Below are 144,179 nucleotides of genomic sequence, written 5' to 3'. Positions count from 1 at the left end.
TCGTCAACATTCCGTTATCATAGATGGGGACACTTCACATCCTAGACAAGTACAATGTGGTGTCCCGCAAGGTTCAATACTTGGCCCAACTCTTTTTCTGATCTACATTACTGACATTGACAAATCAACTACCTTCTTCAACTTACAGCAAAAAACAGGATGGTTGAACAGTCTCATATACATTACGTTTACTTTTTTGTATGTGGCACACAAGTTTTGTAGATAACATTGTAGATAAAAAGAACAGAGTCATTTGAGTGTCTGGATAGAACACACAAGGGAATTGCTAAATTAGTTATCGAGTTGATAGTAGAGACCAAAGTTAATTAGGACAGCACTCTGGCTAAACAAACCATAATACAATGTATACGTACTGATGCCAATCTGTCTAGACACACACGGATAAACAGTGGAGTGGAGAGTTACAGATAGTATTTCACTCAAATGAGTCAGGTTCATTTTATCTACAATGTATCTACAAACTTGTGTGAGACGTACAAAAAAGTAAACGTAATGTATATGAGACTGTCCAACCATCCTGTTTTTTGCTGTAAGACTGTTTGCTGATGATACTAACTTATTCAAATTCACTAAATCACAATATACTAATCTCAACTCCATGAGTGCTGAATTAAACCCGGTCAATGATTGGTGCAAGAGTAATAAACTTACCATTAATGTCGACAAGACAAACAACATGATAATTAAAACGCCTCAGAGGAGAATTACTATAGTTGGACATCTGTCAATTGATAACACTCGGATAAAGGGCGTGATATGTGCAAGGTATCTTGGAATATTAATTGACTCTAATCTCTCTTGGAAATCCCATATTAATAATGTTATAAAAATTATGACACCTAAAATTGGAATATTATCTCGCATTCGTCATTATGTCCCTAGATGCACACTGATTCTTCTTCTCTCTTATTCTCGTCGCGATAAGTTTACACACACCAAACTTCCAATGTATTTAGGTATACCGCTGGTGATGTTGTTGTATTCTTACATATCTGATATCACATTCCCCCCGTGAAGCCGTCGTTTTATGGAGGAAGCGAACGTCGTCATGGGGAGTCTACCAGATAAGCTCAAAGGGTCATTCATTTTGGCCCAAGGGGTTGGTAACGGTCTGTGGGTTGGTGAAATAAAATGTGAATGGTACGACTACACTCTCATTTGTCTCACGTGTCATTTATTTAGAATAATATATATTTTCACTGATTTCATTTTCACATGCGGATTTTTCATCGGTGCTAGCCTTCCTCAAAAATGTCCACATAGAATGAGTCCCTTTATACAAATGGTATCAACTGCAATCACTCCAAGCGCGCGAATATTGACCTGTAATGTTTCACAAAGTACACGCGCGTACTCTGTGCACTGACCAGAGCGACATGTACCAATTTCAAGTGAAGTACTGCGGGACGAAAATACGTAAAACGTATTTCTAACACGTGTGCCTGCTTAAGGAAAATATCTCAAGTTTGAAAACGGCTGAATTTCAAATTCAGTATCGGAATGACGAAGGAGACACTATAAAGTTATCCACAGTGAACTCGATGTCAATGATTTGTATCGTTGCTCAGAAACTCTTCCGAACGCGGAATACAAGCAGGTAAAAGTAGAGGTCGTAGAAGATTTCTCTCATCGAGTACGCGGCAAGCGACTCTCTTCAAAATGACGTGAGTTGGAAGAATATTCGTTCGCTTTATCCCGGCTTCGTCGAAAAGTGTACTTGCAGTGGATCAAGGCTTGTAACCATGTCGATGTATCGAACGACACGTTCTATGTTTTGCTCTGTAACTTGTTCTGCAGGTACCTGCGATATCCTCTTGTAACTATAGTTCAAATCTCGTTTAAAGATGTCGTATATAGTTCTGTGGGCAGGGCAAGGAATCGATGTTATAGATTTCCCTATTTAAAAGCTCCGCGCGAACTTCGCTGGCTGTCATCGATGGCTTCCTTGTTTTCAGATACTCGACAACATCTGCGGAGCTTTACACTCAGTGTCAGTTTTCGGACAGGGTAGTGAATTTCGCCCAAAGCCGTTTCATAAATGACGAGCACTACGAAATCTTATTATCATACCTTTCGAAACTTTATTGTGTTTTATCCTCAAACTGCTAACACCGACAGAAGTGTTATTTAATAGGGGGTCAAAGTTGCCAAATTTTTGACCCATGTTGAGTGCGTAGTAATCGGACTGCTATCGCAATAATCGGACGTCGTATTTGGAATATGATTATAGGGGCTAAATACTGATATTTTGAAACTTCGAACCCCGATTTTCAATTTCGTTGTGTTTAGAAAACTATGTGGAAACATTTCGTGATAATTAGTTACGTTTAATCCATGGACGACGCAACTGTATTTCGACGTGTATAGCGCTTAGATATCGGACACGGGCTGTTTCTGTGTGTTGCGTTCGACATCTTGTATCGTACGGTGTGGCTAACTTCGCCAAGTTTGTAGCGCCCGAAATAGCTTCTACCTAAAAAAAAACTATCCAAAACGGGACAGTAGCGTCACCTGACTTAATATGCGGTAGCATGCCTTGTAAAACGCTATCAATATGGAGCGAAGTGAGTACAACGAACAGCATGTCCGAAAACTGAGGTCGTCCGAAAATCACTCTGAGCGTACTGTGTGGCGTGGGCGTCCACTTGCTCTAGCCGTTACAGTAAGACCGGTTTTCTTGAATCGCCTCAAAATAGTTGCCACCACTGTTGATGCCGATATATTTTTGTCCTGAGCAACAGATCTTATAGAGTGTCCATTCAGCCAAAGCTGAATTATTTCAGACCGCACTGTCGGGCGAACCCTTCGCTTCGACGACATGTTCGGTGGAGATAGTTTGTGCGCGGGACAGACAACGTAGTGGTTGATACCATTTTATTAGGGTTGGGAGGAATGATCGGTAGTAAGTTCACATGTATATTTTTTAAGGTTATAGGCCTACTGGTGATGAAAGACGAAAAGCGAGAGAAACAAAAAATAAAGCAGTGACACTTGGTAAATGATACAAACAGTAAGAAAATGAACAAGAGTCATTGATTTAATAAAATTTTATTTTTGTGTCCTCATTCAATAAAGTGGAATATTCCGTCCCATCTGTACAGCCGCCACTTTTATGGCCAGGCTCAGCTCCGGTGGAATTCCAGAAGCGTAAACAGCATGTGTAATTCTACCTGATTACTTGGGTGATTACGTGGGAATGTAACAACATCACCAGCGGTATACCTAAATACATTGGAAGTTGGTGTGTGTAAACTTATCGCGACAGGGATAATTCTACCTCATCTTAGCTACTGTATAGAGATCTGGGGCAACACATACTCTTCTTACCTTGAACCTATCCATTGGTTACAAAAGAGAATTGTTGGCCTTATTACCTTCTCCGATTTCTGCGCCCACTCTTATCCACTTTTCCATCAACTAAAAATTTTTGACATAAGCAATCTCTGTATGTTTTTAACTTGTACTTTCGTCTTTGACCTAAAATATAATTTCAATCCCAGGTTCTCGCATTAGTGGAGTTCTCCTTCCAGTCAAACACCTGGCCAGTACGATGCTTGATTTCTATGATATCAATTACACAAACTAATCTCAACCTTTTTGCGCCTTTTGCTAATCCTACAAACAGAATTTATACACGCGTTTGATTGACGGTCGGTTCAAATCGCAACGGTTACTGATTCCCCAACACTAACGCTAGAATTCCCTGTAAAATCGTCTTCCAGTAGCGTTAGAATTAAACCACAGATTTCGATCGGCAGCAGCTTCACGCTGACCGCTTGGCAGTCTGTCTGCGTTTTTGCGGCCGGAAAAAAACCCTAAAAGTAGCATTTTCTGGTGCGTGAGCCCGCGTTTTGCCTGTTTGGTGTCAATTTATGCAAAGAACGCCGCCATAGGTTGGCGCCCTTCTATATGGAGGCTTCGCCTTTAAGGAGGTATTCAGCAATCTAGCAATACCGCAATGACTCAAAACACCTCTCTGAGAGTTGCATCAGGAGAAGCAATTTCCCCGAGAGATGTTACGTTCTGACATGGGGATGCTGCATTAACATTGGTCCACTTCCATGGTCACACTGTCGATGGGCACTCCATTTAAACGGTTTGACTTCAGCGTGGTTACTCCATCGCAGATTGTTTGCAACATGAGCGCAGTGTTTGTCATCAATTCACATTTGGTTGTTCACCATATCCTTGCCTGCCCCTGAAAAACCCGACTAAGGCAGATTATTTAACAATTTATTGATGATCCGCACAGCCAACTTACAGCAAAAGGTTTTAAGATTTCTACTAACCGAATCTCTGTGTGTGTAATGTTATTCTTCAAAAATGTCCTCTATAATGACTTAAAGTTTCAACATTCAACAATTTGAGAGACAACGTACTTGATAACATTCTCCCTCCCACAATACATTGGGTCTAGATCAGTGTGAAACGTTCGTATCGCCGGATATACATTGTTATTTTTTGAGGACTTTAACAGAATACAAACTCAGAATAGTGACATCAAAAACAAGTGGAAGTTTGAGGTCAAACCACGTTGAATAACAATTTGGGAAATAATAACCAACGTTACCAAATCCTAGTTAAATTGTGTCCAGCTAGAAATATGCACGACAACCGTCCCTCCTGACAGAAGCGTGACTCTTCAAAGGTGTTTGCAGGGAAAAGAGTGACCCTCCCTTATTTTCATGTGCAAAAACATGTACGTTTCCCATCCGTGTAAGTCGTTATTAATAATATCTAAATTGACATATTTAACCTCTACAAATAATCACTCGGGTGAAATTCCAATAACATATTTGTTCTTCACATCTCCTCTTAATAGCATCTTATTCTCAGCACGTACATTTATATCAATTATCAAACATTTGTAATGAAAAATATTAATAAAAAACACAGATTTAGCTACTAGTAGGTGTTTTTATTTTTAAAAATATTCATAGTTTCCTCATAGGCCTCAAAGTACAGAGTATCAACTTTTTGTGAAATTATACACATATGCACTTTTAACCAACCTCTTCTATGCGATTAGTGCATTTTTTAATACTGGGATACATTATTCGCAGTTTTGTTATAGACGTCCATGTATAGCGGAACAGCATTTTCGATGGAATTCCAAAATCAAATCCTTTGTACACTATGCACTTGTAACCAATAGACAACAATATCATCAAACGTGCTATCAGATACATAGTTCATGACAGCCTCCTGCCTATTAGTACAAAATCCCTGATCGTCGCATATCCACGCACCAGGTAATCCTGGCCGCCCGATTGTTGTTGTATGTTCATGTCCTTCCAAACTCATCTCAACATCTCTCGACAACATATTTGCTGGTATTGTGAATACATCCACTACTTTTGTCAAAGAGATGCCCCATGCAATCAAGATCTTTAACGGCTTTAGATTTACTGGTACCCATCGTTATTTATTTACACTTGATGTAAAGGCCCTCTATACTTCCATTCCTCATCAGGATGGCCTCCAGGCAATCAAGTATTTTCTCGACCTCCGCGACATTATTGATCCACCCACAAACGTTTTAATTCGCTTTAGTGAAGTAGTTCTGACTTTAAATTGTTTCACTTACAATAATGAATTTTACACCCATGTTCGCTTTGTTGCCATTGTTACACGGATGGCATCTGTTTATTTGCAGGTTTTATCGAGCACCAGATCATACATTAAGATACCGGTCACATTCCCAAGATCTTCAAACGGTACATTGATGACTGCTTTTGGACTGCGTCTTGTTTAGGAACATGATTAGTTGATTAAATATGTGTCACATTTCAACCCTTTACTGGAATTTACTTCAACAGTTTCAGACACATGGGTGGCATTTCTCAATATATTAGTCTCAATCAAGGTCTACAGACTCCCATGCTTACGTTATTTTCACGTGACTCCAACATCAATGACCGTCTTGTTGGTTCCAGTTTGCCCAATCACGACCTCGCAACTGCCACATGATCATGTGGCCGTCGAGTTTGTAGCACCTGTCCCTACACTCTCACAACTTATTTTATTTAGAGCCCTAGAGCAAATACGGCTGGTTTTCAATCGAATTCGAACCCACAACATACGGCATCAGTCGCCTAGCGAAGAGGCCACAGAGAGAACCGCTCGGCTAAATCTCCACTCCCAAAAAAGAGTGGTTCAATAGCCGGCTAAGTTGTTACACTTTTCTGACTGAGACCGCTCCACACGTTGTAGAGTTCGTGAAGCACTCACGCACGCATGCTCACTATCACACATCGCACATACAAACTTTATCGAAGCGAAGAAACGAATTCATCGCTTTAACTGGGCGAACGATAACCTCGGGGACAATTCTGTCCACCAGCAGAGCTACCAACCAGGGGTAGAAAATACGGCTAGTTTTCAATCGGGTTAGAACCCACAACATACGGCATCAGTCGCCTATCGGAGAGGCCACAGAGAGAACCGCTCGGCTAAATCTCCACTCCCAAAAAGAGTGGTTCAATAGCCAGCTAAGTTGTTACATTTTCTGACTGAGACCGCTCCACACGTTGTAGAGTTCGTGAAGCACTCACGCACGCATGCTCATTATCACACATCGCACATACAAACTTTATCGAAGCGAAGAAATGAATTCATCGCTTTAACTGGGCGAATGATAACCTCGGGGACAATTCTGTCCACCAGCAGAGCTACCAACCCAGGGTAGAAAATACGGCTAGTTTTCAATCGGGTTCGAACCCACAACATACGGCATCAGTCGCCTAGCGGAGAGGCCACAGAGAGAACCGCTCGGCTAAATCTCCACTCCCAAAAAAGAGTGGTTCAATAGCCGGCTAAGTTGTTACATTTTTCTGACTGAGACCGCTCCACACGTTGTAGAGTTTGTGAAGCAGTCACGCACGCATGCTCACTATCACACATCGCACATACGATTCATCGCTTTAACTGGGCGAAGGATAACCTCGGGGACAATTCTGTCCACCAACAGAGCTACCAACCCAGGGTAGAAAATACGGCTAGTTTTCAAGAATCAATGTCTCCGGCATGTTCACTGCATGCCGGCCAATATTGTCTATTGCATTAAATGCAAACATTGCAGTATGCTATATATTGGCGAAACGCAACGTCGTCTAGGCGACAGGTTTGTGGAACATTTCCGGACTGTGACCGACAAAAAACTCGCATACCGGGAGGCCAAGCATATCTGCACAGCACATCAACGCGGTCGGTCCTGTAACCTCCACAAATGAAATAATCTCCACAGATGTAATATCAACCACAATTGTAATAAAACATTTAATGTAACAACCCGCAACCACAAATGTAATAGACAAACTAACCATAATTGCAATAAAACTGAACCATAATGTAGTAAACTTTAACTTGCATATGTGAGCATTTGTTTATCAATGCCATGAGTAAATAATACATTTATTAAGACTATTGTAATGTTATTGCATACTTTCATGAAACTAGGTTTCCTTTCCGAAACACAGAATAGAGTACTTTGAGAACACTATCAGAAAACGGCGAGGTACCGATCAAACCGTTAGATAATGGAAGTGGAACAGCAGTTCTAGACACTGATAATTACATAATAAGGAAGCGTCAAAATAACTCGTCAACCAGTGATACCACACAAAGTTTATGACAGATGACTCAGAACAAATAACAGAGAAATATACAACCTTATAACAGAAATTTACGACACAAACATGTCAACGAGTACATATATCCATATTTCATCTAGTCAAAAAAACATTACGAACACTACCTTGGACACAGTAGAACAAAATTAGACATCCTAACATCCCAGCAAAGGAACAACTCAAGTGGAACAACATGGGAATACCGAAATATATCGATTATTCCACACAATTTATCCACTGAAGATGAATTTTTGAGGCGACTGATTATGAAAGTGCGCCAAATTTCCAAACCAACGGCGTTAAAGGATCGTAGTGTTATACAGTCTCCTCCACTCAGGTGTAGAGACTGCACTGACATTCATATTACAGCTTTGTCTCGCCAGGCCCAATCAGTTATGTACACAAAATAGGGAAACGTAAAATACACTTTCAAATATACAAAACACACTAAACGCAAACAATTAAGATATGAATAACGTGTGGAGTTGCTTTCCTTATTACAGAGATAAATATTGGAGGGCTAATTCCTCAAAATCAACTACAAAATAAATTTATTACATTTATGGTTGGTGATTTTTTTATTACATTTATGGTTACCTTTTTTTACAATTGTGGTTGGTGTTTTTTATTACATTTATGGTTGATTTTTGTTACATTTATGGGTGATATTACATTTATGGATGCAATTTATTACATTTATGGCTGATATTACATTTATGGAGATTTTTACATTTATGGAGGTTACAGGTCCGATATGGCAGTCACTGAAACCAGCGATTCTACCCGCTACAAACCAGAACAGACCACAATTTTTAAACTTGGCACTGAATCACCAACCAGGACGAATGTGCATTTCAGCACGCGTTTGATGTGTCCCTCAATTGATTCGTTGTTGAATCCCTCGTATTTCCGCGTTTCTTCTATGTGTTTTAGTGCTGATGAAGGGTTTATCATGAAACGTCCGTGTTTTTACCCCCTTTATTTTTACTCTAATGTAGTTTAGATTAAATGTCGTTCAGTGACTGATCATTCAGTCGTGAGAATTTCCTTTTCCCAGATTTCTCCGATCTCTTTGCACTTTGTATACCTTGGTCCACCATTAAAAACGACGAAAAAAATATTCCATGAGTTACAGTAGCTTTTGGACTTTCTACATAATGTTAAAGCTTCAATCATTGCTTTAGGTGGCGGAACTAACGATAATCGAACATTTCTCTTCGTCATGCATGGGAAGACACTATTATGATAATATTACACAGTAAGCTAAATTGCTGTAATTGTTGTACGTCTGATAACTTCTGTTCGAAAAGCAACATTTTCCGTGATTCGACTGTTATTTTAGGGGCTTTTATCACTTGGTGTGGTCTGTGGTGTTTGAATATTGACTTATTAGACTGCAGTTGGTTGATTTCGTGGCAGGCAGGTCGCGACGAGCATTGAGGTGATCACACGTTTATGCCCGCCTCACATGAGAGAAATTAGCCGAGCAAAGTTTCATTCGAGGTTGTTTGCTCAGCTAGTTTACCCTCGTGTGCGGTCGATTTTGCGTGAGTTTTTGTCCTCGCGAGGCGTTGAGCAAATATCCAACCTGTTGATATTTTTTGCCTCCGAGGCAAAATGCTCACCTTGTGCGCGGGACAAAGTCATTTTACTCACGCCTTTACGCTAAATCGCATGCGTGAAAATCACATGAACAATCACAAAAACGGAGTAAACATTTCATACGAATACGTGTTTTCAACAAAATAAGTATGCCAAATTTTGAGCTTTTTCAAAACAGATATTTTGTACTTTTCACAAATATGAACATATAACGCAATCCACAATATTTAAGTTAAACCTGTTTTGTCATTACTTTGTTCATATTTTTTGAAAACGATCGACAGTGTTTATAACGATTTTCTTTTGTTGATGTTTTGATAGGAAGGTGTTTACACTATTGATGTTTTCCTCTCACAAGCTTTATAAGGTGGCCATGTTACATTTTCGCATTTTACACTAAATAATTGTATTTTGCTCAATGATTTTTTGTGTATTTTTAGAATAAAATAATTTTACCGAATCAGTGGTCCCTTATGTTATTTCCAGGCTTGAACACCCCCTGAACGCCAAAATTAAAGGTGTTCAACAAGTGCATATCATGTGTTCAATCCTTTAACACACTTATCGTTGAACGGCGTCCATGCGTTCAAAAAGTGTTACAGCCCTTTGGACGCGTAAATGCGTTCAATTTTTTGAATAGATTTCATGTGCAACGTGTGTTCAGATATGGAACACCATGGTGTTCAATATAATGTTTGATGAACACTTAGTGTTCAAAATCTGCACACGTGTGTTCATAAATTGAACGTTACGTTGGTTGAACATGAAGTGTTACATTTCTGAACGTCTAGACGCGTTCAAAAAGTGTTACAAAAAGGCGTTTAATTGGTGTTCTATCCTTGAACACTTCTCTTTAGAGTGTAGCAAAGAAGTGTCATACTGCTGACGAGGCAGTCGCGTTGTCTTCATCATCTGTTCCCTTCTGAGTGACTAATTCTCCCCTAAAATATGTTAGTTTCTTTGAGAATTTCGCAGTCATGAAACAATGAAGACTTTGCTTTATATCGCTGACTCTTAATCAAGAAAAAACCTGCGGAAGCGTAGTTGATCACTCCGTCACAGAAATGGCCAGCTGAGCCGCCAGGCCTCGGTCACTAGTCTGCCCGATATTTACATCACGTCAATTTTCATTTATCTCTTCCCGAGAATTTGGCTAGACATGTCTTCACGGTCACATGTTTTTACATGTAAAAGTGCCAAACTTCATGTGAGGTTTTATAACGCCAAACTGAAGATTTTTGCGGCGTGAATACTACTTTGGTTTTTATGCTAACGTGACCCTCAGCCGGTTCCAAAGATGTGTGTTAAACGGTGGACAATTTTCAACTTGATCTCTACTAAACTTATCTACAAACGTCATGGTGTTATTCAAATTTTTGTGTACAGATTTGGAACGAGGCAATTTATGTTGAGAAGTAATAATGAGGTGGGATGGCAACTCCCGACTTCGTTCATATTTTGGTAGCTTGCGGTTGTGTGTACGGTAGTTCACTAGTGTGTTGGACTCTGGTGGGCTCGTCATAGACGGTCAACAAGAGTTCCGCTCTTGTTCTCGTTTAGGTTAAGGTCCCGCCTGTTAAAATCTGCAGGCCTGTAAATTCTGAACAGTTTTGTCAGTTTTTCAGTTGCACTGCTTTCCCTCATGAAATTATCACTGTCACCATAGTCAATGCACTAAGTCACCATCGCGCGTCCTATTAGTGACGTCACAGCTACTTTCGCAAAAAACGGGGCGAGCTCGGCAATTTCCGGAAAATGTCGCCATGATTGAAGTCAAAACGTGCAACTTTTCCCGTGTTTTCGTCAAAATAACACAATACAACCGTCTAAAAACCGCTCAAATAAGCTTCAGTTTGTGTGTAAATGTTTGTTTTATTAATACCAATTTCATTGACAACCAGAACTAGAGTATAGGCCTCAAGTCAAACGAAAAAAGCCTCAAAATTTGGCGGGACTCACACTTTAAGTTCCTTTACAGAGTCTCATGTTTTTGCACTTAAGGTAATATGCACCTCGAAAGTGAAAGACTTAAACTTTTGCTCTCACTTTCCTCAAGGAATCTTTCAATCATTCTCTTTCAAAATCAAGAATAAAAATAGGGGGTCACCGTGCAATTTTTTGTACTGAAGAAACAAATTACCCAAGATTTACCGATATTAGAAATTCAAAATGGCCGCCATCCCTGTGTTAATTCTATGGAGAAAAATAAAAAATTTTGAATCTCGAAAAACTATGCGGTGAAAAGTTTTCTTTCACCAAGAGCTTTAAAATGAACCCACATGTGGTATATCAGAAGAGAATTGTAAAAGTTTGAGTGTCCCAATGTCTGCCCCCGAGGTGCGTTCTACCTTAACCACACGATATAAAAGACTGCTGTATGAGTTCATTATTACTAATTTACTAGAAGCATTATCATTACAGTAGGGCGGAAAGACCATGAAAAAGGCTTTAGCAAAACTCTCATGGATATGACAACATATTGTGTTAACCTAGTCTACGTTTGGTCGGGAAACTAGTCAACGCTCTATTTAAGACATTTACGACACTGCCGGCTTGTTCGTTTTTAGGAGAGGTGACTACCCATGGGTAGTGCAATATATTACCGGATTCCTCTGACCTAAGTATAGAGATGTATTAAAATGTTATTGTAATATCGTTAACCTTAAATACCCTTTAATATCCTTGAACTTTCGCAAAAGTGTCCTTCATAGCAGTCGCTCTAAAAAATGTATACAAACTTCGTGTCATCATCATAAATATCAGGATAAATTGACAAAATTATCTTTCTTTACATTGAGACTAATGAGAAAATGCTGACTCAGTTGTTTTTCAGATCACTTTAGGATGAATATATATTGCGTCGCCGTTGCCTGTCTATTTAACATCCCATTTTTCTTTACCCGTCTCGAAATCATTTGTAAAAATGTTTCAGAGCTCTACATTGAAAGGAAATAGCAGTCTTTCCTTCTTAATTAGCTTGGCACTTATGAAGGTTATATTTTCGTCTTAAGATAACGTGAGTTGCCTCGGACAAAACCCATGAAGGGATACATTTCTATAGGATGTGTTTTAATGTTAATTTAAAACTATTGTTTTCTCATTAACTTCTACTCCTATAACGAGACCGAATGATGTTCTTGCAAGTACTACCGCACAACCACGTCACATTCTCTACACCAACTTGAGGTTTACTTATCAGAACTTTTCGTCAAATAGTCTATATTTTGACATTCAAACATTCAATGCAGTCCGACAGTCAACTACAACTTTAGTTAATTTTCATGCTCAGCTGTAATGACGCAATAACGAAAGAGTCGCTAAATTATAGTCGCGAAACCGTACCTATTGTCTAGGTTACAAATACACATGGCTCTTTAACCGCAGAGAGACTAATTTCAATATGTTATATGACACTCATGGAGTAAACGTTTCCTGGACGAAAATATTAAAAAAACCTTTTGCATTTTCAAAGTGTAAGGAGGTGAAAAATTCACTTAACGTAGCTATAACCTTGCATTAATACAGTCTTAAAGTAACATTTTTATGTATTGAACATATTACAATGAAAATGGTAAATTTTAAAATTTTACCTGCGAGAACGTCGCGATCAGTATTATGAGCTTCTAATCATGGTCGTCACTAAACGGATATGGTCTATGGTATCGGTTGGACTGTTTGAAATGAGCGTGTTCTATCCGATATACGTGACGAATCGCTGGCTTAGTAACTATGCGACCAATCATCTTCGCATCGCATGGTAATTAAGTATCTCTCTCATTGAAATTTCATTAATTATTAATGACAGGAAAACATTGATAACAAACTCATTTCCTTAAATCACCATGCTTATGCCTAGTATAACGAGAGACGGAAAGTGGTTGATGACATATGTGGATTTTGACGAAAAAGTTCGTGCAGCTGGCACAATCGCAATATCATTGATGACACTTAGACTCTACCGTTTTTGAAGCCACGCCCAGGTTAGACATGGCTAAAAGTGATTGACCGCTTTTTGTTTTCCTTTGTTGGCACATGACTCCAATACTACTGACCTAGCATCTGGCAATTTTAACGGATATTGAGAAAACTAATTGTATTTCAAACAGATGATGAAAATGGTCTATTGCTTGACCTAATTCGCATAAGGGTAGACAAGGCTGTGACACGTGATCAAATCATCGGTCTTGATGAACAGAGTAACGTAGATGTCGATTTCATTGGTGAAGTCAGTGGATATCTATTAGCCACTCGATAGCAGTAGTATAGAAGTGTCGTTTGAATGTCGTTAGAATGTTGTGTTTTTTCTGTTTATAAACAGATGTACGCATAATCATTACTCATTTACCACTCTTGGATTTCACAATTAATAGATCTGACAGCTGTTCGCACAGATATTTCAAGGCGTACTCCATACATTACTCAAAAGCAAATTACCAGTACTATGCAAATCATACGGCTAGCAATGTAATTCTGTATGGAGGTATTCATTCCAAGCCAGGTCAATCCGATACCGTGACCCGTCAACGGCAACATTAAGACCCCTCCTTGGGTATCATTTTTTATTCCAAACTCACTTTTGTTCACCACATTGAATCTATTGTAGGAAAGCCAATTGCATAATTGGTTCAAAAAACCTGTGACAAAACTTTCTTATAGAGTGACTTTATCGCGTTATAGCGTGATCGAAACCCTGACTGTGTGTAAGACGTTTGCCCTTTGTGGTATTATATTACCATAGTGGTTTACATTTCCTCAATTACCATCACTCCATCACAGAAGTTCAATTATTAACTAGAGATGGCATATTAAACAATATCTTCGTTTGATGTCATTCTTTCGACTTTAAAGTACCCATGCAATAGAACGATGGAAGGTTTGTGATACTGCTTATGGTATAATTTATATACGTTGTGAAGAAATATGGCAGTGAAACAACGCAAAACCATTTTGGCTCGGTAATAGAATCATATGGCATGAGAAAAGCGAATCAACTTATTTTGATAGGTTACTTTCTCAAATTAATCAAATGTATTTCCCAAACGACAACATTTCACTTTCGAGGGGTAATTTTAAAGCATCCCAAAAAGAAAAATTCCACCGGCGTAGTTTTTAAGAGTTGTAATTTTCCCATAGAATTAACACATGGGTGGCGGCCATTTTGCAAATATCGGTATGTTTGGGAATTTGCTTCCTGGTATCAGATTTTGCAAGATGACACCTAATTTGTATTCTTATTCGATAAGATAGAGATTGTAGGTTTCGTTGAGTAAAGTTTTAGCAACGTTTTACGCCGTTCAATTTCGAGAAACATACTACCCTAATCATAGTGGCAAATATTAAGAAATCGGTGGCACGGAAGGCTATATAGAAACACGCACACAAAACGAATCTGTACGACAGTAGCTTACGTTTGTGAACACAATAGTCAAGAACAAGGTATTGTGTTTGATGCCGTGGGCAGGAAAAAATCGTTTGTGTGAGAAGTTCATTTCATGATAAATTGTAGCATTTTTCCTCGATTAATCAGGGGAGTTAAATCGTCGAGGCTGAAAGTTTAGTAGACATACAAACACACTTCATTAGAGACATTCCATTAGCTAATTGAGTTTGGGGTGTATTGACAACAACGGCTGCACAGTTGGAAAATACTGTTGAGATGGGGCCAGTAGGAATTCAGGGGAATTGTAAATTCTGGGGTTAGTCGAGTGGGGACGTGAAAGGTTTGCCTTCCATCTATTAGGGGACGCTTGAAAACATTTCGGTTCAGTATTGTATTTCATGTATTCAGATTCAATAGCTTGGACTCTAACTCAATGAAAAATGAATAACATTTTATGCCATCCAATGGCATCCAGTGTCAAAAACAAGGTATTGTGTTTGATGCCGTGGGCAGGAAGAATTTGTTTCTGTGAGAAGTTCATTTTATGATAAATTGTAGTATATTTCCCTAATTAATCCGTAGAGATAAATCGTCGAGGCTGAGAGTTTAGAAGACATGCCAACACACTTCATTAGAGAATCCCATTAGTTAATTAAGATTGGAGTGTATTGACAAGAATGGCTGAACAGTCCAATAATACTGTAGGATGGGGCCAGTAGGAATTCAGGGAATTTGAAAATTCAGGCGCTAGTCGAATGGGGACGTGAAAGTTTTGCCTCCGTCTAATTGGTGGGGAGGGCTTGGAAACATTTCGGTTCAGTATTATTTTTCATGTAATTATATTCCATAGTTTGGGAGCTGACTCAATGAAAAATGAATAACATTACATGTCATCCAATGATTCTACGGTTAGTAATACTTAAACAAACTCTTGTAACATTTTGTCGCATTTCATGACTGTGGTACACAAAATAAGGGCATCTCACTGAATGTTATAGTACAGTTTATTTCTAATTCTATGTGGCTACCTCTGTTTGTAATTTTACAGTGGATACGTTGTCCATAGAGTACAACAAAGATGTGAATGATCAGAAGGTACATGTATGTTAAAGTTGATATTAATTTTAAACAATATATTGTGTATCAACAACATGTTTGTGTGGTTAATTAAAATTTAAAAAATGCTGAAATGCTTTAAAATTATTCACACAGCCTGAGTATATTTGTGCATCTTATGTACTGACATTTCGATGTATATGGAATGCAACTGTTAACAATATAAGTGTACATGTAGATTGTGTTTATAGGCTGAATAATGAATATTTCAACAGAGTGAGATGTATAATAAAACACGAGATTAGAGATAATACGAGGAGCAAAAAATTCATTGTTAATCGATTATGTTTATCTTAAAACCGTACATTCTTCAGAGCTTTAGGTTAACTGTGAATAGTTTCAGGGAGTCAAAAGTTTAGATCATGAGTTAGACGCAAAACTCTTCATAGCATTGCCCTGAACACAGCGATGCCTCAGCCGCAGTCTGGCGGGGGCCCGCTGCAGGCCTTCCACAGAACCGCAATGCCATCCCCGTTTTCCGTCTGGGAAACATCATTCATGCAAGGGAATAAATTCAAAAAATATACTGTTTACATTATGTACTACGCATTACATCGAACACGTAGACAAGTTCTTATGGTGCACCAGCGGTCCCCTTTCTCCATCTGACCTGCCTCTTCCCCAAGACAGCTATGCCTCAGTCGCGGTCTTGAGGGGGCCGGAGGCAGGTTTTCCAGGTAGCCACTTTGCCATCGCCTTTATCTGGAACGTAATTTATTAAATAGCATAAATCCAAATATCATAATAAACCACCTCGTTGTTTGGTAATTTTCTTATTTATCCTAAAGTACACTCAAATCATGGTAAAATGTATCATTCCGAATAAATAGGCTGCGTTTTAGCACGTAAGTCGCTTTACGTGTTCGACAGGCAAGCGAAGTAGCTATAAGGCTAAACAAAAATAATTGTGCTGTTCCGATAGCCCAAAATACACTACTCTTTACCCATCGACCTTAGATTTTTATAGCTATGTAGACGCGGAAGAGAAAAAAGGAAAGAAAAAACCGCAAAATCATGCACGAGAGAAATAAAGAGAAAATCACGTGAGACCTAGCGCGAAACCTATGACGCCATGTATCCTTTCACATACGTTACAAACAATATGGCGGCCAGAGATACGCACAACGTGTACTGCATTACGTACGTTTCGCGAATGCGATCATAGCCAGAAAAGATTGTTGTCTGTTGTAAATCGGAAACGGACGTTCGAACAAATTCTTGAGTAAAACGACCAAGGATTTTCTCAATGTACAACATACTACACTCGAGTCAAATTTGCCAGTATGGCGGCTGAGCCTTGGTTTGAAGCCCAGCAGATAAATATCCAAGTTGGCGACGGTACAATGAACTTCAACGTGAAATACATTCACTAAGTGACCATGATTCACTTTCATTTTTAAGGACTGCGGAAGTTGAGGAATTACGAGAGCCAAGAAAACCGTTGATGCATTTCAAGTTCTGATGGCGGGCGACCAGCAGTTTGCACCACCGAAGACAAGCATGTCTGACATCGGACTTTTTATACGGTTACATCGATCTATGGCTAATCAAGACAAAAGGCAGAAAGGTACAACCGCGAAAATCTTTGTTAATGGTTCTTCAGATGTGTCTTCTTTGGGTCACACAAACATATTCGCCGAATGAGAAACGTTCTTCCTGATTTTCATTCAGCTAGTCGTCAGTATCCGCTTTAGGATCAGTGCGTGAAGTACCAGCGTGAAGTAAAGCTATTTAATTTACAAACCCTTCAGTCTCTTATTTTGGAATTAGTATTTTCTCACCTCAGTGTCGAACACAACTAGAATAAATCACCTTCTTTCTTTCTCATCGTTTAAATTAAAATACCCCTTGACTACCAAGGCCAATGTTTTCCTATATACCAGGCCCCTTATGTAAATATTGATAAAATCTTGGGTGTGTTCATTGCATGAACTCTGCTTTGAGTAAAAATTAAGTAAGTACCAATAAACCATACTTTTTCTGAATCAGCATGAAATTTCCCACTTTTTCATACATAAGTTTTGTATTTCCAGGTCACGTGACTGATCATATGACACATCATGTGACCAGAGTTGGCAAAGAATATGAATATTTGAAGCATCAGGACGTGTTTTGAATCCATAAAATGACGCAAAGTTGAATACAGTAGCAATTTTCATGGCATTGTCTTTACATATATGTAATAACAACTACCCTTTACTTTATTTATAGATCTACCTATTTAAGATTTTTCTCACAAAAGGCAGGGTAAATGAACCACAAACATCAGCATCTGAAATGATTCTGTATTTGAAAATCAACACATTTTATATTTGCAAACACCTGCTTTATGTCTTCCTTCCAGAAACATGCATCTAAAATGGTTATGACTTATCAAAAAATAATTCACAATATTTAAAAATACATTTTAGGGAACAACATATCACATGACCAAACACATGACCAGTCATGTGACCAGTCATATTGATAATATGGCTGCTATAAAATTTCACTGGCTTATAGTAAAAAATTGTATTTCCTCTTGTTTTATTCACGAATATTGCTGTTAATAGAACATATTTACATATAAATCATTTGTTTTCAATAAATAAACATTTCATTTCATTAAAAAAAACAAACCATAAACACTTTCCCGATCGTCCGTACTTCTGAAATCTGTAAACAATCAGCGCGACGCTTCTGTGACCAGCCTGACCTTTCAGGGTGGAGGTCATGGGTCACGACATTTGCTTCCGGATTTTGGCCATACTCGGACGTACTGGGGCGCAATCACATTCAGGCCAGATCGGAATACATAAATCTTAGTCGCGCTGCGTGCTGACGCCAAAATAACGGGATTTTTAGCGACAAAAACGAAGCAAACACGCCTACTTAACTGTGCCGGATATTTCCGGCACTCAAGGTATATGGTAATTCAATATGGCGCCGGATATATCCGGCGCCATAGGTAGTCAAGGGGTAAACCAAATTCTTTCTATCCCTCTCGATTGAACTTTATTGACTCTTGCTCTATGTGAATCGAGCACAATATTTTCATCATCAATATTCCTTCCTAATTTGTCCAATCGTGTCGTACACCACATGTGACTGGTTCCTTACAAACGTAGAGAGACCTACCCCGTGCACTAAAAGATGTAATTGGCGATATCATTTGTGAAAGGGTGAAAAAATAGCTGAAAACAACCATGTATCAATCAGTACGGCCTAGCAATCAAAGGTCATCATATCGACTGGGAACAGAGTATTTTCAAACGAAAACGACAATGTCAAGGAAAGACGACGACTTATTTTTAAGGGGGCGCTCAAAATTTGCAAATATTCTTTCAATTTCAATTAATTTGTTAACCGAAGATTAAAATATTGGTTTCATTCACCTTTTACGTCGTCAAGCAGTCAAAAAAAATTTATGTGCATGCATGCTAATCTCTCTATTTCTTGGCCTCTCTTTTCTCCCAATTTCAAGATTCCCAAAGAGTTTAACTCTTCTCTGGCTGGGTCAAATTTTCTGAACTTTTCAGGCTACGTTCTTAATATGCAATGCAATAAAACAACTATTTCGTTAGGCAATATAACTCTTTCATTTTTAATAATTAGGATTTAAATTTTGCTAATCATATTTTTAATTACTTTTTGTATGTCAGTCTTTGAAACCATGCAATTTTAGAATGGGGATAGATAATGCAAAATAAAATAGTCGTGTTCTTTTCTACATATACACTCGTTTCAAGTGAAACATTAAATTTTAGAAAATAGTACAAAGTTTTTGACTTAAATTAATTTTCACCATTTAAGCTAACACTGAGGTTTTTAGCCAAAATATACACCCTCTTTATCATTCTATTAAAGTATTGCTACCATAGTAAACTTTAGATTATTTGCTTTTTGACAATATACAGTATGAGGGGGTTTCCTTGTCATCTTAGACAAGAAATATTCCTTTGAAAATCAGATATCTATTAGATCATTATATGTAGCAGGTTTCATAAACTTTTGCACAGTACTTTTGGAGTTAAAGGACTAATTACAAAACTTTATTTAAATTGAAAATTAGATGTTTATTAACTTGCCACTGCTCAGTGCTCATATTCATCAGATCAATATCTGTAGCAGGTTTCACCACATTTGGTGCCATAATTTCAGAGTTATATTATTAATGCAAAGTTCATTAAATATTCAAATGAACCCTTAATTAACGTCACACTACTAAATGCTTCTAAATTCATTTAGATATCTATCCGAATCAGTGTCTGCAGCAGATTTCATCAAATGTGGTGCAGTCATATGACTAAATACAAAACTTCTTTAAATATGCAAATTAACTTGACATTGCTTAGTCCTTCACGTAATAATTAGACATCTATCAGATCAAAATTTGTAGCAGGTATTATCAATTTTGAAATTTCGGAGTTATTGAATAATTACAACAGTTCATCAAATAGGCAAATGAGCATATAATTGACATGGTACTCACAGCAGCATGAAAATGTTCAAAGTTTGCCATCAGTGAAAAGTTTGTGCTGTATTTCTTGACATATGTCGACATTGTCATTACTGTCTTTGTAGGAAACAATTTATATGAGAAAGTGATACATCGTAACTTAACTAATATACAAGCCACACTAACCAAAATCTAATCTGTTCTTACAAGTGGCATATGGTACCTGTCTACTAATTTCTGACATGAATCAGTTCAGGCAGTTTTTAGTTATCGTGTAAACAGACAGTCACGCACACACACACAATAGCACACACTGACAGACAGACATATCTACGAAAATAGCTCAAGTCTGTGATGACGAGAGGTAAAAACTCTCTTGGCAACGTGCAGCTCTACCTCAAGTTGAATAAAATGCTCTTTCCGATTGTGTTAGTCAATCAATTGATTTTTTTTAGTTCCAAGTTGGTGAAATCATAAACAGTCTCGGCTCTCCTGTCTATGAACCGATATTTACTGTCAATTTTTGTCTATCGATGAAAAAGTACTGTCATCTTCAATATTCCGTCCTAAGTTGACCGATGCAATATCCTACCCTACACTTTCACTGCTGACTAACATCAAAAGACTTGGTCAGTACGCCAAAGCACGTGTGGATAGTATGCATAGTTGACCAGATGTTTTAAAATAAAATATTCGGAAGCAAGGTCATACTCTATGCATGGGGAGATATTGATGTTACAGTCTTTGCGAAGAAAAAGGGACTGTCCATTCGGAAGTAAAATACGTTTACAGACATTCCATGGTGATAACTTCCTTGGGTATAGCGTCGATTTGAACATTATCACTGCAAAGATTCGAAAATGTACACGTACTTTCTCGAACTTAACTAACCTTACAAAAAGAGTAGAACGAAACCAGAAGTCTTGAAGAAACTCTTCAGATGTTGAATTCGCAATTTTACTAAGTTATATTACACTTACAGACCAATGTGAACTGGATGTGCTCATGTGGTTTACAATAGGTTCATTACACACTAGTATGCTTAACAGAAAAATCAGATGTCTGTCAGCTCATTATATGTAACAGGTTTCATCAACTTTAGCATAGTTCGTTCGGAGTTAAATCACATATAACAAAACTTCATTTACTATACAAATGGGCTGTTTAATAGCTTAACACTGCTCAATGCTTCATTTGACAATTAGATACCTAACATATCAACCTCTGTGCTACGTTTCATCAAATTTCATGCTGTAATTTCAATGTAAAATCACTACTTACAAAGTTCATTAAATATGCAAATTAACCCTTAATTAACTTCTCACTACTAAATGGTTTACAGCACAGTCAAATATCTGTCGGGTCAGTATCTGCAGCAGATTTCATCGAATTTGGTGCAGTTATTTCAGTTATATGATTAATTGTATGATTAATTATATGATTGATTAATTAAGTTATATGATTAATTACAAAATTTCATGAAATATGCAAATGAGCATTTATTAATTTGACACTGCCCAATACTTCTCAGTACAAGTAAATATATATCAGAACAATATTTGGTGCAGGTGTCATCAAATTGGTGTAGGAATTTCAAAGTTATACCACTTACTACAAACGTTCACTAAACATACAAATGAACAGATAATTGACATGACACTCACAGTATCATTATAATGTTCTGGGATTGTCATCCGTGAAAAGTTACATGAAATTGTGTGCAGTATTTCTTGATATATGTCGACACTGTTATTACTGTCGCCATAGGAAACGATTTTTATGAAAAAAATGATAACTCGTAACTTTACTAATATGCAAACCACACTAACCAAAATCTAATCAGTTCTTGCCATTAGTTTATGGAACCTGTTTACTAATTTCTGACATGAATCTGTTCAGGCGTTTTCGAGTTATCGTGTAAACAGACAGTCTCACATACAACACACTGTAACACACACGGACAGAAGACATCGCTATGACAGTAGCTGTCGTGTGTGAACACGTGAACAAAAAACGGTAGACTCTAACATCTCTTATACAAGAGGTTGACACTATACACACTAGGACTGTTGTCCTTACGATTTTTCCTGCTTTTGAAAGTTACCCTCTGACTACGACGTGTATGGTATTTGTGGCAAGGAATTTTAGGGATAAAAAGTGAAGTATGTGATTCGACTTTACAACGCTTGAGGCAAACTTTTTGCATATATGCTGACGTCTGGTCTCCAAGGTATTTAGGTTTAACAAACTAAGTGCCTCACTGTAGAAATAAAATGAAAGATGATCCTCAAGGCTCTTTTGTGTACGTTTTCGATTAAAGATCTTAGACCTTTCTGTCAAACAATGCATGAATATTCAAGGTAGGATCGTACTTAGGTGATGTAAATGAGCTTTAACTCGTCTTTTCTAGTTCCATACCTATTTAAAATTCGCAGAATATAAAGAGGTTGAGAGTCTTTCCTCAAAATTTAATAAATTTTGAACATGCCATTTTATCTGATCATTAAGGTTTACACCCAAACACTTATAAATATTCGTCATCTCAAGAGTCGTTTGGCCAATCACCAAAGGGACGTAGATAACAGCCTCATTCTCTTTGCTGGGGTTTAACTTCGTATTATTTTGAGCAGACGAAGAATAAATCTTTTAAAGATCTAATTGTAAGCTAGATTTGCTGGTGTAATTACATTGCAAGGAGTCAGAAAATGGTGTATCATCCATGAATACAGACTGTGATTTACTGATACAGTCGTGGATGTGATTGATCATTTTAATGAATATAAGTGGGCCTAATTTGGTACCCTGGGGTACACGCATGTTTACCTGTTGCGAAACAGAAACAGAACCGTTTAAAACAACCCTTTGTATTCTATTTGAAAGGAAATGGGCGTCCCATTTAACTATTGTAGGATTCATTTCCAAATTTAACATTTTAGACATAAACTTTTGGTCAATTTTATCAAAAGCTTTACCTAAAATCAAGAAAACAGACTCTGATCATGCGACCTTGATGATCAAGTTGGTTTAACCATGCTTGGATCATATCCACCAATGCAAAAGTAGCTGATGCCTTTTTTGTACCTGTGTATTGTTTTCTGTTGATCTTTCTATGACGTCATGCTTAATCAACTTCTCAATAAGCGATTCCATTGGCTTACTAATTGTATTGGTCACCGAGATTGCCCTGAAGTCGTTCAATTAGCCTGGACTGGAAACTTTTTGGATGGGAACGATATTCGCCCGTTTTATTGACTATGGCACAAACTCTCCTTGAATGGAGGCGTTGAGGATATCTACTAATTTAGGTTGCTAAATTCTCAATAAATTCTTTCAGCATTAGTAATTCCATCCGGACCTCCCTTCTTGCTTTTGGGAAGGGATTTAAGTTGCTTCACCAAACTAATACATTTCACTGTTGATAGAGGCATTCCGGTTGGCAAGGATGTAACGAAGTGTCATAGTCCAATAGTTCATAATCCTATGTTATGCAAATAAAACGATTATTGATAGCTTCGACAAGGTCATTTCCGTTCAGGGTTTTACCTGGGATAAAAAGTTCAGCACCGTTCGAATTCGTAGATCGTCCACTTAATTTGTTTACAGTTTTCCACTGCTGTCTACTATAACAAGGTTTTAAATGTCCAGTTCCTCCCTGAGATAAGAAATAACATTTTCTGGCGGAATTTATCTCTCTGCTTACCATATTTCTCCAATGCCTGTACACTACCAGCTTTCCGCTAGCATACGATTTTTGTCGTTTACTGATCATGTATTTTATGTGAAATGTCATGAAGGGCTTATCTGTTGGTTAAATTGACTTTTTCTTCGGAAGAAAGTATTTCGTAGCAGCCGAAATGAGATTGGTAAAGTGGTTTGTCTTATTTTTAGATCCTGTAGCCTGGAGTACTTCTGACCACTGATACATGGTTATCCACTGACCAAATTCTCTCGAACAAGAATTCTCCATTGGGCGAGTTGTAACTGTTTTTGATGGAACGTCGTGAAATTCGTTTTAGATGACATTTTTTACAGTTGCATGGTATAAGGATGCATTCGATACAATCGAGATTGGTTGATTGTAAAGCTGACTCAAATCATTGCAGAGGAAATCAAAACTACAACTACCGTGGTAGGCGCCTTGACCTTATTTTTTAGTTTACAACTCTTCCGCATTTTCTTCACATCCGTCCGATTAAAGTCGCCTATAACAAGAACTCCAGTGTAAGGTGTCTTTGATTTTAACCTTACCACTATTGATATGGTATGATTACTCATTGTCTGTCCATCTGCTCCAGGGGGATGATAAATGCATCCAATGAGAAATTGTGACACTGATCTTGGCAACCACTGTGGACGGGCAGTGCCCAAAATTGACTCAATGTTGTCTTTGTCAGTTTCACAACTCCTCTTCCCTTCTTGTCAGATCAGTCTTTTCAACATAATGTAAAGTTCTCCGTTGCAACAGTACTATCAATGATTTGTCCATTAAACCATGTTTCTGTCATAGCAGCGATGTGGATATTATTCATGACACATATTGATTGTAATACTTTTCTGATAAGAGACCTCGCATTGTTGAGCAGAATAGTCGGCACAGCTCTTGCAACGGTGCTGGTCTTTTGTCTTAAAACTGGAATCGAGGTACCTAGCTGACACTCAAATTTGTAGAGCGCCGGGTGATTCTGACAGGGATATGACCTTGTTTATTTCCGTCAGCTGCACAGCCTCTTTTTGTTACCCGCAGTTTGCATAATTACTTGATTTTAACCTTTGCCATGTGTCCCGATGTAATCTTGACAGTGACAAGGTGGTAGGGACTGTATTGTTAATTCCGATTAGAGCCTGCCTGCTGTGTACTAATGACGTCATCTTGACATCTGTGATGCAATGCTTCGATTTGACATAAAAAACCGACAAAATTACTTTACCATGAACCTTGAAAACAACTCTATAACATGATGTATTCTCAGTTAATATCTCAATCTCTCGCATATTTATGCTCATAAATATTGTTTATTTACCATCCTCGATGCATGCATTGTCCGTTTAATGGCTGTTAAAATGACATTATTGAGGACAACAAGACAACCGACTCGCATATTTATGCTCATAAATATTGTTTATTTACCATCCTCGATAAACTAAAGGTGAAATAATTAATACTAGTGACGTCATCCCAAAAGTCAAACGACGAATGCAATTTTCGTGCAAGGTACTTAAATGCGTCGTAGTAGAATAAACTGAAGAGATATTTTATATTTGTTAGACTGTCATCATCATGTGACGTCGATTCTATAATATTTACTTTAGTTTGACCAGCCATGACCTCAAATTCGCAGATCGTCAACTCCTGCTCCTTATCAATCAGCTGAACATTGACATGTCTTCCTCTCATTAGAGTCATGCAATCGTCAAATCTGGTAACACACACGCTGAAAATAATAACACATAATATATGTTAAACTATCAAATTTACACTTTGACAGGACATCCTGATACACTAGAATTTTTTTCAATCCCACGATAAGCTAGTGTATAAATTTGCTAAATTTAATGTCCACTTTAATGTCTACAGATGTAACTAAGAGCGAACGTCGTACGTAAAAATACATTGAAGTTTTGACGAAATAAGCGCGCTTCTTTTCAGCCTCTTTTTAGTCCCCACGGACACCGTCCGGGGGGACTTATAGGTTTGGTCATGTCCGTGCGTCCGTCCGTCCGTCCGTCCGTGCGTCCGTCCGTCCGTCCGTCCGTCCGTTCACGCAGATATCTCAGAGACGCCTGGAGCGATTTCGTTCAAACTTGGTACAAGGATAGTACCCTACCTCATACAGATGCACGTCGATTTGTTTCACAATGCGATCAAATTTGGCGGTTTTAGAGGACTTTTTAGTTTTCACCTCCATAGACTCCCATGTATAAGGCAGTCAATCCATAGACTCCCATGTATAAGGCCGTCCATAGACTCCCATGTATAAGGCGGTCCATAGACTCCCATGTATAAGGCGGTCCATAGACTCCCATGTATAAGGCGGTCCATAGACTCCCATGTATAAGGAAGTCCATAGACTCCCATGTATAAGGCAGTCCATAGACTCCCATGTATAAGGCAGTCCATAGACTCCCATGTATAAGGCGGTCTATAGACTCCCATGTATAAGGCAGTCCATAGACTCCCATGTATAAGGAAGTCCATAGACTCCCATGTATAAGGCAGTCCATAGACTCCCATGTATAAGGCCAAGAAAAATAAAAATTTAGTTTCTCATAGTATTCATATTGCAAAAAGGATGCAGTGACACAGTTTTTAGTCCCCACAGATAAAGTCCAGGGGGCTCATAGATTGGGTCATGTCAGTCCGTGAGTCCATCCATGTGAGTCCATCCGTTCACGCAGATATCTCAGACACTTTGACAAATGTCACGTGACCTTGGTGACCTTTGACCTCAAATATACATATTTGTCCATAACTCAGTAATCACTAATGCTACACCCTTCATATTTGGTATGATGGGACAGCTTATGACGCCACATATTGTTCCTCATTAATTATGTGCATATCTCATTTTGAGCGAGCCAATAGAGCCAGAGGTCTGATTTTTGGTTTGTAGGGATAACTTAGCAATACAATTTTTTGACAAAATGTCACGTGACCTTGGTGACCTTTGACCTCAAATATACATATTTGTGCATAACTCAGTAACCACAAGTGCTACACTCTTCATATTTGGTATGAAGGGACACCTTATGACGCCACATATTGTACCTCATTAATTATGCACATATCTAATTTTGAGCGAGCCGATAGAGCTAGAGGTCTGATTTTTGGTATATATGGATAACTTAGCAATACAATTTTTTTGACAAAATGTCACGTGACCTTGGTGACCTTTGACCTCAAATATACATATTTGTCCATAACTCAGTAACCACAAGTGCTAGACCCTTCATATTTGGTATGATGGGACAGCTTATGACGCCACATATTGTTCCTCATTAATTATGCGCATATCTAACTTTGAGCGAGCCAATAGAGCTAGAGGTATGATTTTTGGTATGTAGGGATAACTTAGCAATACAATTTTTTGACAAAATGTCATGTGACCTTGGTGACCTTTGACCTCAAATATACATATTTGTCCATAACTCAGGAACCATTAATGCTACACCCTTCATATTTGGTATGATGGGACACCTTATGACGCCACATATTGTACCTCATTAATTATGTGCATATCTAATTTTGAGCAAGCCAATAGAGGTAAATGTACGATTTTTAGTATATAGGGATAGACTATAGGATAGACATTTTTTGACAAAATGTCATGTGACCTCTATAACCTTTTACCTACAATACACGATAATGTCAACAAATAAGTAACCACAAGTGCTATGTCCTTTATATTGAGTAGGATGGAAGACCTTATGACAACACATGCTTAACCTCGTTAATTATGCCCATATATAATTGTGGCCAAGCCAATAGAGCTGGAGGTCTGAATTTTGGCATATATGGATTAATTAGCAATACAATGTTTTTTTTTTTTCAAAATGTCACGTGTCCTTGATGACCTTTGACCTTCAATATGCATATATGCATATCTCAGTAACCACAAGTTCTTTACGCTTTGATTTTGATAGGATAATAGACCTTAAGATGTCACATCTTGTACCTCATTTATTATGCACATATGTATTTCTTGGCTGGCCAATACAGCTAGAGGTTTGATCTTTTTTCCTGATTTAGAACCATAACTTATACATGCCTCTTGTTTCAAATTGGGAACAATGACATAGACCTATGTGTCCATAGATCTGAACATATACACTCCAGTGATACTTCTTAATGACCTCATTTCCCTGCCCCATCAAGACTAATACTCCTATTACAAGTGGGGACTATGTCATTGACAATGACTTGTTCATTTTAAGGTACAGAAAATTAGATGTGAACAGGAAAATGTGAACATTAAAGATGTCTACTTTACTTTTGGAATGTAAACTTTTAGCCAACTAGAGAAACGATGTACTTGGAAAATCAACTGATAGGGGTTTGTAAAATTCTTGGTACGGTAGATACGACGATTTCAAACAACATACTTTTAAGCCAAATTATGAATGACGTATTCCTTTCTACTTGACTAAACAAATGTTTAGCTTTTATTTTTTATGAAAATGGACGTATGTCGACCAATCGGGATTGACATGGCATGATATCATTTTACATGAACTCATCACAGGCACCAAATAGTGTAATTTTCCGAGTTGTTCGGGATGTTACTCGTGAGTACTTTAAAGTTCCATCGGACTTTAGAGTGAAATTGATATAGAAGGAGCCTTCATGGCGGAATACCTCAGGACGTTTTGACCGGATAAGAAAACCTTCTTCAGAGCGCAATTTTGCGCAATGAAGGCTCATTATGCATTGATGGTAAGCTGTCAGTATCTTTGTTGGCGACTTGCCAATCACACAAGTTAACAATAGACTGTTAACTGACCCAATTTACGTTATCAAGTGCCAGATACATAGTTTGTTGAGCATGTTTTTTACTATTGTCGATTTCACAGCGCATGTGTACGAATAAAATTACAGTGAAGCAAAGAGTATAACTTTTTCATTGTTTCTGAATCCTTTTCATTTCTTATTTGATCAAGCTGCGATCTATCCAAATATTTTTTATTAACCTTAGCAATTAATATTATATAGGGCTGAGCCCTTGGTGTCGCGCCAGGGGTTAAGATTGGCAATGTTATTTGTATTGATTCATGATAAACTGTAATTGTTACTTCATAAACGTTTATATGACAACTATGCCCAGTTACCCTCTGATGAAAGCAGTTCACGTACGTACACGACGTCAAACCCTGCAGCAGGGCAGGTATAGATTTTCTGTAGCGTGTAAAAATTTTGGACAAAAATTGGCAATTTTTACCACAGTCGTTTGGTGGGCTATTCAGCTCTGGGACTATGCGCCCCATAGACGAGTGTACAGAAGCGAGAAACAATCATTGTTTCTCGCTTATGTACACTCGTCTATAGGGCGAATAGTCCCAGAGCTGAATAGCCCACGAGGGACTGTGATTTTTACAATGATAACAGCGCTAGCCTATTGCGTTAAACAAGGGACGTATTATGCAATCATTATCATTGCAATGGTACTTGCACTGCCCACCTTCCACTTGCAAGCTGAAAACTATAGCGTTCCGTCTAAAAACTGGCAATTTTTGAATCTAATTATTGACACAGGGGGCGCTCTTCTATAATTCAATCCCAGCATTCTTTGCGTATGCCCCCGTTCATATGCACGACAGTTTTCTCCCTTTATCTATATTAACGATATTTTGTATCAGCGACAAGGTGCATAATAACATTTACTGGCTAATAAAAGAGGTATATTTTATAAAAGGCATGTTATATAATAGTAATTTGTTTCGTATTTGTTTATTTACGAGTACTCAAAAAAAAACATGGCGGCGCCCACGAAAGAAGGGTACACTTCCGGTTATTCGCATAGTATATTATGAATAAGCGCATGCGTAGTCAGTAAGCCGCTGGCGCGACTACTAATTGAATCTTTCATAGGTCTACTTGTAATTATTACTAATAGGCCTACTCCGGAATAAAATGTCGCATGCAGACTAATGCAATGTTCTATTGAACAGTAAACGTTGAAATAGTCACGTGATAGCGGTACACACAAATATATGAGAGTGAGTGAGTGAGTGCAAGCATAGGATAAGCATATTTCTATGTTTGTTTTTCGCACGTGGTGTTGTTTTTACTTTGGTGCGTTCGAATTATTGGTTTCACCTATTACTCGTAAGTCTTCAAGGGTGACGGACTATTTATGAAAATTTTATCACTGAGTTCTCAGCATCCAAACGAAACACCTTTCTCTGTGAGAAACGTCTGTTTTCATAGCGTTTGATATTAATTGTGTGAAAATGCACGGCTGCTTTGTGGAGGGACCGTGATTAAACAACGCTGATTACCTGTTATAAGATGATACGGGTAATAGTAAGGGCAATTATCCTATTCCATCAATATTATCAATGGCTACTTTCATCAAGGAAGGCACAAACAAGCTTGTCCGTGATCAAGGACACTATGAAGTACGCCGACCCACTATTGTCTACTTGCGACGGCACTGACGCAAAATGGGTAGAACAAGTGCAAACTGAGAATTTACTCCTCCCACTGACACAGACCACAGATCCCTGGAGTTGCCGTGTAGTGTACATAGACAGAAGGGGAAGGCTTGACACGACTTTGTTCTCCGGACCGTGAATCTAATGAAATATGGAGTTTAGAGCCAAATAAAGGTCTACGCCGATAGCGAAATACGTCTTGCTTTTAAAGTTTCAAGTGGGCAAGCCAACATTTAGTCTCAATATCGGCCAGAAACTATCTGGTCACCACGGTCATCAGGCTGTTTCGTACAGCGGCAGCACGGTTCTCATTAAAGTTCCACATGAAACCGTGACCCTACAACCGCAAAATTTCAATCGGCTATCAAACGGGCTACATACTGGTGTTCAACGTTCAGATTTGCGTTTCGAACCAACCCAAGTCATGGAAAAGTTTGTTAGTTGGTAAGTATTTTAGATAATATTTTAGCAAATGTCATGAGTTCGAAAAAATACAATTAATTCGCGCTGAACTATGGGTAATTTACCCCATTCAAAATGTCTGACATAAGTAAGGCCCTGATAAACTACCTGACCAGGAGTTTTGGGGCCAAAAGAGGGACGTCAAAGGTATTTATCTATGGAAGACGGTTATTTCTTGACTGCATGCGTTGACATACGTGGAGTTTTATTGTCTACAGGATTCCGGAGGGCAAAGTCGTGTGAAACCTTACCTTCTCTCTATGTATACTACACGGCAACTCCGAGGTGACACATATGATCTTCTCAGATAAATCTCTATGTAATACGACCAAGCATTGTTATAAACTGCCCTGCATAAACTTAACAGCTAAGTTCGCCTGTCAAATATTGGCAATTACTGACATATCAATGTCAAACACTAACGACTCCGTAATTGGAACTTTCAATAGTGATGTCTTTCATTTTTAATCGAGATCGTATTCTTTTTATTTCTTAACATAGATTGTCTTACAAATAATAAATATAAGCTTACCACAAAAATCTACATTGATTTCTGTTACATCGCCTGTTATTTCGAGATCTTCGACATTCCATGCAAAGATATCACCCCCGATGGAACAGTCGTTGAAAACTGCAGCAACCTCGTCACCACTGAGGGCATTTGACCAAAAATTGAAACCTGTTATACTACCAATGAGAGCTTGCGATGGGTCCAATCCTCCTCCAACCTCGTCCTGCTCCTGTCCAAGTATGAGAGTTCCTCCCCCGGTTATGGATTTACCACTCGCCAATCCTGAACCATATGTGTATTTGGCACCATTATCATAGTATATCCAGTTACCACCGTTAGAGGACCATGTGACACACACGTGATGCCATTGATCATCGTCGACCTTCAAGCCAGCGGTCACCTGGCATCCTTTGACAAAGATCTTGAGTCCACCAGCTGGATACATTAGGAATTCGTTGTGATGGGTTGAAGCAGCATAGGACACTAGAGTAGCTTTTGTGCCAGGTCCACTGGTTTTCACCCAGATACATGACGTCAAAGCTGATAGTTGTGGCATTTGTCTTAACACGCCCACATATGTATCCGAACTTGTCAACTCAAGTGTCTGTCCAGCTGTAACGAAATAAGCCATCGCTATTTTAAGATCCCATTTGCCAAGGGAGATTCAGTTGATATCCATAAATTGAGCGTACGGATAGTATCATCCGTAGTTCATTTGATTTTTGCAAAAACTGCCCAACAACACCAAGAACAAGGCAAGATTACTCCACAAATGTCGAGGAGCCATGGACAAGGGTAAGGGATAGAGGGACGTTACGTTGTAATCTGTGTACTTATGAGAAAGTGTTACCTTAGAATATGTTATCGTACATGGGATAATTTGTTAAAAGCAGGAAGAAATTGGGTTACATACAAGGGCATTAACAAGCATATACAACCACACATGCATAGAACCACACAGAGACATTTGACACAGGATGAACTGACCAAGAAAGCTACCTGACCGAAGGTAATGATTAATAGTCAGAGTATCAATATATGAGTCATTGGCTGCAAAGAAACGGGGTATGCCGGATTGCAGCTGAACGTTGCTCTTTACCTAAATTAATATTTTTTCTGTCCTGAAGCCAATGTATTGAGTGAATATGAATTTCATAGGATTCAGCAATACGCAAAAGCAATGTAATATATATGAAAAATGATGTGAAGTGATTTCACAAAAATGCCACGAAATAATTTTCACCGATCGTGCAATATATTCGATGGCAAGATATGTTGCCGAAGGCCATGTCTTCCGAAGGCTCTCAATCTGTTGACGTTCGCGTCTTTTAACATTTTGAGAGAGAGGGGGGTGTGTGATAGATAGATAGATAGATAGATAGATAGATAGATAGATAGATAGATAGATAGATAGATAGATAGATAGATAGATAGATAGATAGATAGATAGATAGATAGATAGATAGATAGATAGATAGATAGATAGATAGATAGATATACATTGAGGGATACATAGATAATGCCTAAATTATGGCTCCAGGCGACTATAATATTGTGAGTATGTTGCTGCGACGCCATGTAATGTTGTAACACAGCCAATCTATTGGCAGTTGCATGCCACAGAAACGACTTGATCCCTCCAGATGGAGGATTAGCAGACAGACGGATATGCGAATGTCATAGCTATTTCATAAGCATGTCTCAGCATGAGTCCATGTCCTTTCGGCCGATGCCAAGTAGGAGAATTTACTTTTGTTAAAAGGTTACATGCTGTCTCAAATTAAAAAACCTGATAACATGAAATGGATACAATGCTTTCTATTATGATTATTCATTTTGTGCTACTTGCTGACTTCATTTCAAGTTTGAACGATTACTTTTATTCTTGTATTTGCGAATTTTAAAGAATGGCAAAGTTGCATTTTCTTTTCCCGCGATCAACGTTATTGAAATAAATAGTAATTAGTCTATCAACGCTTTTTGTACCTATTGAAGTAAAAAAATCATGTAAGTAGACTGTATCTTAAATTGAATGGACACTTTCGTGGAGATCCACTGTGCATACGGTGCAAACCCTTCAAAAGAGGGTATTTTTAAAGTAATACTTGAATTTTCTTGAATTTACATAATTTTCAAGTCTTTTCAAATTTACCTATCTACAGATACTTCCAGCAAGATGTATTTCTCAAACAAATTAACAGAGTACACGAAGTATTTGACAATTGTATGATACAGTATAATGGAAATATCCGGGCCTATTGACCAAATGATATAATCCTTTTTGAAAAAAAATACCTGTAAATGTAATTTCAATAGATATGAGTCTTATTTGAATTTGAGTAAAGAAGACTTATCTTGCAAAAATTAACTAGAAATGGTGTTTGGAAACATAAAGAAGATTGGTCTTTGTATTTTGATTTATCGTTAAAGCTGGCATTATTACATACCTTCGTCAGATTCCTGGGGTATGGCTGGCTCATCTGGATAGTAAGTAATGATGCGGTGACGTTATAGAGAAGTACAAGAGAAGTCGCCAAATAATGCCATCTATAAGTCCGGGAAAATCTTTGTAAAGGAAGCTTATTTTGACCCTGGTCATAAAAGTCAACATTCTTGAAGGGTGCAGGGCAAACATTTGACCCATCTGAACAGAGAATTCTATGCAAAATACTGAGTGCGTTAAATCATTTTCTTAATGGCTAAATATTTGGAAAGGCTGTGTGATTTGTATTTTGTAATAATTATTTATATAAGGATCATGTGACAGCGGATTTTAATAATATCTCAGAAATTTGTTTTCAGTCGTAATTAGCACCAACGATTGACAATATAATGAACTAAGTAATAGTGTCTCAGAATAATTTATCCACTCTTGCTTTTTTGTTACAGATTCTTATACCGAAGATCAATCTCAAGCCAGACAAAGTGTAGCCTCAGAAAATCGCCGAGATACTTTGCAGGATGTATTAAAACAGTTTTTTTTTTATTCAAATTTAAATTTCACAAATTCAATTTTAATTCAGTTTAACAGAATTTGATAAATGCTAGACTTACATTGTAACATGATGCATATTATAGATGTATATGAGTGTCGACTATAATTATCGCAATTCCAATTGACGCTAGAATTAAATTTTTACTGATAGTGCTCTCAATTACTCTGTCACCGTTCTATTGAATCACTCTGTGAAAGATAGTCAAAACCATTTCCACGGTTAGGTTGGCATCTTATAGTTTCTACCGTAATAACAACGAATTCTGCGTTATGCATTTTGACATCATAAAATGATGCCGGAACAACCATTCATTTTCATGTTGTTCTTTGTGTTTCCAATCAAGGGTACATGCAATGCTTGTTTATTCAAATCCACCGCCATCATTACATCACACACTACAGTTTCAAAGTCTTCTACACGGGCAATGTATTTTCGAAAGTTTCAACTACATTCATGTAACTTTTGTGTGCGCTAGATTGACTAAATTTCACTTTAATCCTGCAATTTACAAGCATGCACTTACAGTGACCTGTACATTTCATTACTCTCATAGATGTACTTAGAGGGCGAAACGTCGTATGCAAGATATAGATCAAAGTTTATACAAAATACCCATAGTATCAGCGTACGTCTTTTTCAGTGTTTTTTTCATCTTAATTAAAGTTACACAAAATTGGATGTGTCATGGAGAATGTAAACATTTAAGTGATTTACTTTACTTCTTTCATGTAAAAATTCAGTAAACAAGAGTGACGATGTACTTGGAATATCGACTGATTTGGACGTTCAAAAAACTTTGTATGGTAGAAAGGACGATATTGTGTCCAAACTACATACTTTAAAGCCAAAAAATGAATAAGTGTATTCCTCTTTACCTGTTTAGATGGACCTGCAGGTTGCCAACAAGGATTTTTTTCAAAACAATAGTTTTCATCAAAGATAACAAAATCCCCTCATACTATATATTTTGAAAAAGCAGGGACTTCAATTTTTAGTATTGTAGCAGCAATTTACTCGAAGGATAAAATGCGTGTATTTTGGGATAAAAATCTCAATTTTGGTATCAATGATAAAAATCAATTTTAGTCAACACTTGACGCCGTTTTCTGAAATGTAATATTGCACTTGAAAGAAGAGCATATTTTCATTATCTATCCTCATTCTAAAATGGCATGCGTTGAAAGACTGACACTCAAAAAAGTTATTAAAATTATGATTAGCAGAATGAAAATGCTTCTTATTTAAACTTTACGAACTTTATGGCTAAACAAACAGTCGCTTTGTTAAAAAGCGTTGAGGTGAAAATTCCAGAAATTTGACCAAGTACATTCTTTGGAAATCTAGAAAATGGTAGAAAAAACAAGGCAGGAAATCGGGTGATTTGCATACATGCACATAAATGAACACTTCTTTATTTGCAACTTACGGCTGCTTGACAAGCTAAAAATGAACCCAATCAATATTTTTATCTTGGGTTAACAAATCAAGTAGAATTGAAAGAATATTTGCAAAAAGACTGATTTTAGAGCAAAATACGCTGTGTTGGCAAATAATTAGTTTCTACTTTTGATTTATTATTGATATATGTGGACCAATTATTATTGACATAGCATGCCTTTATTTTACATCGACTCATCAAGGCACCAAATAGTATAATTTATCATTAGTTGGTCAAGATGTTCCTCATGAGTACTTTGAAAAATATGTTTCAAAGGGCCGGGTAAGAATTTTCCTTTAAAATAAATTGTTATTGGAGGATTGAAGAAGCTCGAGCCTTGAATTCAAACTTTAACGACTCCGTTATTGGAACTTTCAATAGTGATGTATTTCATCCTTAAGAGATAATTTAAGAGAGGATTTTTTTATTCTACATATACATTATCGAAGGAGTGATAAATAAAATCTTACCACAAAAGTCTCCTTCGATTTCATTCACATCGCCTCTAATTTCGAGATCTGCAACATTCCATGCAAAGATATCACCCCCGATGGCACAGTCGTTGAAAACTGCTGCAACCTCATCACCACTAAGGGCTTTAGACCAAAGATTGAAACCTGTTATACGGCCAATAAGACATTGCAATGGATGGAACCCTCCTCCAACTTCGTCCTGCTCCTGTCCCAGTAAAAGAGTTCCTCCCCCTGTTATACATTTACCACTCTCCAATCCTGAACCAGATGTGTATTCGGCACCATTATCATAATACACCCAGTTACCGCCATTTGAAGACCATGTGACACACACGTGATGCCATTGACCGTCGTCAACCTTCAAACCAGCATCCAGTTGGGTTCCTTTGACGAAGATCCTGAGGTCTGTAGCAGGAAACATGAGGAATTCATTTGCATTGGTTAAAGTAGCGTACGACACTAGAGCGCCTCTTCCTCGACGTCCACTGGTTTTCATCCAGATACATGACGTCAAAGCTGATAGTTGTGGTATTTTTCTTAACACGCTCACATATGTATTCGAACTTGTCAATTCAAGCGTCTGTCCAGCTGTAATAAAAAATAAAGCCATTGCTATTATCAGCTCCCATTTGTAAAGGGAGAATCAGTTAACGTCCATACATGGAGTGCATGGATATCATCCGTAGTTCGTTTGATTCTTGTGAAAACTGCCTGATAATAGTCTACGGACTTTGGATGAAAAGTGGGTGTGTTATCATTGCTCATTGCATATTTAAAATGGCTGACTCTGAACTCCACATTAATGTGTGTTGTGCGCTATAAGGAGATCTTCTGGTTATTCGCAAAGTTTCTAAGTTGCACTGGCGTGTGTTCAACTGCTACAATAGTGACTGGGAAAGATTGGGAACTACTGGAATGCTTGCTTAGATCACAGGTGCTTGCAGCAGTGCTTAGATAGTCAATCGAAGGCCCGGGATCGAAGTGTGAGGCCAAAGGCCCATATACATATGTAACACCTGTGGTACGTCCATGAAAGGCCGAACTTCGGTATTCTCTGAACTTCTAGTACTACTGATGTACGCCCTTCGGCCTCACACATCGATCCCGAGCCTTTGAACGACTATTTAAACAATGATGCAAGCACCTGTGGCCAAGACTGTTGGCACTTCAGTTGCTCACTATCGTGCTTGGCCATAATTTTAGCAACAACGTGTCCTATAGTGCGAGAGCACACGAAATACATACCATGAACAAACACTGGTGGGAGAGCAGATTTCTATCAGTCTGTTATTAAAACAGAATCCCATGAAAACAGAATTTCTAAACAGTGAAAAATGTGACTCCTACGGATATGCACCCTGCAATTTACTGATACCAAAGAATCAGTCGATATTTGTAAGATAACAATTATTGTAAAATCTTTTTGTACTATCGAACACACGCAGCATGCAGTGCAATGAGCGAACGGACCGCTCACATCGGGTTTTTACAGGTTTCCTGACTGATTGATGTCACGGGATGACCCTTAATTGAATGTCATTGATCTTTTGTATAAGCCAATTTTTGATATGCTTCATAGATGTTACTATGTCAATCGCCACTGACAACGTAAACAACATTTGTCAATCTCCCGCACAGAAGGTTGGCTCCAAGCTTTTGCTCAAATTTAGCTGGCTATCTCAAACCTCACTGTCAAAAATATCTGAATATTTTACAGAGGCGTGTCAGGAGTATGCATTTCTAATAATCAATTTATCAATTGTGTTGTCAATTCTTTATAAAGGTCATAAAATGGGCGTCAATCTCGGTACGATAGAGCATGACTCGGTCACAGTGATTCACATACACAAATCTGTTGGTCTATCAAAAAAGCCAGCTCCAACTTCTACTTGCAATCTTCTCCGCAAATATAAGCAGGATTTATCGTTTCACTTGATTCTGACCTCATTTCGACCAGTTCAAAGACAAATTTCGGTGCAACTTTGCACTGACGTTTATCTTAATTCACAATACCACAACTTGAAACAAACGATGTGTTACACATGGTGATAGCAGTGGCAGGCTGAAGGTCTGCATACAAAAAGATAATGTCGTGTCATCATTTGTATATAGAATATTGTTGACAGGTAGGTAAGTAACCAAGGTGACTAAAAATCTAGGAGAAATCATTCGTCGCTCTATTTTAAGCGACTGTATATTTTTTATTTTCAATGCTTATGCGAAAAATGGAGCTCGTGTGAACGAACAAGATAATTCTAATTTGATCAAGGCGTTGAAATTAGTCGGGAAAACATTGAGTTTGTGTTATTTTAGATTTAAAGGAAAACGACGTCATTAACCTGTTTTGTTTGACAACAATTGTTTGACAACACGGCTATTAACTAGTACAGAAATTTGCGAGAAATTTGCGAGAAATTGACTTTTTCTCGCTTTTTGCGAGAAGTAAGCGAGAATACATAACTTTCTCGCAATAACTTAGCGAGAATTTAATTTCCTCGCAATCAGCTGGCGACAACTGTGTTTTCTCGCTCAGCATCTGCGAGAAACTGAATTCTCGCAATCAATCAGTGAGAAATTTGTTTTCTCGCTCTGCATCTGCGAGAAATTGTATTCTTCTGTGTAAGCATTTCACAAAAATTTCACAATTTCTCCCAGATGCAGAGCGAGAAAACATAGTTCTCGCTGATTGATTGCGAGAATTCAATTTCTCGAAGATGCATGCGACAAAGCACAGTTCTTGCGGCTTGATCGCGAGAAAGTATGTATTATCGCTTACTTCTCACAATACAGCGAGAAAGTGTCCATTTTTCGCAAATTTCTCGCAAATTTCTGTACTAGTGATTTCAGCTAAGCAAAACTTCAAAGAAACATGCGAAATAACGATATCAAAAATGCTTCCAGGGAAAAACTCTCCAGAGAAACTATAGCAAGCATAATGCATAAGGCAAATATAAAAAAACTTGTACAAGTATTTTTAACATCATTTAAACACTTTACTGATAACAAGACTGTGGACCCCCACCTGTTTTGAATATATATATATATATATATATATATATATATATATATATATATATATATATATATATATATATATATATATATATATATATATATATATATATATATATATATTGTAGGTATGATCAAGCGTGACGTTGCTGATATAATTGCACTTAACCATTGCCCATAAGGAGAGGAAAACAGAAGACACAAGCAAATTCTATTGATTGTTATGAAGTGAACTGTGGCATTAAACAATTTTCGTGCAACCCAGTTATCCCAGTTCAAAACATTTTATAGTGATTTCAACCATTATCTTCAAATTTCACGTTGTAAGTTAAGCTTTCAACAGTTCCACAAGAATTTTCAATATATGTTAAAATATTGTGATGAGCACAGTGTTATAGGTCATTTTCCCTCACGCTTATGACCTTGGTTTAATTAGTCTAGTACATTCTTAAGGTCACTGTCCTTCATGACCTTGAATTTAGAGCCTTCCGAAAATTCAATAAGTCACACGTTGATATTTTTAAAACAGTGATTAGCATATCAATAGAGGTTCTAGATTGTTTTCTTATATAACCATTTGAGTGTAAATAGGGACAACACAGTTTTTCAGTCACGCTTTTGGGATCGTATCACTGACGTGCTTCTTCACGACTGTGGGTTCACTACAGCAGTGCTAATTCCAAGACTTTTTAAGACCTTCACAGCAACGCTGGATTTATTATGTGGACTTTGCGCAACCTAAAGCCTGCAAGCAAGCCAAACGCTCTGTCTCAGTGTCTGAATCAACTCTTGAGATTCGTGCCGTCCCAGCTGAGATAAGTAGCCGTAGACTTTTACAGGTAGTATTTTATCCCTTGAGCAAGAGATTAGCTTTATTTTTAATTTTGTAATAAAGTTATTTTAAAGAAATTCGCTGACTTCATCATTTTTTTTCATGTAACAAAATTGGGGGCTTGTCAAGGATTCTAACATTTTTGGCCATTTGACCGCATTTTACCATACCGAATCAATGCAGATAAATTTAACCCCTCCTCATCTAAAAATTTCTCAAAGGACATTAGAAAATCAAATGACAAGAGTTCAAACAATTTAAATAACACTCCTTCGTCATCAGATCTCAAGTCTCAATCCTCGTCTGGCAAACTTAGTGCTATTTCTTGTCATTATTGTAAGAATGATGACCATTTCATGGCAGATTATCTCAATTGAAAAGCAAACGTGAAGTCAGAGTGTTCAAAGTGGACGTAAGCCCAGCGGCTTCATTTCTTCATCATCTCAATTTGAGTCTAATAATATGTGCAACACATTTTCTGAGGTTAAAACCCTCTTATCTACAATTAATGAGATAAAGATCAATACTTCTCAAGATAGTATTATAGGTATTTTCGAACCATTTATTCTCGATCGTTTATGGTCGCGCCAGTGGCTTACTGACTAACCATGTGCAGATTCATAATATACTTTGCGAGTAACCGGAAGTGTACCCGACTTAATTTTTGTTTTTCTTGGGTGCTCGTAAATGAACGAATTCCAAACGTGCAAAGTTCTTTATTATATTTTATTACACCTCACTCATTCAGCGTGCACTGCCATTGGTTAAACACGACTCACGTGACATGTAAAAGAACGTGATGATGCCCTCTGCGAACGTGATGATGCCCGCTGCGAACTTGATGATGCCCTCTGCATTTGATATTACATGGATGACGTCATTTTACTTACTGCGCTTCCTTTCTGCGCATAACAAATTGTCGTTCGCTTGTACTTGCTACTATCGCTGCGAAACGTCATGCAGAGCTGTCACCGGCACAGTTAGACGATATTTTGATGCAAGTAAACAGCAAACGAACGAAAATGGCAACAAGGAATGCAATTTCTGTGTTCAGCGACTATGCAAGCAACAAATTTGGATACGTGACTGAGGCAACCCTAGATTTGGCACTGACAACATTTTACGCTGAGGTCCGGACTCATGCAGAAAGGCGAACTGTACTCGAAGAAGTTTGTTCGGTGTAATAAAAATAATAACACATGAGAGCTAGGGCAAGATCACGATTTTTTGCCTGCCCTCGGGCTGGTGGTCATGATCAAAATATTGATGATGCCCTCGCCTACGGCTCGGGCATCATCAATATTTCGATCATGACCACCATCCCTTGGGCAGGCAATAAATCGTGTTATCATATACCTAGATTCACGTACCCATGTAAACCTATGGGAAAAGGCGCTCTTACAGGTGTGTAATAAGTTGCCGTATCACGCCCAGGCACACTTTGCCCAAATAAGGTAGTGTGCGCGCTTTTTCGAACTTTTTCGTTGTCGTTGCTACGCGCGTTGCTATCCACGTACATTCCATTCGAAAGCACGTCAGCGCGAGATTCGAACCCGTTTCTATGCGCTTCGCTCGTAGTTTTGAAGCAAATTGTAGACAGTTCGAATCTTATTCCGATCAAAATTGGTTTAAAACAAGTGCTTGATAGTCTCCTCTCAATGTTTGCTGAGAAAGTGTATTTTAAAGGTACACAGTCACCTGTAATCTAAATATGCCCATATATGGTCAAAGGGGCCTTCCTTGGTATTCAAAATGCCCATGTGAGGGCGCTGTTTTTAAAAAGCGGCCACCCGCTTAAAATCTGTGATTGGTTAGATTATTCTCTTTCCATGGTAACTGTGGCAAAATTGGAACAGGTGACAGTATACCTTTAACGACCAGGGTCAACTACTCATCTTTGCTCATTCTGTAGTGACATTGTCGTTCGCATAGAACAAGCTCGTGACGTGTTCCACAACAGAACAAATGACAACATCGTACATATTAATCCGAATATTAATCCGCAAAGTAGCGTGGCTCATGTTTTTTTAATTACGCCCATAACTTTAACAAAATTTTATTGATAAATACTGAAACATATCACAACCGTTCAATAAGGTATATGATAAAACCTTTACGGCCCAGATACGGGTTTTGCGGACCTCGGTCGTACGGCGTACGGGCCCTCGCACGCTCGGGCCCTTCCGCCGTACAACCTCGGTCCGCAAAACCCGTATCAGGGCCGTAAAGATTAATCTTGCCCTCGCCCTCATGTGTTACTATTTAAATATTATGGCTTTGTCAATATCAGTGAATTTTTTGACGTCATATCTCCACATTATCACATTATTCAGCATTGCGGCCCCACAGCGAGAAAAATGATTTTTTTTTTAAACGAAAAATGAATTGCGCATTTAAAACGAGGAAAAGTATGGGATAAACCATGTAATTACCCAAACGATAATCTTGATAATGGTGCACAATATCGATAATAATGTCTGACTGTACGATTTTTCAATTTGTTGGAGTCCTCCCAGATGTACTCGTCGTCTGCTCTGTCTGGCATGTGCTCAACATGCAGTCGCCGTCGGCCGTCCTATCCGCTGCAAGCAGTGCATTATGCAACTGCTAGCACTATGTTGTATATGTGAAACAGAAACCAGTACGCTTGCAAACTCCTAGACGATACTTGCTTTGACACATGACCTTTTATGAATGTCAGTGGCCATGTAAATGATGCAAGCGTTAAAGGCTACTCGAACTAGCCACCAGCTGTCATCAACTTTGACCGGAAGTGTCCATGGAAATTACTACGGAGCCATTCAAAGTTTCGGTCCAAGGTCAGCTACTACCAAAATCACGACGACCGTGGACTCTCTGTTGATCTAACATCTCGGCCACCTAGTTCTAATTCACTGACTGAAATCGGAAATAACTTCCATTCATAGTTTTTTCTCCTCGTCTATGGTTTCAACTTGCCTTGTTCTCGACATCACGACAAACACCATCCACAGTATGTTTGTCAACTGTACCTTTCAAGCACCCGTTTACGTCGAGTTTTCCTGTTCACCGAAATAGAAAACCTCTTCTCAAGAAGCCATCGAAAATTAAATTCATAGACACAATTATATATGAAATTTAAACATTTAGATAATATTGTTTAACTCTGGTGAAGTACTATGAATAACGTCAAAATTTGGTTGTGGTGTCATTTTCTTGAAACTTTGCACAAATATTCTTGGAAGTTGTGCAAGTGCAAAAGTTAAATAAAAAATGGGGGTCACCAGGTTCGTTTCCATGGAAACGGACGTTAAAATGGCGCCGTTAGAAATAAATAAAAATGATATAATTCACTTAAACTAAAGAAAGCAATTACAAAACGCTTAGCAAATGAGTTAATTTTATTAAATACCAAGACTTAAGATTCATATCTATCGAATGTATAGCTTTCATGATGTTTGTAAAGAAATTTTAACATAATTATCGATTACAAAATGACGATATCGAAATTATATCACTACATAATTTTCGAACTTTCTTCCTCTCGCTTTGAATGGTGTCATTTTGACCAAACTTGGCGAGTAAAATCCTGACATAATACCATTTACTTTACACTTTTAATAAAAGGGTGTCACCACGCTACTTTTTACAATATCTCCAGGTGAATGGGTAATATGCGCCATGTAAATGGGAGAGAAATGTTAATTTTTCGCTCATATTGAATAAAAACCAGCTTCCTAGGGGGTCAAAATATGACAAGGTTATAGGTCACATGTATTTCTAAGAGACTGGGTCAAAAAATTAGGTAAAAGCGCAATTTCAACATGACAGGGGATGTTAAATACATGCTCTACAAAATAACCCATTTGCGGCAGGCTGGAGTTAAATCTGCGCAGAAACGTTCTAAAGCGTGTGCGCGTCCGAATTCGTCGCCCTTTACCTTAAAGTGTATGTCCTGCATAAACTCAAAGTTAATTGTGCTTAAAATGAGCCATGCTATATGATTTTGCCACCCCTACTTATCAAGTAAATGCACCACCCCAATGAAACGACGCGGTTAAATATTATTAAAATGCAATATGTTGTGCGACTTTGAAGTTAGCTGCCATTCGGGTCGTTTCGGAATTCGCAGGCATTGCCACCGGAAATGACGTAACTAATAGAATGTACGAGTGAGTGTGTTCACCTCGGCCATAGCGAATGCTTACCGCTGTGGCGTCAACATGGTGAGAAGTTACGCCTCTGGTGGCTGAAGTAACTGCAGCCATTGTCAGTTTATTGCATTTAGGATGATGTATTAGCCGCATTTGACAAAATTACAAGAAAGGGTCGGAAAAGAGGCATTCAGACAAGCGTTTTCTGCGGTGCACATTTTCGAGTGCCGTGACTTAGAATAAACACGGTTCGGAAGCCAGATGTACGGTAAGATAGACTTTAATTCCTGGAGTTACTACATCGATTATGTAATCGCAATGCCGTACCAGTAAGACCATTGTCACCAGAAAGCTTCGCGTGTATCATCATCAACTGTGGACAAGTGCGAGAACAGCAGCAAGACTGCGACAGGTTGCCCAAAACATGTCAAGGATGCGGGGGCCGCGGAGAATTATGGCCGTGTTTACATCCCCAAGACTGATCGCCGATTCAGATGCTTTACGAAAGTGACTGTAAATAAATAAATGAATACAAGTACTAGATTCCATGCATGTGTGACTCTATAATTAGTAACGTTAGGAGATATCTAATTTTATATTCCTAAAAAGTTTACGTAGTGATTGACTGACTCTTGTGCGAGACTGAACGATAGGTTGTGTATAATACAGCACGGCGCTGCCAGTAACAGTGACACAACGTGTAGCAAAGAAGTTTATTACTGTTGACGAAGCAGTCGCGTTGTCGTCATCTGTTCCCTTCTGCTCGACTAAGTCTCTCCTAAAATATTTTAGCTTCTTTGAGAATTTCGCAGTCATGAAACAATGAACACTGTGCTTTATATCGCTGACACTTAATCAGAAAAAAAAACTGCGGAAGCGTAGCTGATCACTCCGTCCATAGACCCTAAAACGGATGCTCCGTCATAGAAATGGCCGGCTGAGCCGCCCGGCCTCGGGTGCCAGTGTGCCCGATATTTACATCATGTCAATTTTAATGTATCTCTTCCCGAGAATTTGGCTAGACATGTCTTTACGGTCACATATTTTAAAAGTGCCAAATTTTCATGTGAGGTTTTATAACGCCAAACTGAAGATTTTGCGGCGAGAATACTACCTTTGGTGTTTATGCTAACATGACCCTCTGCCTGTTCCACTTCCAGCTGTTGAATGATTGGAAAGATGTGTGTTATGAACGGTGTACAATTTTCAACTTGATCTCTACTACATTTTTCTACAAGCGTCATGGCGTAATTCAAATTTTTATATACAGATTTTGAACGAGGCAATTGTGTTGAGAAGTAATAATAAGGTGGGATGGCAACTCCAGACTTATATTTATATTTGTTAGCTTGCGGTTGTGTGTACGGTAGTGCACTGGTGTGTTTGACTGTGGTCACGGTGGGCTTGTCACTGACGCGACGGTCAACAAGAGTTCCGCTCTTGTTCTCGTTTAAGTTAAGGTTCCGACTGTTAAAATTTGCAGGCCTGTAAATTCTGAACAGCTTTGTCATATCTTCTGTGACGATGATATTCTCAGTTGCACTGCTTTCACTCATGAAATTATCACTATCTCCATAGTCAATGCACGAAGTCACCATCACCCATTCTATTAGTGACGTCACAGCTACTTACGCCAAAACGGGGCGAGCTCGGCAATTTCCGGAAAATGTCGCCATGATGGAAATCGAAAAGTGCAACTTTTCCCGTGTTTTCGTCGAAATAACATAATACAACCGTCTAAAAACCGCTCAAATAAGCTTCAGTTTGTGTGTAAATGTTTGTTTTATTAATACCAATTTCATTGACAACCAGAACTATAGTATATGCCCCAAGTCAAACGAAAAAGTCTCAAAATGTGGCAGGACTCACCCTTTAACTCTGTTGATATCGTTTGCAATTAATTTTGTACTACTAGAGATATGATAATGATCGTATTGATCAACTGATACCATACATATAGCTCAATGATCATGTTGATGTCGATGCATGAACATTCCGTTTTCTTTATGTCTGGCATTTCACCGTGTCGGCGTTTCGAATGGCATGATATTGAAAGGTGATATTTCATATAGACGGTAGGGATGCAATTCCTTTTCATTTCCTTCGAAAATACATCGTTTTTTATTTCCAAATTGAACCGTTAAAGTGCTGCTCATTTTTGGTGTTGAACGTGAGTGTTCAGTGCAGTGCAGTGTGGAGTGCGTCTAAACGTATACAGTATAGAGACTCAGGGCCGATCAAGCCGTACGACGCTCACTGGCTTCAAACCAAGTGTTAATTCCTTTTTATTCGTTTTCTACGTATAAAAATTCACTGGCACTGCCAAATTGTAAGATAATAGCAATAATGTACCCCTCCGGCCCTTAATGGACTCAAGCAAACTTTGCACCGTATAATGTAGTCAGCTTTGCCTCGTACAATTATGTCATGCAAAGTTTGCTTTCGTCCATTACGGGCCGGGAGGGGTGCATTATTGCTTAAACACGCCATTAATAATATATATCTCGTTTATTACTTTTATTAGCCAATAAGTATTATTATCCAACTTGTCACTGACACAAAATATCGTTACTATCACATCTAAAAAGTAGAAAAAGAGAGAAAACCGTCGTGCATGTGACAAGAACGTACGCCAAGAATGCTGGGATTGAATTTTAGAACAGCGCCCCCTGTGTCTATAACTTGATGCAAAAATTGTCAGTATTTGAGTGGAACACTAGATTTCAGCTTGTCAGAGGAAGTTGAGCAGTGCAGTTACTATTGCAACGATAATGATGGCGCAAAACGTCCCTTGTTAAACACAATAGGTTGTTAACTTTGTAAAAATTGCCAATTTTTGTTCAACATTTTTAGACATTACAATTAATCTCTACCTGCAGGGTCTGACATCGTGTACGTGATCTGTTTTCCTCAGAGGGTAAACTTGCCATAGCTAACGTTGCCGTACAAACGTATTTCGCAAGTAACAATAAATTATATACTCTAGGACACAGTGTTCTTCACTACAAACTAAATTTTATTGTCCGACGTTTCGTGGGCTTATCCCACTTCATCAGGGTTAAAAATTGTTGACTGTCAAGATTATATATATATATATATATATATATATATATATATATATATATATATATATATAATATATATATATATATATATATATATATATATATTCATGAATCAATACAAATAACATTTCTAATATTAACCTCTGGTGCAAGACCAAGTGCTGAGCATTATATAATATTATCACTATGTAGCGATTTGCCTCCGCTAGCCCTGTCAAAATTCTAAGAGATACTGGGGCGTCCCAGTCTCTTTTGTTTGCAGATACGGTGTCGTTTTCTGAAAAATCATTTTTGTATTTTAAAGGGATTCAACTTTTCCTTAGAAACGATCTTTCGGGCAACAAGGTCATTATAAATCAACTTGTGACCAATAAGCCTAGTTTAAACCAGGATTCAGAGCCAATGCAACAGAAAATTCCTGATTGTATCCTGCATGTGCTATTACTCGAGCCATGTCAAGAAAACCTCTGAGAATCAAAATATTCTCAAAAATGATGTCACAGACGTTGACTTAAATAACACTTTTCTCAATCAGTTGTTTGACATGGATCATTCCGTTATCCCTAGTGGATTTGAAACTTCCAGTTAAACTTCTGCTGACCAAGGTCAGAATATTTCCAAGATCAAATCTTATTGCAGAACAACACGTAGACCTAGATATTTTGTGTTTTTTGACAGGGTTGTTGACGAAGCTGAAATTTTGGATAGTCCTGTTTGTTATTTTACAAAGTCTTATATTATAGTCTCATGCATAAATGGAGACCACCAGTTGTCTCGGTAGATGACGATTGGACTACAAAACATAAATTGTGGTTCAAAAGTCCCATCGTGCTGAAATATCACGTCTGTAGAATGGTGCCCCCCCCCCCTGGGCTGGTCATTTTGAAGTCAAAAAGACCTGTCATAAAATTCTCAGTCATTTTTATTTGCCTTATTCAGGCAGAATGTAGCACATTTCTGTAAAACTTGTCACACATGTCAAATGGTAGGAAAACCAAAATCAGACCATTCCAAAGGCTCCTGTACAGCCAATTCCTGCATTTCAAGAACCATTCAGTAGGTCACTCATAGGCTCTGTTGGACCTCTACCAAAAACAAGATCAGGAAAAGAGTACATGTTGACAATAATGTGTACATCTACTTAAAACAAAACAGCATCTTTGCTTTTGAAGGTCACTTGGACGAACACGTCTGTAGGCTGCTGAAGTTTCTGGCTAGACTGATTATCTACTTCCTAACTTCCCACTTATAGCACCGTAGCCCGCCAGCACATTATTTATCAATGCCACGTGTCAAATTCACGCAATGCGAAGAAATCAAATTCTCTCAATACTATCGAAAAACGAGAAAGTATATGTCTTCTCTATACTCTCATTCTAATAAATAGATTACGCTCCACTCCATTCATTCATTAGGGGATGGATCAGCCAGTGTTGGCAGCTTTGAGTTGAAATGGGCACACCTGCAGCCTTTACAACAACCACAGATGAAAGAACTGATCCACGACTACGAACACTTGTTTCAGGATGTTCTGACGAAGACAAACATCAATGTTCGATGTTGTCAACAGCGACGAGCCGAAAGTGCTGTCAGGTAGGAAATATGCTTCACAGAATACAAAACACCCAGGCATACTTTTGGCCTGCAGTGATTTTTAATATAATAAATTATACCATTCTGAAGTATTTTTATATTGTCTGTCATCTCTTTCTTAGCCGTATGTAAAGTTTGTACAGCTGGCACATCCCCCAGCGCCCTCAGCCCTATTTTTCCGACTGCTTGTGGACTGCATCTCCCTAAGCCTTCTTGCCTTGTCTCAATGATGCAGAATAATGAGTTTAAGCGGAATGGAATTTCTCCTCCAGCCTGTTCCCACCCACTAAAATGAGAAAAGTATGTTGGTCCAAAAGTGGAACACCTTTTTCGCGACTGGTGTTCTTGACCACGCTCTGATTGTTAACACTAGCAGAAAGTCAATGAAGACGGACCTTGCATCGTAATTCAGTTGAGATGAGTCATCCGAAAACCGGATACTGGTTGTTGTGGCAAAGAGAACCACAATATAGCCATCGAAAATAGTCACTTGACAATGAAACGTAAATCAAATTATAAATGCGGGATATCACCATTGTAGTTGGTTAGCTGCAAGTTTTTAAGATTGTTAGTTGCTATAGCTGCAACATTGTGGTATGTAAATGAAATATTTATCTATGCACCAATCTTCTAATAATCAACAGTGAATAATAAAATGAATATCCTGGAGGTGATACGCAGGATACACTTGAATTGTTTTGGTTTTTTCTTTTAAATCGTTATATTAACGCTCCATAAGCTGTATCTTTAGGTTATTTTTTTCAGAACTTCTGTTTTGTGGTTTCCCTACACTTTCTGCATTGAATCCCTAAAATGTAATTTAATGCCAAAAATTTAGCATATCAACACAACGTATATGAGAATAATCTACATTGTAATTGTTGAAAATTGTATTCAAGTCCGGACTAGAATTCATTTGTAAAATATAAATAATGATCACTATGATCATACAAGCTGTGTTGACACACAGAATACTCGAAATTTCAGCGTGACAAACGGATTAGGGTCAGACACGATAGTTGATATACAGAAGCAGAATACTGAAAAACTTGCCACAATGTCTCTTTAATAGAAAATGATCTCTGGATAGGCTAATTGTTCTGAGTTTCAAGGTTTTGTGATATTGCATTGATGCAAAAGTGGTATAGTTTATTTCATCAGACGCATCAAGAATAATATTTCATTTCATTGTATGTTATTGTACACTTTGTTGTTGATTCGTTTGATTTACAGCCACTCGTAAAAAGAACGCGGACTTTCGTAACATGGAGGAACAATCCTGTCTGTGGGCATATAGTATTAGGAATTAAAGCTAGAAAGGAAACGTGGACACCATGAACTGCGATTGCACTGCTCCGATGAAAGGAAGATACGTCAGCGTTCAGCTGGTCGATAAAGAATATATGCTAAATCTTTGAGAACTTGAAGTCATAGCATTAGCTTACATTCCTACGGTCAATTGCTTTTGTATCAAACTGACGTCAATTATTACAGACAAGATGCATCTAAATAAGGAAATGGTATTAGTTAACATTCACATTAACGAATGGTAATGCAGAGAGAGAGAGAGAGAGAGAGAGAGAGAGAGAGAGAGGACACCCGGTTATCTACACATTCGATACCCCAGGAGATCTTGTGATGGTGGTATAAACTAACTCACGAGTACAAACGCGTATGGGACTACGCATATTACCATAAACGTTATCGTTGATGGATTTGTTTGTACCGCGGTAAATTCGAATTCTGAGTTAAACCAATACGAAGTTGACGTCTTAATTTTACTATGAAGCAGTGATAAAATATTCAAAGGGGTGACTCAAATGACTACAATCTGAATAGGGCGTCACCAAGTACTCAGTAAATGTATGTTCTCAGAGTTTATCTCAACCTCTGTGGCAGTTGGTTATCTTTGGGAAAAGTGGTAGAAATGAAACAACATATTGAGTCTGCGCTTAAACACTTTCTTGGATTCTTAGACTTGAGCTTTACAATCGCAATAGCAATATGTGAATTGGCGTGTCCTTTTTCTTTTAATTAATGCATGACTAGAACACAACAAACAATGTAGAGAATAAAAATGGGCAAACCTATAATATAATCCTCAAAGGTGTGTTTATTATTAAGGTTCAAAGACAAGAAAGTGACCCTTTTAACCTGACAATTCTCTAGTCGTTAATAAGCTCAGATCGCCCGAAAATTATATATTTTCGGAAAGCCTAGATACAAGAGAACATTGTGGAAAGTACGATTAATTACCGAAAATTTTGATCTTGTACCTTTAAAATTAGCGTTTGTAGTGAGCTTTTCTGTCAAACTTGGGGATGAGTTTTTCTGCTTTACGTGAAAGTAGTATCATTGAGCATGTGAACATTTATTTAAGTTTGTTAGCGCCTAGAAATTTTAAAAGATTAACATTTTGCCCAAATTATCTCAAGGAACCATTAGACCATTCGCTTTTGTAATCGATAATAAAAATAATTGGATAGAAAAATAAATTTTCCAATTACTAACAACTTAATTTCAAAATGGCAGCCATCCTTAAATAGACTCTATTTGGAATAATTAAATTTGTGTTTTTTAAAAAAACTGTATTAGTTTGATGACCTTCCAAATGAACCGCTTCAAGTCGTAGAATAAATTTATATTGTGAAAGTTGGATAGACTAAGTGTGAAAGCAGCCTAAGACCATCCCTAAAAACCTGCATACCAAATATCAAAGCTTTAAGACGTGTAGTGTTTGAGAAACAAAGTTTTTGACGAATATGGGTTGCAACGGAAAAAATCTTGAGTCGTGCAACGAAAAAAATGTTTCCGTTGCAACGTGCGAGAACTATGGCTGCTGCGACAGCAACGGTCATCATGAGTCTTGTTCATTGAGTTTTAAAGGTCTGGTGAAACACCCATGCTGAAAATTGACAGAAATACCCTTGGTGGTCTATAGAACACTTATGTTCATTACTGTTATCATTTAGGGCGCGCAATTACTAAATATGACAATTGAAATTGAGGCAATCAGAGAAAAATGCCCATCATCAGAGGGCGTATTTGCCACAGTCTCTTGCGGTTTCGCACATGATGGCAGCGGCAGTCATGTATCGAATCACAAGTGACTGTGGTAGTGATGCATTGGATGTGTTCGCGGTGTATATCCATGGAGGCGTCATGGGCACGATGTTCCCGGGGTAAAAATCCACAATGGATTTAAATCAAGACAAGTTCCCGCGTTTAAAAAAGCAGACGGCGCTTGCAGCATACACTGTTGGTCGAGTAATATTCTCAAAAAGATGTAGTGCTAGCAGGAGAGTCTACTGGTGAGAAACGGAAGGCTAGCGAGCTATTTTGCACTGATCAAACACGGAGCTTACTTTGTTGTGTTAGCAGATACGGGGCAGAGATAAGGCGGTGTGGGACGGCTATTCTATGTAAATGAACATCGTTGTGACGTCAGAGCGCACCAACCAGTACCCTGCTGAGGAAGTGGCCTAATTGCAGCAAATTGGTCCCCCTTGCCGACAGAAAGCGCACATAGAAATATCCAAAATAATTAACACAGGAAAATCAAAAATGTCCCATGGACCTAGTAATGTATACCCTAGAATTGAAATGATTATTTGACCAGTTTAATGTCGTTTTGCTAGTATCCGTTTCAAATCAATGGACAATGGACACATCGTTCTCAAACTACTGTTAATCCAGTCGTTGTTGACTGACCAGGTGGGATTGCAGAGAAATACTTAGAAGAGCCAAGTGAAGAATTTGGTATTAAGTGGATACAATGTGTTTGCGTTCTAGCTGGCCTGATCCAACGCATTCTACGAAGTTTTATCGCCCTCGTTCACGCTGAATATTCTGAAGATTTTAAAAGATTTTTTGACTAAAAACAGCATGACAAGGTCATTGTTGGCAGACGACAGACGGACGACTAGAGCAAATCAGCCTATTTGATAAGCTCGGCATCGCTGACAGTGGAGCTTAAAGAATTTAATGCAAGATATAACTAAAATCTGTATCTTAAATGATGGCTTCTTGAATTTACCTAATTTTTGAGCCTTTTAAAATTTACCTATCTACAGATATTTCTGGCATGATGAACTTTGCAAATTAATTGACAGAGTACACAAAGTCTTCAAAATAGTACGATACAGTACAATAGAAATATCTGGACCGATTGACCAAATTATTTAATGCTATTTGGAAAGACATACCTGTGCATGGACTTCCGACGGATATTACCAAAGTAAGAATTATAAACCACCGCATAGTGACGGCTTGTTGAAGTGTGACTGCGTTCTTATGATGATTCCCAAGTGTTAGTGCAGAGATACGACTGCAAGAACAAAAACACATAAATATCCAATCAGTTACAAAGAGGCAGATGCACGCTATACCTTTCACAAAACATGTACATTTTCGACATGAATGTATTCATTGTAAATTGAGAAAAATGTTCGAATGAACTCTGTAGTTCAAAATCAATTTCTATAAATTTAGTTAGTAATGATGAATGTCAAACGAATATCATAAACAGGTATCGATCATCATTACTAACTTGTCACCTGTTTACAAGATGAACAGTATTTCGGGCAAGGCCAATGATGGTCCCGTCCATAACGCTATGTTTGGCAACAAAGATAACAATTAACTGAGAGCGTCTATTATAAATGTTGGAGCATTTAGTTCAACGTGGAAAACACTGATTTTCTCATAACCCCTCAAGAAACGCTTTTGAAAATGTGAAAAAATACTTACTTTGCTGCGTATAGTGACGTTTGCTACTGAACCCGGGGTTTCTGTTTTCAGTCCAATGTTTGTCTGCTTTATATCAAGCAAGTATTTTTTTTCAAATAATTGATATGCAAAAACAAGAACGAATACAGAGCATGTCGTTTGTTTGTACAGCCCACTATTCGTCATGCCTTGATTTAATTCGTGTATATTTATATAGTGTCCCGTCAATCATTATTATTGAAATATTAAAATGATTATGTATATCATCGAACAAAAGCTACAAAAATAACAAGACAAGATCATTACTTTTCATTTAAGTTCTGATGCCAAACATTAACTTGATCTGGTTTTCCCTTTGTTCCTAATATTTGAATACTTACTTGTGTAAACCGCCTTACCTATTTTGGTTTTATGACTGTATTTGCATTTACAATAACAGTATTGACTATTTAGTAACCATATGCTTCTCAATGTGATTTAAACCACCCTAATTTCCAAACGAGTTTGCCTTTTACACCACACCTAAAGCAATAAAGAAGACTATACATATTATCCAGTACGTAATGTCATGAATATTAGAAACACACTAGATGTTTTCAAAATTGTGTCATCAACTAAAAAGGACAAGGAAGAACGGACATCTGTCAGCTATAGCTCCATATTAAAACGAGTCAGACATTTTGAAACATTTGGTTTTGAACACAACAATGCAATCTTTGTTTGCGTTTGTTTTTCAAAGTCAAGCCAATATGCTAGGCTGCTGGAACTGTATCAGTGTGCGAGGCCACTCGCACATATCCATACCATATACCTTTTAATTTTTCGCTTTACTTGATAAGAGAAATCACGATGAAAATCACGTCGGATGGAAATCACGTCGATAATTTAGGAGCACGTAGCAATCTGATGATTAACTAGCAGAACATGTGCTTCTATCACTAAGAACAAGTCATTAGGACTAAGCCAGTGTTTGAACATCCTGATCTTTGAGAGGGTGACAAGAATTGACGGAAGCTCTAAATTTAAATTTTTACTAGATTTCAAGGTGTACTAAAACCCAGGGAGCAAAAATAATGTATGTATGCTTTGTTTCCACGATTTATTATTTTGATTGATTGAAAGTTCCTTTGTATTTCGTTTCTATGGGAAAAACATCGAGATCGAGCTGATGAACGGTTTTTGATCAAGATCTAAGGGAACGTTGTCCACTGCACTCCAAAAGCATCAAATGTCAATATCAAATGTCAATATCTTCATATCAAAAGGGATGTCACAAGGTCGCATAAAATAAACATACACATACACATACACATACACATACATATACACATACACATACACATACACATACATATATACATACATACATAGTATACATACACACATACACATACACTCACATAAGGCAAGGCACAAGGTCAATCAGAGAAATATGTAGGAGATTCCCACGTAATATGAAGAAGTGATTGTAGATATTTATAAAAGGACAACCTCATCCTCGCCCAAAATGTTCATCCACCGTAATGTATGTATAATGATTTGTGTATTGAACTTTAACAAAGCTGGCAAGTTTAAAAAACACCCCTCTGGGCCTAAGCTTAACCTCTGAGATACATAATTCAAAATAAATAGCAACCCTTGCAGTAGAAACACATACAGTTCGGAAACAACGTTAACTTTTCGGCACATTGTAGAGCTCAGAAAAAGATGTTCACTGAATGCCAGGTTTGAACTCACACATTAAGATTGGAGATATCACTCCTTTCTGTATAAGCTAAAGACAACTTCATGTCATGTCTATGCACTTTCCATTTAAAAAGTAAGCTTATTGATGGATGATGCAATAAGTCAGAATTAAGCAGACCATGTGCTGCGTATCCAGCATCCTGGCAAGCATTGGATTGGGAGCTTCTACCTACCCTGAGACGTATACGAAAAGTACAATGCAACTTTGCAAATAAATGGCATGATTTTGAAACAGTTACATTTTATGGAGATTCTTAGAAAACATGCATTAAATTGATGGTTCACTTAAATCAAAAGAAACAATATTTACTTTCACTCTTCGCTTTTATGTCGATTGAATGCTGGCTTAACTTGACATTAAAATGTGTGTCCAGTAAACATTGAAACTTTGTGCAATGTTGAAAAATTATTTCAAATTTTCAACAAACGTAAATTGTAAAAAATATAGTATTTTAGCCAGAAACATGTCGTGACACAACGAAGCTGGGAAATCGGCAGAATGTCGATTTTTGATTTATGATCGAAAGCCGTGCTGTTGTGCGTACATCCGGACGTATGTACATAATAATTGGCCGACGCTACATACTTCTCGATTAGATTCTCAAAAAATTGCTGGTGGAGGTTTGACCAGGCATTTAATTGAGGAACGTTCAGCAGTGGAAAAATAGTCAAGACTGTCATAGTGTAATTTCAGTCATTTACATACCGATGACATTTATCTTCATCCTTCCTAATGGTACAGAAAAGATATATTTCGCCGTAAATGAAAACAAATACAGAGTTTCGTTTTATGATTTGGAGTTGTGTTTATGAGTTTTTTACCAAGATAAGTCGCAATTGTGTTCGCTGTATTTCTTTCTTTCTGAATTTTCACTAGAAATATGTGAACATAATGCATACATGAGCGAAAACGGAAGCCGAAGTTAAAAGTGATCTTATTTTTGGTGAAGACTATGGTACGGTTCTCAGTGAACTAGTTGGGTCCGTGTATCTGACACACAGCATACAGACAGTAAGTTAAACATATATAAATGTGTCAGCTAGAAAGTATGAATGTACAAAGCAGAAGTGTGAATATTTGCTGAACAGTGGCACATAGCTGATATGAAATCATAGCCTCTTTTGCATATTAACAATAACAATATGAATGTAAATAAATGAGAGAAAGTAATTCTGGCCAATTATCAAAAAGGTTTGCTTTCAGTATTTTTAACATATACTTTTAATAGAAATACCACTAATATTGCCAGGGAGTGAGTTTTAATGGTAGATATAGTTCCGCATATAACACAATGTTTACTTTGTGTCTACTTTATACCATCAAATTTTACGTTGGCTTGGTGCCATATTTTCAGTGAGGTTCTTCTTGAAAACACTGTTTTAGGTGTTGCAATAAAGCAGAAATTATAGCCATGGCATAAACAAAAATGGGCATTAGTTATAATTTTTGCGACAAGCAAATGAAAAATGTAGTTCTTTGCGAGCTTTCTATGCAAATGCTGAAGGCAATTTACATTTGGTGCAGTATTCAGTGTTCAATCTGCTGGTAGATTCTTTGCTGGCTCAGGATTCGCTAGGATATACAACCGGAGAGGAAAGAAGCTCAATAATTAAGTGCATGGATATTGCTTGTTCTGTTGACCGCTTATTGATGTATTGTACGATAACTTTTCACAGGCACTGTTCTTAATGAGTAATAGCGAACAACAGGGAAATGTTAGTGAACAATTGCAACACAGTGACTGACTGACTGACTTACTGACTGATGATAATGATGATGATGATGATGATGGTGATGGTGGTGATGGTGGTGATGATTGTGTGATGATCTATCTTTACAATATACAATATCCTTAATAATCAGGTTTTCAGCTACGAAAATGCATGGTGCTAACAGCACAAAAACAGTATCGTGATATTGTAACACTAAGAATTATCCTAATGTATTTTTAAATCACGAATGTGCGAAGAAAATATGATCTCTTATATAAGGCTTGATATCATCACGATTATTTCAGACCGTTACAGACAATATGCTTTAATCAGCAAGAAACTGTTTGTTATCGCCATTCATATATCAAGTACAAACATATGATGTTCAGAAAAAACATAGACCTTTCGACACATGTGTCAAACTAAGAAAGAGATGTTCACTGGATGACAGAGTTTGAACGCACAAATATGATATACGTAATTGAACTTTGTTCAATAGAATGGGAGACATCATTTCTCTCGTATAAGCTAAACACAACTTCAAATTATTATCTCTAATGAAGTTCCTGTTTCGTTGAAAAAGTAAGCTTCTTGCTGGATGATGCAATAAGTCAGAATTTAGCCGACCATGTGTTGTGTGTCCAGCATCGGGGCCAGCAGTAGGTTGGGAGCTTCTGCCCTGAGACGTATACGAAAAGTACTGTGCAAGTTTGCTAATAAATGGCATATTTTGAAACAGTTACATTTTATGGAGATTCTTAACAAACGTGCATCACATTGATGGTTTATTTAAGTCAAAAGCAACTGCATTTACTTCCACTCTTCACTTTTATGTCGATTGAATGCTTGCTAAACTTTACATTCAAAATATGTGTCGAATGAACATTGAAACCTTGTGCAATGTTGAGAAATTATTTGAAATTTTTAACGGACTGTGGTGATCAAGATAACGTTTTTAATAAAACCAGCCAAAAAAGTGTCGTGGCACAACGAGGCTGGGAAATCGGCAGAATGTCGGATTTTGATTTATGGTCGAAATCCGTGCCTTTTTACGAATATACGGACGTATTCATATAATAATTGGCCGACACTACATACTTCTCGATTAGATTCTCAAAACATTGCTGGTGGAGGTTTGACCAGGCATTTAATTGAGGAACGTTCAGCAGGGGAAAAATAGTCAAGACTGTCACAGTGTAATTTCAGTCATTTACATACCGATGGTACAGAAAAGATATATTTCGCCGTAAATGAAAACATAGACTCTCGAGAAAAATGGGACAGGCAACTGCTGAGGTTTCTTTGTGCGATCTATCTTGGAATATATTAAAGTTTATTTACCAAGCGATCCCCGACAACAATACTTCGTACTTAACACTGAATCTCATTAACGATCAAACTGACGTTCTGAACATGTACACTTTGCTCTTGCATGGCACGTTCCGAGTAATGACACAGAGAATTTGAGGGTTTTTTGATACTAGTCATGGTGAATGTTCTGGTAACGATGAAGATCACATTTTGGATTCTAGCCGAAGCCAACGGGAAAAAACCAGACGATAAAAACAGTGTACATTTAGCCATAGACGCTGCAGAAAACTCTTGCTAGGTATCGACAATATAAGTTTACATTCCCTACCATAAAAATCTCCGATAACAACAAACATTTACAAGTTTGACAGCTCTACACTTCCCCAGTCCTGCGAAACGAAAATCTGACCTTTATTTCATCTGTCACGCAACATTTGACGAAAATCAGGGTACATAAAAATGACTACTCTATCGGAGCTCAAATACACGACCTCTAACATTTTGGTACTGTTTTAGCCTAAAGAAACACCAAAGTTCGGATAAGCTACACATGTGTACATCCGCAAAGTACTAGAAAATATATTTGTAACACTGACTTTCGCTGTCAGGAGAAACTTTGCGATAAATCGGGACTCTCCAACGGTTGGTGGAGTCAGAAGCGGTAAGGTAGACATGCATTTACACAAAGCTGAACGCTGTCCTCGTAAATTTGGCTGTTCACAGTTTTCAAACAACAACATTTCAGTAGTTAACATACATACTTTACCGAATCATGGAGCACTCCCCGCACAGAAAATATTCCGAGGGTTAAAAAACTGCAAAAACGAGGGAAAATTCAGAGATACACGGACGATTGCGGAATGTAAACAACTCTGTGATGTCATCTGCTGTCAAGTCTGGAACTGCAGCGATTTCTATTCGAAACTTTGTCACTTTACAGCAACATACTAACTCCCTGCAGACTTCTAGTTGCATCGAATCTCGCTACCAATATGTAAAAAGTACTTTAAAAGCATTTTCACGAATTCTTCTCAAAATAGTTGTAACACTTTTCTTTCTAAAAATGGACTTGCGGGTAATCCGGAATAAGTTGTAATCCGAAAACATTATTGCCGTATACCCGCATGCACGTGTCTATGAACCGAACGTTGTGCAGTCGATCGGGTCCAACTTCATTCCGTCCCCGACCCATTTACACCTCATAATTATTCCAAAATAGATCGCACGCTGCTAATCCCATAGAACCTTTGTTCTCTATCGCAGTTGCCTGTCCCGTTTTTCTCGAGGGTCTATGATGAAAACAAATACAAAGTTTCGTTTTATGATCTGGAGTTGTGTGTATGAGTTTTTACCAAGATAAGTCGGAATTGTGTTTGGTGTATTTTCCTTAATTTCTTCAAACATTGAAAGAAATAAACGCGTAGTTAAGTCTTAGTTGCGGCCGGACACAATTTTAATGTTTGGGTTTTTTGTGTTTTTTTTGCATTGTACATACGGGATAAATCTAGGATTATCGCTGATTCTTTGTCTCGACTATAGAAGTCTGTAGATTCCAGAAAGCTAAATTGCAAACAAGTCTTTGCATCTCTCTCATTCTGCCGTGGTTCCTGATACCTTTCAGTTTATGGTAGGATGTGCATCAAAAATGAAAGACTTTAATTTTAATCAAACTGTCCTCAATGAAACTTTCCACTATGTTAAAATCAAAAATAAAAATCACAATGCGAAGTTTGGTACTAAAGAAACAAATTACCTAACATATGCCGATATTTGAAATCCAAATTGTCGTTGCCCCTGTGTTAAGACTACGGGGAGGAGTACAATTTCGATTTTCGAAAAACTATGGTGGTGAGAAGTATTCATACTCTAAGAGCTTTGAAATGAGCCTCACAAGTGGTAAACACCAAAAGACTTGTAAAAATGTTTTTTTAAAATTCTTTCTCCCGAGGTTCACACTACCTTAACTTGGCCGTAGCTGTCTACCTAGAAGTCGCCTCAGCACTAGATCTTACAGGTCCTACAACAGCTCTGTGCGTATACGAAAGTCTGTGTCTATGAATATAAACACGGTCGCTCCATCACATGTAGAGACCATGACAAACTCACAAGTGTTATGCAAAATTCCACCGCCGGCTTCAAAGGATATTCTCAATCCTTGGCTCCTCAATCCTCAGCGCAAAGGATTTCTATCTGTCGTGACTCCACAGGCGTATTATTTTCACAATTTTTAAGCTATTCTTCAGACATTAATATTTTTCGAGTCACAAACAATAATTGCTTCTAACCGAAAGTGCCCGGCATTTTCACTAGAAAAATGTGGACATAATACATACATGAGCAAACAGGGAAGCAAAATTGCAAAGTAATACTATTTTGGTAAAGACTATGGTACAATTCTCACTGAAATAGTTGGGTTCGTATTTCTGACAAACAGCATAAAGAATGTACATATGAATGTACAAAGCAGAAATTGGAATATTTGTTGAACACTAGAAACTAGCTGATTCAGAAATAAAATCATAGCCTCTTGTACATATGAACAATAACAATGTTAATGTAAATAAATGATAGCAAATAATTTCGGTCAATTATCAAAAGGTTCCCTTTAAGTATTTTTAACATATGGTTTTGTTAGAAATACTTTTGATATTGCGAGCCGGTGAGTTTTAATTGTAGATATTGTTTCACTCAAAAAAACATGTTTAATTTATACCGTCAAACTTTACGTTGGCTTACTGCCATATTTTAAATGGAGCTCATCCTATGAACAGTTTCAGATGTTGCAATAAAGCCGAAATTATAGCCGTGGCATAAACAAAAAGGGGGCATTAGTTATAATTTTTGGCGTCAAGCAAATGAAAAATGTAGACCTTTACGAGCTTTCTACGCAAATGCTAAAGGCAATTTACATTGGTGCTGTAATCAGTGTTCAATCTGCTGGTAGATTCTTTGCTGGCTCAGGATTCGCTAGGATATACAACCGGAGAGGAAAGAAGCTCAATAAATTAAGTGCATGGATAATGCTTGTTCTGTTGACCGCTTCTTGATGTATTGTACGATGACTTTATACAGGCGCTGTTCTTACTGAGTAATAACGAACAACAGGCAAATGTTGGTGAAAAATTGTAACAAAAATGACTGACTGACTGATGATGATGATGATGATGATGATGATGATGATAATGATGATGATGATGATAATGATGATGATGATGATGATGAAGGCTCACACTACCTTTACTTAGCCGAAGCTGTCTAACAAGCAGTCACCTCAGGACTGGATCTTTCAGGTCCTACAACGCCTCAGTGCGTACGACGAAAATCTGCGTCTATGAATCTAAAGAGGGTCGCTCCATCACATGTAGAGACCATGACAAAATCACATGCAAAATTGTGCAAAATTCCACCGCCGGCTTCAGAGGATATGCTTAATCCTCGGCTCCTCAGCGAAAAGGTATTCTATTTGTTCATGATTTCGCTGGCGTATTACTTTTACTCTTCTTTTCATAATTTTTAAAGTTACTTTAATTTCGTTCAAGTCGTCAACAATTGCTCTTCAACAAAAAAGCCCGGCAATTTCACAGGAAATATATGTGAACATTATACAAACATGATTCAAAATGGAAGCCAAATAAAAACGTAATCTTATTTTTTATGAAGACTACGGTACGGTTCCCAATGAGCTAGTTTGGTCCGTGTTTCTGACAAACAACATACCAGACTGTAATCTATACATACATAACTGTGTTAGCTAGAAAGTATGAATGTACAAAGCAGCAAAAGCAGCAGTGTGAATATTTGCTGAACAGTGGGAAATAGCTGATATGAAATCATAGCCTCTTTTTCATATTAACAATAACAATGTAAATGTAAATAAATGAGAGAAAATCGTCTTGGTCAATTCTCAAAAACGCGCGCTTGCAATATTTTTAAGATATAGTTTTGTTAGAAATACCTTGACATTGCAAGGGAGTGAGTTTTAGTTATAGATATAGACATGGTTCAAGTCGGTGAATTTCTAAAAGTTTAATCATTTGCAGTAGTTTCTCATGTGTCTCTCCTTTTTCATACAAACCTATTTGGAATTTGGCAGCCCAGGCCAGGTTTTCCTAGCGATTGAACGAGTTACCTTTGAGTCTGCGCAGTCGTGACTTAGTTTCCGCTGGATTCACCGACTTGGACTTCTTGCACAGTACCTATCTAGACGGACTGTGTACACAGTGACGTAAAGCAAATACAAAATGATTTACAGCCGTCCCCCATTCTTAATTTGTCATAATCTTCCAAATTGGTGCAAAACATTAATATTTAACGCTTACCATACATTAGCGTCCTTGGAGGCGAATAATCAAGCTGCAATTACTCTCGATAAAGACTCTAACAATACTGGCGCCACAAATACCAGCACAGTATCGGCAGTATGGTCTAACTCGTTTACACATTTAAAAATTCCCCCGAGTAACTTATCCGTAACTTATCTGCGTACTACTCCCATGTTCTATTGTATTTAAACCACTTGTGCATGTGATATTGAGCCGTTTAATCATTTTAATTTATTCATGGCATAGGTTTAAATAAAGAGAGTTGTAGCATGCCATGCACGGGCAAGTGATATTTGTACTTTTGTATCTCTTCTAAAGTCGGTAGAAATCAAAATATTGTATGTCATCTTATTGTATTCTTTATGGTTTCGGTAACAGACATAGCCAAGATACTGTATAAATGGACAAACCACACACACAGACACTAATTCAGGAGACAATACTAACTCAGGCAGAGACACAGACTCACGTGGCCACACACTCACAGGCAGACTCACAGACTGGTGTATCAGTGGCTGGGCCGTGAGGCCTAGCCATGGTTCCGTATTCAATAAACAAGTTCAAGTTCTGTATCATCACTGGTCGTCAGTTTCAACTTCTCTCACAATGACACGACAAATTGATCATTAAGATGATCATTTAGCTGTTGATTAATTGACTGTTTTTACTAAATTTCCTCTCGAGTCGGCACAGGCAGGATCAAATTGTAAAAAATAACAACTATACGCCTCATAAACGAAGGAAATAACATTCCCAGAAGAATGCTTCAGAAGATAAAATGATTCTAATGAATTCTAACAAGGCCTGTATGTCAGATTGGCGATAGCACAGCAGTAACATTGCTAATGAACATTAATCCTAATTTATTTTAGACCTTTCGAAAGTACGCGTGGACGAATATGATGAAAGACACCTCATCTTGAGCATGGAAAAGTTGCTGTAAAGGTTATCAAATGCACTAGCACACATAAGGCATCGCAGCAATGTCGCAAATGTGCTGTCATCCAACACCTTATTCAACAGAATGATAGAAAGTATTCTCGATGGTGATTTATCTTTAATTTCACATCGGAATTTTCGAAAACGCTTACATCTCTTTTTGGTTAACACTGGATTTATGTCACAAAAGATTCCTTTACGGAATGACATCCGTTTTGTGAGTACAGTGGAAAGTGAAGGCTTTCGAAAAAAACTATAAAAAAGCTTTCTTTTCCAGTAACCATGGTTATCGCGTGATCGAAAATCTGCGTAGCTATTGGCGGTTGTGTTTTTCAAAGCGTTTATATTCCCGCAATTACCAACGCTCCATTGCAGAAGATCATTTAAATTAAGTGGATATTTATAAAAAACAATATCGTCGTTTAGTGTGATTCTTTCGACGTAGGAATATCCAAGCACTGGAACAATGGAAGGTCTGTGACACTGTTTATGGAGTTTTGGTAATATTTAAATACGTTGGGAAGAAATATGTCCGTGAAACAATGGAAAACCAATTATTTGCTCGGTAATCGAAAGCAAGTAGCATTAGAAAGTGAATCAATTTATTTTGATAAGTTATTTTCTCAAATTGATCAGGGAATATTACCTAAATGACAATATTTCACTTTTGAAGGCTAATTTTTAAGCGCTGTCTGAAAGAAAAATTCCCACTGTCGTAATTTTTTTCAAAAGTTGTATTTTTAACAAAGAGTTCAAAACATGGTTGACGGCCAATTTGAATTTCAAATATCGCTGTGTTGGGAAATTTGCTTCTCTAGTACCAGACTTTGCAAGGTCAAACCTAATTAGTATTCTTTATTTGGTAAGATAGAGATTATAGGTGTCATTGAGCAAAGTTTGGGCATAGGGGGTTGTAGAAATGTCCGTCCCCAGGGGTAGGGGCAGGGGTAGGGGTGTCTTGGTCTTACACAGGTTTCTTCTTGATATAGTTTATTTTATTTTAATACGTTTGACTATGATATGTATTGCCAATAAACATTTATACTGACAACCTTTGGTGTCTGTTATGTTAGCACTGGTTTTGTAACTTTTTTCCTCCGTCCGCGTTCTCTGTGTCACGTGTTGTCCTTTGACAATCTTCAATTCAATTCAATTCAATTCAATTCAATTCAATTCAATTCAACTTACTTTATTGTCCATTAATGAAACACGCAGATCCACAAATGGAAAATTTTCTTTTGACACCACAAATCTCCTGACTTACAATAAAAACACACACACATATATACACAGTCTTGGGGAAAAAACAATAAATTACGTATAAAATTCTGAGTTTAAAACTGCCACAGCTGAAGGTATAAAAGACTTTTTGTAAAAGTTTTTACGCGCAAAAGGTACCTTAAGTCGACCTGACGGGAGGATTTTAAATTCAGTGCTGAGTGGGTGTGTTTGATCCTTATGGATCTGAATGGCTTTCCTCTTCAAAGATTGGTAATATATTACTGAAAGTTGCCGTTGTTTTATACCAACAATCTTTCCTGCCAGATTGACAACTTGTGTTAATCTCATTTTGTCCTTAACTGAGAGGTTCCGTACCAGGATACAATATTAAACGTTAAAATGCTCTCAACAAGCGAACGATACAAAGTTACTAAAATATTCTTACTGACATTAAAGCCTCTCAGTTTCCTGAGGAGGTATAAGCTTACGCGAAGTTTTGTCACTGTGCTACTGCTGCGCCTATTACCTGATGCGTTTGATTGCCTAATGCGCCAAAGCAAGCAAGGGTGAATTACTAATCTGTGGACGCTGTTACCAGATTATCACCAGATTAACTTTGACAAAGTCAACAACGAACGCACCAGTAAGGTATAACCACCGTCCCTGGAGGGACGGTGGTATAACTGACCTTGCTGGTGCGTTCGTTGTTGACTTTGTCAAAGTTAATCCGGTGATAATCTGGTGACAGCGTCCACAGATTAGTAATTTACCCTTGCTTGCTTTGGCGCATTAGGCAATCAAACGCATCAGGTAATAGACGCAGCACAGTGACAAAACCTCGCGTAAGATTGTCAAAGACAAATACGTGACACAGCGAACGCACACGGAGACAAAACGTTACAAAACCAGTGCTAACGTAAGACCAAGGCACCAAAGGTTGGCAGTTTAAATGTTTATTGGCAATACATATCATAGTCAAACGTATTAAAATAAAATAAACTATATCAAGAAGAAACCTGTGCTGAGACCAAAACTCCCCTACCCCTTCCCCTGGAGACGGACATTTCTACAACCCCCTATGGTTTGGGCAAAGTTTTACGCCTTTCAATTTTGAGTCGGACTACCCTAAACAAAATGGCAAATATAGGTGGCACGGATAGCTCGGATAGCTACATAGACAAGCTCACACAAAACGAATCTGTTCGACAGTAACTTACTTTTGTGAACACAATAGTTAAAAACAAGGCTAATGTGTTTGAGGCCGTGGGTAGAAAGAGTTGTTTGTACGAGACGTTCATTAGATGATAAATTGTTGTATATTTCCCTAATTAATCCGGTTAATTAAATCGTCGAGGCTGAAAGTTTAGCAGACATGCCAACACACTTCATTAGAGACATTACATTAGGTAATTAAGTTTAGGGTGTATTGACAACAACGGCTGCACAGGGACCAGTGGGAATTGAGGGATTTTAAAATTCAAGGGCTATATAGTCGCGGGCGACATGAAAGTTTTGCTCTGCGTCTATTGGGGGTGGGGACGCCTGAAAACATTTTGTTTGCCTATTATTTTCTATGTTAGTAATAATTAAACAAAATCTAGTATTATTTTGTCGTATTTCATGACTATGGAACACGAAACGAGTGCATCTCATTGAATGTAATAATACAGTTTACTTCTATTTCTATGTGGCTACCTGTATTTGTCATTTTACAATGAATACATTATCCATAGAGTGCAATAAAATTGGAATGATAAGTAGGTATGTTAGTCGTGATATTTATTTTCAACATTGTATTGTGTATCAACAATTTTTTTGTGTAGTTAATTTAAAAATATGCTGAGATGCCGTAAACTTCTTTACACAGCCTGAGTATTACTGTGCAGCAGTCTTATGGTACATTGACATTTCGAATTACAGTATTTGAAATGCAACGGAATGTCATGCATGTATTTACAGGCTCGATAATGAATATTTCATCATAGTAAGATGTAAAACAGAGATTAGAGATAATACAAGGAGCAAAAAATATTGAAAAGTATCAAAATGTTATATTTAAGGCATTACGTTTATCTTAAAACTTTACTTTCAGAGAATCAGATTAACAGGGGATAGTTTCAGGGATTCCACAGTTCAGATCATGTGTACACGTGCGAGACGTACATCTCTCCATAGCACACCATGAACACAGCGATGCTTCAGCCGCTGTCTGGCGCAGGGCGGCCAGCTGAAGGCCCTCCACAGAACCGCCATGCCATCGCCATTTTTCGTCTGGGAAACATGATTTATGCAATGGAATAAATCCAAAGAGCATACAGTTTACAATTCAGTGTGTACTTTGTATTACTTCGAACACGTGGACAAGTTCTCATAGTGCGCCGGCGGTCCCCTTGCTCCATATGACCTGCCTCACCCCCCCCCCCCCCCCAAAAAAAAGATAACACAGCGATGCCTCAGTCATGGTCTTGAGGGGGCCCGATGCAGACCTTCAAGGTAGCCACTCTGCCATCGCCGTTATCTTGGACATGATTTCTTCGATGGCATAAATCCAACACTACAATAAACCACCTCGTTATTTGGTAATTCCTCATCTATCTTCCAAAATTATCCAAATCACCGTAAAATAAATAATTTCGAAGAAATAGGCCATGTTCGAGAATGTCCATCGTTTTCCGTGTCCGACATACAAGCGATGTTGTTTAAACATGAACTATGATGCGACCGCGATCCCCTCGACCGCGCAGATCGTTGCTCATACACGACATTCGGTCCCATTGAAGAAAGGTCTATCTCCACGCAGTCTTATCGTATTGTACGGGGCCACGATATCTATACAGTTACAGAGAAATCGCGGTTGCCTATATAGTTTGATAATGAATGTCGGATTTGTCTGTTGGACGCGTATTACAAGTAAACGCACAGGAGGCACGATTATTTGGTTGTTGTTGTTGTTGTTGTTGTTGTTGTTATTGTTGTTGTTGACCAATAAAATTCAACGTTAACGAACATAACAATTGTGTTGTTTTTCAAACTTGATGTAGATGTCATAAATAACTCTATAAGGACGGTATCATCATTTTACCAAATGTAACTCTCTTCCAATTTCCACTTTCATATACTTACACAAAGGATGCAAGCTAATTCGCCTTACGGCTTACGTATCCAACTTTCTGAGCGAAAAAATAACACCCTTTTCACGAGCCATCGAATGAAAAGTAGCATAACGAGACCTGAAAAAGACATAACAAATCTAATTCGGGCTTTACTTTGGATGTGGATAATCACTTGAAAACCACGATTTTCACGTCGTAGTAAGACACATTTTACTCAGTTTGAAACTCTCGGACACTGGTGCAGTTTCGATGTCACCGGGCTTTTGAAATTAGTCAACCGCACGGTCTATAAAGGAAATCGTGAGCAGCTGTGACGTAATGATTATTACAATTTCATGACAAGGTTCGTCCCAACAAGCATTCATGTAGATTTGCATTTCTTCGCCACAATACCCCTGTTCAACTTCGTTCATCATTTTAGTGTAGAAGCGTGGTGTTCACGAGCTACAATAAGTCGATCGAAGTAAGCATTTATGTTGATAATGTAAACCCTCTCTGCAATCGGTAAACGTCGATCGAGGAACCAAAAATCAAGTAAAAATGGTTGATTTACTGACAAAGAGCTTGTAACTAACAGCTTGTGTCTTTACATGAGGCGTTTCAAGCAAAATTCTTTGTTTGCCGTCCACATGACGGTAAGTTTTTAGGGAAAATTAAGAAAACAAACACAATTTTACCTCTATTACAAATAAAAATATTATTTTTCCAAAGGAAACCAAATAAAAATTGAGGTTATGTTTATGTTTGCGTTTTTTGTCAGTGTTGAGTTCTTTCTCTGGCTGGTGTTACGGAGACATTTTATCTCATACAAAGGGTAATGAACCTAGCGGTCATGTAAAATTATTAAATAAAACAACAAGATCTCAATTATAAGTCGATCTCAACACAAACCATTAATGTGACAAACGCACAATAACGTTAAATACGTTTTGTGAGAGTGTTTACGGAAGTCAGGACGAAAATAAAAACATATGTTAAATGATGAAAAAGTCAACACTTCATGAAAGCACATAATAATTTCACGTGACAGTTTTCCAATGAGTCACAGAGACCTTTGAATATTGATTGTGACATTGATGTTTATGATTGGATGGATGTATCATATTATCTTTGTATGCTAAAACTCACGCCTAAAGGTAACGTTTAATATCCCATTCAAAAACAATACAAGGATTATTGGAACATTTAGAGAGGAACACGGCGGACCAAAGACATTTAGATTATGGGAGACGCGTTTCTTGGGCGATGGCAACTGCCAAGCTACCAAGAAATAAAGTCTATTCAGTACCAGCGAACTGTGCCCGTCTTTTGTAGTCAATACTTTGAAGATCCCCAGTACCTCTCAGCAGGGCAAGGCGAGTAAACGAAACAATGAATCATCTCCGATATACAGCAGACAATAAAGATATTTTCCTGCCGTGATCGCATTTGCAAAGAGTACGTAAGGCCAAGAAAAATAAAAAAATATTCTTATCCTCGATTGCGTCAATTCAGAGCCGCCGCGTCAACCTTTTATTTTTTGCTTATTAGGAAATAACATAAAAAACATAAACGCAAAGATACGTGACGATAGTGCATAACACAGCGTTGTATAAAACATAACTGTAAACAAAATAACTGACACTAATATTCCATTCAAAAGTGTACACATATGTCACCGTTATAACTGTGCATTGCTGCACTAAAAGTCAAACTGCAGAACTATGTATTCGCAATCAAATTTTCCACGAAGAATACACCTCGGTGAAAGAAGAGTTAGTCAAATTTTACACCTCACGTTCAGATCTGTGTAGTGTTCGAAATATATATTCTCCACGAGAAGACAATGAAGGGTAACTGTCAAGTCAAAGGTGTGGTTTACAAGGCCAAGGTATCAACGGGGGACAACACAGAGAAGGTTTGCATTGGCCTCACTGATAAAACTTTCAAGATGCGCTTCATTAATCACGTTGTATGGTCTTTATAAGGCAAGAACCAGGTCTTTGACGTCTCATGGCCAATTATTGACAAGGCATGGGGTTACTCAAGTTACTCAAACATGAGCAAGCGATATAATCTTTGTATATCAGAAAAGCTAACTAATGCTGATAAATCAACGCTGTTAAACAAATGCACTGAGTTTGTTTCAAACTGCTGCCACCAAAATATTTATCAAATTTTAACATTACCAAGAAATAGAATGGTGGGACGTCCCAACCATATAAGGTAAATGAGCGTAGAGCAAGGAATCCTTTCAATTTTGTCTGAAGATTTCAAGATGCATGATATAATTACTTTTTACTAGAAGTAATTTGTGTTATCATTTATAATGCTCTGCTTTAGCGTTGAGCACTGTGATAATTAAAAAAATTCAAAATGGCCACCATCCCTGTGTTAACTCTATGGAGAAAAATAAAATTTTCCAATTTCAAAAACTAAGCCAGTGAAAAGTTTTCTCACACCAAGAGCTTAAAATGAACCCCCACAAGGGCTATATCAGAAAAGAATTGTAAAAGGTTGAGTCGGAATAACTGTCCCCGAGGTGCATTCTGCCTTAAAACTCTTCAATCAACTGTCTAAATAGTCCTGAAGTGAGTCACCTAACATTTACTGCATGTAACTTTTGTGCGAGGGCCTCAATGGAAAGAAGCCAACCAATCTAGTTTGCTAGGCTTATTGAGATACCCTGAATAAAGATGTTTTATAATAATAATAATAACTGGTTATTAATACATGGTGATAATACAGAAGGATGTCATATCTACTAATGAAGTTACACTTTAAATCATAACTGACAAGAAAGTAGAGAACCCTCATTGTTTCAGGAAATTATGTACTCTACTACACATTAAAACTGAAAGGACTTTCCCACATCTACTAGAGCCTGCATTGCACTCAATCCATTCCTTGCTTCCCTATGATGCGATGGTTTGTTCTTACAGTACAGCCCGATTTGATGAACTGATTCTGGATTGACTAACATGCATTGCTCATTGCAGTTTTAATGTGTTAAGCAACTAAACAACCACACTCTGTAAAATTGAAATGAATTTACCCAAATATCAATGTTCATCTTTTTCCACACTACAGTAACCAGGTCTCCACAAACGGTCTGGTTTGACCATAACAATGACAAACATCCATACGATGACAGGTTGCCATGGCAATATGCCGTATTGCTATGATAAGTTGTCAAAGCAACCTGTTTCCCTATTTAGGTTTGCATATTTTGCTGTTGCCATAGTAATAGTTCTTGGATATTCTTGCTTGCTTAAAATTCCATTATCTGCACTTGTTCAGCTTATTTCGCAGGCAAGACAATATCAGTTATAACAATGACATTGACAGCATATCAACTGCCTACTAAATGATAATATGTGATTTAAATTTGACTTTAGTTTGGAAATTGCTCCACGAGTACTAATGTAAAATGCTAAATTTTACAATTTGTTCTAGTATCTGTTGTCTACACAAAGTCGATACGTTTTTTCAATCTTTGCAGGATACAATAAGCAGTGATTTGCATATTTAATGAACTCTCACAATTACCTATAGTAGGACTTGACTGCAGGCAATTAAAAATTGCACAAGGTGACAATACAATGACATTTAAGCAGTGCAAGAAATTTAGCATTTTCAGTTCATCAAATTACTAATTTGTATACTTACATATTTTCAATTGATGCTACACATGATGGATAGTGCTTGTGATTTTGATCATGATAAATTCATAATCACCTGTAACGCATTTAGTACATTGAAAGTGCTCCTGCCAATGATGATCTTAACAAAATTCATTGTTGGTATCGGAGAAGAAGATTTATGTTGATTAAACTTTATTTTCCTAAAAGTCAATATTGTGGTCAAGTCACAAGCTGTGAGCATTCTACACAAGATATTAGAGGTGGATGTACTCTGTCTTTTTTGGGGGGAAGGAGTAATTTGTAGATTTTAACAAAGTAAATTGCCACTATAGGTCATGGGACTAATCAAAATTTGAAGCTGTATCTGCACAAGCAGTCATATGACGCAATCAACCCTTTACGTTGTAGAAGTTTCTGTGCAGTGTTTTTTTGATTGCTACCCCAGGGCACGATCACTCAATGTGTAGAGTGGCCGTGCCCAAGTTAAATGTGTATTAAAATGACTCTGATTGCAAACAAATAAAGACATTTTGCTCAAAAAGATGAGAAATCAAAATACCGTGAAAATATATATTACAAGTCATTGACAATGACACAGTCCCCACTTGTACTTTAATTACAAGTCCCCTGAGAGGAAAAAGTCCTCTTCATTATTAAATTAGATCTGTGATGAAAAATACTGTGATACAGATGGGGCTTAATGGTCAAAAATGAGTTCCATGGTGGTGAAAACATGAAACCAATGTAAGCCGCCATACTAATTATAAAAGGTCGTTAACATGAATCAATTAGTACTTAATCAACAGGATGCTGCCAAACATTTTTGCATCCTATCCTAACACTGACAGATTATCACCGGTAAAGTTTGATGAAGTACAATTTGTTTAGACCTGCCTGAGTTATGGCTAAGGACATGAAAATATTGTAGCATGGCATAGGTCAATGTCCTTGTGCAAACTTTTAATAAAATCGGTTAAGACATGCTTGAGTTATGGCTCTGCACATGAAAAAAATTGTAACCAAATGGCGACCATGCGGCCATATTGGATTATATCACAAAACGAATTGAAGTGCATATGTATGATATAGGTCAATATCCTTGTACCAACTTTGAATGAAATTTGTTTAGACCTGCCTGAGTTATGGCTAAGGACATGAAAAAAATTGTAACAAAATGGCCGCCATGCGGCCATATTGGATCACATCGTGAAACAAATTGACGTGCATATGCATGACATAGGTCAATGTCCTTGTGCATACTTTTAATAAAATCGGTTAAGACATGCTTGAGTTATGGCTCTGCACATGAAAAAATTGTAACAAAATGGCCGCCATGCGGCCATATTGGATTATATCGTGAAACGAATTGAAGTGCATATGTATGATATAGGTCAATGTCCTTGTACCAACTTTGAATAAAACCAGTTAAGATGTGCCTGAGTTATGGCCCCATACATGAAAAAATCGTAACAAAATGGCCGCCATGCGGCCATATTGGATCATATCGTGAAACAAATTGAAGTGCATATGTATGATATAGGTCAATGTCCGTGTACCAACTTTGAATAAAATCGGTTGCAACATGTCTGAGTTATGGCTCTGTACATGAAAAAATCGTAACAAAATGGCCGCCTGGCGGCCATATTGGATCGTATCAAAAAACAAATGGATGTGCATATCTATGACATATGAAGTAATCCTTGTATTAAGTTTGAATGAAATCACTCCAGGCATCTCTGAGATATCTGCGTGAACAGACGGACGGACGCATGGACATGACCAAACCTATAAGTCCCCCCGAACGGTGTCCATGGGGACTAACAAGCTGATCTAAACCAGATGAGAACTGAAATGTTCCTGTTCTTCAGTATACGGTACATGTATGTTGCAGTTGTCTGTAAATTGATACATTTCTCTGAAATTATTGCAAAAAGTTTGCAACTTTATGCCATTTGCAAAAAACATATGACAACCAAGAAATATTATTCATGAATCCCTTTCAGAGCGACGTGACCATTAGGCTAAAACTTTGCCCAAATTGGCAACATGTTAGCTCCTACAAGCTTGCAAAAGTCATTTTAATGAGTCAGTTGGTATGGAGGTCATATTTAAATTTGTGAACAATGTACAATAACCTTGTAAATATCATTCAAAATTCATTTTTTCCAGAAGCAACAGACAAACTGGGCCGAGGTTTACTGATATCATAATACTGGTAAGTGTGAGTACCTGCAAGTTTATGAACGGCATTAGGATCGGTTGCATGGTGTGGCAGACATATTGTTGTTTGGAAAGAAAACTACAAATAGATCAAGTTTGCACACTACAGGTAACTGTGATACTCTTTAATGAATTTACTGTCTCTGCCTTCAGAGTTTGCGTTTGGAAAGTCAGTTGGATGAGTGAGACAGTGGAGTCAAAATTCAGACACTACTATGACCAGATTTGTTGAAGATTCACTTCCTATCAAAATGCAGAGTTGGATCTGTAAATGAACAGTCTTCAATTGTAATCATGGTAATTTTTGTTATCTTAACATTTGCAATGATTAAAAGCTGTCAAGTTCTGAATGGCAGCGGATTTGAACCGCCAAGCCTGCAAGGCTCTCCCAGAAACCACTCTTGTCAAGCTGACAGCATGAAATCATTGTCAAATGTTGATTGTAATGCCAAACAGAATAAATTTAGACACCAAATACAGCTTGACCAGATATTATTGTTTGCCAAATACTTGTCACACAGACTCTGCTAGTCTCTGACTCAATAAGAAAGCTGATATAAATATATGTGCATGTGAAAATTACCGTGCAACTAAATGGCATGTGCTATTATAGGTGCAATATGGCGCCATTTACAGTAGTGCTATTAATGTTCATGCATTAATCCATCAACATTCTTACTGAGTACAAATTCCGTGAAGCTTGAGTGACAATAATAATTGTGGAGTACTTTTTGTCAAGCGAATTTGGGGCCGGAATATATCAAATGGCAACTAAATCATGTTAGAAACAAACAACGAATTACCATATTAGCTCGTCCGGAAAACTCACAAAACCCTTCTCCTTTTTGAGAAGGGAAAAAGGTGAGAAACCGTGCCTGAAGACAAATGCTAATATGTTAGGAGGGTGCCAGGCATCACCAGATCACAGAGAACGGTAGCTTAGTTTCTGTGACCTATTTTTGAAGTTTTGCAGCTAACAATTTTTGTAAAATTTACCTAAAACAATGGCCAAACAATCTACAGAAGAGAAAGAAAAGATTGGCAGTAGTGCCTTTATTTCATTGTTGTCAATACATTACAAGATTAATTCTTAAAATTCAAAAATGGCAATTCTTCTTTCTTCTTTTCTTCTTCATTTCTTCTTTCTTCATGCGGTCTTCTGATGTGTGTCCTATGTGCTGTCATGTCCGTGGTCCAATGTAGTGTCTTCTGATGTGTGTCCCATGTGCTATCATGTCCGTTGTCCAATGTAGTGTCTTCTGATGTGTCCCATGTGCTATCATGTCCGTGGTCCAATGTAGTGTCTTCTGCAGTGTTGGAAATTAAGGAGAAATTTCAACCGGTCAGAAGGACCAAGAGTACTCAAAAACTCCAGGTCCGCCATGAAAACTGCCGGTCCTTCACTCAGTCGGTCTAAAAGTTTATGCAAGTTTAAATCTCAGTTCAAAACCAGTGTTTTGATGATAGTACTAAAGAATTAGTTTGTCTTTTATTTTATGAACAAAATGGACAGCTATGGGTTACTAAAATTTATGTTTGTTAACTTTTATTATAATATCACTAAAAGTCTGCAAAAAGATGACACTGTCCTTGTTTCTTTGCATTGTATAAGGTATGGGTACTAATCAATACTGTCTGCTAAATCAAAGAGGTCAGTTTCATCACTTTCAGGGTTGTCCTCAAAATCTGAACCACATGATTCAGTATGATTCTGTCAGAGAATCACAGTCACTGTCTCCAGCAGATTTGCTTTGTTCAGCATCTGTAGAAGAAGAACACTGCTCTCCAGCACTGGCAAGCATATCCGTCAACAAAGCTGAACTTGTAGCCATGACGTTTGGTCTACGTTGTCTGTTTGAACCTGAATTCCACATATGTATTGCTGGTGTGGGATCAAAATCCTCTATCTTTGGAGAATGCAATTTAATTCTCATAATCTCTGTCATACTTTGAGAAGACAGTTTGTTTCTATAGTCAGTTTTTGTCAATTTCATAATGGAAAATCCCCGTTCACATTCTGCACTACTGGCACTACTGGCTGGCAGACTCAGGACTAGATCAATCAAATCAAGTATGTTGATCTCACTGATCGCTGAGATGAAGTGGCGGCATGCCTTGCTATTCCGATATGTCTGTCCAACATCTAAACCTTTTCTCTCATCAAGGGACGACATCCAGATAAAATCACTGAAGGGACGGTTTGACAGACATATGGCATGTGCATTTCGGAAAAGGTGGCTATAAAGTTTATCGAAAACTGCAGTACTCTTTTCTGCAATGCCATCTCAGCTTAACTCTTCCCAGCTGGCGCATCACGGTTTCGAACATCTTCAACAGCAAATTTTGATATTCACATTTTGCGTGGGCAGTCAACGTTGAGTGTCTAAAGTTACTTGTTCCCACAACAAACGGGTTCTTAGAATTATTCGAGAAGGACGACTTACACGGTATTGGCAGTTTATTGACGGAGAGAGCACCATGGCATATGCTTTGCGACAGGTCATGCAGTACATCTGTGATTATCGTACAGCTGCCAGTCCCGAAATTCCACCTGCCATGAAGACTGAAATAATCTCGCCATCGTGTTTTGTCATACTCTATCTGATGGCAAGTTTTTCTTCGGGGGATTGTTTTGTCTTCTTTTTGGGCGGCTCACAGCCTTCCAGAAACCTCAACATCTTGAACATGGAAAATCACCGCCAGTGCTTCAGCGTGTGTGCAACACGTCACAGTTTGATGTATGGAATGATTTCATAGGCGGAAAATCGTGATAGCCACGGAAATTAGCCAATTACGTACGCTGTAATGAAAACAAGTCTATCGCCTTATATCCTAACAGTTCACGACCCCCTGACCTGATCAGGTCAACTTTCGTGCAATGTTTCGCCGTGCCGTGCCATAGATAATTAATTGTACGAGCATTTATCCAGAGAAAGTGTCGAATTAAAAGCAACAAAACTTATGTAACCGCAAATGAAGAGTGTAATATTTCAGTCGGTCACCATGGACCACCTACGTGACGAAACTCTCGGTCCAACGGGAAAAGCAGTCGGTCTCGGACCGCAGGACTGACGTTAATTTCCTAAGCTGGTCTTCTGATGTGTGTCCCATGTGCTGTCATATCCGTTGTCCAATGTAGTGTCTTCTGATGTTTGTCCCATGTGCTGTCATGTCCGTGGTCCAATGTAGTGTCTTCTGATGTGTATCCAATGTGCTGTCATGTCCTTGGTCCAATGTTGTGTCCTTCGTTGCTGTATGTCCACTCACCTCTGTCTGTGCAGCCTGTCCATTCCAATCCAATCCTAAAAGATAACAAACAAAGAGAAATTAAGCATACAATATACTCCAGCCAAACACATTGATAAAAGTACCTGTATTACCTGTGTAGTCTTGTCTTCTCTATTGACTTGTCTGATTTGTTGTCTTCCAGCTTGTGTGTTGTCTTCAGCCTTGTATTGTTTTCTGTCTTCAATGTTGCCTCCCGACTGATCTTTTATCTCTTGTCTTCTGTTTTGTCCTCTGTGCTGTTAACTATCAGATGTTATCCCTTCCGTCTGATGCCTCAAATGTGCTGTCACTTTCCATGTATTCTTCTCTATCCAATGTGATGGCAGGTCCGGATGTTTTCCCCAAAGTTTCAGGTGTTCCATCATCCAATGTACTGTCCTCTGCTTGTTGTCTGTCCACTTACCTCTGTACCATATGCAGCCTGTCCATTCCATGTGAGAGTAATCCTGAAAGATAAAACACAAAAACAAATTAAGTGTACAATAATGCTCCGGTCAAATATGCCAGAATATAAGAATAAATCATATGCATCATCTTCTTCCATCTGTAAAATAAACAAATCATGTTAGTTAATTGTCCAGGAGTGTAGTATTCATCAGTCTGGTCTTCAATGGTGAAACCTGTAAAATAAACAAACATTGCAATGGTTAGTCTACAGAGATAATGTCCAATTCCCCTGGTAGCCAGCCGATACCAAAGGAAATGGACATCACTCTGGCAAGTTTTGAAAATTATCAAAAAATTATACCAATATTCCATATTCCAGTCAGCTCTTCCGGAGTGGCATCTGTAAATAAACAAACAAAATCCGTTAATGCATTATTCCATTTATCACAGTTGTAAAACAGCAGACCAGTTGACATCACTTCTTTAGCGAGATCCTCCATTTTATCACCGAAGAAAAACAAAACAAATCAAGAGTTAATTACACACCAGAGTGATGTTGACTCACTGGGTGGCCAGCCAACACCAAGAAAATCAACATCACTCTGATAATTTGCTCATCACAATTGTAAAGGAAAAGTAGACAGCAGCAATGAATTTGGTTATTGTCTTCTTTAATAGTCATCCTGTTCACACCTGTAAAAAATAGAGACCATGCAAAAATTAGTACACAACAGAATAACATCCAATTACTCGTGGCCAGCCAACACGAAGTAACTGAGTGTCACTCTCATCAAATGGCAAATATTACACTTTATGTTTTGTCTTCTTCAATAGTCCTCGTGCTCACATCTGTAAAAAACAGAAACCCGTAAAAATTAGTACACAACAGAGAATAACATCCAATTACTCGTGGCAAGCCAACACGAAGTAACTGAATGTCACTCATCAAATGGCAAATATTACACTTTATGTTTTGTCTTCTTCAATAGTCCTCGTGCTCACATCTGTAAAAAACAGAAACCCGTAAAAATTAGTACACAACAGAGAATAACATCCAATTACTCGTGGCCAGCCAACACGAAGTAACTGAATGTTACTCTCATCAAATAGCAAATATTACACTGTTTTCACCGGTGAAACCTGAACATTAAAAAAATTAAGTTAACAATACTCCTGCAGCATGAAATCTTCATTGGCAGCATCTGTAAATAAATAAAAAACATAGGTTAATAACATTATTTGAGTCCCGATGTTTGTCAATAAACAAACATCGCAACTCGATATCATGACATTTTTCTTCTGTGAGGTCTTCAGTGTTGACTTCTAAAAAAACAGACAATAGGGTCAATAAAGATGAAACAATGATGACCATTCACTGATATCAAGATGATACCAGGTAAATGACCATCATTTGGGGTCACATTGTAAAAAACAGTTGACCTTCCAGTTTCATCTTCAATGGTGACATCTGTCTGTAAGAAAACAAACTGAGTTAATTACTCATTGTCAATGATGTAAAAGGTATAATTAGCTTTGTATCTTGTCTTCTTCCATCCTGCCGTCAATAGTCAGATCTGTAAACATAAACATAGTAAAAAATGGTCAGCATCACTCAATTTGCTCATCAACCTTTAAGACATGTGAATAGAGTTCTTTTTGATGCAGAAACTGAGTTACTTGTCACCTTATTACAGATTCAGATGGAATATTATAAGTCATCATACTCAATGTCTACTCCTAAGCTGACTGGAGTTGGCTTGTTTGGAAAATTCATCTCAGTAAATTACTGCAGTAAGACATTATTATGCATGATACATGGTGATTTCACTAGATGTAACTGAATTTAAGTCAAAATAATGCACCAATTAGATTATGTAGATGCAGTGTTTGCGCTACCGCTCGCCAGATGGCAAAATGGCAAAATGATTGACTCAATGGCGACTCAGACAGTCAAATTTGTTTATTGAATAGATTGGCTTAATTAACAAAAATTGCAATTGCAAAATGTGTGAAACTCATGATCGTTTGCCATCAATGTAAACCATTTAACACATACCGGAATACGTATCAAGAAATAGGCCTTCAGTCCAGAAGCCTGTTATCAAATAGTTTTACGTACTCGGTCGCTCGGAGACTGAGGCATTGTTTTACATGCCAACAGTAATGCTGACTTGAGTGATTACATGAGTGTGAAACTTAAAATCGAGCGGCACGCTCCTGCTGCCGCAGGTAATGTGGTCAATATACACACTTGATAATCATTGGCTTTTTTGTGAACTTTGCTGAGATCCAATAAAAAGATTTAATTCAACACAATTCATGGTGAAAACATGTAAATATGCCTCAAAAACACGTCAATCTTACCACTGAACAAGTACGGTACAAACATTTTCAAAGAGGCCGCGTTTCATTAAGAGCCGGCAGCTGGCAAAATTGACCGGCTAAATTTTTTTTACCTCCTGAAATGGTTTGAATACCTATCATGAGTTGTGCATGAGCTGTGTAAACAAATTATTCAGCGGGTTTAAATATGAAACAAAGTTTAGTAGACGATCGACTACAATCACCTCATAGGTGTCTTGCGTGGATTGCCTGAATAAAAACAAATGTTTTGAATTGCGACGGGCTGTTCTATTGGCTTTTTTAATTGATTACCCTATGTTGTGACCTTTCTATCCGCCAATGAAAATGTGCGTACTACTCCCGGCAGTCCTCATAAGCTTCATTCTCAATGGCCGAAAGTCTGAAGCAGTCGCGAGGTCAAGGTTCATTGTACAATCTCGGGTTTCTGAAATGTACCAAGGAATAACAGAACGGTAAATGCGTGGATTAAACAATTTGGAAGACAATGGCCTGATTTATTCTCTTAAAACAACTTCCCAATTTTTATTAAAGTTCGAAGTTCGGTAGGCATGAATGTACTGTTCACATAGTCACAAGCTGATCACGGTCAACTTGACAGCAGATGATCATGAAGTGATGTGCATGGTACACTGCCGGTCCATCGCGTATTTTAGCAAGATGATCGATAGTTCATACAAATTGCCAGGCGGTTCTCAACAGTTTCATTTTGATTTTTAATTACATTGTGAAGTTGGTTTTGTAATAAAGGGAAAGTGGCTTCACACATCATCAGAATCTTGTTTTGTATTGCGTACATCAATATATCACATTTTGATCATTTCTATGAACCTGTATGCCAAATATCAAAGCTGTCAGATAAGAGGGTTTGGTGAAATAGATTTTGATCGAAAATGATAAAAATTGCCTCAAAAATACAATTTGCATAGTTCAGCACAATTTGAACAACTCTGAAATAGGTCATCCCTTGGGATCTATATCCCAAATGTCAAAGTTATATGACAAGCAGTTTTGAAGAAGATTTTAACCCCTTGACTACCAAGGCCAATGTATTCCTATATACCAGGCCCCTTATGTAAATATTGATAAAATCTTGGGTGTGGTCATTGCATCAACACTGCTTAGTGTAAATGTTAAGTAAGTACCAATAAACCATATATTTCCTGAATCAGCATGAAATTTTCCACTTTTTCATACATAAGTTTTGTATTTCCAGGTCACGTGACTGATCACATGACACATCATGTGACCAGAGTTGGCAAAGAATATGAATATTTGAAGCATCAGGACGTGTTTTGAATCCATAAAATGACGCAAATTTGAGTATAGTAAACGGTTGCAATTTTCATGGCATTGTCTTTACATATATGTAATAAAAACCTACCCTTTACTTTATTTATTGATGTACCTATTTAAGATTTTTCTCACAAAAGGCAGAGTAAATGAACCACAAACATCAGCATCTGACATGATTCTGTATTTGAAAATCAACACATTTTATATTTGTAAACACCTGCTTTATGTCTTCCTTGCAGAAATATGCATCTAAAATGGTTATGATTTATCAAAAAATAATTCACAATATTTAAAAATACATTTTAGGGAACATATCACATGACCAAACATGTGACCAGTCATATTGACAATATGGCTGCTATAAAATTTCACTGGGTTATAGTAAACAAGTCATTGACAATGACATAGTCCCCACTTGTAATAGGAGTATTTGTCTTGATGGGGCAGGGAAATGTGGTTCAGATCTATGGGCACATAGGTCTATGTCGTTGTTCCCAATTTGAAACATGAGGCATGTCTAAGTTATGGTTCTAAATTGGGAAAAATGATCAGACCTCTGGCTGTATTGGCCAGCCAAGAAATACATATGCGCATAATAAATGAGGTACAAGATGTGACATCTTAAGGTCTAATATCCTATCAAAATTGAAGCGTAAAGAACTTGTGGTTACTGAGTTATGCATATATATGCATATTCAAGGTCAAAGGTCATCAAGGTCACGTGACATTTTGAAAAAAACTTTGTATTGCTAATTAATCCCTATATGCCAAATTCAGACCTCTAGCTCTATTGGCTTGCCCACAAATATATATGGGCATAATTAATGAGGTAAAGCATGTGTTGTCATAAGGTCTCCCATCCTACTAAATATAAAGGACATAGCACTTGTGGTTACCTATTTATTGACATAATCGTGTATTTTAGGTAAAAGGTTATCGAGGTCACATTACATTTTGTCAAAAAATTTCTATCCTATAGTCTATCCCTATATACTAAAAATCATACATTTACCTCTATTGGCTTGCTCAAAATTAGATATGCACATAATTAATGAGGTACAATATGTGGCGTCATAAGGTGTCCCATCATACCAAATATGAAGGGTGTAGCACTTGTGGTTACTGAGTTATGGACAAATATGTATATTTGGGGTCAAAGGTCACCGAGGTCACGTGACATTTTGTCAAAAAAATTGTATTGCTAAGTTATCCCTACATACCAAAAATCAGACCTCTAGCTCTATTGGCTCGCTCAAAATTAGATATGCACATAATTAATGAGGAACAATATGTGGCGTCATAAGGTGTCCCATCATACCATATATGAAGGGTGTAGCACTTGTGGTTACTGAGTTATGGACAAATATTACGTTCGGGACAGCAGATGGACGGTGCATCCGATTGAATGAAAATTGCATCGAAAGTATAAAAATTTACGGCAATGACAAAAACACATGGTTGCGTCGATGTTAAAGTACGATCTGAATGATGACTATATAACTTCACTCCGATCACAGTACAGTGTTGTTAGACCATTATGTAAACTGTGTATATATACTATAGACAGTGGTAAAGAGGCCAAAACATGGGGCCAAAGTAAAATGAAAAAACTCAGATGCTAGGTCCCACTGGGACAATATTAAAGGACAATACTGAATTGTTGAATTTCAGTGATTTGCTGTACATTTCAGTTTTATTCTGAGAGAATGTTGAACTGCTCAGAATATGTTGTGCAAACACTAACTGTGAATGTAATGGCCTGTTATTGTTGGGAAATATAGTATTGAATTCATCAGTTACCAGTATCAGTGTTTCTTGTCTGAGATATTTCAGGTAAAAAGGGAAACAATTATCTTGCCTTGTCTGCATCTGTGCAAAAATGCCACCGCGTTTACCTTCAGCCTAAAAAAATAAAAAAAATTTTCGCTCGCCGCTCCTTGGACTTGGTCCAAAAAATCCTATGAACAAGATTTTTTTTTTCTCTGGCCTAAATCATTTTTTCAATAAATAAACATTTCATTTCATTAAAAAAACCAAACCATAAACATCTTCACGATCGTCCGTACTTCTGAAAACTGTAAACAATCAGCGCGACGCTTCTGTGATCAGCCTGACCTTTCAGGGTCGAGGTCATGGGTCACGACATTTGCTTCCGGATTTTGGCCATACTCGGACGTACGGGGGCGCAATCACATTCAGGCCAGATCGGAATACATCAATCTTAGTCGCGCTGCGTGCCGACGCCGAAATTACGGGATTTTTAGCGACAAAAACGAAGCAAATACGCCTATTTAACTGTGCCGGATATTTCCGGCACTCAAGGTATATGGTAATTAGTCCCCACGGACACCGTCCGGGGGGACTTATAGGTTTGGTCATGTCCGTGCGTGCGTGCGTGCGTGCGTGCGTCCGTCCGTGCGTCCGTCCGTCCGTTCACGCAGATATCTCTGAGATGCCTGGAGCGATTTCATTCAAACTTGGTACAAGGATTACTTCATATGTCATACAGATGCACGTCAATTTGTTTTCTGATACGATCCAATATGGCCGCCAGGCGGCCATTTTATTACGATTTTTTCATGTACAGAGCCATAACTTAGGCATGTTCCAACCGATTTTATTCAAAGTTGGTACAAGGACATTGACCAATGTCATACAGATGCACGTCAATTTGTTTTGTGATACGATCCAATATGGCCGCCAGGCGGCCATTTTATTACGATTTTTTCATGTACAGAGCCATTACTCAGGCATGTTTCGACCGATTTTATTCAGAGTTGGTACAAGGACATTGACCAATGTCATAGATATGCACATCAATTTGTTTTGTGATACGATCCAAAATGGCCGCCAGGCGGCCATTTTATTATGATTTTTTCATGTACAGAGCCATTACTCAGGCATGTTTCGACCGATTTTATTCAGAGTTGTTACAGGACATTGACCAATGTCATAGATATGCACGTCAATTTGTTTTGTGATATGATCCAATATGGCTGCCAGGCGGCCATTTTATTACGTTTGTTTCATGTACAGAGCCATAACTCAGGCACGTTTCAACAGATTTTATTCAAAGTTGGTACAAGCTTATTGACAAATGTCATAGCTGTGCATGGCAATTTGTTTTGTGATACGATCCAAAATGGCCACCAGGCGGCCATTTTATTACGATTTTTCATGTACAGAGCCATAACTCAGGCACATCTCAACCGATTTTTTTCAAAGTTGGTACAAGGACATTGATCTATGTCATACATATGTACGTCAATCTGTTTTGTGATACGATCCAATATGGCCGCCAGGCGGCCATTTATTACGATTTTTTCATGTACAGAGCCATTTCTCAGGCATATCCGCATGTTTCGACCAATTTTATTCAAAGTTGGTACAAGGACATCGACCAATGTCATAGCTATGCACATCAATTTGTTTTGTGATGCGATCCAATATGGCCACTGTGCGACCATTTTGTTACGATTTTTTTCATGTCCTGAACCATAACTCAGACATGTATCAAGCGAATTCATTCAAAAGTATTTTTATCACAGACCTAATGAAGAGGACTCTATCCTCTCTGAGGACCTGTAATCAAAATACCCATTAACAAGTGGGGACTGTGTCATCAACGATGACTTGTTAAATATGGCGCCGGAAATATCCGGTGCCATAGGTAGTCAAGGGGTTAAAGATTTTTTAACCAAAATGACAGAATTGCGTTAAAATACAAATATGCAAATTTCACAACAATTTGAACAAAACCTAACTAAGGTCACCCTCAGTGAACTCCGTATTAAATTTTAGAGCAATTTGACTTGTGGTTTCAGAGAAAAGGGCAACTTTTGACAGACGACGGACAGACAGATGACGACAACGAAAAATCAGCCTATTTAATAAGCTCCATGTAGCTGACAGCAGAGCTAATTAATTGTGCTACTTTGGGTTGTTTTTGAAGTCAGTTCAAGTAGACTGAGTTTAGACCTTACTTTGGTTATGAAATACACTACAATGAGCATTTCCTCTGAAGTTTATGTTATTCACTGAACAGCAGACAAATGACACCAAAGCACATAGTATTAGTGGTAAATTGCATTCAAATGAAAGCATATCCGATCATCAATATTTAAGTAACCACTCATGAAAAGGTTTCATTTTCTCTTGTAGTCATTGGAATTGTTTCATAATGTTTTCACACACTGTGATTTACTCTACCAAAATGGAGAAAAACTTATCTTTCCTAATACATTTGATTATTGGTTGTGATGACACTGGGTCAACAAGCAGATTTTCCCAGCATTCTTTGTGATGTTATGTTAATGCTGAACACCAAGTCAAAAGAACGGAAATTGCAATTGAAAAGAAACATGTGACAAAATAGGCTTGCAAATTTAACTTTTGTTTTCAATTTCTACATATTCCCGTTATTTGGTACCAAAATCTTACATTTCATTGACTTTTTCCTTTCATTTGCAGACATGACACACAAACTTGAAAATATTGCTTCTGGAAAGTCACTAAACTGAATATTTGCTGAGATACTGCTGAAACACATTTCTTTTCAGGTAAGTAGGTTCATACTAACACAGGAACAATGTTTCAGGTGGGGACATTTTCACGGATGTGTACAGAATATCAAGTTGCTGTACTGGTAAATGTAATTTAATTTATAAAAGTACCTGTGTTTCACTCTCAGTTCAACGATTGAAATTTTTTTACAAGTCAATGAGTTTGGGGCTACAAAATCGTTTACATACTGTTATATTCAGTCAGAAATAGGATAACCGACTTGTCTGGAGTATCATGAACCGCACTGTTCCGAGACTGGAGGAGAAAGTGTCGATACTGTCGTTGGTGGCGCATTTCTACTCATGGGCAAATACTATACTGTGTACGACCTATTCACTTTCTCTATACAATTACAACGCTTGTGAGTTTTGTTTTAGCCTACTGCCATTAGCCGAGCATATCAAGCTTACAGAGTAATTATTTTCTCCCGTATTATTGCGTATTTATGTTGGAATTCCCTTTTTGTTTACCGCAGTCAGCAAGAATTCAGCCCGCATCAACGTTTATGACTTGGTAAATGGTATGGTGTCATTTTTGCCTGAATATTAGTGGTTACGTAGGAAACATGTTACTGAATCTAATTCTGGTTTTGGTTCCTTGTGAACAGAGTCGGCCAGCTAATATTACTGCCGATGCCGATCCACAGCTATCATGCAGCACGCGTTCGGAAAGTTACAAGACGTCAAAAGGTTTCATAATAACATGGTCACACTACCCAAAACAGTTTGTCAAATAAGTGAACACGGCGCGGTGTCACGCTTGCGCTCGAACACTGTGAATACGTAAATAAATCTTTCAACACGAACGCTGAAACTGCAAAGACTTTGACTAGTGCTGTTCTAGTTTGAATTCACGCAACTTTGGGACAAATAGGTAACAGTAACTGGTTTATATATACTTTTAAATGATCATTGTAGTGGAACGTGTGCTTTACCTTCCGGGCCGCCATACTTGAATGCAAGACCTCGCGAAATATCGAGCCTTCTCGCCCTGCTGGACGAGAAACGCTATCTTCTTCCATGGGTGCAGTTGACGCTATGTAAAAAGTCGTTTTGCATGTGAAAAAAAACGATATCAAGGAAATTTTGTACATTGTAAATGACAGTTTTATTCTGAAGAATCTTCTTGTAAGGCAAGGAAGGTAGATCGTTTCGATATTTTGTGTCTCACTCTGTTTTGATTTGGTAAAAATATGTAGGCTTAGTCCAACGATGGGTATTTTGCCAGATGTCCATTTTACATGTAAGATTTGTTTTAATTTTCCGAGTAAACAAATGCGCACCTGTCCAATCTTTAGACCACCTCGTAGCGGTATCAATATTTCTAAATGCTCATCTATCAACCCTGAGGTGCATGAGTAGTTTAGCTGTTAAACTCCCATCCAAATATTGATCGTTTCCGGAATAATGCTCGGTATAAAAAACTGACATTCCATTTTTGGTAGTTCCCTATGTTTTTTTTTCTGTGGGATCTATTTTTGTTTATACGCCTACTTTTCAATGTGACTTGTTCTGTGAATGTAGTTTTGTGTTTTGAGTTTATTTTTGGCGCCTGTAAATTGGACTAGATCCCGTAGGCTTTCTCAATAAATAAAATAAAAACTACTGACAGTATTAGCATGGATTATTGCCTGTATTTTAGCTAAATAGTGCATATACAGATGAATACAGTCAAGAATGCATTGCTTGTATTCAGCAAGCCTGTATTCAGTCTCAAAACACGGACCGAGACGAGTCGAGACGAGACCATAATGACCCCTCAGGCCAGGCGTTGTAAATACATCATATATACAATTACAGAAAGCTTGCAGTTTGTTGTGAGTCTCAAAGATCGATGCACAAAGCAAGAGATAGCAAAATCAACGATTGGAACAACTGAAAAAAGATTTGTTGAGGAGTTTTCAACTTGAGTTCTAGGCGAGCTCGAAACATGCGAACTGCGATGCGACGTCGGCATTTTGGCCTAAGCGATAAGCGCCAGATTCAGATTCTACTACATGTATGATATCTACTGTGAATTCAAAATAGGTAACCTTGTAGCCTATTAGAAACATACATACAGGAGATTTAAGTAATCATTTTTTAGAAATTAGATTCACCATTTATAAACACAGGCTCTTGGCACATTGCTGGATAATAATCGTATTTAATATGTAGAATATCTATATACGACTTGATTATTCAATAAAAGAATCACTGTACGTGATATTAGTGTAGGCCTATAGGCCTACATGTTGACTGGCATTATACACGAATGGCTATGGCTCGGGCCCGGCGAACGCACTGCATAAACATCAATGTGTAGAATGTCTACAAGACTTGATTATTTAATAAAGAATAACGGTACGTGATATACTGTACATGTGAGCCAGCTTAACCAAGCGGCTGTAGAGTTCTGCAGGGCTTGGGCCCGGCGCGCGGCCAGTTGTCCACCGCTGCACAGACAAGATGTCATCTTGTCTGTGCAGCGGTGGACAACTGGCCGCGAGCCGGGCCCAAGCCCTGCAGAACTCTACAGCCGCTTGGTTAAGCTGGCTCACATGTACAGTATATCACGTATACCGTTATTCTTTATTAAATAATCAAGTCTTGTAGACATTCTACACATTGATGTTTATGCAGTGCGTTCGCCGGGCCCGAGCCATAGCCATTCGTGTATAATGCCAGTCAACATGTAGGCCTATAGGCCTACTCTAATATCACGTACAGTGATTCTTTTATTGAATAATCAAGTCGTATATAGATATTCTACATATTAAATACGATTATTATCCCAGCAATGTGCCAAGAGCCTGTGTTTATAAACACATTATAGGAAAGTAAACTGGAAGCTCATAGGTTTAATTTATGCCGTGGCTATTGACAGGCGTCAATAGACAAAAGTTGGCTATTGACACGCGGGACTTTTTTAGCCAAATTTTACCGGATTTTAGCGAAATAATCCGTGACAAATTACGTCCACTCCTTCTGATGTCAAAACAAGTGTTTAGAATATGATATATCAAGAATCACGACATCAGAAGGAGTGGACGTAATTTGTCACGGATTGAAATAAACGTCCTCATGCTTCTCACAATGTTTCCCTCTGCCATTTTGTTCGTAAGAATGAACAAAGTCGTCGTCCACGGTTCTTTTAATTGCAAAGGAAAAGCCGAAATATGAGGATAAGAGGTAATGCTATTGCAATTGGAGAGTCAGGAATTTCTCCTAAATGGCATCATCTTTTAAGAATAGTTCTGAGAATAATGTTATAAAGTAAACAAAACGTTTATTAGGTAAAAAATCAATTTGTGGGGGCAAGGCGACTTTGCTTCCCCTGCAAACCTATTTGTCAAGTAGGCCTATAGATCCATATTGAAAACTTTTTTGCACATTGAAAAGGAAAGACATGATATTGAAAGTGATAGCAATGTTTACTACGATGTTTTAAGCGAGAAAAATTTTTTACCAAAATGTTTTAATTTCCGGGTACAGTTTTGTCGTACCCAAGGTCATTGGCTTTACTATACCATGGATGCAGCACACCAGTGCTGACCCGAACTGGAGGTCAAGGTTAAAATGTCGGCTCCCTGTGTTGAGACTCCTTGTATCTTTCTCTCTGGCTCTTGCCTCGCGTCGTTCTAGGCCGTGAAGTTACGCTTCGGGTGCATTTTGCTTGCTATTTGGATTAGCTGACGAAGCTTTAGAATGTTGTCACCATGGTAATAGTCGTTTCTCAATGCAGGCATGCGGAGTTATGTCGAAAGCGACCAAGCTGTCAATGTCGCGGCCATCGGAAATCACTATGCCTGTCATGACAGTTCTCTGACGTGGACTACTAAGATTTTCCGACTTTTACAATGCAAAATGGACTTCATCATCACTAAAGGGTGGCATTGTACCAAATAAATATCACCAATCGGCAATCGCAGTATTACCAATCGCGCATGCAGGACCGTGGTTATGCTAGAGTGACACGGTGAACGCCTACGACAAACCGTGCATGACGGCTTTCGCTAGCATTGCAAAATATTGATTTTCCGACGTATTAGAACTTATTTTGTAATTACTACATGGCAGAACAATGTGTTCTTCATTTACGTGGAAGAAGAGCAGTTTATTTCACTAAAATGTGGTGAATTATGAAGAAAAACGTCCCGCGTGTCAATAGCCAACTTTTGCCTATTGACAGGCACCTATAGTGGCTCTGCACCATTTTTCTACATTACCGGTACTATAGTACATGTATGTTATGTGTGTGGATCTGAGGCAGCCTCAGATTAAGATTCAAATTCGGAGAACTATGTAACCACTGACTAGAATGTACGAAAATGAACAAGCATTAGTCGATGGTAGGGGTGGGATATCACTTCTTTGACTAAGACAGAAGTGGATCAACGTCCTTTTTTTCCCGTGGCATTGGTACAGATGCTGCCTTTGTGCAAAAAACTCGTAACTTTTCTATCAGTAAGATAGGAGGTCTTTTGGTCTCGTCTCGACTCGTCTCGGTCCGGGTTTTCTGACTCGCCTATTGATTTGGACTCACGTGAACTCAGGTGTTTTATTACGTAGGCCTAATAATTCTCTGTGTTAGGCCTATTGCCTTGTAATGCGATGTTAAGGAATGGAGCGAAAGTGAATGGATTTGCTTTGCTATATTGCTGTTTCTTGGCATATTTACCAACACAATGAGCTGAAACAAACACAAGTGCAGATAATTGCATCAAATCATAATACTTGTGGTAAGCTTAGGGAGCCGTCATTATTTACGGCCTGGGGGGGATCGGAGGAATTGCTTCAGAAACTCCAAAATTTCGAGTAACCCCCTGCCAACCATGACGTGTTTGAGTAACCCCCCTCTCTGCTACAGAAAATTTGAGTGAACCCCCTCCCCCCCAAAAAAAAAATTGGGAAAGTTAAATATCTATACAGTAAAATGGATTGCTGCTGCGACGGGCCCTGTACAGACCCTGATTAAACCCTGTGGTATAGGTCTTTGTCGGAAGGAGGTTCCAATTGCTGTGGCAGGGGCTGATGTACAGGTCTGTATCCAGTGCTCTGGTGACATGCAGTTATTCTGTAGGATTTTTTTCAAGAGGGGGAAGATGTGGTGCGAAAGCACCACAAGAGACCGCATAAGCAGTCGCGGGGGGCTATTGACAAAGGTTGAGACGACCCAAACTAGCCAAATTAGCCAAACCAGCATAAACCACCAAAAACGACCCATATCATCAAGTAAACGACCTAAAACAAACATTCTAGGTATTCAGGGATACAATAAAACTCCACCTTCTGGAGAAACCGTCAACAGAATTGCGGGCAGCCATGTTGTTGGTACTATCAATTACCAAGTTGTGGGGCTCATTTCGATGACACAACTGAAAACGAAAATAAGTTCAGCATCGTAACTGGGCTCACCGAAGGAGGGCGCTTTTTCAAACTTTGTGCAGTGCAGTGCTAGTGGGGCATAATTGACGAATTTTCGAAAACATGTGGTCTCAAAAATTAAAGCTTCAAACTTTTGAAATTAAAACCTTTATGCAGTTGAAAGTCCTGCGTGATGTTGATAATGCCACGTGCTTAGAGTCCGAGTCTACATTCATTATCTGTCAGCCTGCCTATGTATGTATGTATGTATGTATGTATGTATGTATGTATGTATGTATGTATGTATGTATGTATGTGTGTGTGTCTCCACATATAAATGTAGACATGCATGTTTCCTGTAATATGCCCTTGTATCAATATGGCCATGTGAGGGCGCTGTTTTTTTAAAGCGACCACCCACTTATCTGTTATTTGCTAGATCTTCAACTTTCCATGGTAACCTGCATGCACGCATATATATGTTTGTGTGCATGCATGCATGCATGCATGCACATATATGCAGGTATGTGTATGTACATGTATGGAACCAGGGCCACGGCACATGTTATCTTAATATTTGGTTTGTAGAATTTATTCAAATAAATTAATGTTGGTATCAAAAAAAATGTGAATGAGCTGTAAAAATGTAATAAACTAAAAACTTTGATCTTATTCCTTGGTAAGCCACTAAACACGACAACGGGGAAATTCCCTGTGCTACACTTTACGTTGTAAAAGCAGTAACAATCTTGCACAGCGCCCTCTATTAAAGAAACAAACCGAACCCCTTAACTCGTTGATGGCATGTATAGGAATTTGCAATGATCGAAAATGCCGGCTGGTTTTCGCCGTTTTTGGGCGGTTTCTCCAGAAATCTGAGACATATTCATCCTGTGCTTATTTTAGGTCGTTTACTTGATGATATGGGTCGTTTATGGTGGTTTATGGTGGTTTGGCTAATTTTGGCTAGTTTGGGTCGTCTCAACCTTTGTCAATAGCCGTCGCGGGGGGAGGTCAGAAGAGGGGTGTCCCCCCTCCGGCCATTGGAGCTTTTAAAAAATAGAGGTTAAAATGGTGTTATTTGGTTGGCACTTGGGGAGTATTTTTTTCGTATAAAAAACTCAAAGGAAAATAAATCTGAGACAGTATTCCAAAACTTATATTTCAGTTCACTGATTTCAACTATATTTTTTGAAACCGAAAAAATAGCGACAGACATACATTTATTCACATTCATTATTTATTATTATTTTCCTGTAAAAGATGGGTTTGTTGTTAAGGCATTTTAACTGGTTTTAAACTTTATAGCATCAGAATAAGCTTGCTTTACACATTTTTCCCTATCGGTAACCTATACAATGTAGAATATAGAAAGCAGACGTTTCTCATTATGATCAGGCAAGTGTATCAATCTTTAATCAGGAAATACTGAAAAATGTACTCAGAACTAGCCTCTGACATAAGGCTTGCCACGTCGAATAGCTGATCATTCTCGTCTGAAGATCACAATGACGTGAAACACATAGTGTAATGAGATTTTAGTTTCTACTTGAAACCACCTGTATTATGATATATATATATATATATATATATATATATATATATATATATATATATATATATATATATATATATATATTATGTGTGTGTGTGCACAAATACGGGTATGAATATACATATCTTTACTATTGTTGTTGTATTAATTCGTAACTCCACTAAATGCTTCAATACATGTCAACAAAATTGAGTAGCCCCTCCCTTCTTGTTCTCCACTTTTGAGCAACCCCCCTTGTAGCTTTCGATTTTTTGAGTGACCCCCCCCCCAGATTCCTCCGACCCCCCCCCCAGGCCATATGACGGCTCCCTTATAATGTCCGGAGAGAGTAGTCGCCTTAACATCGGTGTTCCAGTCTCTGAAATCAGTCGCTATCAATAACTGTTTATGGCCATTGGCTTTTGTCATATGTCTTTGAAACGCATTCCAATTTTGTGGTATTTTAATTTTCTACTTCTCCAGTAGTTATGGGGAATATAACTTCCGACAACACTTTCACACTATTTTTCATCACGCTCTCAAAATTGTGCGGCCATACAAAGTAATAAACTTGACAACATGTAGGTCGAGACATAATTAAGAGGGGAGATGCATCAATAGTGCCGAACGAGATCTTTCCCCTTAATAAAAAAGAGTGACCTTCGGTCTTATGCCAAATAATTCAGGTTTTAATGCACCGTTTACAAGACGCCCTCATCACGCAGTCTTTAATTATTATGCAAAAATGACAATTTCGATTACAATTTTGAAATTACCCATGCGTTAAGTAAGTTCGTCGTTTTGTGTGTTTTTACTTTCCATAAATTTATTTGCGATAAAAGCTGACTGAGTACTTTCTTTTCATAGTTTTTCGTATTATAATTTAGATGCTCAAAATAAACAAGTGCAAATGTGGTGTAAAAAGACTGCAAAAATGTTATCACTTTTATAAAACAAAGAGCTAGGCTATCTAATATCGGCTATAGATTTGTCAAAAGATGTGTGGAAGTTACAGTTGTAATTTGAAAGTTATGTAAATATTGTATTTACCTTTGAACGTTTGTGTAGAGGATGCATTTGACAATAGGGCAAATACAGTCAAACCTGCAATGCCCTATCAACACATTGTATAATTTCCCATCACACATGATTACTTTTGCTTTTTGTCGGTATTCAAATTTAATAGTTGAAAATTCTTGTTATTTTCTGTATCTTTGAACAGATTTGTCAGCCCTCCCCCTAATTAGTGCACGAAATGAATGGCCCTTCGATTCTCAATATTGTTGCATGAAAAATGGTGACCAGTCCCTCCTATTCATTCTGTCCAGGCCCTGAATGATTGTAAATGTGCTGTAATATCGTTTTTGAAGATCTAGAAAGAGGACAAGAATACTTGTCCGAATTGAAAAAAGTTACAAACAACATTAATAATTTCATCCTGCTTGTAACCTGTATTGTCATTGTTGATGAATAAGTCTCGTTAGAGCTCAATTCAGTTGTAAATATCAACATTGATCATTATACATTATGACATGATTTTGCGTCTTGCATTAGACTTTAATCCTTGAAACAAACAGAAATAATGGGGAAAGGCATAAACGTTTACAGCCAATGAAGACTAAATTGAATCACCGGAGGAAAAATTCGATGAATCAGTCGCTATTCTTGTTTCCGATCATCCTCAACGAATTGTCGTTCGATTTTGACCTCACGGCTTGGTTAGCTTGATGTGAGGGAAGGTGCATTGCCGAACAAAAACCCTTAGCTAACAAAGTTGGATTTTTGTCTGATGTGCATTCTAAACCACGTCTGACCGCAGGTTCGTTAGGCCTACACTGTGCTATACTCGTAAAAGGGATCCGGAATTTCAAGGTCTGACACGCTTGCGGACCGCGTACACGGTATGACTTTTACGGTTGAAAAGGGGCTGCTTATTATCGGTTTTATCTCTGTACAATTAACTAACTGTGCGTAACTTTCAAAGGAGAACATAGCACTGAAATCATACATTAAAACAGTCAATGCCAACAACCAATAGGCCTAATGAGATTGAGAACTGCCGCTTAAGGTAGTATGCGCCTTGGAAATGAAAGACTTAAAATTGTACTAAGACAAATTTTCCTCAAGGAATCTTTCAGGTATTATCTTTCAAAATAAAGAATAAAAGATGGCGGTCACCGTGCATATTTTGGTAATACAGAAGCAAATTACCCGCGATTAATACCGATATTTGAAATTCAAAATGGCCACGCACCCTCTTTTAACTCTATGGGGAAAATAAAATGTTCGGTTTCCGAAAAAACTAAAACGATGAATGTTTTTATTGCAACAAGAGCTTCAAAACGAACCCCCCACAAGTGGTAGCTCAGAAAAGAATTGTTGTAAAACTGAGAGTCGGAATATGTGTCCCCCGATGTGCATTCTTCTTTAACGTCAACTGCTATTTACTGACGAACGTTGAAACGCGCAAACTAACATTTAGTCATGGCTTCGTCTCAAAAGTACTATTTTGCGTGTCTGTTGCGTATGTACGTGATAGCATTGGACTATACGCAATCTGGTGTTTCTTTTTTGGTCAAAAATAGAACTAAATCACGATAAGCGTGTGCCAAACTTGAACTCTAAACGCCCAAGGTATTTTGTCTACATTGATAGTGGTCATGATACCGCTTGCTCTGAAATTCGTCGAAGTTTTACGGGTCCAGAGGGTGGAACCGTGCCACACACTGCTCTCACTATATACTCAAAGCACCTGTGTAATGATGCCTATTTTTCTTATATGATTTTGGCGATTCGAAAGCTTTTTAGATCGAATTATTCTGAGGAGGAGAGGTGTGAAGAGCGGTCATTTTGACATAAAATTGGATCAAAAGGGGAATCTCGAGCAACAGGTGTCATTTAACAAGGAAATCAATGAATTTCTTGAATCAATCTTTCTTGATGCAATCCAACGACCCATAGACGCCTACTTAGGAAGAAGTCGGTATAGATAGTGACGTATTGACGGAGGAAGAATTAGAGAAACTCATACTGCGCCACCTAAATGAAATGTACAAAACTGCGCGTGAGCATCCCAAACCGAAATTGAAAAAGTGGTGCTAGCCCGTTTTCAACAAACTACGTCATTTGGCGATTTGAACGAGAAATCGAAAAGTACATTCAGCACGCGACATTTTTCAGGGACTGTTTATTCATCATCATGGTGTACATTATTTAACCAAATGCATGATGAAGATGCTACCAATTCTGCTTAAATCATTCTACATTCAAATCTATCATGAGACTGTCCACAGGGGGTGGTGAACTCACAAATTACTCGCACTCTGAATAAATCTTTCAACGTTCACCCAGGGGAGGTGGCCATCACAAAACTTACCAATCTATCTGCTATTCAAACTCAGGTACCGACAACTGCGACATCACCGAATGTCAGCGTACGCAAAAAGTATTAATCCCGTCGAAAAACATGTGGCTAAAATTTTGAAGAACACATTAAAGGAAACATCGAAACAGCCAAAATAAAGAGACATATTCGAAGGTTTAACCAGAAATCTATGACACTGTGAATGTCTGGCTGTTAAACCAAAGCTTGCTCAACTTTTTTCGAATTTCGAAATGAGTTGATCAAGCTTTGGTTTAACTATCGGACATTCACAATCTTTTAATATTCTGCTGCATGGAAGAATGCCATCAAAATTAGGGATAAAAAAAATATTTAATATAATCAATCGAAAGTTAGCAATGTTCTTGTCAGCTGTCCAGCCAAAGGTATCAAAATTGACATCACGCTTATCACATCAAAATGGCAAATTGAGAAAGACAAACCCGTACGGTGACGATGTTTGTAGAGCTTATAGAAGAGGTTGGCCTTTTGCCGATCATGACTTCATTGCTGACTCCATCAAAAACCAGCTAATTCAGAACATGCAAGACTATCAACCCAATACGGAAATGTTGTCTAAAGCACAACTTATTACAAGAGATGGCGCCAAATCAACTTCACTTTAAGAGAGTACACAGTAATACTATTATAGAAGTGTTTTACGTATAACGTATACCATAAATAAGAATCCTCCGTATTTGTCAATAAGAATAGGAAACTCTGAACATGTGACCTATAGTATTCAAATATGACAAGAACACCACGACATAAGTGGAATTATGAGAAAATGTGTAAGTCGGAAGACATTGGTAAACAACTGTTTTACGACGTGTAAACAAAAAGTCGAGAGAAGGAAGACGTTTGATCGGGGAAATATTCGTTGCTAGGGCAATGGTAGACCAAAACTTGTGAAACTGGCTTGTTCTATAAAATCGAATGTCGCAATAGAGGCATCGGAGGGACTGCGGTCGCAAGAACAGAGATAAAAAACAAAAGGAAACACGCAAGATAGTCACCATATAGTATTCGCCGTTCTTGAAACAATGAACAATCAACATCCAAGGCATTTATTTTACAGCATTTGCTCTGCAGGATCTTGAACCTTACATCGCACTGAATACTGCGTTTCTTTCGTTCAGAAGTACACAACAAATTAAGATTCCTGTAAAGTCACGTGATTCGACACCTGAACGCAAGGGAACGTTCACCGATGTTCCCATTATAAGTGAAATTTACTGAATATCAATTGTCATGACAACAAAAAACGCATGTGCAGACACGGATAATTGCAAACTTCTAAAATTAATTATTTTATATCAAATTCAGTTTATTTGTTCACTTTGCTTACTCTTTGTTTCACATCATAGATCAAATTAATCTGACAAATGAAATTCAAAGTTTTTTTCTCAACCTTATAAAAATGCAATATCATCACACACAAACAACACCTGCCAATGATGGATCTCATCTCAAATACTGATATATTGAACAGTGTAAGGTAATTTCAAATGGAAATCAACGTCGTTTGCACCTACAGATTTGTTTAAAGCCATACAAAGCCCTCACTTTGACGTCATCTATAATGTTATTTATTAGACCATAGACCCTCGATGGTCTATGATTAGACTGTTACATCATCCCCTTCTCCTCTTATGAACTAGTAATTTTGTGTCATATCAAAGAAAGATTTGTGAAAATAGATGTTATTCACAAAACGGAAATGCAGCTGTAATTTATTTTGGTATACGTATGACATAATTTGCTGTGAAAAGTAGGTCGGTGTCCTTATATCAAGCAATTAGACATTGGTGCTATGAGATTTTATCATCTTTCCCACAATTTGCTGATTATTTACGAGGAACACAAAGGCGCTTGTTTTCATCCCATACGCTGTCGGAGATACAACTAGGCTGTAATGTTGTGGCTGCATGGAATTTTGGACGAGTTTTGGCAACTGGCCTGTACAAATCAACAAATAAGCTTACAACAAAACATATTTGTACCTCGAGAAGACAGCTAGCTGTGAATTTATCATTTACTCGTTTCTCAGTGTGTTGCGTATTCATACTCCCCGGCACGCTTATCTGAAGCTTCAATTTTCACATGATGTTCGACGACTAATAAAGCCGCTACTTTGAACTTCGAAAATAGAAAAACTAGTCTTCAGTCAAGTTAAGTCCCAATTTGGCTCTCAAAATGTGATTTTGGTCATTCTTTTCAGTTTCAATATGCACACATGTCCCGAGTTTTTAACCTCCTTTCTTCACTCATGTAGACTTTCGACTAAGAAATCATGGACAAAGTATAGACTTTTGACCCCTGGGGTTTGTCTCTAGCACAACTTTTAACCCAAATTAATTATACACTTTGACATACCATTTTGTGAATAGTGTGGAGTTTTGATCCAAAGACTTTGCAAAAATGTAGACCTATGACGCCCCCATAACGACAAATTGCAGAGTGTTTGCTTTGTAGATCGATCTCTCTAGAGTAATCTGTAGCAAATTCGAGAGTGAGTGTCCTGGGGTCTTGCTGATCGAGAATTCCTGTGTTGACTTGATACGTACACAGAGACGTCGAAACGTTATATAAGAAGATCAGGAGATAAACTGTAGTTGTCAAGAGAAAAGTCTGGCAAGGCAAAATCCTAGCTGTACACATCAAAGCTGTCACTGTCCCTAATATGAAAAGTAAAAGATAATATATACTTTATAGGAAAAAAATGTAAAGACTTGCATGTCGCACCGGAAAAAATTGGTGTCTGAGAATCACAAACTTGATGCACGCTTAGCAATAGTGGAAATCTGTTGCCACAGTGATGGGGACAGAATGTGCTGACATAACCATGCATTTCCTCCATCCCCCAAAGAAATGAAATGATTCTCTGCATGTAACAAATTATCTAAAGCTAAACCTATCCAACATATTTTAGAAGATACAGATCGTGCTTTTATTTGTATATCACAACTATTCTAGTCTTAATATCAAATATGAATAAAATCGTTTTATAAGCTTATTCGTCGCGGTTGACCTTCCTTTGGAAAATCGTTAAATGGGTACGCATAGACTTGTCGACAATCCCTTGGCCATTGTGCCTTTTCTTTTCTATTGGTAAAGTCTCTCGTACATATACCCGGGGTGCACGCTCAGCGCCAACGGCGCGAGCAAGGAATGCGGCATTCCCCATTCCCTGTATGTGCGAGAGATTTCGTCAATAAGAAAAGGCACGAGGGACTGTCGACAGTGTAGGGTACGCGTATAAAGCTTGACAAAAGCTGTCTATGACGCTCCTGATGCACAACAGTTGACTATGGCAAAGTACACGGTGGAGAGTCCCTGTGACGCAGGGAATGTCCTTCCACGTACATAGCCGGTGGCATAAAGAGCTTCTGGTATGATCAGTACCCATTCAGTAATTTCAGAGTATTTCTATAATAATATAGGCATATATTACTGACATTAAAGTTCCTCCGTAAATCAATCGGAATAGGCCAACGGAGAGGGAAGTTTACCGATAGGACAAGGGTTATATCGAAGAAAGGATGTTGGTGAGAAAATAGTGATGGGAAAAAGGCAAAGTTGGGAAAGCGGGGAGGTATTTCCCGGTGGGAGGAAAGAGACAGAAAACTTTTATAGTGGGATGGGGAACTTGTTGAAATCGTAAGGGGTGTTACCAAACGAATACCCCCACTTTCAATTTTGTCGAAAATTCGTTACAATAGCCTTCCCCTTTGATTAAAAAATTCTCAAAATTGTCAGGTGTGTAACCGCCGTCATGACATAGACACTATTTGCCCGCCAGCTAGAGTGTAGCATGCCATGGGCACGTACGCTCGCTTACTGTAATATCCGAGCTGAGGTAAGGGGCCGAGCATCGCCAAGTCGTAGAACTCGACACCATCATACATTACGGGTGCACCTGCCCCTTCTATGATATTTTTTTAATCTGAAGAATTTTCATGACAAATCGTGAAATCCGAAATCTCAAATCACGACTAACATAGCAGCTACGATTTACTGTAATCAAAAATGCGATTTGCACTGTATTGTTTATGAAATTTCAGCCGTTATTAATACACAATTGTACACTTCGCCACAGTGCGTGGAAGGACTGTGGTTTGCCTTCAGTATTTTTGCCTGTCGACGTCATCTGTTGGATCTCTCAGCAAGCTATGAGGGATGGACCATTTAATAGTCGGGGGGAGGGCGCTTGGAAGACTGACTCCAGGGCATATTTTTCCCTGCTTCACCTTATTTATTATTTTTTCAACTGTGTGAATTCTGGCATCCTTTTCCCCCCCTCTCTCAGAGGAATCTTCTTTCGTGAATATTTGCTGCCCTGCTTGTTAAGATTTTTGTCTTCGTATGACATGATGAAATTGGACAAGGTATGTAAAAGGAAAACAAAGTTTACATCGAACGATAGGCAAACAGCATCTGCTTCAGAATGCTGGAAATGTTGAAAATAGAAACAACCTTTACTGCTGAGGTCACAATCTTTAAGAAAACCACTATCACTCAGTGATTAAGTTTGTACGAGTAGAATAAAAGTATGTCACACAACCGACAAAAAGTTTGAAAAGACTGCAGATGCATAATAGGTAGTTGAATAATGAGATGACACAATTATTCAAATTACTTGAGGGTGTTTAGAGGTGTTCCCAAAGAAAATAAACTGAATTTTACATATTGCCATTTTGAGTGATTTTACAGAATTTTCATGATTTTCATGACGTATTAGATATGAAATGATTTCCTATTATTATCCTGGTCAACCACTTGGAGTCTTCATTTCTGAAATCTTTCTCATCCCCCAGATTATCAAAGGGTCCACTCCTAATGTCATTTCAGATTTTCTACATGGAGGAAAGTACTACAGAGTTTCTTATTACTCCCTAGCATTTCTCTACTCTTTGGTTAAACAGATTGCGTGTATGACATGTTTTTTGGATTGAGTGTGGTGGAAAATGGATGGGTGCGGTGCAGTTTGCTATCCTATCTCATTGATATCATTGTCATTAAAACATAGTCAACCTGCAACAGGTACTGAGAAAAAAGAAAATATTTTGTTTTCCTAACCTCTTTTTCACCGTTACTGTAAAAAGAGTTCAGCTGGTGTTTATGTAAAAATTTTGTCAGTTGTTGTACTGTGTTTTTCTGCCTTGATCTGACCATTAAGTTTTATTGTATTTACAACTCTTGGTTTGAAGAGCAGCTTTCCCCGTGTCTTTACACTTCTCTATGTCATGCGAAACAATCAAATTATTATTGTAACAGAGTTGATATTCACGCTAATTGAATCTATGAACAGCCTGGCAGAATAACTTGTGAGTTTGAACAAATGTAAAAGTGAGGGAAGGCAAAACAGAACATTCTTTCATGAGCACAAACTTTCGAAAATATCACTTTGAGATTTACAAAGAAATACATATAAATTAAAGCTGCAAGCAGCGTTGGCAGGGCCCAAGCGGATAACATGGTTGAAAGTTCTTGCACTAATGATATTATGTGCAAAATTCGATCTTGGAAAAGTATGATTTTGAACATCATCTCATAGTTACTGTACGTGTCAGTGGGAATTGCACGTAAAATCCAATATGGCGGCCAAATATGAAGGATGTAGCACTTGTGGTTACTGAGTTATGGAAATATACTCATATTTAAGGGCAAAGGTCATCGAGGTCACGTGACATTTTGTCAAAAAAATTGTAATGCTAAGTTATCCCTATATACCAAAAATCAGACCTCTAGCTCTATTGGCTGGCTCAGAATTAGATATGCGCATAATTAATGAGGTACAGGATGTGGTGTCATAAGGTCTCCCATCATACCAAATATGAAGGCTGTAGCACTTGTGGGTACTGAGTTATTGACATATACGTATATTCAAGGTCAAAGGTCATCAATATCACGTGACATTATGTCAAAAAAATGGTATTGCTAAGTTATCCCTATATACCAAAAATCAGACCTCTAGCTCTATTGGCTGGCTCAGAATTAGATATGCGCATAATTAATGAGGTACAGGATATGGTGTCATAAGGTCTCCCATCATACCAAATATGAAGGCTGTAGCACTTGTGGTTACTGAGTTATGGACATATACGTATATTCAAGGTCAAAGGTCATCGAGGTCACGTGACATTATGTCAAAAAAATTGTATTGCTAAGTTATCCATATATACCAAAAATCAGACCTCTAGCTCTATTGGCTGGCTCAGAATTAGATATGCGCATAATTAATGAGGTACAGGATGTGGTGTCATAAGGTCTCCCATCATACCAAATATGAAGGCTGTAGCACTTGTGGTTACTGAGTTATGGACATATACGTATATTCAAGGTCAAAGGTCATCGAGGTCATGTGACATTATGTCAAAAAAATTGTATTGCTAAGTTATCCATATATACCAAAAATCAGACCTCTAGCTCCATTGGCTGGCTCAGAATTAGATATGCGCATAATTAATGAGGTACAGGATGTGGTGTCATAAGGTCTCCCATCATACCAAATATGAATGCTGTAGCACTTGTGGTTACTGAGTTATGGACATATACGTATATTCAAGGTCAAAGGTCATCAAGGTCACGTGACATTATGTCAAAAAAATTGTATTGCTAAGTTATCCATATATACCAAAAATCAGACCTCTAGCTCTATTGGCTGGCTCAGAATTAGATATGCGCATAATTAATGAGGTACAGGATGTGGTGTCATAAGGTCTCCCATCATACCAAATATGAAGGCTGTTGCACTTGTGGTTACTGAGTTATGGACATATACGTATATTCAAGGTCAAAGGTCATCGAGGTCACGTGACATTATGTCAAAAAAATTGTATTGCTAAGTTATCCATATATACCAAAAATCAGACCTCTAGTTCTATTGGCTGGCTCAGAATTAGATATGCGCATAATTAATGAGGTACAGGATGTGGTGTCATAAGGTCTCCCATCATACCAAATATGAAGGATGTAGCACTTGTGGTTCCTAAGTTATGGACATATATGTATATTTGAGGTCAAAGGTCACTGAAGTCATGTGACATTTTGTTAAAAAAATTGTTTTTCGTAGTTATCCCTATATACCAAAAATCTGACCTCTTGCTCTATTGGATTGCCTAGTATTAGATATGACTCTTACATAGGCCAGAATAAGCCATTTGTATAGCTTGCTGCAGAGGTATATTGGAGGTCAAAGGTCATTGAAAAATCAGAAAAATAATACTTTAAAAATCTTCTTCTCAAAAACTGCCAGGTTAATTTCCTTGAAATTTATTATAGAGCATCTAGTAGTATGGCCTATAAAGTTTGCGAAAAGATTTTGGTGTTAGTTCTGGAGAAGAAGATTTTTGAAGATTAAATTGGTATTTTTCAAAAATCCAATATGGCGGCCAAATCATGTGACCGATCCAAATGTTTTTCGCAAACTTAAAAGAGGTCACTCTAAGGATGACATGAGTAAAATTTCAGTTAAATCGGTGTGTTTGTTCTGGACAAGAAGATTTTTAATGATTAAATTGCGATTTTCGTAAAATCCAAGATGGCGGCCAAATCATGTGACCGATCCAAATGTCTTTCGCAAACTTGAAACAGATCACTCTAAGGATAACATGAGTCAAATTTCAGTTAAATCGGTGTGTTGGTTCTTGAGAAGAAGATTTTCGATGATTAAATTGTGATTTTCGTAAATTCCAAGATGGCGGCAAAATCACGTGACCAATCGAAACGCCTTTCGCAAACTTGAAAGAGATCCTCCTAGGGAAGACATGAGTAAAATTTGAGTTAAATCGGTGCGTTGGTTCTGGAGAAGAAGATTTTCAATGATTAAATTGTGATTTTCGTAAAATCCAAGATGGCCACCAAATCACATGACCGATCGAAACGCCTTTCGCAAACTTGAAAGAGATCCTCCTAGGGATGACATGAGTAAAATTTCAGCTAAATCTGTATGTTGATTCTGGAGAAGAAGATTTTTAAAATTAAATTGGTATTTTTCGCAAATCCAATATGGCCGCCACATTGCGCGACTATTCGAAATTTCTATACCCAGGTGCACGAGATCTCATAGGTACCTATTAGCCCTGCAAGTTTTAGAAGTTTGCGGTAAGCGGTGCTTGAGTTCTAGGTCGACAAAAAAGAGCGGAAGAAGAAGAAGAAGTAGAAGAAGAAGAAGAAGAAGAAGAAGAAGAAGAAAGTTGAACTCCTATAAAACCAATAGGGGCCCAGCCGGTAGGCTTGGGCCCCTAATTATTTCACAGAATTTAGATCTCTGTATTACATGTAAATAGCCAATTTATAGAATATTAACTGTGATTAACTAATAACAAATGATAGCTAGGGCAAGATCACAAGGGATGGTGCTCATAATATCATCCAACACCGTGACTTTCAAAATTATAGCACATTGATGCATAGACTGCGCACTATCAAATGCAAATTGGTCATGATATAATTGGATGTGTTGTTGTTGTTGTTGAAAAATTACATCAGCCTATGCTGCAAACAACATAAACTGCACAGATGAGGTAGGACATGCTTTATATGAGTGACGAAGTGGGCATATGCCTGCCTCACTTTTTATTCTGACAAAACAAAACTGACATCGCAGCTTTGAACTTGAATTCCAGTGCAACCCTGATGAGTTATTCCAAGAGGTCAATAAACTCTGACCAGTTGGTGTGTGTGTCTAAAATACAGCAGGCCTGAAAGAGTTGCTGATAGATGACATCATCAGTAAAATACAAACCACAGCTGTCAGACGTATGATTTCTGAATTCTTTAAAATTAGTTGAATGAATTGACTGTTAAAGGTCATTAATACATGACTTGGATATCTCTGTGTATTGATTATAGAACTTGGATATCTCTGTGTATTGATTATAGAACTTATACATTAGCACGTCTTATCTTTCTCATTTGTTCTTTGTAGGAAGTCATTTTACAAACTCTGAAATGGATAGGTTATTACATCAAGCTATATGCAAAATGTCAATTGAAATCAAGCACATTTTACTCTTAGAAAACAATACATTGTGTAAGTTTACTGTCTGAGTCATTGGAACAATCTCATAGCAATGAAGTCTTGTCTGTCTTCATTTCATAGATACAATATTTTAATGCTTTTATGTTTCATAAGTGCCATGATTTTAAATTTTCTCCAACAGAATTGTTTTCAGTGACACGAGTATTCGTACAGGGGTGATCTTCTGAGTGTTCAACGGTTGTTTTCGGAGGTCTTTCAGTTTTGAGGTCCACAATACCTCCAAATAATATCAGAGCATATAATGGTACAGAACTAATGGATGCAATCATCTTGCCCCATCTAAAAACTTGTCAACATAATTCACCCAATATGTTGGATGCTTTGATAGAGCCAAACACAGTTTGAAAATACATAAAATCATCACAAACGATGGCCCTAGATGATCATTCAAAAATTCTCCACTAAACACTAATTTTCCTCTGAGAATATTTCTCTTGTGGAGTCAAATGAAAGATTTCAAATTCTCTGTATGCATAAAAGGCATGTTGAGGACATGACTCTGACACTTTCATGATAATTCATTTCATGATAATTCATCCCACCAAGACTCTTAGCTCAACTGTCTTGACTCATGGTCCATGTACACTTCAGTGTCACGGAGTCTGGATAAATTTATCTTTTATAATACCTGTGACTATTGCAGTTTACATTAGCTGAGAACCCATACTGACATGTAAATGCTGGTAATCAGGGCTTGGCAAGTTGTCTCAGTGCTATCAATATAGTAGTTCTTTTATGGAATAAGAAGGACACATGGTGTTCTACAAACTCAGTACGGTAGTACAAACCAACCAACGTGTACAAGCGCATATTGAAATACATGTATTTCTGTGCACATTTGCAAACGTAGTTTGTTTGTACCATGGTCCATTCAAATTCTGAGTTTAACCTGTGAGATGAAATCTACACTATCACGAATTCATTTAATAACTTGAATCACAAATTTCAACTGTTTTATTTAAATCTTTACAATTTTCAGCATGGCAGCTTGAATAACAATGTTGTTTACAATATACCAGTCATCTGCAAACTGACCCATTGATAATGGACTGTAATAGTCAGAGCCCTCCAGCTTTCACTGTATGGTCTATGGTTGATCAAATAATTCACCGTGCTGTCTTCATGGTTATATTCAGAGTTCAATTGGTACTTTCCAGTAATGGATTGAATTAAAATTGATCCAGAGATGATAAATTGGTCACAATGTGTGATCATTGCCACACAGTCTATGGGTGAATGCTACCAGATGATACATTGGTTACAATGTATGAACATTGTCACACAGTCTGTGGATCAATACTAGCTACCAGATCATACACTGGTTACAATGTACGAACATTGTAACCAATGTATCATCTGATAATATTGGTTACAATTTTCACACATTGTAACCAATGTATCACCTGGTAGCATTGGTTACAATGTGTGAACATTGCCACACAGTCTGTGGGTCAATACTAGCTACCAGATCATACACTGGTTACAATGTTTAAACATTGTAACAAATGTATCATCTGGTTAAATTAGTTACAATTTTCACACATTGTAACCAATGTATCACCTGGTAGCATTGGTTACAATGTGTGAACATTGCCACACAGTCTGTGGGTCAATACTACCAATCTAGATTATACATCGGTTACAATGTGTGAAAATTGCCACACAGTCTATGGGTGAATGCTACCAGATGATACATTGTTACAATGTATGAACATTGTAACCAATGTATCATCTGGTTGCATTGGTTACAATGTATGAACACTGCCACAAAGTCTGTGGGTCAATACCACCAGATTATACATTGGTTAGAATGTGTGATCATTGTCAAATAGTCTGTGGGTAAATGCTACTTGATGATACATTGCCACATAGTCTGTGGGTGAATGCTACCAGAGCACATGTACAAAACCCATACAGCCTTATCTTAAGTCAAAGATCAATTATTATTCTCAACATCCAAGACACTATGGCTTGTTAAAACGCAAGCAATGAGCTCTAGATGACTGTGAAATGCTTGTAACTCATGACTAGAGTTTTGCTCGGTGAAGCTTAACGTCAGCTCACTGTATGTATCGCTCTCTGCTGTTGATAGAACCTGATATCTACTGTTGGCAGTATTGCATGGAATCAAGATCTCTACTCTAAATCTGATGAAAACACAAATAAAGATTGCTGAGCAACAAAAAGACTAAAAAGAATAATAACAGCTATGCTAATATCTCACTGTAATAGAGAAATAAACTTTTGTCATACATAACATTTAATACAAGAAATGTACATATAAAATATTTTATGTACATGTACATGCTGAAAAGCTCTTCCTTTCAAAACTCTGACAGAAAATATTACAAAACAAGGTTTTTCAGTACATAAATTATACCTATGAAATGAAATAATTTGAAAATGCCATCTTGGACTTGACAGGTGTCAGTCTTACTTGCTTGTTTCTGCTTCAGTGAAATATTTGATCAATCACTTTGATTGACACTTTAACTTTGATGATTGACAGCTGTCAGTCATCTCTTAGATGACATTGCATCAATTACAGCGGCAGGAATCATTCATGGTGGATCACTACGGTAGTTGGTAAATTCATAATTAAGTCATTCCACTTCACGATTGACATTTTTCTTGATAAACCATGACATGATTGACAGTTTAATGAACCATTACAGGAGTTGAGGAAGTCGGGTTATGGCCAAATGACGGTGGTAGGTGTGGTCTGTCCTCAAGTTTATCGTACTCCAAATGAAATTCTTTCGCCACTTTTCTCCAACCATGGCAATCGAAAAAGTAGTATGTTCCGCGCTCGTATGAGTTTGTTTTGACAGTGGGGTCCATTCCTGGAGCTCTGGTAATCCAGACTCTCTCTTCTTTGTGGTATCTCCAATCTCTGTTGTATCTGTAACAAGACACACACCACAACATCTTCAATGACTATTTTGTTTTGAACTGAACTGCTTAACTACATAAATGTACACACGAAGCAAAGAATTCCCGGAATAGTTCTGAATTTTTCATGTCTGAAAATAAATCAGTCATTTATTTGTGTCTCTTAAAGACGAGAAACAATAATAAGGATTTTCATTTCAAATTCTCTGTGAGACTTAGATGTACATACGGTAGTGCAAAGCAATGTCCATTTTATTATCAGAAACATTTAAGAATAGACTTAGTGAAGAGTAGTCATGACAATGGTACTTTAATAATAAGCCCCTTCACAGTGGACCAACATTCTATACCCATGATGCTTTGTAAAACTAGCTGCTTTGATGGTACCTCTTTCAGTGTATCACCTATTCTTTAACACAGGTCTGCTAAGCCAGATTCATTTTTTGTGTTATCCGACTCATTCTGTTGAAAAAAGTAAGCTAATTGGTCATTTCGTATATGTCAATCTATTTGAAAGCTGTTGAATGTAAAAATTTGCCAATTATTTATAGTTTTGTGGAAATCTGGAAAAAAATTTGAGTTGTTCTCATTTATTTACACCTGTGGATGTGATTACAATAATGGGCTGTTGCTTTTGACAAGGGATTTCACACAAAGTATACAATAATATTACTGCCATCAAATTGAATGTACAGGCAGCACTTTACACGTAAAGAATGGATACAAAAAGTGCAGGTGATTTTTATATCTCCAGACAAAATCCACTGAACAAAATTTTTAGCTTGGAGACAAATGTGATACTCTCCTCATGTAAACAAACATGAAAAACTTGATACAACACAGCAGCAATCATTGGACTGGAGAAGAGAACATCACTAGTCCCACATTAACTAGAGGAGACATGTCCTGAAGGTTTTCTTGCATAAAGTTTTCGTTGCAACCTCACAAATCTAATTTTGCAAAATCAGGAATGCTTGCTACATCCGCACTGATCGCAGATGTAAACAAATGTGACTCCCACAGACATTTTCCGGATTTCCATAAAATTTTTGAGCCATTGGCAAACTGTTGCATTAAACAGCTATACAAGTCATCGTTGATGACACAGTCCCCACTTGTTAATGGGTACTTTGATTACAGGTCCTCAGAGAGGATAGAGTCCTCTTCATTAGGTCTGTGATAAAAATACTTTTGAATAAATTCGCTTGATACATGTCTGAGCTGTAGTTCAGGACATGAAAGAATCGTAATAAAATGGCCACATGGCGGCCTTATTGGATTGTATCACAGAACAAATCTATGTGCATATGTATGACAGACATCCAGCTCTATGGGTTTGCTCAGAATTAGATATATGCATAATTAATGAGGTACAGTATGAAGCATCATAAGGTCTCCCATCATACCATATATGAAGGGTGTAGCACTTGTGGTTCCTGAGTTATGGACAAATATGTATATTTGAGGTCAAAGGTCATCGACGTCATGTGACATTTCGTCAAAAAAATTGTAGTGCTAAGTTATCCCTATATACCAAAAATCAGACCTCTAGCTCTATTTGCTTGCTCAAAATTAGATATGCACATAACTAATAAGGTACAATATGTGGCGTCATAAGGTGTCCCGTCATACCATATATGAAGGGTGTAGCACTTGTGGTTACTGAGTTATGGACAAATATGTATATTTGAGGTCAAAGGTCACCGAGGTCACATGACACTTTGTCAAAAAATTGTATTGCTAAGTTATCCTTATATACCAAAAATCAGACCTCCAGCTCTATTGGCTCGCTCAAAATTAGACATGCGCATAATTGATGAGGTACAATATGTGGCGTCATAAGGTGTCCCGTCATACCATATATGAAGGGTGTACCACTTGTGGTTCCTGAGTTATGGACAAATATGTATATTTGAGGTCAAAGGTCACCGAGGTCACATGACATTTTGTCAAAAAGATTGTAGTGCTAAGTTATCCCTATATACCAAAAATCAGACCTCTAGCTCTATTGGCTCGCTCAAAATTAGATATGCACATAATTGATGAGGTACAATATGTGGCGTCATAAGGTGTCCCATCATACCATATATGAAGGGTGTACCACTTGTGGTTCCTGAGTTATGGACAAATATGTATATTTGAGGTCAAAGGTCACCGAGGTCACATGACATTTGTCAAAAAAATTGTAGTGCTAAGTTATCCCTATATACCAAAAATCAGACCTCTAGCTCTATTTGCTTGCTCAAAATTAGATATGCACATAATTAATGAGGTACAATATGTTGCGTCATAAGGTGTCCCATCATACCAAATATGAAGGGTGTAGCACTTGTGGTTACTGAGTTATGCACAAATATGTATATTTGAGGTCAAAGGTCACCGAGGTCACGTGACATTTTGTCAAAAAAATTTTATTGCTAAGTTATCCATATATACAAAAAATCAGACCTCTAGCTCTATTGGCTCACTCAAAATTAGATATGCACATAATTAATGAGGTACAATATGTGGTGTCATAGGGTGTCCCATCATACCATATATGAAAGGTTAGGACTTGTGGTTACTGAGTTATGGACAAATATGTATATTCGAGGTCAAAGGTCACCAAGGTCACGTGACATTTTGTCAAAGTGTCTGAGATATCTGCGTGAACGGATGGACTCATGGATGGACTCACGGACGGACATGACCCAATCTAAAAGCCCCCTTGACTTTATCTTTGGGGACTAAAAACTGTGTAACTGCATCCTTTTTGCAATATGAATACGATGAGAAACTCAATTTTTATTTTTCTTGGCCTTATACATGGGAGTCTATGGACTGCCTTATACATGGGAGTCTATGGACTGCCTTATACATGGGAGTCTATGGACTGCCTTATACATGGGAGTCTATGGACTTCCTTATACATGGGAGTCTATGGACTGCCTTATACATGGGAGTCTATGGACTGCCTTATACATGGGAGTCCATGGAGGTGAAAACTAAAAAGTCCTCTAACACGGCCAAATTTGATCGCATTGTGAAACAAATCAATGTGCATCTGTATGAGGTAGGGTACTATCCTTGTACCAAGTTTGAACAAAATCGCTCCAGGCGTCTCTGAGATATCTGCGTGAACGGACGGACGCACGGACGGACGCACACACGCACGCACGGACGCACGCACGGACATGACCAAACCTATAAGTCCCCCCGGACGGTGTCCGTGGGGACTAAAAATACATCTACATATGAAATATGACTGCATAGCTCACACACTTCACCACAGAATGAGTCTGAAAACATGAAAAATGAATCTCGCGTAGCAGACCTGTGTTAAAAAATTGGTGATTCACTCAAACCTGGGAGTTTTGCAAAGCATCATGGGTACAGAGCGTTGGTCCACAGAACTATGAAGGGGCTTCTTATAGTCGCTGTAACCATGACAATATAATTACATTGGTAACCGTGGTAACACCATCTCTATTTGTAATACTGTACTCACAATTCAGCAGCTGCTGCTAGTTGTAAGACATCGCCACCATGAGTGTAGTAGAGATAAAACAACAAATCTTCACCATACCTACTCAGTTTAATAGGTGCCAACTGAAAGAGACATAAACAGACACATGGATCGCTATTTTCTAATGCTAAAACTAGAAATTTGGCATCTGTGGCTTATGTTGATAAAAGATGTATATGTTCCTAATGTTACTGTTGAAGGGTTTTAAAACACTCTCCTTGAACTGGTTACTTTATTTTTTACTGTCAACTACAATTTCTTGTACTACTCCCAAAAACATGCTGAGATACAAAGTATTCAGCTTGTAAACTCAACCTGTTCATGTGTAGACTGCATCGTTTTGTTGACAAGTGAATTTAAGCCCATACTGAATACAAATGTAAACAATAACAGTGTTTTTTACGCATATAGATGCTATATTGACAAGATCAATAAGTGTTTCAGCATACTTTGGGGGTAGAACAAGAACTTGCAGTTGACAGATAAACAAAAAAATCAGCAGAATTGAACAAAATTTATATGCACTGTCTCTTTAAAACATTCCCTTTTAAGAAAATATAAACACCATAATGTGTTTCAATCACCACATTTTGAACCTTAAGCAATACATATACAGCTGTATCAAATATTTTTTCTTTTGAGCTGTGATTTTCTGTTCATCCATTGAACATTAGCATTTGAACAACTATCGGTACAAGAGATATCCACTTTCACAGTTACATACACTTAGAGATACAGACTGTTTTCTCACTGTTCTACTCACTTTATCTCTGATGTGTACATTGGTCAGGTATTCCTGTGGAACATGGAAATCAATATCTTGAGGTCTACATGGTGTATCAGCCCATGGTGATGAAAATGTACTGTACAGGTTCCTGAAAATGTTCAGCAAGCGGTAACACACATTTATCAAAATGTAGTTATTTAATTACAATTATCCCGTAGTGCTTGAATAGTTCTGATAACTTTACTGACAGTAAGACAGGAAACATTATCTTCTCCTTGAGGTAGAACGTGCCTCAGGGACAGAAATTTGGGCTTTCAAATTTTATCGATTCTCTTCTGATCTACCGCTTGTGAGGGTTAATTTTAAAGCTCTTGGTGTAGGGAAAACTTTTCGTGGTTTCAGTCTTTCGAAAATCAAAAATGATATTTTCCCCATACAGTTAACACAGGGATGGCAGCCATTTTGAATTTTACATACCGGGAAAACTTTGGTAATTTGTCTCCCCAGTACAAAATGTTGTACGATGACCCCTGATTTTTATTTTTGTATTGGTAAAAGAACGGTTGAAAGTTTCATTAAGAAAGGTTGAGCAAAAATCTTTCACTTTCAAGGTTCATACTACCTCAAAGTAGACAGAAATATCGAGAGAATTCTAACATTAATCAAAGTTTACCACTTGAAAACATGTCATACTCACTCTGGTGAATTAAGATTGAGGCCCAGTGTTGTCAGATCACTTCCCAGTGCCAATGCTACAAGATTAGGATCTGTTTCAGCAGCTTTAATGAATGTGAGAAGTCCTACCATACCAAACTGATCCATTACCATGCCACCTGGAATACTGGTTATTTTACCTGGTGATATGAAACACATCAGTTAGCACTGACAGAAAGTGTACATGTACATCATCTGCATTCCCACTGCATGATATGGAGTATTACAAAAATATGAACAGGAGTGTAGAATATCCCCTGTATTGTCAGTGATTAAAGTTACAAGATAATTTTCTGATAAGACAGGATTTTTCATATACATTATTACAAACTATGATGACATCCCTTCAACAGTTTTATCAGTGAGACTTTCAGCAGCATGTGGGTAACCTAGTTTCCTGGATGAATACACTATTTTATCTTATCACTGGTGAGTATGGACCTGCTTACAGGGATTTGGGGGATGAACAGGTTAACACAGAACTATTGATTACTGTCCGTGTTTGCACTGTGACAGTATTAAATGATCCTACATCCTATCATTGTAACAACACACCTGTTTGATTTGAATCAAATATTTTTTTCAGGCAGGTAAAATAGCTAGTTTTACAATAGATCATTATGGAACAGGCAATTTACAACTCAATGTTCACATACAATAATGTAAAACACATACAAATATTTTCCCTGTCATTCACTTAATGTGAAGTATTACAGTGGAGATGGTGCTTAGTTTTGTTTTCATCAACAATTGTGTCATGATGAAACCCATCTATGAAGTATATTTACATGACTCATGTCTGTTAATAGCCTCTAGTATGGCGTGATTGATGTACCAACAGAACAGTGGTGTAAGTGATTTTCATGTTGACATAAAAACACAAATGGAGCCGTCCTTTATTTTAATGCTCAACAGTGTTCATTCTAGGACGTAAAAACAAGGGGCCACTGTGGGCCCCTACTCCTGTCCCAAGGGGGCCATTTTAGAAAATCGAGGGCCGTCATGATCACACATGTAAAACCCTTGAATTTTCTGCTGAAAATACTATAGTCTATCAAGTCAAGAAAAGGAGAATATGTACTAGAGATCGGGCCACCTGTAACCAACGAAGCCTACAGCAAAGTTGTGCCCCGTACGTACGCAACAGGCCCAACAATGGCAGCAGCAAACTAACCGTTTGGTTTGATTCAATTGTTTACGTAACTTATGTGATGAATTATTGATGTCGGACTTTAACAACTGTACAAATTACTACGGACTGTGATTTTGACTGTGGAAACGATCATGATCAAAGCTTAGCGCACCGGTAGGATTTCTCCGAGTGGCCCCGATTTGCACTGGTCGACAATTATCACACTGATACAACACGAGAGTGTAACCCGTACGACCTACATAAAGTGATCGATACATCAACTTTTAAACATAACTTGTATGTATTAGCAAATTTACGATCATTGGTTCTGACCAAAGGGTTTTACACAGCGGTGTTGTTCTATGCATAGACCTGGCTACTCTGGAAAACGAGATATGTCCGACCTAAACTGTGTTGCTCTTCAAAACGATCATCTGGCCGGCCAAGCATGAATGCTTTCCTTGCAGTGTTCAATGTTTCGCTGGTATGGACTATAGACGTTGCAAACGCTTCAATTTAAGGGACTGCCCGATCATACGGGGTTCATCAACTATTATATACCGTAGTACTGGCGTTAAAAATCTGAGCGGCGACTAGCTTTTCACGATAACGCGGCGGCCGGAGCCATTGTTTACATTCATCGATCGTACCACATGCGCACGGCTCCAATACACCATTGCCCCTACATCAGTCCTTTCTACCCAGCTTCCTATGCACCACCATATATGCCGTAGTGGGCAAAGGTCGAAGGGTAACTGAATCGTTTTACATGGCACACTATGACTGAGGTAATGACCTTCGGGGAGCTACGTAAATGTATGAACTAAGTGAACTCTGCGTGATCGACCGACCCATTCATAAAATGTTGCGCCCTGGTGGCGCATCAAAGGTAGAAATGAGGGCCATTCGAGATTTTTTTGCGCAAATTGCGCAATGGCGCGTCCTAGAATTAACTCTGGCTCAATGCAAAAGTATATTCCAATAAACTGATGTTAACAAATGAAAATGACAAACAAAATTGGTATGTCACAATGACTACTGTTATTGCATTCAGACACAAATACTGAGTGACATGATAATAATAATGTTGAACTTACCAAGTTCTTAGTTATTTTGTTGCCATGACAATAATAAAGTTAAGCTTACAAAGTTGTCAGTGAAATTAATAAAATTCTCAGTAATTTGTTGACATGAAAATGATTACATCCAAACTTACCAAATTCAGAGTAATTTTTGTTGATGTGAAAACAAAGATATCAAACTTACCATCTGAATGTATCTGTATACCTCTTTTATTTTGTTCAGCATTGGTTTTATCACCAGGGAACCTTCCGGATTCTTTGTTTGTCATTCCATCATAGTTACTGCCTGGTAAGAGGAGGGGCAGTCCAGTGCTAAATTTATTCCCTACTGATATAACAACATTACATTCCAAATATTCAATTCTCTTTTCTTTTAGTTCACTGATCTTTCACCAATGTCATCCACCTTAATGACACATGCTGTCAATTAGCTGTAATTGTATGTTAGCATTTGACCTCCTATCATTTGTCCAGTATTGGTTAGGGAACAGACACTGAACAAAGACTGTCTATGGTTGAGGGTGTTTCTGTATGTATTGTATCTTTCTGAAATCAAATTAAACTCATCTTAATTGTTGTCCTTCCCATGAAACATTCTTGAAAGTTTTGTCCTATCTTCTCAGAATGGTACAGGTATTTTGATCAACACAGAAACTAATTTCAACACTATAAATTCAATGTGTTTATGTCAACCTTGAATATCCCAAATGAAGTTTTATTTACCTGTTTTCATGTTGTTGGCATTATTAGCACCAGGGAGTGCGGGAAAATCTTCATTCTGAATCTGAAATTCCTGTTGTGGTTCTGTCTGCTTGTTAACCATTCCAACTGTAATAATGGAAATAGAGTTGGTTTGCCAAGTTACAGAATGCATTGCTGTTGCTGACAAATCTCACTATTCAATGACAACATCACTTATAGTAGCAAACATGCATGACAGACATGATTCAGATGTACATTGGAAATCTTACACTGTATTTCAAAACAAAAATGTTGATAAACTCCTTTTCAACACTCTGGACAATAATCATATGATCTCTGTTTGATTGTGGTGGTTGAATACAATATATCATAGCATCACGACATGCACAATGGTTTTCAAAGTGATTGTAACACCGATAACATTGATAATGGCATTCACAAGTGAACTGGGAGCATTCATTATAAAGGGGAAAATGTGGGTAGGAATCTGTACAAATAACGTCAAGATTACTTTGGTACGCAACACAAATGAATGCATCATACTTATCAAGGAGTACACCACACTATTGTCACAATACAGGAGAGCATGGAATAATTAAAGTCTCTATATCACAGAGAAAAGGAAAAGGGAGGCACAGCTGTGCAGACTCTGTCAAAATATTACAACCTGCACATTTGAAAACACTGCTAGATGTTTAGTTCAGAGAATGAGTAATGTCAAGATGTGATAACATAGCCATTTTGATTTACTTTGTTCTGTGACAGAAGACAGTTTGTCAGGTATCTTGCTGATTCTATCTAATTTTTAGTGTTATCATGGCACAAATCATTTCATAACATCCGTCTTTTTTTCAAAATCTGATATTTTCTTGAAGTGGTGTCCTGAATGAATTATGACTAACAAAACAATTTTACCATGATTTGGTATAAAATGAAGACTTTGAATCAAATCCACCTCTAACGGTGCACAAAAATATCTAACAGGTGACTTCATAGAGTAGAAATGTTAAATAAAGTACAGAAGAAAAAGAAAGCTTTCATTGAATTGTGGTGTACAACTTTGACGTATATAGAGGAGGTATTGATTTGTGTTCTGGGGATAAAGCATGCAACAAGTGTACTCTACCTAGACCAGTTTCCTTACCATACGCTGTTCTTCCAGCCATGTTAGTGAGTGGGTTCATAGGAATGTTGCTGTTACTGCTATCACTGCCACGCCGCCCTCTATTGTTGAGTGCGGGAAAGTCATTCAGATCTAACGTTGGGGCAGTGTCTGAAACTGTGATGACAAAACAGAAACATTCATTGGTGTGAATTTTTGGAAATGAATAAGCAGCAGATTAATGATCCAAACTCTGACAATGACATGTTGAAAGATTTTACATGTGTGTGGCTTAGCACATCTTGGAAAGGTAGCGGTGGATCTTGTTAGAGACATGTAGGATCTAACCTGGTTGATAAAGTTTCTACATTTTCACATTTAAATCTTAATGTATTTTTGTTGTCTCTTAAATGAAACTGTGCCAGCAGAATGTGAAATTCATATATTCAATTTCAAACCACTTTAGGCCTGTATTGAGAGAATTAGCAGCCATACAACTGAACTGATACAGTACCAGCTCACAATTTTCAATGTAACAATTTCCACAACTGGCCACATAGATTATGAGTCTACATGAGTGTGTGTATTTGTCTAGATGATCACGTGTAGGTTGTGTGTCAGCAAATGAAGAAGTAGTACAATGTGTATACATCTACTTTTATTAGCATTATGTTGACGTAGAATGTGCCTTGGGGTCTCAACTTTTTGTAATTCTTTGGATATCTACTACATGTGGGGGCTTACTTTAAAGTTGTTGGAGAAAGAAAAATATTCATTGTCTTTGTTTTCTGGAAATCGAATATTTTATTTTTGTCCATAGAGTTAACACATGGATGGTGGCCAATTTGAAAATCAAATATCAGTAAATATTGGGTACTTTGTTTCTCTAGCGCTACATTTTGCACAGTGACCCCAGATTATTTTTGATTTGGTGAGAGAGTGTTTGAAACCTTCACTTAGGAGAGTTTGAGCAAAAGTTTGAGTCATTCATTCATACAACCTTTATAAATACTTACATATACCAGCACTTGTAAATGAATTGGTGAAAGACGGTTGACTAACACTGCTCATAACGCCTGCCGTGCTGAAATTACTCTGACCCCGTGTTATACCAAAACCACCAATACTTGTTGCCGGTGTGGTTCCAATCCTGTACAAATTTATGTAAACATGGTAGTCATGACAAGGTAGTGTACAGCACAATACGCAATAACCATGATGAAGTTAAATTACGCAATAACTATTATAACCATAAATTTATGTATCCATCTCTGTATAATAACTTATGGTTACCATTCAATAGTTGAACTACACTGGAACTCAAATTTTCACATTGATAATTATGGCACAAAAACTTCCAGAATAGATAGATAATGTTTAATCCTTGCTTGAACACCTATGGTAATTTCGGTTAGGAGGCTTTATTGTTACTGTTGGTGGAATATAATCAGTATTTTTGATGAGGTTGTGGAAGACAGATAAATGGTGTGGGTATCCCAGTACCCTTTCTGTTGTCCCCTAATACAATCACATTGATACTCTACAGGGAACGAGGGTAGCATGGATACTCAGAATGCTTAGATACAATAAAAGATGGCTGATTTCAGTGTATAATTAATGAGCTGTTGATTTCACATGAGTAAAATGGGAAATACTGTATACTCACGTTCCAAGTCCTAGTCTCTGCTGCTGCTGTTGTTGTTGTTGTTTTTGTTGTTGTTGCATTGCTAGAATACTTGGTGACTGTCTGTTGGGACTGGCTAATCCTGATGGCATTGTGTTTCCTCTGTTTGGTAGAGTCATACCACTCTGTGGATTGTTACCTGGTACTTGACTGAACAGTCCACTACGCGGACCCACCGATAGGATTCCCCTGTCATCAAATTAACATAAAATCAGTCAATTTGGCACAAACTAGACAGTATCTTTATATGAATTGCACTGCCTGGAAATAAAATCATTTGTAACATATCTCACTCAAACTCTCTGTTGCAATTTGATAATTTACAGTCACATGGTATATGTCAATTTGACACGGATACATGCACAGAGCAAGTTACCGCAAAACAGTTTCTAAAACTGTTCCTTGATTATCGCAAAGTACATACAGAGTCTACCAGATGATAACAATCTTACTGTTCTGATAATCGATTTCAAATATGAATACGAGTCAGGTCAGAGAATTGAGAACTGCTCATTGTACTTCAATGTTTCATGTTTGCTGCTATGTCAACAATGATGACCTTGAGCTGCCACTTGAGATCACCTGAGTTTCGATTGTATATTCAAATCCATTGCTGCAAGTACCAGTATTTGACACTATCTATCAGTGTTTTTGAATAAATTATGTGTTGTATATAGCATGAATTTGCCTGTTTATTCTCCCATGGAGGTCTTACTCCGAGCTCCATGGTTCTGCTGACTGTGAAAGGGGAATTCAGTATGCAAAACAACATAAAAACCTATTACAGGAATCGACTCGGTGCTGAACGACTGGCCTAAAACTCTAGTAACAATTATGGTGGAGAGTCTTTATAAAGTAAAATTCAACTTCACCAGGGCACTTTCACACAGGCAAGATAGTCTTATACAATTTTCCCTAACAGAGCCTGATTACAAGTCAATGTACAACTGTTATAGGTGATCTACCAGTAAATGTTTGAATCATTGATTTGTCCTATGAATAGAACATGGAACATATTTCTATTTTCTCTGTTTTTTTTCTGGTTTTACAGTATCTAGCTTGTCCCATAGAAATTCCTATTGTTCTGCTATGCTCTGATCAGCAGAGATAAAATGTCCAACAATATTTTTTCATGGTGAGGAGACTGATGAGATGTTAGATTGTAAGTAGTTTTAACGATGAAATAAATATAATTGTGTAAATAATTTTTTAACGATGAAAGAAATACATATGAATAACAAAAGACTTTGGTTTGTTTGCCCTTGTACTAAACAATCACATCTCAAAATTATGTTTATACACATCTATCATGTATGGACGTCTGACCTTGCTTGCATGAACTTTGACCTTACACATGCCTGGTGATGATGTTGTGGAATGAACTTTGACCTTACATGCTTGGTGATGATGGAAGTGGAATGAACTTTGACCTTACCTGCTTGGTGATGATGGTGGATGTTGTTGAAGACCTGAAGGCATTGGCATTCCTGTACTAGTTGGAGTCACATGACCTGGGATGTTGCCATGGTGACTTGTTACCGTTCTTCCTGGAAACTGTTGTGTTGGATTTGGCATTCCTCTGGGAACATTCCCCATTCCTATACTTCCAATACCTGTAAAACAACAATGACATTATAAATTACTTGCCGGAAATTTTTTTCTCAGTTCAGTAAACCACAAAACATCCCTATGGTACGTTCTCACATTAATCCATACGGTAAGCTATCACATTAATCCAAGCAAAGATCAGAGATATGCAGACAATGAACAATTTTTTTTCTTCACGCAAGACCTGTAACTTGACAGTTGTACATGATTACCTTGTTGTCCATAAAGACTTGCACCAAATTGTGACAATGACTGTGATCCCAGCATCTGAAATTATGAAATATTGCATCTTATCTACATTGCACAAACAGATCATCCATCAATACTTGGTGTTCAGAGGATTTTCACAGCTCATAATTATTGCATTCATTGCACAAATCCTCAAGGATAGGAATTACAATAACATTTGAAATGTGAAGTATAACAATGGGTTTGAAATTCTGACTCACTTCACAGTACGAATTTTATTTATTTCGTAGTAAATGAAAATGAAAAGTGACCCATGCGGGACTCGACCCCACATCCCCCAAATACATTTCGGATGCTCTACCAACTGAGCTAATGGATCAGTCGGAATTACTGTGGTCAGTCCTGTCACTTAGATGGGGCTCTTCATTTCATGTGCGTGTATAGTGAGTTTTGGCTAAACCCATTACCTAATCTTTCTGCCTAAGGATCTTATGGATTCAACAGGGACTCGCACAGAAGTCACCAAATTAGGAATTGATTTTTTTGGTAATGAGGATCAGTCATATGAATGATGCAAAGGCAGAGAAGTGTAATTTTGGGTTTGAAAGTGTGACTAATCTCACAATACGAATTTTATCTATTTTGTAGTAAATGAAAATGAAAAGTGACCAACGTTAGTGTAGATTTGAACATCTTGTGTACATGGCAGATCTATTGGTCCTTGTAGTTTTTGAAATTGAAAATTCATATTGATCAGTTAGATGTGCATCTGACTTTCCAAGAACTCTAGTCGTAAGTGAGTGTGAATATTGTGAATGTGTAAGATTGGGGACATTCTAGCTTGCAAAGATTATAATTTACAATACAACTTACCGAACTGACATCTTTATCTGTTCGATGAGGTGGAAATATTGACTGATTGAGGAATATATTTTGATCTGTGAAATCACTGTCCTTGTAGAAGTTCATTCTGTTCTTGGTTTTGTCACCAGCACCTGAAATAACAATGCCAATATATCCCATCAGTCATCCTTTGTAAGTGAGTGAATCAGTACATTGAAGTCTGATTTGCAATGTACAGTACAACTGTATGTTTAGGCTAATGTCAAAGAGGCATACGGCATTATTCATTGTCTAAACCTATTTGCCATAGTTTTCCATTCCTAGCAAAGTATGTGACACTTGAGTCTACAAGAGTTGAACTGAATATCACAAGTTAGACTGGATGTCGGTGTGTGTTTCACTGTTTGAACAATGTCTATATACATGCCAATTTTACTCTATGGAATAGATATGCTTATATCATGGCCATATGACCTAAAATCAATTTTCATCTGACAATATTCTTTCATGCTTGTGCAACAATACAATTACACATAAACATGAGAAGGAATATACTTGTTCAATGGAAAGAGACAACAGCTTACGGGCATAATGCACTATTGGGTTTTCCTTCATTGTGTTCACTAATTTTAAAGTCTTTACTAAAAAAAACTTACCCGGCGATGAAAGATCAGGCTGGCTTTTCCTGGCTTCTTGTGACATGCCAAATCTGCAGAATAAAAAACAAGGCTATTAAGTGTGATATTAACTTGTGGTCTCCAGGGTGCATCATTGCACCATTCCCAGTATGTTGTACATGTACATTTGGTTCACCCCTTGAAATAGGTTCATGAGATGACAATTGCCCAATACTGCATGATAATTGAGTTCTATAGTTTGGACGTGGATGGAACTCAAGCAGAATTCTGTTTGGGTGGGACTTGAGCAGGATTCTGTTTAACAAGTTTTGTGAACTGCTTTATTCACTTACTAAATATACTGCTTTTGACATTTAATTATTCAATTCACAAAATCACCTTGCCAAATGCAAAACACAATTGTGGAAAACACCATATACAACCAAATAACAGCAATTGAAGCAAATACAAATTCAAAAGAGGGTGTTTTGTGAATTGTCTATGCTTGTAGCAGAGAGGTCAACAATGCCCATTAATGTACAAAGCTGGAGAAAACCCTAATTATCATATGGCCAGTTGAGCTTTCAAAATTTACCAATGAACTAATTGTGTTAACCATAGACTGGGAAATTATTACGCTAAATTTCTATATGAAAACTACGAGGAAAAGGTTGACAAGGTTGGTAAAATTTGATGAAACGTGACGTTGCAGTCCTTATCATTTAGGGTTTGGAACTTGTTTTTGAACAGACTTAAATTTACTGGTAATATTCACCATACAGGTACCTTAAGTCCTTTCAATATAGACTTATGAAGGCATTAACACAACATGGTAAATTTGGCTATTACAAATATCAGTATGGCATGATATTATAGAAATACACCATACAACAGTAGAACATGCTGCATTACTGTAGATATATAGCTATACCATGGTAGACATACAGCCATACTATGGTCGGTATAGAACCATGCCATGTTAGCCATACAATGGTAGAAACTGTATATAGCTGTAAAAATGAACCTTGATACCATCAGAATTATTCAAGAGATGGCGTATTCTTTAAGACAGCTAAACCTCTGGTAAGACATATTTTGCTACACTGTATAACAGAACAAGTAGGCATTTTCTTCATTATAGCCTTCAGCCTCAGGAAATCATAATGATAATACAGTCCCTTGTCTTGGTTTACATTTTATTACAGTGTTCTCAACAACTTGGAAAGGCAGAGGGGTGATTGATCAACACCGTACTATATACTTTGCATATTCTTTTGTTGTGAAAATGTGTTGTTTTTGTATGATCATTAACAAATAAACAGATTGGAACAAACAATGGGGTGGTCCACCACTCAAAATACTCCTGTCAAGAATGTTGAATTACTCTACAAAAGCCAGCATCATAAATACACAAGCATGGTCATACCTGTAGGCATGCATTGGCTAACAATCTGACAAATAATGTTGTCTCTTGCTTAATATCCATACTTACTGTGTTGTCCATGAAAGATGGTCACCCAATTGCAAGGGACGTCTAAGAGAAGTAAGAGTGCCCAGTAGTGGTGGTTGTGGTAGTAAATAATGGTAGTTAGGAAGCAGAGTGAGAAATGTTATAAAAGCAGTTAGAATGTTACAATAGTGCTCTCACTACTAACTACATGTATCTAGTGCATGGTATCTGATCTACGTGTTGACAAAGACAGAGACGACTGTTTATCTACAGGAATGCAATATTTGCAGTTGATTTGGAATCAAGTACCCTAGCCAAGGCAAGCTGCATACTGTTTCAATGTACATGTACAGTCTAACATTCCATCATATACATCTATTATTTTGTTGAGCATCAGCTCTACGCAGCCAGGGTTTTCTTGTCTACGTGTAAATGCATGCATTGTTGAATAAAATGTTTCATCATGTTTATAGTTTGCACTAATCGCCAATGTTGCGAGAAACTCTCAATCTTCAACCAATTCCTTTTCATGCTTGTGATGTTATGACATAACTTCAAATCACTATGTCTGTGCATCCATGGAAATCTCGGAGCTTTAAATTTGTATAGAATGGGTGACAATGTGGATTTTGACCAGTAGGTTTCGTTAGTGGATTAATCCTTTTCCTGCCAGACAGTAATAACTGTATCACTTCCCCATCAGCTAAGTCAGTAAAAAGCAGTATTGAGCCAAAAAATGACGTATTTTCCCCCACTTGGCTTGGTATGTTATAGCATCTTTTGTCCAAAAAAAAATAAACTTTACAGTATTATGTTTTCAACAGCCTTCAAATGTACAGTATTATGTTAAAATACATCATATGGAATACGTTGTGCTTCATTAATTTAACCATCTTGACCTGGTGGTGAAACATGGACTTGGCAGGAAAAGGGTGAAAATGCATATCACTGTCCAACTACGACCACACTGAAACGGGCCACAAACTGACATTTAAATGACTGTATCCATATTCTGGTGCCATTTGGAAGAATCACAATGCCATAAGACAGTAAACAACGTATGATGTGAATTATGTACCTTTGTTTCACAAATTTCATATTATGTTTTTGAATAATTTCATCACTCTGAAATTGAAATTCTACTTAATTAATATTTTGTTGAGCAAATATCTTTGCCTGCTGCCATGTTAATGCACTGTCCTCTTACAGGTTCCAATTTACTACGACCAGTGACTAGTATCTTTTGCACTGTATGAACAAAGCCAAAAGTCATTTCTTTTTTTTTGCCCCTGTTGTGGATGGTATGTTAAAATCCAGTCCATTTCCTGGGTTTAATTTGTTGATCCACAAGGTCCACAATCATCTCAGATTACAGGGGAACAGCTCTATGACCACCTTAATTTGGGAGGCGCAGGGGTGGGTGGGGGTAAGTTAACACATTACAGGCCAACTGTAACATGTGTATACACAGTAGAAATGAAAAAGGTGACTTTTTGAAAAGGCGAAATTCTAGTTGATATTCAGGTCTTCAGTTTTGATTCAGCTTCGAACAGGTGTTATGTTCATGGTGTTTTGCATTTCAGAATTTCACAAGCCCCTGTTATATGAATATTCATACTCTGACAGCAGATCAACAGGAGACATGCTGCAACACTATCTGGATTACCCAAATTTGTACAGACAATTTTGGTTTACCAACATAGCATACTTGTTTCTTGCAAGATTATTCTTTTGGAACAAAATAGTTGGCTATCATGAAATTGAAAACACTGCAGAAATGCAAAATATCTATTTTGTAACTAATGACAGTGTTTTGCAAGGATTTGGCACTTTATAGGTAAATGATTTGGGCACCGTGGCAAAATATTCCTGACTTCTAATCTGATTGCATTGGTAAATTAAAGTGAATCAAGGTAAAATACCTGGGGAACACTTGTAACGTATACCTACTTATTGTCCCTAACAAATATTTATTGCCATACACTTCAGAGATGTTGTCAAACATGCGCTGGTTGGTTTATTGGTTCTGACTAGTGCAAACTATAAACAACATGAAAATTTTATACAAGTGTATGCAGAGATCAGCTGCACATATCAATGATTGCAAACTAGACATTTTGAAAAATTTGCAAAGCAATTTGTGAATGACTTTTTTTGTGTTATGGAAAGCAAGATTTGGAAAAGAGATTACTAAACCTCATTTTGAGAGAAAAAAATGAAAATTTGACTTACTGTCCAAGACCTGGTATTTGGTTAAACTGGGCCATTGCAGTCAACTCTTTACAACTAAATATTAAACTTGACTACCTGCAAAGATACAAATAGATACAGTTCAATAAAAAACATACAGTTTACTTGACAATAAATAACCTTACTGAAGTCGTAGCTTGTCTCTTGCATGGAGCCTTTGTGGTAAAATTTGAACATTTTGACACTGTTTTAGTAGGCATTGCTTGCCAGAGTTAGAGGAAAATGTACAATCATTATGCAAGGCTTATTGATAGTTCTCATTTTCAATTACTCCTTCAGTATGACCCTGATGCTGTTGACAAACTCCCTCATATTTGGATGTAGGTATACTAGTAGTTTGTGACTCAAGAAGTCTTGATAACATCATCTATGAACCACCTACGTGTAGTGTACAATCACTGCTCATTGACAGATAGTTTCGATTCACAAGTCAGTACACTCAATACCTTGGAAAAAATGCATTTAAGTAAACAATGAGCAACAAGAATATATATCTATGCAGGTCTGTGTGACCCAGCATACCCAAAGTTGCCATGTATCCTATATATGTCAACGGATGTGCTGTTCCGAACGTCATTTATTAGGGACCAATTTTAATATCGGAGTGTCTATTACCACACGCGTGGCAATAGCCAAGGTGGCTATTGACACGCTAAGATTTTTTCGGAGACAGATTTTGTCAACTGATTGAAGTAAACTTTTCCCAGTTGGTGTAGAAATTGGCTCAAGTAAGTGTAATTGTATATTTCTGCCACGATTCACCTTGCGCTCGGGAAGTTGGTCTGAAACTAGTCGACGAAGCTGGGGGACGACCGGTCGGTGGGCAGTCTCTGTGATTAAATGCAAGCCCTGCGATTGACAGTATGCATCATGACAAAAGATACCATTTAAAAAGAACTTGTCAGGAAAGCAACTCAAAATTTACTCATTTTAACCCAAGAGAAAATGTTTCGGGGGCGAGAAAACCAACCTGACCTGCTGCAAACGTCTGTCTATGACCTTTGACCACGTGACCTATCTGTCAGAGACGTCATCATGTCAACGAACTACATGTAAGTGCATGCCATATACTGATATACGCGACGTCAGAACTTTCGAATGGAGGCCCCAGTGAATGTTTAATTTTTTCTGTGGCATGAAACTTTTTACAGTGACTCCTGGTTTTAATTTTTTGATTTGGTATAAAGAAACTGGTTGGACGACTGGTTGACATTTGTTAGAGAAAAAGTTTAGTCTTTCAGTTTCACTCTGGAGGCGTTAGGCGCTCATTTTTCATGTAACACCAGGGTTTTACATCACTTTTTACTTTTGAGAGTCCTGGGACCCCTGGTGTTAGAAAATGCGAGTCCTACATCAAAATATGGGGGTCCCAATTTATTTCACAAGAATATTTTATTGTTTATCCATGCCATGGTCTTCACTGTGTTCAATTAGTGTTAAAACAAAGCAAATGGTTACACATTTCTTAAAATAACTCTTACATGAAAATTCTAGTTCATACTGAGGGGCCCTCATTGATCAATTCAAAGAACACGGTATCCATGATTGAAATTATCTCATAACTTTAATGACAAGTTCACAACATTGTGAAATTTGAACAAGTACTCAAATTTGGCAAATTGACAAGAAGGTAAGTAATTCCATATTCTGAAATGGCATTCACCTAGCAAGTCCAGTAGGTTTGAGTTCACACTCTGCCAGCAGCTCCTTCGGCAAATAACCTAGCAGTGTTCATGAAGTCAAAATCATCTATGATGGGGCCAACCAGTTTGATGAACATTAGTCTATTAAGCCTTTGAGGATTGAGTCTATTTCGTGCCCTCTGTTTGATGGCATTTTGTACTGAAAAGCCCCTTTCACATGGGGCAGAGGACACTGGTATGACAAGAGCAATTTTAGCAGAATGGCAAAATCAGGATACTCCTCTGTAAAATCAGTTAGCAACAGCTTGATATACATATCAAATTCAGTGCGTCCCTATGAGATCTTGTGAAGTGTTTGTAAAACAGAAAGTGTGCCCTAGCTCTATCAGCATCAATACCTGGTGTATTGTTATAATGAATCAACAGTTGATCAAGCTGGTTGACCCCATAGTCAGGTAGGTTGGCCACATTGTCAGGATATCTGTGTGGGTTGAGAATCATATCAAAACATTCCAGAATATTCATCTCATCATTGGAAATCTGCTATCTAAATTATGCAGCAGTTTGTTGATATATTTTGCTGTACACTACAGAACCTCTGTCTGAATGGCTGATTGTCAGTGATTTGAATGTTTTTGTATGTGTTTTTCTGACCATTGCCAGGAACATCACCCAAATCATTAAAGACTCTCTGACAGTGTGTGAATCATTAGTCATTGTATTCAATGTGTCCCTAGTAGACTAAAAACTTTTTTTGATATGGGATAGGTTGACAGAATCTTTCTGAAATGTAAGGCTCAAAATTCCAATGACAGTAAGGACATCAATCAATAAGGCAGTGAATAGCAGAAACAATGAATTGGAGACAAATTTCAACAGGCCATCAGCCTTTCCCCCTTTTTGTTACTTGTCAGTGCCAAGGCAATTGGCTCAAAACTGATGAAAATCATCTTGACAGCTGATTCAACCGACAACCAACGAACAGATGTAGGCTCAGTAATTTGTTTTGCCTTCCCATTCAACAGAGTTTGAATTTCTCTAAGTTTGTCATATCTCACACTAGAGTCATTGAAGTATTTATACAATGAATGGATTATATTATGATATTCTTTGCAATATTCAATATCTCTGCCTGCTTGAGAAGCAGCAAGATTCAATCGATGTGCAACACAATGCACTTGAACAAGGTTGGGATTTCTGGCTTTTAATTTTGCACCCAACCCGTTCAAACGACGGTCATTACGGCCGCCCCGTCTGTTCCTAGTCCGTATATTTTGTCTACGGCCGCGTCACAGATTTCTTTCCTAATCAAAAATTCAATCAAGGCGATTTCGACCCTGCAGCAGTGGCATCTGTAATTTGCTGGTTATCGAGGAAAGAAACATTCGCCTCGCTATTCTGAATATATCGAACATATATAGCAAGTTTCTTATGAACGGTAATGTCACAAGTCTCATCCAACATTACACCGATGAAGTCACTTGCATGTATACTATCAATCAGGGACTTCTCGATCACACGTTGAATACACTCTTCAAACTCCATAACTATCTGAGGACGTTTGTAATATTCAATGTCTAAGCCATTCAGATTCTGTAGATGCATGATCAGTGAATACATCGCACTGAAGGTCACGTTTAGCGATCAGGTAAACAGTATACGTAATGTGCAGCGTACGCCTCGAGTTCGTTACTCTTACCCTGCAACTGCCGGTCCTCTGCAGATTTGCAAGCAGTAGTAAATTGCGACCTCAAGCTTAGGATTTTAACACTTGTGAGATGACTTTTCGAGTCCTGATGACGAGTGAGAGTTGAATGTTGAAAATTGGAAACAACCTTCCGTGAACGGGGCATGTGACATTCGCTTTCAAACATAAATCGCATTCCATGACGTTTCACTCTTCAGAATATCGAAGCCATTTAAACCTATCGAGCCAACTTCTGTTGAATGTTCGTAATTTTGCTGACTTGGCCGGGGGACCTGATGTATCAGTATCGCATGGCGTAGCTGCTGTTTTGGCCTCGACCAAACCTGCATCGTGCTGGTTGCTGCGGCCGCCGAAAAACTTTCGCAGATCGGCCTGTTTTGGGTGTTTGACACGACCCGCCATGATGCATAAACATTTGTTTCCGCGGGTACCATTGGTCATCAAACAGTGGAGGCCAATGCACTACGGAGCATTCCATTAAAGTATGGGGTCGGTAAGGTTTACTGGGATGTGTTTTACGTGTTCAGCAGCTTCGCGAGATATACACCATGTACACTAGCAACAGATATTTCTGCGTCCGAAGGGACGCGTAGTTTAGTTTTTGAGGGGTCCTGCGTCCGGTTTTATGCGTAAAGGACGCAGAAATGCGCGTCATGTAAAACCCTGTAACACAAGTTATGCCAAGCATGATTGAAGCCGATTGAAGCCATACTACGCGTAGCTACGTGAAGTGAATGGTCGGGCTCCAGGTTGGCAACAACGATAAAGACTAGTCCCAAAAACTTTGCAAATCGTTCTTTTTCCCTGAAAACATGTGCGAGGCAAAGATCGCTGATGACAAACGATGACGATGACTCGGAGATCAATGGATGTAGTCCGTTGCGAGTTTTATTAGACGTGACGGTCGGTCATGTTTTACTGATACCGAGCAACAGATACATTTGTTTCAGAACATTTACCGAATTATCAGCAAAAAAATATGGATTCAGGACGTGAACCATTGAGAGAGTCAATTATAGGTCAGAAAAACATCTCAGAATTATCGTTCAAAACCATGGCGTGGCAATAGCCAGGTTGTCTATTGCCACGCGCGTTGCAATAGACAACCTGGGTACTGCCACGGGGTCCTACTAATTACTGCCCGTCACTGCCCGTCAGCAAATTAGCCTTCCAATTACTGTAATCAGTCGATATTTCAATACCAAATACCACTACTCTTTGTAAAAACGAACGAAATAATATTCCAGATCCGAAAAATGTTGATTTTCGAACGAGTAGCAACGCTAATCGTGTGATCGTACATGCATGATCACCATTGGCCATACATACTGCCCGTCGACGTCCGACCACTGCCGTCACTGCCGTCGGGAAATTTACCTTTCAACGACTGTAATCAGTTGATATCTTACTTACTATACAACCAAACAAAATTGTCGTCCCAGACCCCAACAACGTTGATTTGCGAACGAGTGGCAACGCTGATCGTAATCGATGTCCGAACACTGCCTATCATCACTGCCCGTCGAGTAGAGAACTTAGCGCTCCAATATTCACGTTAGTTCTGAGACAGGACTCGGGCATTTGGAGTAAAACAGACTCTTATTTTGTAGCTTTCTATTATATAAGTGGTCTTTGGTATTGATATATCGACAGATTACTGTAATTGGAAGGCTAATTTCCTGACGGGCAGTGACGGGCAGTAATTTATAGTAGGACCGCTGCCACGCGCGTGGCAATGGACAACTGGCAATTGACACGCGCGTGTAAATAGCCTCGGCCTTTTTATATGTCGTCCACAATTCACGAAATGTCTAGGGGCCAGGGACGAGTACAAATAATCAATATGGGTCACAGTTCTGCCAACAACGGTGCTACTAAACCGGTTCACTGGACTTCATATTACCTTCAAAGTTCAACAAGATGTCATCATCAGTTTTGCGCATTGCAAGCAAATCAAAACATTGCCAGGTCACGTGGTTTTGGGAATCCCCTTGAATTTGTTATTTGAAATTAACAATTTTCCATCGGCATTCGGTCAATTACCGTTAACCGACTCACTTAAATTGTCGAAGGATGCGTGAAACGATGTCGTTGTTGAAGTTCAAGTAAAATTGAACTCGGCAAACTGCACAACGTCATAGTAGCCACGATTGTCCAGCACACCCAACATGGCGGCTAGATGCATCTTTGTCTAGGTGCATTTTACGTTACGCTTTTCGAAAATGGAAGACCATTTCTAGCTTAAAAACAATAAAATTTAGAATATTTGCGCGAGATTATTAATTAAGATCAATGAAATCGGGATCTCAAATAAAAATTCACTTGTTTCTACCTTAATTTCAGCATAAATATACCTCCGTCTTTTCGTGGGCCTCGACAACTGCTTTATGATGGTAACCTTTAACCTTTCTCAGTCACACTCAAATCTCGCAAAATCTCGTTTCATTATGTAACTTTCTCATTCAATGTCTTCAACCGGCCTCCAATTTCCATAATTATTATAACGGTACGTCTCATTAAGTTTCCCTGTAAATGTGTTTTTATGCAGACGTCTTAAAACGCCGCGAATTTCTCTAATTTGTCAAGGCGATTGTGATCCTACCATCTACAGAAAATTAAGAATACCAAGGCCTAACCCCTTAGATTTTAAATCGTTAAGTCCAGTTTTGATTTTTATCTTCTGTATGATGAGATTATTGTGTGGTGTCTGTGATAGCTGCTATTGTTTAATAAGGCTTCATTGTTAGGTACCATCGGCAAGTAAGGTAGGTACTGCTGTACCGCTGAGGTAAGATGGGTAGTCGGTTCATGGTCTATGGCTATAGCCCTGCGTACGATGCATGTGTTCCCGACGTTATATACTCCTGGTGGCCGTGGAGGCGAGTAACGCCGGGAACACACAGCATTTACGCAGGGCTAGGCATATGAAATAGGTCCTCGTTTATGCATCTCATGGATTCTGCAGAGGAAGGAAGGGTACCTCATCTCACTCAGCTTGATTATATGGGAAATAGGATCGACGACTGCCCGGTGCAGCAGTGTTACCTGGCCAGTTTTTCCAGTCAGAACAGAAGGTTTGGTGCCAAGTTCTCGATGGCATGCCAGCTCTGTTAGTTCCATAGTGCTCAGTACTGCACAGAACTGGCATCGTCATTCAATTCCCATCGAGAGCTTGGTATCAACTTTCTGACTGGAAAACACTGTTCAAACTTGGCACTGAAACTAATGAAAGGCAAGGCTATTTATATTTGGATCACAGTCAGGACGGCAAATCTTTGCTGCAGTTCAGTAGCCCACAACTTGCACAAGTAACTTTCACCATGGATCTATGACTGCAGCAATGAATGCAGTGCAAATGTGCATGCTTATCGACGAACGATCAGTCTACCAGGGTCTTAGCATGCGCTTCAGAGAACATGCAAATATTGGCCTTGTACCGATTTGCTGTGGGTCCATAGCTAGCTGTGGTGTTTTCAACGTGGATGCCTGCCTGTTACGGCTGGTTTTGAATTTTACGACTTTGTGTTGGAGGGTTAAAAGTCGTACTAGTCAAAACCAGCCCGTAAAAGGCAGGAACCTTGTCTGAAAACACCACAGGTATGAATCCACAGCTAGGTACCAATAGGCGTATTATGGGGCAGCTATAAATCCTCACATCCAAGGGGCGGGTTGGATCCCTACCGCCAGTGAGTGAGCAGCCCAGATCATGTACTTGAAAAGACATCCATACCGACATGATGCGGTGTATACCAACGTGACTGATGCATGATTTGAAGAGATAAAGTGAGGGCTACAGTGATCTGTGAAAGAGAATCTCCCTCGAGTTTAGGGAAGTGCAGGGCTCCATAGTACCAATGTCTGATTGGCAGATTCTTTAGAAAGCGAAAGACTATTCAATATAAAGCCAAAAAGAGGCCCTTGGCTGCAGACTGGACAACAAACATAATAAATTAAGTCACTGTCCATTTCCGGTATAAATGGTATTGATCGACCTAATTGGTGGCACTCCTTGAGACACTACAGTAACTAATCATTCTCCCTAAGGTCTGGCTGTCCCGGATGGAAGTGCCAGACATGAAAAGCGCCCTCATACGATGAAAGTATGTACTGCTATTAATTATCAAGACAACATTACTTAGAGATTGTTAAAAATATATGGTGTGATACGTCGCCGCTCACCATTTGATAATTCATTTCATCGACTTCATCTAGCTCGTAATGAACTCTGTGACTAAGTAAAGCAAACAGTCGACCCATTTAATGTTCAAAGGCAAAAAAGATTTCTTGTGGCTACAGCAAGTACAACCTAGGCATCTCTATACATTAATTTTCCTGCATTCTTAGGGTCAGTGGTAGAATTTCCCTCAAGGTCGGACCTCAAACCTACCTTTTTCAAATATTGACAGGTTTGCAAAAACTGGGTTTTGAAAATTGAATACAATGTAAAGGAAAATTAACTTGGTAAACCAGTCAAGTCCCTGACCGGAGTATTTTTGCCTTCGGAGATTTTTGGCCTTTGCCCATACTCCGTCTAGCCGCGTGGTTGATGATAAAGCTATGTATGCAAAAACTGCCAATTTAAATATGAATGGTTGCCAACAGAGACCATGATGTCACTGGTGTCCCTTTTAAAGTCAATCACTCAAAATGATCCTCACATGTGACTTGTTTGGGCGTAGCTACAATGTATTTACCATGAGAAAACTAGCCAGAGAACATGTGCCATAATGGGCACAATTAATACTAATGAACAACACCTTTTTAATCGTAGGCCAATCGTGAGAGGACCATTTTAACTGATTGACTTTGAAAGTGACGCCATTGATGTCACAGTCTCTATTGGTGACCATTAACACAGATAAATTTACCTACCTATAACTTTATCTGAAATTATCATCAATCAGCTAGATGGAATATGGGGGAAGCCAAAAAATCTCTGAAGGCAAAAATACTCTGGCAAGGAACTAGACTACTCACAAAATGATGAGAGGAGATGCAATGTAATTCTTATTTGTTTATTTCACAGGTTCAGATTACAGTGTGATACCTTCTAGATAGAGTTCAGTATGTTGCCATGCCTATGGCGCAGATGATTTCAAAAAAGCAAAGACTTAACATGTTTACAGCTAAAGGTAAGCATTTCACTGAAAAATGTTAAATTGTGGTAACACTTTCATCATCTCACAGGGCTCTCACAATCCAGAATTGTAACATTTGAAATTCTACAAAGAAGATCATAGATTCAACAGATTTAAGTAACTTGCATACTTGGCATGTAATACTTGTTGCCCCAGGAATGACAGTATTTCAGCCAATTGTCATGCAGTCTGATTTTGTGAGAGGTTGTTAGGATTGATGATCAGTGAAATCTCTGTAGCAGATGACAGGGCATTACTGAGCATGCAAAGTAATATGTTTGTCATTGTGCCCTTGTGTATTATCTGCCTCAAGCTGATTTGAATAGATAATTGAATTAAGCATGCAAGTTGAATTTTAGAGTTCGTATGTCATATTGCATGCAATGGCAGCCAAGTCACCTGCTTTTATGTACCAAACACATTCTGGCAACGTCCCAGGAAAACAGTGCTATTTTCAAAGAGCATGAAGTGGGGGAATTAACCTTGCAGTTGTTAAGAAAACTTCCACAGCAAGCCTATACTTTGGAATTTCACCATCTGAAACTGAAAGATAATTGTAACTAGTGCAGCAATACATTGTGAGAATGAAGCAAATCATTTTTCAGTACATATTTAGTCAACACTCAGACATTTTATAGCAAAACATCAGTGCATTTTGTGGCTTGGCATGAAAGCAACACTTTTTTGTACTCTTTGTTTGGATCATGTTTCAGGTGAATGGTCCAATCGTAAAATGGAATATCGAAGTGAACGACGATACATCGGCAAAGTGAAAGCTGTAGTGTTTGACTGGGCTGGCACTGTAGTAGACTGTGGTGTATTTGCCCCAGCATTGACATTTGTGCAAATATTCACCAAAGAAGGGGTACCAATTACTGATGAAGAAGCTAGGGGGCCTATGGGTACACACAAACGGGTAAATACAGTTTTAATCTATGTGATCACAACAGTTTGATTACAAACAGGGGCTTTATGTACATTTCATTCAACATGCCTAAGTCCAATATGAAATGTTGAATGCCATAAATTTAGTTAAAAGGATTCTTTTTTATTTGAGATACACGATTGTATATTTCACTACACCTATTTTTATGCTGTGTTTCAGCAAACTAAGTATTGGTGAATGCCTCAGGCACCACTTTGGTGTCACTGTGATTTGCACTGCGTATTTTGTATTACATCAGTTACACTTTGCACCAGGACAATTCTGTACACATACTGTATTACAAACTAAATGATGTATAGCGTCACATGTATCATACTTTGAAATGATATATGTTGTATCAACATCAAACTCAGCGAATCCGATAATATCCATTCTTGTTGAACTTTCATCTCTTTAGATTCATTGTTATTGCAATTATCATTGAGACTGCATATTTTCAGTTTGATGGAAAAGTAAATGCTGATATTGCTATCACCACGGTTACTGTAACCGTGATATCACTCAGCTGTACCCTTCAGTGATATTCAAAGCCTCAGCTTGAACTAAATGATTGAAATGTGTCTGTGAAATTGTTTATAATTAATGTGTAAAGTTGGGAATTATAAGTCAAACTAGGGTAGTGATCATCATATATGGACATGTAGAAATCTGTACAACCAGGATCCTATTTCAAAAGATTAGGAATGCTGGTCAGATTGCAGTGACAGAATCACGTTTTGCATCATTGTTTATCAAAGATAGCAAGGCAGGTCTTGTTTAATAGGCAAAGTAATAGCAGAGTTTGCTTTTCAGGCAGAAAACTGTATCATAAAATTTATCTATGTAAGAAATACAGTGCATGATTATAAAGAAACCAATTGGAATATCATCATTGACATTTGCATTTCATGTCATTTATTACAGGTACATATACAGAAAATCTTAGAAAATGAAGGGGTCAAAGGTCGTTGGATATCTGTGCATGGAAAACCCCCAACTGAAGGAGACATTGATAGAATGTACAAAGAATTTGTACCTATGCAACTCTCATGTCTTGCTGATTATTCAAATGTCATAACAGGTAGGGTCAAAGGTTACTGTATGTGCTCAATCTTTGTAATAATACAATGTGTATGTGTTAGCAAGCACATAGGGTTTTAGTTTTGAGATACTGATAAATACAGTGGTAGGCAGTAGAGTGGATGTATGTTGAGCTAATCCACCATGTTTATCAAGTCTACAGACTGGTATATTGAATCAGAAGTTATAACCTGGCTTTGTTAGTCCTGTTTACAGTTAACATGTCTCATTTCACATTTAAGAAGAGACATTCTTACCTCTATGATTTGCACAACCTGTACTGTATGCTACAGGCCGTGGCAACTTGACTTGTTTTGGAAAACATCTGTGGGTTCCAAAACTCACACAACTAGATTTGCCAAATTCTTTGGTATGTTAGTGACGTCATTGTAAAACTTCACAATAAATAACCCTTATCACTTTCATTACAGCAGAACATTCCATCAACCATAAATACATTAGTGACATATACTGCAAAGTAACTTGAAAAATAAGACTTTCTTTGTTTTGGTAAACCAGACAGTTCTGCAATGAATTGATAAACTGAGACATGACCATTCCAGATTGCCACTCAACATTTTTAAATCACCAGCGTTTGGTAGCTGTTTTACCGTCATGGTTTGCCACAGCAGTTGTTAGAAGGGACAACAGAACATACCAAACAATTTACCTTGTCATATAAATTCCAACAAAATGGATGCTGTACCTAACATCAAGAAGTATTTTGAATTCTCTGTAGGGGTTGTTGAGACTGTACAAAAATTGAAAGATGACGGTATCAAGATTGGATCAACGACAGGATATCCATCTGCCATTGTTGATGTGTTAAAACCAATTGCCGCAAAGCAAGGCTATGCACCAGATTGCTATGTAGCAGCTGATGAAGTACCACAATCAAGGCCATGCCCATATATGGTATGGCTGAATGGAATTAAACTAGATGTTCATCCAATAGAAGCCATTGTCAAGGTCAGTAATCACACCTTCAAGAATAGCCCCTTAATCTCAATTTTATGAATTATTTGAGACTTCATGCAGTCGCAATTTACTCATTACCTTGGCAGTTTCAAGTCAGGCTATGAAAGAAGTTTGTGTTGATTATCAGATTCATTACGTTACACATACTTCATGTGTGATTATAATAATTGCTTGTTATACCACGTACTCTCCACCTCGTGCCCATTGTTCTAACCATGCTCTCTAATTTCCATAACCGAATATTTTATAATTACCACCTGGCTTTCTTTTGTTTAAAAAGTGTCCGATTTACAAGTTCTTTTGTTTAAAAGTGTCCGATTTACTAGTAAATCGGACAGTTCTTTTGTTAAAAACTGTCCGGTTTACTAGTAAATCGGACACTTTTAAACAAAAGAACTTGTAAAATGGACACTTTTTAAACAAAAGAAAGTCACGTGGCGACGAGTAAAAAAAAAACAAATGCGAGACATTATACCAGAAGAAATTTATTTCACCATCAAGCACAGAGTAAAGACACTTTAAAAGAATCACCGGACTGAATTAATTTTGCACGACTGTACATCTCAAAATCAATTACAGGTCACCGTGAAATAACGGTATTGATTGCAAATATCACTTCTGTGTTAAGGTTATTGTTATCACGATCATTCGAAGCTGAAATTTAAGACTTCAAAGTCAGTTATCAACACTGAATGTAGAGGTTTCAGTCGTCTTTGGTAAAGTTAATCTAGCTACAGGCAAACACACACGCAGTACCACAGTCATTGTGGATCTACACGTATTTTTTTTGTACTTGCAGTTTCTGTTGCGCCTTTCTCTGACGTGGCTGTGTAGCTTGGTCTTCCGATTGTGGCCGTTAGCACTGGCGTGACAGGGGGACTTTTCTTTTCCATCTTTGGCTTTGGTAGTTGAAGTGCACCGGATACAGCTTTCATTTGTACTTCATCCGCCATATCGATATACGTAGAGCGACTCGGCAATTGCGTGTATGCTGCTCAAAGTTTTCGACCCAAATGAGCAAAGCGTGACTCTAACGTCGATCTGCAAACACCTTTTCACTTCATTCAACCAACCAATCAATCAAACATAATTCATACAATTCAAATCAAACCAGGTGCGCAACCACGTCATCGCACTACAATAGCAACACATGTCAACTTTGTTTTATCCAATCATGGGTTATTTTTTTATACTTTCGTTCAACAAGGTGTCAAAACGCGTCAATGTTTTCCTGCCAAAGTTTCAACTTGCACTGCACTAAAATTACAAATAAAAACTTTCGGCGTGCAAACAAGGCTCTAAAACTCGGCAAATTCGTGGTATAACACGGTCAGCGAACTCGTAGTCGGCGGTTTCCGGAATTTAACGGTACAGTTTGCCATAAAACTCCTCGGCCCTGCGGGCCTCGGAGTTTTACTGGCAAACTGTACCGTTAAATTCCGTAAACCGCCTCCTACTCGTCCGCTTACCTATAGTTGTTGTATGATGGGAAGCTCCATTACAATTAAGCAATAAATCACACTTAGCAACAGTATAAGATTATAGATGTGACCAGTTCATGACAATGAATGAACAATAATGAGTGCATATATGGAGTTAACTGGTCAAAACTCAGTGGTTCCAGTATACCTGTTGTTTAGATGGTTTATTGCTAATGATATTATAACTGCATATTGATATTCTGGCACGAAACTTAAAAAAGGAATATTTCTCCAGCTGAGAGCTCCCACATGTTCCCGCAGTGCCATGTCACATGGTTATTTTCACATCTCCACCAATCAGATTGCTGTGTTTGTGCCATCATAGTGATATGATATCGTTGGTACATCCCTGACATGTATGGCAGATATTCACTGCTTTGGTAGAATGTTAAAACCAAAAAAAAGACATCATTAGTGTATTGTAGGTACATGCTTTATGTAAATCCCAGATCTGTGTATAGATTTGAATATTCCGGTATATTTGGAAAGTCTCTGATCTAGATAACTGACCACTCACAGAGTGTTTGTTGCCAGGACTGGTGGAAACATAACATGCAAGGTGTAATTTCTGTCTGTAACAGTTAAGCGTCATATTTGAAAGGAAAACTGAATAAAAAGACCTGGAAAACACTGTTTCCAAAACTTGCCAGGATGTAGACCGTTGTTTCAAAATACAAACATTGGAGTTTTGCTCTACATTGTCGTGCAATAAAACTTTTATACCTTCAATCAGGAAGACGTGCTATCAAAAGTCTTGCCTATGGTCACCCATGGGAACACTGGTTGATATATTTCACTTCAAAGTTCAGTAATTCAAAACTCAAATCATAATTAGTATTGGTTATCTCATCCAAGAGTCCTCTTATGAATGACTTTCTAGAGCTGTATTTTAGGTCAAAGTTTACATAGATCACAGTACATATAATAAGTCATTCATATGATTTTTCCTTGAAATCAATTTGACTCTAGTCTTGCTCCAAAGACCAAGGCCAAATACAAAATACTAAAGTGTTTCCAGAAGTAAAGGGTAACAGAGCTAGAGAAATGTTTGACATTTCTTGTAAAATGAGTAGTACTGGTATTTAGTTTTATACAATGACAACGTGAAAAGACATGTACTATAATTATAAAACTGGATATAATTGAACTAGTGACATTGATAAGCTTGTGATTGCTGTATTACTATCGGATTTACCAAAGGAAATGTTGAATGAATAAATTCATGGAGTCCTTGTCAAGAAATCTGTCTGTCAGGAACAGAGCTTTGATATTACATTTGTTCTGTACCATTGCAGCGATGGAGGTACAAGGTGACACTCTGTACACCTGTGAAAGTATCCTGGATGACACACTGTTACCATATTTTCTGCAAATTTCCGGTAATCTTACCAGAACAAGGATATGTTTCACTCTTGCAATGAATAGTATATTTGATACAGTCTTTCATGAATGAAATTTTTTTTTTTTTAACATTATATAAAGAATCAGTCAGGTACAATAAATATCACTTGAGTGTTATTAAACTGACCACACAGTCCATTGAATACATGTACTCAAGATGGTAGACTTAAAGATTCAGTGGTGTTTGAGGGCACTCCAGGATGTAAGCACAGAATTAGGTCAGAGGTCATGGATTGCACAATTGAATCTTTCAGTCTATTCAGATTGCAACTGTATTCAATGATGTTTAATTGATTTATTTCAGGTTGATGACACAGTTGATGGTGTCAGAGAAGGCATAACTGCTGGATGTTGGAGTGTAGGAGTTGCTAAAACTGTAAGTTGCATTTATGCTGTCTTTGGTACTTTATTAAGCACCCATCATTACAAATGCTATGTGATCAGATTTTGTGGATTTGTATGTCATCGTGATGTTGGCGGCACATGTCAGCAAAAATTTGTATGGCATTCAACTCGTAACTTTTTTTATTGTTCATTACAGCCTTTCACATGCAGATTACTTTGGTACTTTCATGCATTCTCCAAATTATTTGAAATGGTCATTTCATAGTGATTAAGATTTATGAAATTCAGCAAAGTATTCTGGGTACTCTGCAGTAAGCATATATTGTGTTTTGGTGTTCTTTCATGCTAATATTGATTAAATTACTGACTACAGAAAAGCAAACTATCAGTTCAAGAAGTTGCATGTTAATATAATTTTTTGAAATAAACTGCAAATTTATTCATGTTTGATCGAGATGATATCCAAAATTTAAAAACTTTCCATGTGACCCTAAATTCAGTAGCTGTGTATCCGATAGTCTATATTCATCCAAGAAAGCAAGTTACCAGGCTGCAAATTAAAGTTTTACTCTGATTCCATAGTGTCTTGAATATACCGTAATATTGAAAATTGCAACCATATCATATTCTTGAGAAAAAATTTCAAATCTGCAATCTGATGTAGTACTTTAAAGTTGATGAAATATCATTCACAAAAAGACTTAGTTCAGAGTGGACACATTAAGATTGAGTTCTGTTTATGCAGGGCTGTTCTATCTCAAGTCTTTCATTATCTGACTTTTCCTCACTCATAATTCATAATAATGCTGTCAGATCACGATTTGCTTACAAGTTTTTCTTGCCTACAGCTATAAATCAAACGTGCCTTGACACATATCTGTCAAGCTTGTCACAAATGCAATATATTGTGAATGTGGAAATAAAATTTTATCATGATAAGGTCATCTGTGACTGACACGTGGCCATGGGGTCTATTTTTTTAATATGCATATACCCCGTATTTATCTGATTATACATTTGACACAGGGACAATAAACTATTGCTTTGTTGTGCATCACAATTTTTTTATCCAGATTTCTTCATGTCTAATGTATTATTACAACATTGCCGTAATGCCGATAGGAGATATGACAATCTCATTACCTGGTACATTTCATTTTATTTCACAATGCATTCCAAAATGACTGTCACATTGCTATTTTTATCCACTTTCTTTAATGCAGCCCTAGTAATGCATAAAACTGATTGAATTGTCTTGATAACCACTCCTGGTGCGTACATGAAGTCATCAGCTTCAGTCGTTGGAGTTTGAAATAATGAGGACCATTTTGTCAACAATGACAGCTTATTTGAGATGTGTAACTGGTCACAATCAACTAAATTACTGTAACATTGTATATTCTCTATTTTCCAATGACAACAATGCAATATCCCATTTTACCAAGAATCAAGGACCCAATAATTAGGTCAAGTTTTAAAGAAGTACATGGGTCACAGGTCACCACACAAAATTTAGTATCAGAGACACAAATATTTACTTACTCATGAAATTCAAAATGGCTGCCATCCCCATGTTAACTCAATAGGGAAAACAGAAATTTTTGACGTTCACAAGTTAAGCTTTTGAAAATTTTTTATACTACTCCAAGAGCTACAAAATGAGCCCCCCCCCCCCCCCCCCACACACACACAAGTAGTAGACCATTAAAGTGTCTCCAACCTTTTAAGAGCCAGAATATCAATCCCAAAGGTGTATTTTACTGTAAAGAAGGCATTATTTGATGAGAAGTTCATTTTGTTTCCAGGGTAACTATGTTGCAGCATCAGAATCTGAGTTGCATAGTATGGATCCTGTAGAATTGAACCGAAGATTAAAACGTGCCTACGACATCTTGATAGATTCTGGAGCACATTATGTCATCGATACAGTCATGGATCTTCCAAGTGTCATTGAAGACATCAATCGGAGGCTGAGCAGAGGAGAGAAACCATGAATTATTTCAGAGTCCCAGTAATGTTTGATTAATCAAAAGATAAGGTGGTGGTGTGTGTTGTATTATGCATGGTTTTATCAAAGCATGGATATGAATGTGTGGATATAAATGTGTGCGTAAACACTTTTGAACTGATTGTATAATATAGGCAAATGATAGACCATTGCAAAAATTGTATTTCAGTGATAAAATTATTACACTGGTCAGTGCAGTGTTCTATATGAAAGGCAGGTAAGAAAAGTGCTGATATGTTCACAAATTTAATATACAAGGCTGAATCTGGCACTACATGAATTTCAATGATCACGAAAATGTACACAAAAATGAACTACTGGAACGTAAGGGTTTTGCAAATCCAACATTGTCATTGACAATTAAATCATTGCTGCTGAAAGATGGATGACAGTTTACTTAGTGGGTACTCTGCATTGTGAGGTTGAGATACAGAGGTAGAGAGTATCTCTGGAACAGTACTAGACAAAATGTTTCAATACTCGATACACACTGCCTTGGTTACATACTTACTGTACTACATACTATGTTGTCATGGAAATTTCTAAGTCCAGGACTTCATCTTGTGTGAGCAATATCTACTTGCTTAAAATTTACATTTTCTGCCATGATGACTGACCAATGACTGTTCAGTTCACTTCTGCTGTTCCTACTTGGTGTAAACTCTTAGAGGAATGGCATTTCAAACAATCGCCATAGAGGGCTACTGAGTGGACAAGTGTGAATAGGTACCTTTTCCCACATACTTTGGACTTTGACAGGCTTCACTACAATGTTCTTTGACTGTTGCTTTGATTTTACCAATTTAATGGTGAATAAAATAATCATGAAGATGAAATGATTCAAATGAGAGTTTGTTGTTTTTGCTTTTTTACCAACATGATAGGTGTGTACAAAATCCTGAACTTAAAGGATGGATGTTCATGCACATTGGACTAACATTTGGTTAGGTCACCTCTTAAAGGGATATAGTTGTCAGAACTGAGCTCAAAGGTCGTATTGGACCCATACAACCAATGTAAGCACTGTATCCAAGGTACAATGGTGATTGATGAAAGTTAAAACATGTTCAAACATGTCTGTCATAATCTACACCGTATAATTTAAATGTTGCAGCTATGATGATGAGGTGAATCTAGAAATCGTGCACAAAATACATTATTGTAAACAAGAAAACTCGCACAGGCACAGTTCCAACGACTGTTTCCCTTTCAAATTACAGTTTTTATGGACATCTGCCAGATTTTAGATGTACAAATATTCCTTATTGCTTAAATTCATCAATGAATTTGTTACCAAATCTGAGGGTGATACAGATTCAACAAAAAAAACTTCACTAACAGTGGCTTGGCTTTATATCGGATATTAATATTGAATGATATTTGACCCATATTATATCTTTTCAAGTTTATACAGTGTTGAGGAGTGGTTCTTTAGTGAATGATAGGGAGAGTTAGGCTGTTTGTTTCTCAAGATAACTGTTTAGAATATTTAGTATCTACAAGGACTCTTTACATACCAATATGTTATTCTTGTCTGTAGAATTATTACAAAGAAAATTCGGAGCAATGATTAAATAGTGAATCACTTGTAAGTGTCTACCTACCTACTTCTTGGCAAGTTCGGTTAGAAAGGTATCGTTGTGAGTTTGATTTGCATTGCTTTGAGAAATCAGAGACAATATGTTGAATGAAAGACGTAAATATCTTCAACTACATGAATGTACCAGTCTATAGAGTCTAGTTGCCGGCTCTGTCAACCCAGGACTATTGTCAAGCAGTTACTCAATATTGTAATTTGATCTGAAGTGGTGTATTTGGATGAAGAATTCCAGCCATGATGTAATTGATGACATATGAAGAATAGTTTCCACTGGAATCATATAACACTGAACTTTGATTGTTTGGTTATTAACTTTCCATGGGTGGGGTCCAGGGTTTCTTATAGAATAATATTCACTACAGCCCATTAAAGTACAAATTACAAT

General features: G+C 37.8%; 3 protein-coding genes and 1 long non-coding RNA gene across 15 annotated transcripts; 1 reads left to right on the top strand and 3 right to left on the bottom strand.

The window, feature by feature from the left end:
- Positions 1 to 25,288: 25,288 nt before the first annotated feature.
- On the bottom strand, positions 25,289 to 36,803 carry LOC139152005 (C-reactive protein 1.4-like). Its single transcript, XM_070725088.1, has 4 exons — positions 36,215 to 36,803; positions 33,758 to 33,790; positions 31,332 to 31,922; positions 25,289 to 25,620 (listed from the first exon to the last, which is right to left on the bottom strand). The coding sequence occupies exons 1-4, from the start codon at positions 36,711 to 36,713 to the stop codon at positions 25,589 to 25,591; spliced, it is 1,155 nt and encodes a 384-aa protein (XP_070581189.1). The 5' UTR covers positions 36,714 to 36,803; the 3' UTR covers positions 25,289 to 25,588.
- A 40,076-nt stretch (positions 36,804 to 76,879) lies between these two features.
- Positions 76,880 to 77,317, bottom strand: LOC139152000 (uncharacterized). The gene is made up of 2 exons (XR_011556532.1): positions 77,169 to 77,317; positions 76,880 to 77,090 (listed from the first exon to the last, which is right to left on the bottom strand). It is a non-coding gene; the product is annotated as an uncharacterized lncRNA (long non-coding RNA).
- Positions 77,318 to 105,908: 28,591 nt separating this feature from the next.
- On the bottom strand, positions 105,909 to 131,250 carry LOC139151916 (CCR4-NOT transcription complex subunit 2-like). Of its 8 annotated transcripts, none has more exons than XM_070724963.1 (16): positions 131,171 to 131,250; positions 125,470 to 125,544; positions 123,280 to 123,321; positions 121,827 to 121,879; positions 121,201 to 121,322; positions 120,351 to 120,405; positions 119,966 to 120,143; positions 118,513 to 118,719; positions 117,863 to 117,996; positions 116,871 to 117,023; positions 115,766 to 115,870; positions 115,227 to 115,370; positions 112,812 to 112,968; positions 112,151 to 112,262; positions 111,370 to 111,470; positions 105,909 to 107,892 (listed from the first exon to the last, which is right to left on the bottom strand). In XM_070724963.1, exons 2-16 carry the CDS (start codon positions 125,502 to 125,504, stop codon positions 107,649 to 107,651), a joined length of 1,842 nt encoding a protein of 613 aa, XP_070581064.1. In that variant the 5' UTR covers positions 125,505 to 125,544; positions 131,171 to 131,250; the 3' UTR covers positions 105,909 to 107,648. The 8 variants fall into 8 exon arrangements, with proteins under 8 accessions (XP_070581064.1, XP_070581090.1, XP_070581074.1 ...); XM_070724989.1 differs by having other exon boundaries at positions 115,227 to 115,328; XM_070724973.1 differs by having other exon boundaries at positions 116,889 to 117,023.
- Positions 131,251 to 131,266: 16 nt separating this feature from the next.
- Positions 131,267 to 143,044, top strand: LOC139151963 (phosphonoacetaldehyde hydrolase-like). 5 transcript variants are annotated; one of them, XR_011556529.1, is made up of 8 exons: positions 131,278 to 131,344; positions 133,865 to 133,970; positions 134,690 to 134,892; positions 135,826 to 135,982; positions 136,721 to 136,950; positions 140,146 to 140,217; positions 141,992 to 142,910; positions 142,954 to 143,044. XR_011556529.1 is itself a non-coding variant. In XM_070725026.1 (7 exons), exons 2-7 carry the CDS (start codon positions 133,913 to 133,915, stop codon positions 142,178 to 142,180), a joined length of 909 nt encoding a protein of 302 aa, XP_070581127.1. In that variant the 5' UTR covers positions 131,267 to 131,344; positions 133,865 to 133,912; the 3' UTR covers positions 142,181 to 143,044. The 5 variants fall into 5 exon arrangements, 3 of the variants coding, with proteins under 3 accessions (XP_070581127.1, XP_070581136.1, XP_070581144.1); XR_011556528.1 differs by lacking the exon at positions 131,278 to 131,344 and adding an exon at positions 131,422 to 131,626; XM_070725026.1 differs by having other exon boundaries at positions 131,267 to 131,344; positions 141,992 to 143,044.
- The last annotated feature ends 1,135 nt before the right edge of the window (positions 143,045 to 144,179 follow it).

Source organism: Ptychodera flava, chromosome 2 (genome assembly GCF_041260155.1).
Source record: "Ptychodera flava strain L36383 chromosome 2, AS_Pfla_20210202, whole genome shotgun sequence".
In the NCBI taxonomy this organism is placed as follows: domain Eukaryota; kingdom Metazoa; phylum Hemichordata; class Enteropneusta; family Ptychoderidae; genus Ptychodera; species Ptychodera flava.
This window is presented reverse-complemented; position numbering and strand designations above follow the sequence as displayed.

What these genes read in the sequence shown, in the direction of transcription:
- LOC139151916 (XM_070724963.1), bottom strand. Translation starts at nt 125,504, where the DNA reads ATGGCCCAGTTTAACCAAATACCAGGTCTTGGACA. An exon ending in ATTTACAAGTGCTGGTATAT is followed by an intron (nt 117,024 to 117,862) that starts GTAAGTATTTAT and finishes TTGTCATCACAG; the next exon opens with TTTCAGACACTGCCCCAACG. An exon ending in CTCAATCTTAATTCACCAGA is followed by an intron (nt 112,263 to 112,811) that starts GTGAGTATGACA and finishes GAACATTTTCAG; the next exon opens with GAACCTGTACAGTACATTTT.
- LOC139151963 (XM_070725026.1), top strand. Translation starts at nt 133,913, where the DNA reads ATGCCTATGGCGCAGATGATTTCAAAAAAGCAAAGACTTAACATGTTT. An exon ending in TAACATGTTTACAGCTAAAG is followed by an intron (nt 133,971 to 134,689) that starts GTAAGCATTTCA and finishes ATCATGTTTCAG; the next exon opens with GTGAATGGTCCAATCGTAAA. An exon ending in CAATAGAAGCCATTGTCAAG is followed by an intron (nt 136,951 to 140,145) that starts GTCAGTAATCAC and finishes GATTTATTTCAG; the next exon opens with GTTGATGACACAGTTGATGG.
- LOC139152005 (XM_070725088.1), bottom strand. Translation starts at nt 36,713, where the DNA reads ATGAAAACCAGTGGACGTCGAGGAAGAGGCGCTCTAGTGTCGTACGCT. An exon ending in AATCGAAGGAGACTTTTGTG is followed by an intron (nt 33,791 to 36,214) that starts GTAAGATTTTAT and finishes CTTACTATCCAG; the next exon opens with ATGAGCCAGCCATACCCCAG. An exon ending in ACCCCAGGAATCTGACGAAG is followed by an intron (nt 31,923 to 33,757) that starts GTATGTAATAAT and finishes ATTTCGTTACAG; the next exon opens with CTGGACAGACACTTGAGTTG.